The sequence below is a fragment of the Pteronotus mesoamericanus genome, unplaced genomic scaffold (genome assembly GCF_021234165.1).
Source record: "Pteronotus mesoamericanus isolate MK-2021 breed Mesoamerican mustached bat unplaced genomic scaffold, CSHL_Meso_final contig_68, whole genome shotgun sequence".
In the NCBI taxonomy this organism is placed as follows: domain Eukaryota; kingdom Metazoa; phylum Chordata; class Mammalia; order Chiroptera; family Mormoopidae; genus Pteronotus; species Pteronotus mesoamericanus.
The window spans coordinates 2,989,047-3,127,402 of record NW_026555234.1 but is presented as its reverse complement, the minus strand read 5'-3'; the positions used below and the strand labels follow the sequence as shown (position 1 = coordinate 3,127,402).

The window sequence follows — 138,356 nt, the reverse complement described above, 5'->3', positions numbered from 1 at the left end:
GTTTTGCATTCAACTGGACCGAGACCCACGGGTCACAGAGAGGCCCCGCGATGGCTCCGCTGCACAAAACCCTGGGGGTGCTCAGGGCTAGAAAGGCTCCTCGAAGAAGGGACACAGTTCGATCAGAGGTTGGTGTGAAGGGTGGCATCTTTTTCTCTTTCTTGTCACCTATTCTTTAATGGTATTAAAACAAATAGGCAGGGTGTAAGTCCCCGCTTTGCTTGCTAAGTGGCCTGGGGCCACTTCCTTAACCTCCTCCTGCTCCCACGGCCCCCCTGTGAGGTGAGGATGGGACTGCCCGCCCCTAGGGGCTCTTCTGAGGACGTCAGTCAGCACCTTGTGCTGGCCTGGCACAGCCCACACGGCACCTCCGCCGGGAAGTCCTGCCCGATCCCAAACTTGGGTGGGGGGTCTCCTTGGGGCTCCTGAGCCTCCCTTTCCTTTGTAATTATCGCCCCTGTTGTTGTCACCACCATCCCACACTACACACGTGTGCGAGCACGCACACGCAGACGTGTGCACACAGGAGGTGTTCAGTAAACACTGAGGAAGGGATGGACGGACAGACATGCAGGAGGCCCGTGTGGAGGCTGGGGCTTGAAAGGAAACGGACTGTTTCCAGGGATGTCTTGTTTCAGGTGACAAATGGCGACGCAGACAAAAACGCTTGTCATTCCCTGCCATTGAGAATAACGTGCGCTCTGATGCGGGGAGTGCGAATCGCCCGCTGGGGAGGGCGGGGCTCCTTTCAGAATTTACGGAGGCGAGTGCGGGCTGGCGGTGGCTGTGAGGCCCTGGGTGGGTATTGGCTCAGGGAAGGGGGGAGGGGCGGTGTTCTCCAAAGGCCTCTGCAGTTACCTAAAAGGAAACAGGCGTGGACAGCCCTCGCTTCCTCCTCCCACTGCACGGCCCGCAGATTAGACGGGGGAGGCCGGCCCCTGAGAGCTTTTCTTTGGCTGCTTTGAGGGCTGCGATGTTGCTGGAAAGCGGGCGGCACCTGGAGCCGCCGAGGCTGCTGGGGCCGGAGGGGGCGTTAGCCGCCCACGCTTCAGCGTTCACGTGGGCACCCCAGGCCGGGGGGAGCCCAGGAATTGCCTCCCCCGCACCCGAGCTGCCCCACCCCAGGTCTCCGCTTAGAGTGGGGTGGGGGGGAGCCGCGTACGGAGCAGATCGGGCATCGAGGTCCCAGGGCTCTGTGTTTTAACAGCGTTGTTGAATCTGATCTGCAGGCCGTGAAACACCCGCTGAGAGCAGTTTTTGGAGTATTCACAGATGCATGCGCCGGGCCTGCACATCCGTCTGGACGGAACATTTTCATCACCCGGGGAGAAACCTGGTACCAACTACCCCCACCCCCATCCCTAGGGACCCACTAGTGTGCGTTCTGGGTCATGGGAGGTCCCAGTACTTAAAGACTCGATGTTTCTTTCCTCGGAGAGGCCACCAGGCACGTGCACCTTGGTGACACCTTAGGTGGGCTCTTCCCTGTCAAGGGCCGGAGTTTGAATCCCTGTCCTGCCACTCACTGGCTTTAATACGCTAGGCAAGTTCTCCACCCGCCTTCTTTGTTTCCTCAAGGGCAGAAATGAGGGGAGCACGCGTGCTGACCTCACGGTGCCGTGGCACGGATTAAGAGTTAATCACAGGACAGCCGGCAACCAGGCCTGTGTGGTCTGGGTGTCCACGGCGGCGGTGCTGAGCTGGGGCGTGGAGCCCCAGCAGCCCCCGACCCACCCGCGACTTTGCAGGGCTCTCGGCCGGCCGGTGCTCCCCAACAGCCCCGCTCTGCGGTCCCTCTGTGGTCCGCACGCTGGCCCGCCCCCGGCTGCGCGCCAGTCTCACTCCTGTTTACCGTTCGGAGCCCCGTCCGAACGACGCAGGAGAGCAAGTGTGGGGAGGAAGTGGAGGAATCGTAGCCCGGACCCGCTGCCGGGGGAACATCCAATGGTGCAGCCACTGTGGAAAACAGTCTGGCGGTTCCTCAGAAGGTTAAACATAGGGCTACCATCTGACCCAGCAATTCCACCGCTACGTGTAGACCCAAGAGAACTGAAAATGTATGTTCGCACAACAAATGCACGTAGCAGCACATAATTTCCAAAGTGGGAACAACCCCCACATCCACCAACGGATGAAAGATAAAATGGGCCCATCCATTCAATGGAATAGTATTCAGCCTTGAAAAAGCATGAAGTATTAACACGTGCTACCATGTGGACGAACCCTGAACACGCTGGGACCCCAGGACACCTCCCGGGTCTGCCGATGTCGCTTCCGTGGAGACAGCGCCCTGGGTGGAGGCAGGATGGGAGACCCAGGGCCGCGCGGATGGGACAGTCTGGCAGGGCCACTGACCAGGAGAAAATAAACTGTGTCTGTGTGTGTTTGCACGACCGACTCAATCTTACGGGCCTGGGCTCGGCTGGGTCTGCCCTGGAAGCCCCCCACTCCCAGCCCGTGCGCTGAGAGCTGAGCGCTCCGACGCGTCTCCGGCTCTGCTTGCTGCTCACGCCTGCTGCGCACGGCCCGCCTCGCCGGTTTCGGGACTGTCCCATCGCAGGGGTGCGATTTGAACGTTTTCCCCGGTACCCTCACCGCAGCCTCCGGACGTCTGCCGGCCCGAGTCCGTGACAGGGCAGGTTGGAGCGCCGGGCCTGAGCTCCTCCTGGTCTTCGTGCTGGAGGCGAGAAACTTAGGCCGGCCGGGCTGAGACACTGACGACTCTGAGGGTCCCAGGCGGTTGTCACCCCCACGCCCAGAACGGGGCCGAACACAGAGCTGAGCTGTTAGGAGCACAGGCCCTGGGGCCAGGCTGGCTGTCCAGACACTGCCCCAGGCACACGCTGGGTGGCCCCGGGGCGGCTGGGTGCCGCTGGGTGCTCAGCTTCCCCGTCTGAGGTGGGGACAAGAGCAGCACCTCACTGGAATGTTGGAATGTCACAGACCAGCGCCTGGCCCGCGACGAGATCCATGAGTGATGGCAAGGACAGTCACCGGGGCGGCCTCACAGGCGGCAGACGCTCAGAGCCCCATCCCGCAAGGGGCCTCGCTCTTGGCTTGATGCTCTGCAGCTACCACCTTGAAAGTCTCCGCAGCCTTGTCTTGGAACTCGTGTTTTGTGAGCAACGTTCAGTGGGACAACAGAGCATGCGTGTGAGCAGAGGGGCTGCGCCGGGAGGCAGTGGCACAGGCGAGGCGGGAGCGCTCCAAGCAGTGCTCCTGGCCACAGTGTGACACGCACGCCTGGGACAGGCCGCGGCATGTGGGGGGGCCCCGGGCGGGCCAGGGGTGGCCAGGCCTGGGACTTAGGCCTGGGATGCTGGTGCTGATGGTGGCAGCAGACAGGGACCCTGGGAGACAGGAGGGGCTCCACGTGGGGCGAGGCCCAGACCATGGAGGGAGACCCACGGGTCCCTCAGTCCCAGGGCCTGTCCCTGCCACACCTGCTTATATATTCAGTGTCATTCCTGAGCACCAGGACAGGAACTGCCGGGACCCAGGCAGCACGGGAGGGCGCGGCGGGCGCAGCCACACAGCCTCCCTGCGGCCACGGGAGCCCTTCAGCCGGGTCGGGGTCGCTGAACCACAGGGCCCGGCAAAGTGAGGCCGGCCTGCGTGAGGTTGGCAGGGTGATAATTCAAGTGCCGTAATTTATAGTTTTAATTTGAATATTTCACCTAAATGTCATAGGGTGTGCTTGAGTGTGATAATGTTATGTTACAGAATTACATGCTTAGGATTTTGTAATAAAAAAGGGGCTTTATCTGTGCCGGACCCTGTATTGTAACATTGCAAATATCCAAAGGCTTGGAAATATAAATTAAATGTATACAGGGTCACATTTGATGGGAAAAAACTATTTCTATATCAAGCTTTGATGAACCAATTACTAGAGAAAGACAATTTAAAAAATTAAGTTTCGCTTGAAATTCAAGACAGTGATAGAACACATAAACAAACAATTGAACTCTACATAAATCATGATGTCACTTTTGATTTCTTGTATAATCTCCACAAGTTGTACAAGATAGACATCAAACAAATGTCAGACATTAAACATTAAGATAACATTGTATAAATTTACATTTGAAACCGAATTCAGGTTTGCGTGAGACGGCTTTGTATGAAGAGTTAAATCTTTTTTGAAAAAATATCCTGCAAGAATATCAGTTCTAGACGTGCTAACATTTGTATTTCAGAATTGTCAGAAATTTATCCCAACATTATTGCAGGCTACAGAACACTCTTAACAGCTCCAGCCATAGCCTCACTGGCAGAGGCAAGGCGACCTCAAAATGAAACATGATCAAAGGTGACCTGCGATCTTGATTTGCCAAGAGCCTCTGATGTCACTGTGCATTATACCGACTGAAACTGAGTTGCTAAAAATTAAATTTTGGTGATCTAATACATGAACTTGCAGAAAAGCAAGACAGCAGAATCTTACACCCAGGCCATGACATTAACAAGGTATTGTTTGTTGTATGATATAAACTATGACAGCAAAATATTATGTGTACAATGTGTAAGTTTACATTGTTACTCACATGTTGCTATTGTTTCTATCCTTGTGTCTAAGCGATCAAATATTCTGAAGGGAAAAGCTTTAGATTTAACACCTTTAACTGGAATTTACCCTGGGCTCAGGGGCCGCACATTTTTGTTTTCCACTGGCCTCCTAAGTTCCGTAGCCAGGTAACAGTGAAAGATGAAATCTCTGGGGAATTGCAGGGTGTTGCCCGTGGTATTTTCTGTCGTGCTACTGTGGTTATGGGGGTGCTGGCTCTTCAAAGACCTCGGTGAATATCCCGCCCCGCCAGCAGCATGTCCTGGGCCTGCCTCTGCTGTCAGGCTGGTAAGGTGGCCTGGGGAAGCGCCTCCCCCAGCCACCTGCTCAGAGACAGGTGAGTCGAAGTTCTCATGCCCTCTGTACCCAAGTGCACCCGCGGCAGCAGGAGCGTCACCTGGGAGCGCATCTCAAATACAGAGTGTCGCCCTCACTCCAGACCCAGCGCTCCCAGGTGACCTGTAGGCAGGCGAGTCTGAGAGCACAGCCTGCCATGCACTTCTTGGGGGAGCTTGTCTTCTATCGCTTGAATTGTCCTCAAGGTTGCTATTAAAAGTCTGTCCACTAGAGGTCATTGCAGCCAAGTGATTATTTATTTGGTTTGACAACTGGGAGCTTGGAAATAGGAAAAATGTCAGGAACTGGGCTGGGAGTGATTTAAAAAGTCATCCCCCCGACCAAAGCATACACTCACCCCTCCCTGTACCTCCCCCAATACAAGCACTTTCTGCCACCTCATCAAGGTGGCAGAAACTTGCATTTGCAGCGGACCTGTGCCCTGCGGCCAGAGCCCTGGCTTTCACAGTGAGAACCGGGTTCCCTAGGGCCAGCCAGGTGGGACGGGGAGCCAAGGCCTGGGGTGCTGAGTGTTCACAAGGCTCCAGCTGCCGCGGCTTCAGCCAAGTCCTGCTCTCCCGGCCTCAGCGTCTCCGTCCATAAAATGCGGGCAGTGGAACCCAAGACTCCCAGCGTCCGTTCCAGACCCAAAGCCGAAGCGTGAACGGCACAGGTCTCTTCTGATGCAGCTTCCTGTCCTGTGCCCTCAAATTTGCCAAGGACGTTGCCCTGGCCGGGTAGCTCAGTTAGTTGGAATATCACCCGATGCACCAAGGCTGAGGGTTCAATCCCCAGTCAGGGCACATACAGGAATCACCCAGTGAGTGTGTAACTAAGTGGAACTACAAGCTGCTTGTTCGCTCTTTCTCATCAATAAATAGAAATTTAGGGGGAAAAAAGAAACAGAACCGGGCTCCAGGCTTCTCTGCACAGAGAAGACACCCTCCTCTTCCTGGCGCTGAGTACTTGGGAGACGGGGGCTGTCCCTGGGACCTCGGGGGTCCGGCAGGCCTGGCATTCTTGGCACATTCACCTCTGTGCCAAGCAGAGTGTCTGGCGTCGGGGGGAGAGGTGTCAGGTGATGGAGCGACAGCGCTGGGCCAACCCAGCCATTTCACAGAGGGGGAGACTGAGGCCCAGGCCAGGGTGTGACGGCATCTGGGTCCCTGTAGCCCAGAGCCAGTGTGGAGCTGGGGCCGGATCCTGAGCATCGGAGGCTGAGGGCAGCGGCCCGTGCCGCGTCTTCCTCCCAGCCGAGCTGGGGGGTCCTCCCTGCCTGGCTCTCTGTGGGGGGGCTTAGTGCTCGCTGACCAACGTTCTCCCGGGACCTGCTGCCCAGAACGGAGCCCAGAGCCTTGGCCGGCAGAGCAGGGCCGGGTCAGCAGGGGCGGGTTGCTGCCAGGGAGACAAGAGCAGGGGTGTCTCCGCCCACAGCTGGGGTCCAGCCAGTTCTCCACTTGGCTCCAGAGATACTAACTGGAGACCCTTGAGCCGTGCAGCCGCAGGGGTGGGCTGCTGTCCCAGAGCGCAGCCCTCCCCGTGCCACCGCCTGCTCAAAAGGCCTGGTGGCCGCTCGCTGCAGGACACGTCACGCCCCTCAGCCTGGCCTGCATGCCCCGCGGAACCGGGGCTCCTCGTCCTCGGTAATGCACAGCCGGCCACCCGGGCCCACTTGCTGGGGGGGCTCGCGCCACCCCAAACTTCTGCCTGCACCCCCTGACGACCTGCTGTCACCCGCTTCCTCAGCAGCCACCTGCCTTCGTCCAGAAAGGCCCTTCCTCCCCTCTTGTTTCAGACCCAACCAAAGGTTGGCCCTCCCCCAGCTGCGCACCAGCCCCCTCGGGCCTCTGCGGCCTCCGCGGCCTCCACGGGCCTCCACAGACCAGTGTGAACCTCATTCTGGCAATAACCTAGGCCGCCCCCGGTGTGGCTCTCCCTGGGCCCCGGCGCATCCCCAGGCGGGATCTGTGTGCTGTCACCAGGCCAGACCAAGGGCGGACGTGCGCGGAGGATGGCAGCTCGTGGGCCCGGGGCGGCCAGGACAAAGGCGAGCCGAGTGGAGAAGAGCCGCCGCTGCTTCTCTGTTTTCTCCAGGGAAAATCCAATTCAACGAGTTCGCGCAGTGCACCACGTCCCACACAGGGGCGGTCCCGAGGCACTGCCCAGGCCCCCCTCCCCCCCAGGCCCCTTCTCCTGTCTCATCCACAAGGTCACTGGCGTGCCACAAAGCAAGGTGCAGCCGGAGTCTGACAGCTCCCATTGTATGAAAATGTAGGGAAAATAATGATCTATGATCACAGTAAGCTTTCTGGGTAATTTATATTTCTAATGAATGTCAAAAAACTGTCCAAATTGCTCCCACAGATATCGAGAGCGCTTTGCTCCCCCGGCTTTCTCTGCCAACCTGCAATCCGCACGTGTCTGCGCCCTTCGGAGCCGCCGCTGAGCCCCGCAGGCATCTGCGGAGTCCGGGGGAGGTGTGGAATTGGGGGTTCCAGCTCCTCCTGGCTCCCCCTAAGTGCTATGTGCCTGAGTTTTCTCCTATTGTTTTCTGCTGCAGTGACAGGAAGTTCCCTCTCCCACCACCTCTGGGTTTTGTCAAGATGACAATAGGAACTGAGGACTGAAAGCTTGTCACTTCAGGGGGGAGGAGGAGAGGGAGGGAGGGCCGCTCCCCCACCCGCCCACCCAGCGAAGGCGCAGGGAGGTAGGGGCCCCTGCCGGGCCGCGGGCGGGAGGGGGTAAAAGTGGCCTTTGGAGGCACAAGTGTTCTCTCCTTAGAGCCACCTGAACCCCCACCCTGGTGAGCGTGTTGGGTTTCAGATGGGGGGGCTGGCAGAGCAGTAGAGACTGGGGACAATCAGACAAAAGAGGTGTCACAGCGTGACCTCGATCACGTTCTGAACCTCTCGGAACCTCTGACTCCCCGCCTGTAACCCGGGGATAGCCTGACTCCCAGGGCCGCGTGGATCTCAGGAGCCACCAAAGGTAGGAACCGTTCAGGAGCAGAGGCGTGATTCCTGGCGGGAGGTGGAGGGGCCAGCATCCAGTTGCCCGCTGTGCGCTGGCGCTGGGCTGGCCGCCTCCCCATAGGAGGCTCGCAGACCTTCCCGACAGCCCATAGGGTCCGGGCTATTCCGGGGTGATCCTCAGAGGGGCCCAGGAGTCACCTGGTGACCTCCACGCTCGGCTCTTGGATATAAGGGCAGCCCCCCTTAGGAGCCTCAGTAGGTGAGGGGCAAATAAGCCGTGGTCCACCCAGACAATAATAGAATGTTATTCGGTGCTAAAACAAGATGAGCTACCAAGCCCTGAGGAGACACAGAGAAACCTTACATGCGTATCACTAAGGGACAACAAGGGACAGAGGCCAATCTGAGAAGGCTACATCCTCTGTGATTCCAACAACATGACACTCTGGGGAAGACAACTATGGAGACAGTGAAAAACCAGCTGCCAGGGGGCGGGGGGATGAGGGAGAACAGGCGGTGCGTGGGGCATCTTTAGGGCCATGAGGGTGCTCTGCACAAAGCTCCAATGGCGGGTACCTGTCATTTTACATTTGTCCAAATGCTCAGACGGCACAGCACGGAGAGCGACCCCCGCTGTAAACTGCAGACTCTGGGTGACAATGGCGTGCCCCCCAGGGGGGTTCATTGATTGTAACCCGCACACCCCCGGCAAAGGATCGGACAGAGGTGGAGGCTGGGCTTGCTGCAGAGAGCGGGTATACGGGAGCTCGGTACCTCCTGCTCACTTCCGCTGTGAACCTAAAACTGCCCTAGGAAATAAAGTCTACGAAAAGAAGCCAAAGGAGGAGGAGAAGAGGAGACGGAAAAAGTGAGTCAGCACCTCCTCCAGGGAGCCTTCCCTGACCACCGCAGCCAGCGTCAATGTCTCCCCTCTGCCAGGAACCTGCGGGCAGCATGGCTTCCCCGTGGCTATCGCCTTCCCCTTCTCTGCCGGGTGGCCAGTGTTTCCAGCATCTGAACCAGAAGCCCCTCCAGGGCAGGGATGAAGTATTTCCATCTCTGCTGTGGCACCCAGGGTGGCTTGAGGGGCAGCACATAGTAGGTGTTCAGTGCCCGCACCCCAACCTTTATAAGATGGACTTGGCACCAAAGGAGAGATGTGAGGTGTCGGGTACATGGGCGTGCTCAGCAAACGTCCCTGCCGCCTCTGCCCAGCCCTGGTGACGGAGCCCTGAAGCCTGCTGACCAAGCCATCAGTGGCTCCTCTTGCAATGTGGCCGGGCTAAGGGTGCCCAGATGGCTGGCAAAGCCTTATTCTCAGTGTCTAGGGGTGTCTCCAAGAGAGACTAGCACTTAAGCCTGCCTCCTACCCCCCGCAAGGTAGGCGGACATCATCCCTTTACGGCTGAAAGAACAAAAGGCCAGACAGGTGAGCCACCTTCTCCCACCCTCAGACACCGGGGCCCCTGGCCCTGGGGCCTTCGGAGAGGACCGGACTCCACCACCGCTGTCCTGGGCTCCAGCCTGCAGGTGGCAGGTCGTGGGACTGCTCTCCTCCACAACCACGTGTACCGATTCCTCCTAATAAACCACATTCTATGTCTCTCTATAGGTCCTGTGGGCTCTGTTTCTCTGGAGAACCCCCACAGATGGCTAATGACTAGCGGCAGTGGGATAAGAGGGACACGGGGGAGGTCTTGGAACACTGGCTCCCCTCTGAGCGGGCATTTGTCCTTCTGTCCGAGTCGCCCTCACAGCCTCAATGTTCTTCTGTCCATATGGAATTTCTAAATGTGCTTGATGACTCATTGCAAGGCCTTTAAGTGGCGTTGCTTCTGTCCCTTCGGAGATGAGTAAGGGACCGTGCAGACTCACGGAGGGGCTCGGAGCTACCCGGCAGCGAGGCGGTGTGGGTGGGTGGGTGTGCCCGTGGAGGGGGTTGAGGCATGGGCAGGTGTGGGTGGGTGGGTGGGACAGAGAAGGCCCTCCCCCCAGCACAGCACCCAGCCCTGGTGCCACAGAGCCGTGTGACCAGCCCCAAGCCCTCTGTCAGAGCTCTGGCCGCTTCTGTTGCGATTCCAAAGACCGCAGAGCGGACTGTGAGCTCAGGGTTATAAAGGAACACAGAAAAGCGGGGGGCGCTGAGGGGAGGGGGAAGCTAGAGGGAGCATAATTAAGCGGCTATTTCGCTGTTAATGTATAATGTATTAAAAATAAATGGTAATGACACGCCCTCCCCTGAGATTTTCCTTTCCCAGTCCCCCCCCCAGGCACAAGACAGACCCTTGTACTCCCTCTGTGTCCCCCCAATCAGATGTGACCTGCGAATGTCCTGGCTTCACTCCCCCCTCGCTCCCTCAGCTCCTGGGGTTGCTAAGATGGGCTCTGTTTTTTACGCCCTGGGTGGGTACCACAGGCTCTCCTTACCCGCAGCAGTTACTGAACAAAATCCCAGGCGTGTTCAGCTTAAACCGCGTATTTTGCAAGGGTCATGACTCGCCACCGTTTCCTGTGCTCCACGCCTGCTCTGTCCTGAGAATCTGGGCTATGACTGAACTGCCTCGGTGACAAGGGGGACTCCCGTGGGCAAAGGGAAGCAGCGTGGGGCCCTCTGTCTTATCACGTCCCTGTGTTCCTGCCTTTGCCTCAACAATGAATTCCATCACAGCAGGGGGAAGCCTCCATCAGATAATCAGAGTCCCTGGACATTTTCCCAAAGTCCCCTAGGAATCGGTACCACTCCGGTTCCTGCCTTTGGACGTGACCAGCCCTCTTTGGAAACATGCAGACCTTTCTCCTCACCCTCAGCGCCAGAGACGGCACATGCCCACGCCAGCCCAGGGACGTTTGCTTCTTGCATGCCTTTCACTTCTGTTTCCCTCCAGCTCCTTCGGCAGCTCCTGTTCCGGGAAGGCTGCACCCCCTGGGCCAGTCCTGCCAGCCTCGCCTTCGCTCCCTGGCGGCTTTCCCGTGATTTCCCTTCACGCTGAGGCGCTTATCCACTCCACGGGTGCTTCCAGTTGGCTCATTTCCCTCACCTGGGCTGTGCTCTTTCCGCACCTGCCTACGACTTTTAGAGTTTTTAGCTCTGCAGAGTATGTGAAGTGTTTTTATGCTCTGACCCAGACTCCTTGAGCAGTCTCGTACACTTGTACTGAAGTTCACTTTCTCTCTGTCCTTAGCCCTCTCCAGGAAGATTGTTCCATCTTCCCTCTTCCCTCTACTTCCCTCTACCTCCTGAGTCTCCTCAAAGGACCGCACATGGAGCAGACACAGCCCAGGGGCCCCCCATGCCACGGGCCAGGGCCTCACAGTCCCAAGATCCCCACGGTCCAGCGGGCAGACCTTTGCCCTCATCTCCAAACCGCGCCTGCCAGGCGCGGGACATGATCAATGAAGAAAGTGGGTTTCCAAACCTCCTAGCCTTGCGTCACTTCCTGGGCTAATATATATTCTTAAACGCACCCCCACTATTACCTTGTGAAAAGTGCACAACGTGCACTCGATTCTGTGCACTTCAATAAACACTGGGCTGCATGTACACACTTGAATGCGCCACATTTTTCTATCCCTGCCGCTCTATCAGAGGAGGCCGCCTCTGTAGCGGGGCTGGAATTAAGGAAGGCATCCTGGCGCATAGGAGGCGCTCAACCTGTTAGTTAGTAGTGCAATAGCAAGTATAATGAATCTGAAGTTGGGGACCCGAGGCGTGGGTGAAAACTGGCACAGGTTTTGCCCAAGGGTCCTCCCACCTGTCACAGAGGACGGAGGTCTCGCCAAGAGACACGCCTCCCTGCAGGCGTGGCCAGGGAGGGGCGGGCCGAGGCCCGAGTCCGCTCCGAAACTTTAGCGGTTGGATCCGCCCCCGCGGGGGCCTTCGGCGTGGTTGCGCCGCAGTCCAGCCGGCCGCAGCCAGGCGAGGCGCGCCGTGATTGGCGGAGATGTGCGGTTATTGGCAGGAGCACCGACCGCTCAGTGGGCCGAGGCAGCGCTGCGTCCTCCGGGCCCTGTCAGGAGTGGAGCGAGGCCTGGGGTCCCGCCCTTGGCCCCGCCCCCTCAGTGCCGAGGGCCGCACTCGCAGTCTCCCGCTGCAGCTGGCGCCGCCCGCCTGTCCCGGCTGCTTCCCTTCGGCCCCAGCGAGTCCAGCTCCTCCCGAGCAACTTTGCACCGAGCCCAGAGGGCCAAGGGCGTCGCGGCCCCGCGTGCGGCCCACTTGCGGGCTAGTGAGTACTTTGGGGCATGGGACGGTTGCGCGGGGGGCTGGAAAGAGACTTAGGATCGCCGGCAAGCGCCGCCGATTCAGAGCCTCAGTTTCCCCGTAAGAGCAGACGGGCGGCTGGTCCCAGCGTCCCAGACCCTCCTGCAAGTTCCCCAGATATTGAAGGGCCGAGGTCCCGCCTGCTCCGCGATGCCATCGCGACCCCTGCCCGGGTGAGGTCTTTCTACAGGGTGAGAGCCCCCTGAGCCCCAGCGCCCCCGGAATCATGGGGCACCGCGCACTCCAAACGCTTCACGCTCGCGATCATCGCCGCGAAACTCCCTTGCGGGGCGAAAACAGGCCCGAAAGACAGGCGGCCTGTAGCGCGGGGTCCCGGCGGGTGGCAAGGGGCGCCCCGACCCCACAGCATCGGCCCGAGTTGCTCCGTCATGGCCCTTCCCCCGCTGCCGTCGGCGAGATTCAGGGCCGTTCTCAGGGCCTGCCAGGCCGCTACAAGGCGCCGGGGCCCCCACGTGGGGACTCAGGGAGGTAGTGAGGGTTCGGCCAGCCAGTGGGGACCGGCCCGCCTGAGTAACAGCCTCTGGGTCAGGCTAAAGCGCTAGCAACTCACTTAGAATCTGTATGGGTTCCCTTTCCCCTGGGGCTCCTCTTGGGGAAGGGGGCGGGGGATGGCAGCCCCAACGCTCTGGCCGAGGTGAACCTGTCCCTCGGGAACGTTAATTTCAGCTCTGAAAGATGGAAGCTTTCTGGGAAATCTGGCCCGGCGCTTTTGGGCTTGATGGAGCCATGTTCTCACAGCATTTTTGGTTGCTGATGATAAGAAATGTTAAGGAATGAACAGTATTTAACCCTCTGGGTCACCTTAGGAGTAGGAATCTGAGCTCCCTTTCTCATGAAGAGGCGGCCGCAGCCTGGGGTTAAGCGGCCTGCCCAGCCACGCTCAGCCGCGCCTCTCCTCCCCTCGGCTCAGGCCCCTGTGAAGGGCTCTCCCTCCTGCCGGGGCCGGCGGCTGGCAGAGGCCCGGGGTGCCCTGGCTGCCTGACCGCACGGCATCCCTGGTGAGCGAGCTGTCCGGGGAGCCCGGCAGCCCCGCTGGCCCTCGTGCCCCCCTGCGATCCTCATGGGGGCCCCTGGGCATCTGAGCAGGGGTTTCGATGGACTTTTTTTGACCCCCCCCTTCCCCAGCAGGTGGGCCTTTGACTGGATGCGGGAAAGGTGGCTAGGGGACCACCTCTCGCCTCCCTTCCCAGGATGGAAGCCATGTGGACGGGCTCCCCACGTGCGCTCCTCTGCCCTCCCCTGCCAGAGCCAGGCAGGCCTTGGGGTCTGGTCCCAGAGGCGAGCCCAGCCCGGTCCTGCCCCCCGCCCAATGCCTGTGCTGCAGAACAGAGGCCAAGGCTGGTCCGTGGTGGCAGCGGCGATGAGAAGGATCAACACAGAGGGGGTGTCAGGCTTCATGCTGCTCCCCCTCCTCTGCCGCCACGTCCCCCCTCGGAGAGCGGCACCGCCCCCGGGGTCCTCAGCCACAGACCCAGCCCCCGTCTGCTTCTGCACCCCTCCCATGCGGCTGTCCCTCCCGGCTCCAAAGCCGGGCCCAGAGGCCTGCGCTGGGCCAGGCCCCCTCGCCTTTCCCTGGGCGGCCGCTGGACCCCTTTCCCGGACCCCCACCAGGCCCCCACACAGCCCTGACGGTTCTTGAACGGCCACTTCCCTGCTCGGCACCGTCCTGCATTTCCTTCTGGCCCTAGGCCTGGGGCTCATTCGGGCGCTCCGGCCAGGCCCCTGCCTCCCACTCATACCTGTGTCCCCGCCCCAGAGGCCCCTTCCCAGCCCCCTGCACCTTCCCAGCCACAGCGCCGGCTCCCACGCCATCTGCTGCCTTTCCTCTGGGGCAGCCCCCGCTGGAAGGCCCGACGCCCCCCTCCCTCCCTCCACCCCTGCCTGGCTCAGGCCTGCCGGTCCTGAAGGCTCAGCCCAGGCCCCCCTTCCAGAACCCCTGCCCTGCCCCATTTACACAGCCACTCTCCGCCTGCCCCCCGCCTGCAGCCCTGCACCCCGACGCTGGAGTGTCTGCTCAGGTACCGCCCTCCCCACGCAGACTGAGTTCTCAAGGGCCGGCCCCACTGGGGCTTTCTCCGGGCACGGAGGCCCGAGAAGTGCCCGGCACAGGGTCGGGTGGGGCTCAGGCCAGGCGCCCAGTGTCCGGCGGGGGCTCAGCCGCTGGGCAGACAGACGCTGCGGCGTTGCGTGACCACTGCCCTGCGCATTGCCCACGCGACTCCCCGTGTTCCTGGGAGCCTGGCATTTGGGGAGAGCCGTAACGTTCCTTGGCTGGCCCTTAGTGCTCTGGGGCAAAAATAGGGGCCTGGGAGCCTCCCAGGGCCCGTGTCCTTGTCCTGAGGAGCTGCCCCGTGCCCTTGTCCTGAGGAGCTGCCCCGTGCCCTTGCCCTGAGGAGCTGCCCCGTGCCAGCAGCTGGGCCGGAGCAGGCAGCCCAGGCCTGGAACCCGTAGGCCACCCCAGTGAGGGCTCGGTCACAGGTGGGGTTTAAAATAGCAGTTGGTTATAATTCCAAAAAGCTTCCCCATTCATTATCCAAAATTAAGGATGTATGTTTAGAAAAAGGATAAAATAAAAAACACTTGTAATTCCTCCACCCAGAGATAGTCAGTATTTACCTTTTTGGAGGCATTTTCTTCCATCTTTTTCTGCAGATAAACTTTGTTTTCATCCTAAGTAGACTAAGGCTCATATCTCATGTTGCTCTAAATCCTGCTAGACAGCGTTACATACACGTTTCCCTCGTCTGTAAACGTCCGTGTGTGAGGTCCTGTAACGGCTGTATAGTGCGGCACCCCATACGGAGGGGCCGGAACGTTCATCACCGTCCTCCCCCGTCGGCCGGGGAAGTACAGCCAGGATGGGCACCGGCGGGGGGGGGCCCTGCCAGGGCACAGGCGGGGGGGCAGGCAGCAGGCGGATGCGGAGGAACGCCACGTCATGGGAGAGGGGCGCAGTGGGGCCTTCGGGAGCCTGAGGAAGAGCCTCCCAGGACCCCCTCACAGTGCGCACGCGGTCCCGCAATTTCATGGGGTGAAGTCCCTCGGAGCCCAGCCAGGGCTGCCGGTTCCGCTGGCAGGCCTGTGGCCTGTGGCCGCCCCAGCCTGTCGGTGGTGTGTGTGGCCCCTTTTGTGGACGATGAGCCCTTCCCCTCGTCACGAGATAGCCCTAGAACCTGCGTGCGCTTGTCTGTTCTAGGCGTCGGTTCTCAGACCCTGCACACAACTTATGTCGCTGTTTTTCAGTGTGTGTGCCTCTTGGGTGACATTCACGTTCTGAGATTTTTGTCCTGCGGTCGGCCTGGAGCGGAGCAGATCGGACTAAATCCTGGTCCTGCCCTCTCTGGCCACCCCCCCCCGCCCCCCTGCCCTCTGCTCCTGCTGGGGGCTCCGAGGGCGGCGCCTCCCTGGCCTCTCTCCAGCTTCTGGTGGCCGCCGGTGGCTCTGGGTTCCGTGGGCCGCGGTTGCCTGGCTGCAGTCTCCGCCTCTGCCTTCTCTTCGTGCGGTCCCCTCTCTGCGTCCCTGCGTTTCCCTCCTGTCCTTGTAAGGGCCCCAGTCACTGGATTAGGGCTCGCCCGAACCAGGAAGATCTTTACTCATATCTTCAGAGACCCTGATTCCCAGTCGGCTCATCTTCACAAACGCTGGGTGGACACGTCATATGGAGGCCACCATTCAACCCAACACAGCCAGGCACTGCCTGGTGCTCCGTGTGGGATGTCTTGTTGCCTCCTTGCTTCAGCTTGTCACCCAGGCCATGTGGCTGGTGTCGCTTAAGGCGGGGACTTGAGGCCTCAGTTGTGGGGGCCTGGGCACCTGGCTCCTGGGACCTGTTGAGCCAGATGGCCTTGAATGTGTTGTCCCCGCAATGTCCTCGTCTGTATAATGAGGGTGGCCTTATAGGGCTGTTGTGAGGCAGGATGTGGTCACACAGAGCATGCGGGGCTGCCCCTCTTTCTACCAGGAGCCAGAGGCCAGAGCCAGCTGAGCTCGGTCAGTCCTGGTGCGTCTGACCGGCCGCTTTTCTCGCCGGCAGGATGGACTCCAGCGCCCCTCCGAGCCCCCTCGGCGCACAGCCTCCACCACCCCTGCTGCCCCAGGCCCGCCCGCGGCTCAATGGCACTTCCTCGGTGAGACAGGAGAAGAATGGGGAGCCCCAAGCTCCTGGGCCCCAGCTCAGACCTGGAGCAGATGTGGGAGATGGAGCAGCGCCCACGGTGCCCCAGGCCCTTCGTGCCAGGAGCCGAGAAAGAGTGGACAGAACAGGTAAGGGGGACGGGGCCTGGGGAGCGGGGCTGTCCCCTGGACGTGGTGAGCACCGTGTCCTCACACGTGGTCCTGGTGCCCCTCGGGGTTCCTCCTGGAGGCTTCGCCTGTGGCTCAGGGCCCAGCCCTCCACCGGGCCCTCTCAGCCCCCACCAGCGCAGCAGGCCTTGCTCTTGCGTTCTCCGGCTTGGGTCACAGCAGACCTCACGTTTTATTTTATTTATAATCGAATAGCTCCAGCTCTGCCCTCTGGCTAGTGGGTGGTTCCGCACCAGGTACCGGGACGGGGAGGCGGGAGAAAGGCCTCCCCTCCCCCGGCTCTGGGCCCACGCAGCGCTCTGGGAAGCCGTGTTGTCCCCTCTCCGCCGTTGCCGCTCCTCGGGCCACGTGGGCAGGCAGCTCTGCTTGGCCTGCGGGCCCCCCAGCCGCCCCCCCCATCCCCAGGCTGGGCTGCTGAGGCCTCTGATCTCCAGTCTCCAGCAACAGTCCCCACATTCTCTGCTTTTATCTCCGAGGTCTGGGCAGGCCAGGGCTACGCCTGGAATCTCAGCCCGGCCACGGCCAGGGACCAGGGCCAGGCTTGGTTTCAGTCTGGCTAATGCACAGCAGCCCTGGGCGGACAGAGTCTGGACTGTAAGCTTCAGATAAGAAGAGTCAGGAAGCAGATGTAGTTTCTGTTTGGTTCTGCCCCTGAGAGGAGGGGAGGGGCGGGCAGGGTGGCAGCCTCAGGCTCCCTGGGCTGTGCTGTCACCTTCCCGGCCACTCTGTGTTGTCACTGGCCACTGATGGGGACGCAGCAGGCCCTGCGCAGGTCAGAGAACAGCTGCCTGGGAGCAGCTTGTCGGGTCAGTTCTCACGAACTAACTCACTTGTCCGTCTCGCGCAGGTGTAGGGAGCATCAGTCATGTACCGACAGGTTACAACAAGAGCGAATGTTAACGGCAGGCCACGTGCCGGGCGCCACGTCAGTCGTTGCCAACGTCACTCCCCTTCTCTGACGTTTTCCGGATGGGAGAACCCGGGGAAGAGGTCCAGTGATGACCCCAGGCCCCCGCTGGTGCGGGTGAAGTCAGGGTTTGAACCCACACTAAGTCCGTGCTCGCCCGCTGTGACGGGCTGCCGGTGACAGCCGTGACCGCAGGTGGAGCACCAGCGTGTGCCCAGTGCCTGGGTCATCTCCAGGGAGCCCTGCGTCACAGAGGCAGAGCCAGGCGCTGTGCGCGGGCAGAGCAGAGGTGGCTGGATAGAGCCCGGACGCATCGGCAGCCCGGGTCGCCCCCGGCCAGGCTCGGGCGGCCGAGGGTGGAGGCTCAGGCCTGCCCCCCAGGGCCCTGGGCAGGAGAGGCTGGAGTGCACGAGTGACGTCATCCCGGGGGCGAGCACTGTGCGGGGCCCGTGGTGCCGGGGGCACCCTGTCCGCCACCCTCAGTGGGTCACCGCAGCTGGATCGGCAGCCTGCAGGACTGCCGGGTCCCCAAGGCCTCTGGCTGTTGGTGACAAGCAAGCGCTCGCCTTGGCAGCCGCAGAGCCACAGACAGGGAGCCCTTGGGTGAGGGTGCAGCCTGCTGGGAAGCGTTCCCCCCAGCGCTGTCCAAGGGCCGCCTGCCTCCTCCCAAGTGGACGTGGCCTCTGCCTTCGAGCCTCGAAGGCTGTGTCCCCTGAGGCCACTGCCCCTGCTGCCTCCTCCTGGAGCCCCGTGTCCCGTAGACTCAGTGCCCCAAACAGAGGGCCGGAGGCATCGCCGCCGCGGAGCCGGCCCCGAGCCTGGGGGGGCCTGGCTGAGCAGAGGACAAGGCAGGCTGGGCAGCGGTGGTGCCATGGGGACTGCTCTCGTTTCCTTTTGTTCTGCCTCCTGTTTCCAGAAACATCTAGGGAGGAAAGTTCCTTAATGTCTCATAAGCACCTGCTATGGGGTCAGCAAGGCTGCAGCCACATCCACGTGTCACTGCGAGGTGTCCTGCCGCCCACGGGGTGGGGGGGCAACGGCCGGAGGCAGGCATGGCGTCGGGCGTGGCCCGGAACACGGGCTGTGCAGCTCATGGAAGGGGTGGGTAAAAATGATTGTTTTCCAGGGGAAAAAGGTGAGGTTGCAGTGAAATTGGTGTCGCCAACGAGATGCGTTTGTGAATTGAGCTAACTGAGGAAGTTCAAGTGTAACATGAGGGAGCCATGTAACGTTTGGACCCTCGGACCTAGAAATTCAATGGAAGGATCTATGCCAGGAGAATAAACCCCCCCCCCCAGAGGAAAAATGTGCACCCAGAATGGTGTGAGGCACCACGTTATAAAATTAAGGAGGGCTGGGAACACCCCACCGGCCGGCGGAGGGCAAGGCCCAGCCCCGGACGGTGTCCCCTCAGTGGGGCTTCCGGAGCCATGGAAATGGTTGGTGTCACCAGAGCCAGGTGTGGGAAATGGGTTGTAATTCACTGTTACAAACATACTTATCTCAAAACGCACGTGCAGTGATTACAGCTTCCAGAAATCACGCGTGTATAGACTACGATCTTGGAAAACACAAATTTGGTTTATTTGTGGGGGGCTGGGCATCGGTCGCAGGTTTGCCATTTAGGTCCGAGGCTTTCTAGAGCTGCGGTTCCGGCAGGCTGTGCTCGGCCGCTCCGGTGCCGCGCGCCGGGGGGCGATGCTGGGACTCCCGTCTGTGCCCCTCGTTTCCCTCCCACAAGCCCTGCCGGAGAGACAGAGCCGAGACAGGCCGCTGCTGACAACGGCCCCCACCCCCCCGGAGTCCGCGGTCCTTGCTCCATGTTGGTGGGCCGGCGGGCGGGTGGTGCGCTCCACAGGGGACCGACCCTCTCTGCCTCCCCCTCACACTCCTGACCTGAGGCTTCGCGTGAGAAGCCACTGCAGGTCTGAAGCCCCTGCCTGCTGTCCTCCGCAGTCCTCGGAGCAGCCACAAGGACCAGCTCTGCGACGTTCTGACTGTTCCTTCTGTGTTAAAGGGCCCGCGAAGGGAGACGCGGAAATCCCCTTTGAAGAAATCCTGGAGAAAGCCAAGGCCGGGGACCCCAAGGCGCAGACGGAGGTGAGGCCCACGGTGTCTGGTGGGGCCCGAGCCACAGCCCCCGGCAGCGGGCTGGGCGAGCGCCCTGCGGCCCATGGAGGCCGGCGCCGCGTGGACAGGCCGCAGTGGCAGCGTGACGGCACCTGCCGTGTGGCTGGCCCCCCTGGTGCGCCGCCCTCGGGGAGCTCACCTGGCCTGCGCTCACCTGGCCTTGGGTGTCACCCCCTCCCCGGATGCCCCGCCCCCACTCTCATTGCACCTGGGCAGGGGGTCCCACGCCTCATTCTGGGAGGAGCGCGCGCCCTGAGGGTCCGACGGGCCCAGCCTAGTGCGGGTACCAATGGGACCCCGTGCCCGCCCCCTTTCTTCCTGGCCTGGGGACCAGAGGAGGCTCGCGGTCCCAGAATGTGTTGCGGCAGCACGTTATACAATTAAGGAACCCTGGGAGCACCCCAGCGGCCCGAGGGAGGGAGAGGCCCAGCACTGCACTGTGTCCACGGTGTCCCCTCTGTCCCAGCGCACGGGGAGGGGGAGGGCCCGGGAAGCCAAGGTCGCCTGGCTGCGGGGATCAGGCCAGGCGCCAAGACAAGGGGCAGGGACCCGCTCGGCGTCGGGGCGGCCGCAGAGCGCGGCCTGAGCGGCGCCTCCCTGGCAGGTGGGGAAGCACTACCTGCAGCTGGCCGGGGACGCGGACGAGGAGCTCAACAACTGCACGGCCGTGGGCTGGCTGACCCTGGCCGCCAAGCAGGGCCGCCGCGAGGCCGTCAAGCTGCTCCGCCGGTGCCTGGCGGACCGAAAAGGTGGGTGCGCTGAGCCTCGGAGCGGCCACCGCATGATGTGGCCCTGCCTGCTTAGTCACGGCTAAGGTAGCAACAATGGAAAAACCCAGCGGGGCCCACGCTGTTGAGCAAGAGTCTGATTTCCGTGGGGTAGTAGCTTTCACAGAACTCACGAGGCATTTGACAGGAAGTCCGTTCCCTCGTCTGCTCACATGGGCTTCTCCAAGCGCTGCCCCCGGGTATCCGTCCGGACTGGGGAGTGGCCCCCCCAGCCCACGCAGGCCGGCCTCACCGCTGCCAGGAGGGGCCGCTGACACGTTGCCCTGCAGGGGAGACCGCCGGGCCCTGGTGTTTACGGAGGAGCGGGCTCCCTGGGAGTTCAAACCCCAGAGAAAGATGGAAGCACGTGTGTCATAAACGGTCTTTTTAATGGCCTTCTGTTCAGGTTATGGAAGTATTTTATGGTTCTCATAGAAAATGGACTATATAGGAAACAGATACAAACCACCCGCCACCCTGAAGCCGGAGAGGAGCTCTCCGCAGTTCGCTCGGCCTCCCTTTGGTCTTCTGGCGTCATGCTTGGGAGCCACCTTTGTCACACAGGCTACACAGGAGGGTGGGCCGGCCTCAGGCAGCGCCCACCCACGGTCGCTCGGTGGGGTGGAGGGTCAGGCCAAGCCTCTGACCGGAGCATGGGCGCCGGCAGGGACGTAGGCCCCGTGCCCTTTTCGGTCAGATGTCCTCTTCTGCCCTGCTGACCAAAGGGGCCTGGAAAGCCTCCCGCACAGGTCCCTTCCCAGGCGCCCTCCAGCCGAGCTGGCCAGGGCCCGGGCGTCGCCGAGGGTTCCCGGCGCCCAGACGAGGCCCTGACGCCCCCGTCCCTCAGGCATCACTTCCGAGAACGAGCCGGAGGTGAGGCGGCTGTCCTCCGAGACCGACCTGGAGCGGGCCGTGCGCAAAGCGGCCCTGGTCATGTACTGGAAGCTCAACCCCAAGAGGAAGCAGCAGGTGGCCGTGTCCGAGCTGCTGGAGAACGTGGACCAGGTCAACGAGCACGGTGCGTGCCCCCACCCGGGGTGCTGTGGCCTCTGCTGGGACTCGGGGGGCCTTCCCCATGGGCACCCGACGAGGGGCTGTCCTGTGGGGACGTCATGTGTCTCCTGTAAGGCCTGGGGAGGGTCTTTTGGGGGATACCCTCCTGTTCTTGGGAACCCCTTCCTGGGGCTCGGTGGTACCCCAGAAAGGCATGCCTGATGTGACAGTAGCAGCCACCCCATGGAGCCCCAGAAAGCCCTGCGGCGACACAGCCCAGCCCCCCCACGTCCCCGCGGGGCTTCTGCCTGAGCGGCCCCCACCCAGGACTTGCCCGGTGAGCCTTCACCCAGCTGGGGTGTGGCCAGCGGGCGAGGCTGGCGCTGTCCTGGCTGCACTCAGCGAGCAGGCTCGGTGGCGCCCCTGCGGCGCCCTGGCTGGGGACTCACAGGGATGGCCTGGCCCGTGTCGCGGGGGAGCTCAGTCACAGCATGGGGCAAGCCAGCAGGAGCGTCTGGGGACGGCGGGCGCCAACCGGAGGTCTCCCCTCTGGCGTGTCCAGTGCCACGGCGGCCTCCCCAAAGAGGACGGGCTGAGCCCCGTGGGAGCACTGTCAGCCCAGCAGGAGGAGCCGAGAGGTGGCTGCCCCGGGCAGCGGTCTGGCCTGGGAGGCCCCAGGCCCCACGGTCCCCAGAGCTCGGGGACCCCCAGGAGTCCCCAGCCGAGTGTGGAGGGCTGCAGAACACGTGGGGACAGTCAGCCTACCTCGACCCTCAGTCCCTTCTGTCCCCAACAGACGGAGGGGCACAGCCGGGCCCCGTGCCCAAGTCACTGCAGAAGCAGAGGCGGGTGCTGGAGCGCTTGGTCAGCAGCGAATGTGAGTACGACCACAAGTCCCCTACCCAAAGCGGCTTCCCGTGGCGGCGAGCCTGTGGCCCCGTGTCCCGCGTCCCCTCTGTCCTGTGGCATCCAGGCTAGGGCCCCCTAGCATATGAGGCATCATGGGTGCCAGTTCTGGGCGCTGGGACCTGGACCCTGCCCGCTGGGAGCCTCGCCTTTGCAGGAAGACAAGCGGGGCGGAAAGGCGGGGCCGTGGGCACGCTGGGGCGCCTGAGGGTCAGCAAGGGTACGGCGGCCGCGGGCAGGTGGAAGGAACCAGGGGCCCCCGGCAGGGACCGTGGGGGCTCCGCACACGGCCTGGGCTGTGGGGTGTAGGGCAGAGCGTGCCGGGAGGGGAGGGAGGACTGGGGACTCAGGGAGCTGGGGTGCCTCTGGGACACCAGTGAGAAGACACGCTCGGGGCCGCTGTGTGCGGTGCCCACCGCGCGGGTGGGAGGGCCTCCCCTTCTCACCTCAGGTGAGCGATGGCCACCTCAGGGGGCTGAGGGGCCCTGCCAGCCTCTGGGGTTCCTGTGGCGTTGGGGCGAGGGGGTGTGACACAGAGGGGACACACAGCCTCCTTCCCCGCTGCACGGGTAGGAAGTCGGCCTGGAAAGCGTCGGAGCCCTGGCGGCAGACTGGATACCGGGGCGAGCGGCCCTCTGGAGGCACGAGCAGCTGGGGACACACGGGCTGCTCTTGCCGTCTTGGGGCAGTGGCATGGGGCAGCACTGTTCCTCCCAGTGTCCTTGCTGCTGCACGGTCCCCGCCTTCGGAGTGTCACCGCACGGTTTCCTGTCTCTCCAGCCAGGAGGCCACGTCTCAGAGTGGCCCCCGTCCGCCCGTGTCAGTGAGCGACCCCCGCCCCGCCCCACGGTGCTCCCGCAGCCCGGACCCTGTGTTTCCTCCGTGGCTGCCACAGAGGAGGCTCAGCAAACACCCGGTGCCCGACGGACGGGGCAGGACCGGCCTATGCTGTCGGCCTCTCCACGGCTGTGAGGGCCGGGGTCCTTCACACACCACCCTCCCAGCGCCCCCTGCCGGCCAGAGGGTGCTCCACGTGGCCGCAGCTCTCTGTGTGCATCCGGCCTCGTGGGGCGTGACTCCTCCGCTAGACCGAGGGCCCAGACTCGGGCACACACTGGGCTTGTCCCCCTTCCAAGCACTGCCCGGTGCTCTGGAACACGCCTGGCGCACAGGGGCCCCCGGCGGGTGCGTGTGGCGCAGAGGGGTCACAGGTGTCTGGGCGGCGGGGCAGCTGTCTCCAGTGCTGTGAGAAGCCAGAGCTGAGGGAGAGACAGTGGCCAAGAGGTGCAAGGGGCTGGTACTTGAGCTGGGCTCAGGCCGCAGACCCTGGGCGTAAAGGGTCAGAGGGAGGAACGCTTTGGGGAGGGGTGGCCTGTCACCAAGGTGAGGAGATGGGCGTGGGGGCTGGCACCCGGCAGCCGTGTCTGCCTCCGCCATCCTCATTGGCTAGGCCCTCGCCCACTGTCCGGGACAGAGAGGAGTCCTCAGCGTGCTCTCAACTGGGCCCAGCCTCTGTCCCTTGCCGTGCGCATCCACACATGGTGACCGTGTGCCGACCGTGTGAGCGGACCCCACACCTCTCTCTCTTGCTCCAGCCAAGAGCCACATAGCGCTGGACGACTTCGTGGAGATCACCAAGAAGTATGCCAAGGGCATCATCCCCCCCAACCTGTGCCTGCAGGACGAGGAGGACGACGACGAGGAGCTGGCCGGCAAGAGCCCCGAGGACCTGCCCCTGCGCCTGAAGGTGGGCAGCCGGGACCCTCCGGGGGGCGCCCGCTCGTACCTCCCTCCCGAGAGCGCGGGGCGGGAGCAGGGGGGCCACGTGCTACAGTCCGGCTTTGGTTTAGACTGTCGTTTGAAACATTGTTCATTTACAATACTGACTGGGGGTTGGCCCCTTGGACACCTGCCCCCCAGTGCCGAGTGCTGGTGCCCAGGAGACCCAGGGAACCTGCGAGGGATCAAGGAGAGAGGGGGTGGCGTGGAGAGAGGCGAGGAGGTGGCTGTGGGCCAGCCTGCAGGGAGGGGAGGGAGCAGCCTCTTGCCGCCAGACGGCCGGCCAGGCCCAAGCGAGGAGCACACGGCTCGTGCCGAGAGCCGGGAATGGCGGGTCAGGCCCCTGGGGTGCTGGCGTCCGTTTTCTGGGCCGTGTGGCTGAGACTTCAGTTACAGACGACAAAGTGGCCAACTGCCCTCTTGCAAGTTTGCGCCGTTCAGTTCCCAGGGCTGAACCCCTTGGGCCCACGTCTCACTCTGCAGAGAACACCAGGTTTCCGGAAGTCTGGCTGCCCAACCCACGCAGGTCCATTGGCACGGGGGCCTGTGGCAACCGAATCGTCACAAAGCCCGGCGTTTGTCACCCAAGAGTCCCTCGGTTTCTATGCATCGGAGCTGACTGGGGCGTCTGTGACGACCCTCTGTGCGGCTGAGGGGCTCGATAAGTCGGGACCAGGGCAGGCGACCGAATGCTCAGCCCAGAAGGTGGCAGTGGAGGGGACAGGAAGTCGGCTGCCGTCCCCAGTGCTGGACTCGGCTCAGCCTTGGCACCGCTGGGAGCCCAGCTGGGGCACCCAGGCCCGGCTGCCCTCCGGGCGGGAGGCAGACGCAGACGGCGTCCCAGAGCGACAGGCATGACGGCCGCGCTCGTCACCAATGAGCTGAGTGCGAGTCCCCCAAGCACAGGTAGCATGGCCAAGGGGGCGGCTCTGAGAGGTGGCACAGGGACGGCTGAGGAACGGGACCACGGAGGCCATGACTTGGGTGGAAGGCCCGCGCAGCCGCGGGCGGGGGCCAGGCTGTTCACAGAGAGACGCCGTCTCTCTTGCTACGTTCCAGAAGGTGGGCGCTCCCCACGTGCCAGGAGGGCCCCAGGTGAGAGGCCACGTTGGTGGTGACCCACAGCCAGGCCCACAGTTTTCGGACAGTAGATGACGTCCCCCTACTGTGAGCTCCATGCAGTAAAATCTCTGCGAGTCCTTGTCGGGAAAGAGAAACTTGTTCTGACAAGGAATAAACAAGGCTCCGATGAAACTGTCAGAGCGTTTTGATGCCTTCACAGGTTTTCTCATTAAAAGTCTTTTGCAAAAGAGAGAGTGAATCATAGCAGGTGTCTCCTAAGACTGAAAGCTGTTCCAGCTTTTAATAGCCTCTCGGAGAGCAGAGAAAGGGCCGTGTGCTGGTGGGCGGGGGGGTCGTCGCCCCCAAAGCAAACGGTGACAGGCGCCTCTGGGAGCTGACGCGACTCCCACAGAATGTTTCTTTTGTGACAGAAGAAACTCACTTGGAACTAGATGGACTAAGATTTTAAACTCTGAACTGTTTTTATATCAAATGATTGCGAAGTGCAACATGTGAACGTTTTCGCCCGGGGCTGACGGCCTCTAGTCTAGCGTGACCCGCCTGGACCTGGCGGGTTCGAGGCGGCTTCTTTGCGCAGCTGCCAGGTTGCAGCGCCCTGTGGTCTCGGTTTCTCACGTCAGGGGGATGGCCGACCGCCTCAGACCTGGCTGGGGCGCTCCTTACTGCCCTTCCATAGAGCCTGACTCCCTCCTCACTTGGAAAACGTTCTTTCCTGGTCGAAGACGAGCCTGCCTTTGCTTGGGCTCTCTCTGCGGAAAATGTTTTCAGCTTCGCCGTTCAGTGGGGCCGCGAGGAGCAGAGCCGGGTGGGAGCCCTGGGGGCAGCGTCTGCCCCTGCGGAAGGTTCTGGCTCGCACAGCGGGGGCAGCGGCAGCTGGTTCCTTCGTTCGTTTGTTCGTTTCTTGTTGCAGAACGGAGAGTGGGCGGCTGTCACAGACACAAGCGTACGTGTGTGTATCTACACTGTCTCCTTCGGGCACCCGCCCCCCCATCCGTGGAGCGCTCACGTGCCTGGGTGCTTGCAGGTGTCCTGGTCATCTTGGCTTGAGAGCCACAGCTCTTGGGCAGATGACAGCCACATTCCGGTGTTGTCAGTTACGCTCACCCAGGACCCCTCCTCCTCCGTCCTCCAGTGGGGCGGGCAGAGGTCCGGAAGACGTGGGAGGAGGGGGCGCTGCCCGCCTCGCCTGCTAATGCGGGCTCCCCCAGGCTCCCCTCGCCCCTCCAGACGCGCCCGGACGCCTGCCCGCCTCCATGCCACACTGCGTGAGGATGGGCACTGTCCTCAGCCCCTTCCCTCTTCCCCGCTCCAGCCTCTCTCCTGTCTCCCCGAGGCGCTGGCAAGGCCACCAGCTGGGCCACCAGCGCCTGGGAATTCTGCACAGAAAACGGGCAGGTGTGGGGGTCCGCCCTGGACGGCAGAGTCGCCGCGCACACCCTTCCCGGGGCTGCTCCCCAGCTCACCTGCCCCACATCCCCCCATTTATCCTTTGCTGCGGTCAAGGCCGAGGGCTGCCTCTGCCCTGTGCGCTGGGTGCGGGGTGGGGCGGGGGCCCCCAAGGCAGGGAAGGGGCTGCATTTGAGTGTGGTCACGTGGCGTTGTGTGTCTGCTCAGAGCAGTTTGGGGTGGGTGGGTGTGTAGCGGGGTGGGCGTAGCAGGCGGCTGGTTCTTAAGATCCCCTGACACTAGCGAACAGGTCTCTCCAGGCCCCCTCACAGTTGATAAAGGCAGGCCACGCTCCTGCTTGTCACAGTCACTGCTGGAGTCCCTGCTCCTGCTGCCACTCCCAGGGCTGCGGGGAGCCCAGCGTGGCTTGTGGGGCACCGGCTCCAGTCCCCCTGAGTGCATGGGGAGCTGGGACGCGGGAGGTGACGTCCTCACTGCAGGGGGAGAGGAGACACAAGCCAGGCAGCCCAGGGTGTGGTCCTGCGGTGCCCACTGGGGAGGGAGGCGGGCGCCAGGGGGATTCCCCCAGAAGCTCGAGGTCTCGCCGGGAGACCAGCAGTTGGGGGGCGTCTGGACCCTTGGCAGGGGGATCAGACGCGGGGCCGGGGGAGGAGAGTGGGGGAGGGGCTCCAGGGGCTGGGGGGCGGGGGGCGGGCAGGACCACAGGATGGGGGCGCTGCAGGGCGAGGGGAGGGCCTGGGGTTGGGGTGACAGTGAGCGGGGCTCCGGTCCTGGCCCCAACACCCGCCTTCCTTCCCCCTCCCCTGCAGGTGGTCAAGTACCCCCTGCACGCCATCATGGAAATCAAAGAATACCTGATCGAAATGGCCTCCCGGGCGGGCATGCACTGGCTCTCCACCATCGTGCCCACCCACCACATCAACGCCCTCATCTTCTTCTTCATCATCAGCAACCTGACCATCGACTTCTTCGCCTTCGTGGTGCCCCTGGTCGTCTTCTACCTGTCCTTCCTCTCCATGGTGATCTGCACCCTCAAGGTGTTCCAGGACAGCAAGGCCTGGGAGAGCTTCCGCACCCTCACCGGCCTGCTGCTGCGCTTCGAGCCCAACCTGGACGTGGAGCAGGCCGAGGTCAACTTCGGCTGGAACCACCTGGAGCCCTATGTCTACTTCCTGCTGTCCGTCGTCTTTGTCATCTTCTCCTTCCCCATCGCCAGCAAGGACTGCGTCCCCTGCTCGGAGCTGGCCGTCGTGTGTGTCTTCTTCACCGTCACCAGCTACATGAGCCTGAGCACCTCCGCCGAGCCCTACACCCGGAGGGCCCTGGTCACCGAGGTGGCCGCTGGCCTGCTCTCCCTCCTGCCCTCCCTGCCCTTCGACTGGCGCTGTCTGAAGCTCCTGGGCCAGACCTTCTTCACCGTGCCCGTCGGCCACTTCGTTGTGCTGAACGTCAGCATCCCCTGCCTGCTCTACGTCTACTTGCTGTTCCTCTTCTTCCGCATGGCCCAGCTGCGGAACTTCAAGGGCACCTACTGCTACCTGGTCCCCTACCTGGTCTGCTTCATGTGGTGCGAGCTCTCCGTGGTCATCCTGCTCGAGTCCACTGGCCTGGGGCTGGTCCGCGCATCCATCGGCTACTTCCTCTTCCTCTTCGCTCTCCCTATCCTGCTGACCGGCCTGGCGCTCATGGGCCTGGTGCAGTTTGCCCGCTGGTTCGTGTCCCTGGAGCTCACCAAGATCGTGGTCACCCTGGTGGTCTGCAGCGTCCCCCTGCTGTTCCGCTGGTGGACCAAGGCCAACTTCTCAGTGGTGGAGATGGTCAAGTCCCTGACGCGCAGCTCCATCGTCAAGCTCATCCTGGTGTGGATCTCGGCCGTGGTGCTGTTCTGCTGGATCTACGTGTACCGCTCGGAGGGCATGAAGGTGTACAACTCCACGCTGACCTGGCCGCAGTATGGCTCCCTGTGCGGGCCACGGGCCTGGAAGGAGACCAACATGGCACGCACCCAGATCCTGTGCAGCCACCTGGAGGGCCACAGGGTCACCTGGACGGGCCGCTTCAAGTACGTGCGGGTGACGGACATCGACAACAGCGCCGAGTCGGCCATCAACATGCTCCCGCTGTTCATTGGCGACTGGATGCGCTGCCTGTACGGCGAGGCCTACCCAGCCTGCAGCCCCGGCAATGCCTCCACGGCCCAGGAGGAGCTCTGCCGACTCAAGCTGCTGGCCAAGCACCCCTGCCACATGAAGCGGTTCGACCGCTACAAGTTCGAGATCACGGTGGGCATGCCCTTCGGCGCCAACGGCCCCCGCGGCCCGGAGGATGACGACGTCACCAAGGACATCGTGCTGCGGGCCAGCAGCGAGTTCAAGGACGTGCTGCTCCGCCTGCGCCAGGGCAGTCTCGTCGAGTTCAGCACCGTCCTGGAGGGCCGCCTGGGCAGCAAGTGGCCCGTCTTCGAGCTCAAGGCCATCAGCTGCCTCAACTGTATGGCCCAGCTGTCGCCCGCCCAGCGGCATGTGAAGGTCGAGCAGGACTGGCGCAGCACTGTGCACAGTGCCGTGAAGTTCGCCTTCGACTTCTTCTTCTTCCCCTTCCTGTCGGCCGTGTGAAGACGCGTCCCCGGCGGGGGTGCGGTGTCGGGCCGGCCACAACCAGGGCACCCCTCCCAGGCGGCCGCAGTCAGGCAGCGCAGCGCTAACGCTGAGTCCGTGTGCGTGTGTGCGCTCGTGTGTGCGCTCGCGTGTGCACGTGCAGTCGGGTCGCCTCTGCGAATGGCTGGCGGCCGTAGCTCTGTCCCTTGGAATGCCTGGTGTCGTTGGCAATTGCATGCACGGTCTTGACCCCCGTCCTGACCTTCCCAAGTGCAGCTGGTGTTCCAGACGGGACCGGATCCCTGTCCTGAGAACACTGCACTGGCTGCTCCCTCCCCCGCCCCTCCGAGCACTCCGGCCCCTTCCTCACTACTGTGTTGGATTTGGTTTTTGAATGTGCTGCTGTGTAAACACAACAAAACACTTCTTATTTATTTGGTTGCTGCTAAGCCTGGACAGCTGTTTGCCGGTCCCGTGGGCTCTCTGCAGAGCGCCCTGAACAGTCATGTGGTCAAGGCGCTGCCTGGCTCCTTCCAGACCAGAGGCTGGGGAAGCAGCTGCCCCAGGCGGGCACAGCGTGTCCACGCTGGGCCCTGGGCCCACAGCTTGCCTCGCGCGTCTCCTCTCTGGTGGGGAGTGGGTGAGTCTGTGAGGGTCTCGCATGAATCCACCAGGACTGGAAGATAGAACCTGGGGGTGTCCCTTCCAGCCCTTGGAAGAGCTTACCATGTTCCGTCACGGGGAGCAAAGGCAGGGTCCTAGAGCAGCCAAAATAAAAGCCTGTGATGGAATCTGCGGTCCTTCACTTCTTTTCTAAGAAGCCCCTTCTCGTACGTGCCTGAGAATCAGCAGGTGCGTACACTCGCACTGAATTCAAGCAAGGCAAGTGCAGCCTGCGCCCCAAAGAGCAGAGCTGACATTCTCGGGCTGACAGGCCGCCTGCCTCCAGCAGACCGGGCACCCCCTCCAGGCCAGGCCCCCCTGCACCGTTGGCCGCGACAGCGACCACTCGGGTCTGACCACGTCTGCGACGTGTGCGGTTGCGATTGTGAAGCTCAGATCCCCCGCGACATGGCAAGTCCACGGGTGTTCCTGGTTTTGTACAGCTGCCGCCCGGTTCGCCAGGCCTGCTCATGCTCTGCCTGCAGCCCCGCCTCCCAGGGTTCAAGGGCAGCCCTGTCCCCCTCACTGATCCACACAATGCATCGCAGCTCAGCCTTGCTACCCCAGACTCACCACTCACTGTGGGGGGTGGGGACCGGGAAACCACTGGTGCTTTCTGAGCTCACGAGGTGACATCTAGACCCAGCCCTGCGTGAGGGAGGTACCCTGACAACCGCAAACCACAGAAGGAGGCTCAGGGAGGAGGTCACACCAGACATTAGTGGCAGAGCCAGGACTGGACCAACCAGGAGGTCTGCCTGTGCCCTGGGCCGCCCCCCGCACGTGGCAGGCACCCCAGCAGAGCCGCCTACTTGGAGTGGGGAGGGGCGTGCCGCTGCTGTCTTTGGGGTTGCCCCGGATTGGCCTTTGGGCCCCAGCTTGTACTCCTGCCTCCATCACAGACGCCTGCGTGCCCTGGAGCTGTTCGGTCAGTCCCGGGCCACCCGTCCCCACCTGTGAAACGGGAAGTCAGGGCTCAGTCCGTGGTTTTCAGAACCTCTTAGTAATGAAACCTGTTTTAGAAACTAAACAAGAACAGGCCTCCAGCCTACAGCAAAACGAGGGTTGCCTCTAAGTTCAGAGACGCGGCAGACGGGAACACGAGGCCAGCTGCTTCGTCCGGACCCCCCTCGGGGCCTTCCGAGCCGTCCCGGTCCTCGCCTGCCTGGCCTCACGTTCCTCTCCCATAAGTCGGGGATATAACAGGACCTGCTTCGTGGGTGGCTTTTAGGCCTAAATGAGTTCATTTTCTTGCAAGGTGGCTGGAATAGGATCAGGCACTGGTAAAAGCTCACTAAACATCTGTGAATTTTTAAAGAAGGCATTAAATGCAGAACTTCAGAACCAGATGAATTGTCTGATCTGGCTTTTTAGAAACTTACACTTTGTGAAAATAACTGTTTACACGGGAGCAGACCAGGGCGGCCTGGGTCAGGCGGGCAGAGGGCCGGTGCCTGAGGGTGTCTGTCTGTCCCTCCCCCACGCGCCGGGGGAGGCACAGCCCCTCCTCTGCCCACGTCACGGTTTAATTCCTCACCACTGCACAGCCAGGAAAGCCAGGCCAGTCCCTGGGACTTACCGCCTAAAACATTATTCAGCGTAACTAATGAGGCTTGAGCCCCAGGCTGCCACCCTTGAGCAAATATTTACTGCGCCGTGGTGCTGAGCAGAGCCATGGGCCCCAGTGCGAGTCAAACCCAGGTCCTGCCCTGAGGAGGCTCACCCGAGTCGCAGGGGGAGGCCCCCATTCAGAGCAGGAAGTGGCGTGGGGGCCCAGGAGGATGCACCTGCACCCGGTGGGGGTGAGGGTGGAGGGAGAGACCCGTCGGGAGGCTCCTGGGAGTGGGACTTGCCCACGCTGAGAGCACGGGGAGGGACTGGATTGGGCAAGGCCAGAGGAGATGATCCCGCCGCCAGGGATCCCTGGGAGGCCCAGGCACGTCCTGGACACCAGAGGGGTCCCGAGGACTGAGCTTGAGGTCCAGGCCAGGTTAGAAGGGGGGAGCCAGGGCCCTGGTGGGGCCAGGCTGAGCTCTGGGAAGAGGGGCTGGGGTACCCAGAGGCGCAGTTCGTAGCCCCACCCCGTGGAGCACCCCGGGGGTGCCCCTCTGCGCAGCCGCACTGCCCAGAAAGACCACCCAGCCTCCTGGTGGACCTGCAGCTGCCGCCGCCTGCCGGTTACTCCGTGTTCAGTTACTCGTGTCTCTCCATCCTCAGCTGCGTTCCGGTGCCCTGATCCCACGTCCTGTAACTCAGCGGCCCACGACCTTTCTTGGCACCAGGGACCGGTTTTGGGGGGGTGGGGGGACGGCGGTCATGAGAGCCAAGCTCTGTTCGCGCGCCTGCTGCTCACGTCCCATGGTGTAGCCCCAGCCCTACCAGGCCCTGGACAGGCAGCGGTCTGCGGCCCCGGGGTTGTAAATAACTGGACTCTCACGTGGCAAACACCAGATTCCTGCCAAGTCGCCCACAAAGCAGGACCTTGTCTTTCTCGATTCTGCCATCTGGCGACGGCCCCGCGACCGTCCCGACCCCTGATCTGCAGGTTCGGGCGTCGGAGCTCGATGAACGCTTCCTCTGCCCGTTACCACGGTGCGCCCGCTGCTCTGATAAAGGCAGGCCCGAAAGTGGGGTTTTCAGACCAAAACTCCTCGCTGCCCCACGCAGCCTCCTGAGGGTCCCTGCCCTCACTGGGCAGAATAACAGGCGCCCCCCTGTTCTGAGAGAGCCGCTCGGGGCTTGCAGCTCGGGGCAAAGCCAGGTCCCTGTCTTAGGGCCCTGCTCCTCCCGGGCAGCGTCTCAGCCTCCCCTGCAGCCCCGCCTACGCCTGCCCACGGGGACCTGCCCCCGCTGCCCCTGCCCTGCGCCTCCCCCAGGAACCTGCCTGCTCAGTTCACCATCACTGAGTCGTGACTTTCCGTCGCTGCGTGTAGTTGTCTGGGTGAATCAGCCCTTAGGCGCTCACGCAGGAACCGGGAGCGGCCCCCTGCCACGCCATAGCAGGCACGCTGGGTGGGCACGGACCTCTTCTGTCATCGGAGTCACTGGGGGGCAAGTTGCAGAAATGATTCCCACTGAGTCTGGCAGAAAAGTCCTATTGGAAGGGCAAAGATAGGGCGTCTCCGGGAGTCGCTGGGCGCGAGCCCTGGAGAGGCTGAGGGGCACCCACGTTCTCTCTGCAGCACTGACAGCTCCCTGTCCCACAGGCACCTTCTCCGGGGGAAGCCCTGGCCTGGAGCTGGGTCTCCGACCGCCCGAGAAAACCCTTTTCGCAGCCTCGCCCGCCAGGTGCCCAGTTTCTGGCCAGTGGAGGGGACTGGAAGGGACACAGGCATGTCCCATCCTGTCCTTCCCTCTGCACCAGCCTTGGGAGGGAGGGAAGCCACCCCCTTGGCTCAGACTGTCACGTCAGAAATGGCACCATGACAGGGTCTCCATCCCACGGGGCCTCAGACACATCTCCTGGCTCCCCAGAGCCAGGGCAGAGAGCTGGGCCGGCCCCACCCGGGCCGCACACGGACCCTTGTCTAGCAGGGGCCGGACCCTTGGACGGACCCGTCCCCCCAGCCTGTCCACGCTGCCTGGCGGTAGGAAATCCAGGCTCTGGGCGGCACAGCCAGGGCCTGGGGAAGCCCGCGGACCCCTGGACCTTGCTGGCTGGCGTTGGCGGGCTCGGTCAGCCTGCTGGCTCCAGGCTCCAGCAAAGCCCCGCTTCCTCCCCACCCTCCTCCCCCAGCTCCCCCTCCCTCCTGTAGCTCAGCGAGGCCTCTTCATTCTGAGCGTGGACCCAGACTCTCCCAGTGGCCCCAGGGACGGCTGGGACCCAGTGGTAGGGCGTAGCAAGACCTCACTAAAGCTTCGGCGCAGTGAACGGGAACAGCGACGAGGTCGTTGACTGGCTGCGGGAGCGGGGATAGGGGTGTGGGCGGGCTCTGTGCTGACCACAGATGCAAAGGTTCTCTTGTTGAACCCCACGGCCCCCCAGGTGGGTGCTGTCAGTGTCCGCACGCTGCAGACCGGGGCCCAGAAAGCGGAGGTAACGTTCCCACAGACACAGCCACCATCAAAGCCAGGATGCGAACCTCGGCCGCCGGGACCCCGTGCGGCTCACAGAGCAGGTGCTCAGAACACGTTTGCTGAGTGAATGAAGGAACAATACACAGATTTGCAAAGATAGCTGGTGACCCTTCCAAGGCGCAGCTCGTTCCCTTGGCACGTCCATGAACGAGACGGCCGCCTGCACCTCGGGTGGGCTGTTCAAAGGTCCTAAAGGAAGAATGCACTTCTCCAGACATCTGTATCTCTGCTGCCTGTTTGACATCTTTGGCATAATTGTAACAATGGATTCCTTTCCACTTCCGTTTTGGGCCTGATGTTGCTGCCTGGGGCAGATGTCTCAGTCCCCCTCTGAAGTCATCACGTCATTGGGCTGTGGGGGCCTCGTGCTGACGGCATCCAGGTGGATGGGGCTCTGTTTTTCACAGAACGGCCTAGGTGTTTGCAATGAATCACTCACAACTGCGCAGTGATTCACAGCTGCTCTAAATGCTTCTCAGTTGCTAGGAGGCCCGCCCTCCCCCAAAGCTGGCGAGCCTTTGCTAAGGTTTTCATCAGGTGGTTGAACCTGTGCAGGCCCTGGCCCAGCAGAGGGTGGCGGGGGACAGGCTCTCGGTCAGCAGCCTCGGGGGACGGGGCGTGGACTAAGTTCCGACAGAGGGCCAGCAAGAGCCGTGGCCAGAGACACCCCCTAGAAAGCACCTGCAGGGACCTGCAGGTGGCTGAGAGTCTGGGCCCCCGTTCGGGGCCACAGTGCCTCAGGTCTGATCCCGGCTCCGGGACTCGCAAGTTTGCAGCCTTGGGCAAGTCGCCCCGTCTTTGTGCCTCCGTTTCCTTATCTGCACCATGAGGGGAATCGCAGCCCCCTGGGAGGGTGGGACCGAGCAGGGTGACAGACACTGACCTCTCAGCAGCGCGCCCGGCGCCGGGCACGGCCCCCAGGTGTCCCCAGTTAACACAGTAAGGGCTCCGACGGGGCAGGGAGGGCGCTGGCAGCCTGCTGGGCCGGCGCTGGGCCCACGCGCCAGGCCGGAGGGAGCCCGGGAAGTGAGGGGCCTCAGGGCTTCCAGGGCGGAGGACAGGCGGGGTGCCCGTGGCGTGTTCATCGGAGCAGACAACGGTCTGCGGCAGGCAGAGGTCCAGGGTGCAGAACAGAGCTCCGCGTGGGGCGCGGCCGCAGCCCCGAGCCCAGGGCCGTCCTCCCGGGCAGCCCCATCTCACCACCAGCCTGCACGCCCCGCAAGGACCACCGGAAGCTCGCCAATGGCTGCCCACTCACGTGTGTGTGACGCCAGCAAGCAGCTGGACGAGCCTGAGGGCACTCAGCTGTGCTGGCCGTGGCCGCGGTCACCACAAACAGTGGCTTAACCCACGCCACATTTACCCCTGACAGCCCGCGGTCAGAGGTCTTACCTGGGCCTTCCTGGGCTCAAGTCACGGTGTGCACAGGGCTGGTCCCTTCCGGAGGCCTCTTCCAGCTCCCGGAGCAGCTGCGCACCCTGGCCTGTGCCCCTCCCTCCGCCCGCCCGGGTCCCACCTCAGCCCCACCCCCCGGCTTCCTCCCACTGGAGCAGCTCCCTCTGAGCACAGCTGGCAGAGGGGCTCCGCTTTCCAGGGCGCTTGTGGCAGACAGGCCACCCCCGCCCCAGGATCCCCCAGGCTACTTTCCCCTCCTCGGGGCCCGTATGCTGAATCCCACCTCCAAAGGGATAACGTGACGTCTAAACAAGACGACACGTCACGTCCCCCCCATGTGTGTGTGTGACCCCGCACCGTGGTGCCATGGGGTCAGGACGGCAGTGCCCCCTGTCCCGCAGGTGCAGCTCCGCGGGGTCAGCCACACCCCCAAGGCCACAGAGCCAGGAGGCGGCTTTCTCCCACTTCGCGTGTGTCCCGAGGGTTGTGTGGCTGGCGGAGAGCAGAGCAGACGGAACAGCTCCTGCCCGCCTCCCTCCCATGGGGCCTGGCGGGTCAAACACCCCCTGACCGTGGAGGGCGAGGCCGAGGCTGCAAGGAGGGTGCTGCCCACATGTGTCCCCAGGCGTCCTCACTCATCTCAGCCACCGCAGCCGGCGGGGCTGGGCCTCTGGCTCCCAGAACTAACCCCGACGCCCTGTGGCCTCTGTCCTCTCGGGCCCCCTTTCCCTGGGACGTGGAGGCACGGGCGGGGGGTGGGGGAGACGGGCTCTTCAGGAGAGTGCTGGATTAGGGTTTAGCCAGGCCACGCTCAAGACCCAGTGCCTACGCACGCGGGCGCGCGGTCGCCAGCGAGTGCCTTAACCTCTCTGCCCCTCAATGCCTCATCTGTACCGTACCCTCATGTTGCGTGCGAGGGTCAAAAAAGATCATGGGAGAGAGAGAGAATCTTTGGAAACCAGCGTGGTTACACGCATCAGCTCCAAACAAACTGCTGTGTGTTGGGGGCCTGCGTTCCAGGCGCTGGTCTCGAAGGTGTATCCACTGTGATCTCGCCCCTCCACCGCCCAGAACGACGAGATCAATGTCACTGTCAGCCCCACGTCCTCGGTGAGGACATGGGAGCCTGGAAAGATTAGAAGCAGCCTCAGGAGCCACAGGCAGCAAAGCCGTGAGGCAGACCAGGCTTCCCACGTGCGCCCCGCTCTGCCCTATCGCCCTGATGGGACCCGCCGCCCCCGCCGGGCCTCCTCCTGAACAAGCACCGTGCCGAGCCTCCTTGTCAATGTAACATTGATTGTTTTATTGGAAAAAGCTGGTATTCACATATTTATAATTTTATTCAACAGCTGGATAATTTGTGAGACACCGAAGAAAACAATGCACCTATGAGTTACGGGGCCCAGAAGGACCAGGGCCGCCGGCGCCGGCTGCGCCCCGCCAGGAGCCCTGTCCTCGGGGAGCACGGAAACAAAAACAAGCACAACCCAGCCACTTCACAAGGACGACGAGACGCCCACACAGCCCGCAGGAGCAGAGAATCCGCACAGAGTAAGGACGCCACGTCCGTGACCGTGTCCCTGGTCCTTCGGCCGCTGCCCACGTTGCCCCTCCCCTCCGCCCCTCCCCCAACCTTTTCTCAACACGGGGTTTATTATCCACGGTTTGCTTTGGCCGTCATTTCCCAGGGGATCCAAAGAGAGACTTTTGTTCTGAAAAGATCGTTTGCTTTCTTTTCCTTTTGTTTTACGTTTCTTTTTGTTTTGGTATCCAACGTGGAAAACCGATGTAAGGAACTAGGAGCTGCAGTAAGACCTCCTTTTGAATCCAGCGAGAGGTGTGTCCTTGGTGGAAGGAAAGTGTTAATCTACTACCGGATCCGACCTGACAGTCACCTCCAGCTGCCATCGTGATGCCACCGTGAGCTGCCTCGCGGCCCTGACTCACGGAGGGACCTGGACTGTGCCAAACGTCCCGGGAAGCGTGTAAGGCCGGCCCTCAGAGCTGGATTTTGGCTTCAGCAAGATTTCTATACAATTTACCACGTTCTCAAACCTCTTTACAAAGGGGGTAAAAGGGATCCAGTCCTGTGATTGTTCCTCTTCATTAGGATAGATATGTACATATAATACTGTCCAGAGGACCTGGATTTTACAATGATATATAAACAAACATTCTTCATTCATGTTGATTAAAAAAAAAAAAAAAAAAAACCACCAAGGGACCCATTTCCTTGTGTAAATAGCGTCGGGCCGGAGCTGGGTGCACATGCGTTTTGTGCTTTGACACACACAAAGGTATCCTGTCACCCACGGAGAGAGGTCTCACGTGGGTCTATTTCCTGGGCCAGGTGACATCTTGTAAAAAAAAAAGGTTGGGCTTGGCGGGGCCTGCGCAGGCTGTTTTCGGAATGGAGATGCACAGCCACATCCGCTGCCCTTGCTGGGCAAAGACAGCAGGTGGGTGGGGGTCAGCGGGGTGGGCGGGGCTGGCCTTGACCTCTGTGGCCCGGGGGCCAGTGTCCCGAGACTGTGTGGTCAGTGAAGAAAAGGTATCCTAAAATGGTCATAACATGCAATCTTCGGTTGGAGGCGGTTCGGCGCATCAGGAGAGAAGCCAGGTGGAGCGTGGGCGCAGGGGGACAGCGGGCGGGCCGGACGCCCAGCACCACCAAGCAGGGCCAGGAGCCCCGGGGTCTTCCCCACTCTCCCTCCTGCACCCCGGGGCTCCTGGGACGCTGTCGCTGTCCCGCCTGCTCTGTCCTGCTTCACATGGAGGATCACCTTCCAGCTGAGGCTGTGGTGTCAAATGGAGCCACCGACAGGGGCAGGGAAGCGCCCATGTGAAGGCCCGGGCGGTTCCAGACGCTGCCATGTGGTTGGCGCCCGCCTTGGGGCAACTGTAGGCTGTCGCAGGGCCTCTGCCTCTTCATGTGACAATGGGGGTGACAAACCGTCCACCTCCTCACCCCTGGCACCTGACGTAGAGCCTGGCCCTCAGCGAGCCGCTGGTGTGCGGGAGGCAGGTTCCAGGAGGTCAAGGACAGAGCGAGTGTAAGTTCCCATGAGGCGCCCGGCGACCGAGGAGGAATGAGGGCGCACAGGGGTTACGTCAACGCCCCTGAAGGGCTGAGGGCTGTGCCTGGCCCATGGCCGACGCCGCAGCAAAGGCTGGTTGAATCAGGTGAGAGTTCCAGGCGCACACAGGAAGGTTCCACCCCCCGCCCCCTTCTACTCGGAAACCTAACAGACCTGGGACATTGAAAGAAATGGAGAGAACCTAAAAGGTGGGCGCGCAGCCCCAAAGTCTCAGCATGAACTCACAACCCAAAGCACAAAGGGGAGGCCCTCAGCTCTGCGACAGTGGAAACCACCCCCTTTATCATCAGAGGACCCCCGGCTGGCTTGTCTGAGCTTCATTCTCTGTCCCCAGAGCCCCGACCTGGGGCCGCTGAGGCGCGTGAGAGTAACAGCTCCCACTGGCTCCCACGTCCCCTGAAAGGGACGGCTGGAGTGAAAAATTAACCTGGAGATGTAAAAACCCTAACGATGTGGTAAAGACCGCAGGCAGGTCAAGTGCGGGGAGGATCGAACCCTGAACTTGGAGGCCGGCCGTCACGTCCCCGTTAGGATCTGCGGCTGCGGCTCCTTTATGTTCTGCGTTTTAAACAACCCCCAGCAAAGGCAGCCCGGCTGGGGAAACCCCCGAGAGGGGCTGGGCAGCAGGGCCGACCGCCCCACAGGCCTGGCCCTCTCCCCCAGGGGCTGCTTGACCGTCGCGCCGGGGACAGCCGCGAAAGGCGGGCTCCTGGGCGGGGCTCCGCGCGAGCCTAGTGCATCTCGGAGTTGACCTTGTCTTGGAAGATGTACAGGTTGTTGGTGGCGGCGATGGCGATGATGTTCTCGGCCGGGTGCCAGGCCGTGTGCAGGATCTTCTTGGTGAAGTCCAAGCTGTCCACGCTGATGTCGTCCCTCCGGCGCTTGCCGCCCACACACACGCGCCGTGGCTTGAGCACCGCCCGCGGCTTGCTGCTCTCCCGCGAGGCCTCCAGGGTCACGTCCCGCTTGGTGTTCCGGTCGAACATGCGGAAGAAGTTGTTGTAGGCCCCGGTCATGATGACGCTGGCGGAGAAGGAGAGGCGTCAGGCGGGGGAAGGGGGCCCGCCCCTTCTCAAAACACAAACCCCGGGGGCTGCGGAGGAGACTGGACGTGGGGCAAGGCCGGCCCCAGGGACCCCTCTCCCTCAGGGTCTCGTCCCCAGACTTCAAGGCCAGGAGCCAAAGCCCTGTTAGTGCTCTGCCCCAAACATCAGGAACTGCTCCCCTGTAACCTCCCCGTTTGCTCCAGGAGGAGAGCCCCAGGCTTTCAGGAGACGAGGCCACAACAGGGTGAAGCGAGGGGAACAAACGCTGAAGACACTGGGCTACAAACCCGGGGGCTGACCAAGGGCAGGCCTCAGGGTCAGCCCGAGCCTCCCTCCCCGCGGGACCCCGGGACGCTCCGTTCTCTGTGCAGCTGAGTGACCCAATGAAGGCCGTTTGCAAGCGGCCAAAGCGCAGCTGTTCGCAGGCCTGCCCCGTGTTGCTAAGGAGAATGTTCTGTCTGTCCATCTACTATGAAAACCAGGGGACTGCCCTGACTGGTGTGGCTCAGTGGGTTGGGTGTGGTCCCACAAAGCAAAGGGTCGCTGGTGTGATCCCCAGTCAGGGCACACGCCTGGTCCCCCCTCAGGGCCTGTGCGAGAGACAACCCATCGATCGATGTTTCCCTCTCTGTCTCCCTTTCTTCCCTTCTCTCTAAAAATAAACAAAATATTTTTTTGAAAAAGATTTTATTTATTCATTATTGTTAGAGGGGAAGGGAGGGAGAAAGAGAGAGAGAGAAACATCCATGTGCTGTTGCCTCTTGTGCACCTCCCACTGGGGACCTGGCCCGCAACCCAGGCATGTGCCCTGACTGGGAATCGAACCAGTGACCCTTTGGTTCAGAGGCCAGCGCTCAATCCACTGAGCCACACCAGCCAGGGCTAAAATCTTTTTTTAAAAAAGAAAGAAAACAAGGGGACTCTCCTCTCTCCTTTCTCACCAGAAGCCAGCCGCTCGGAGTTCTGGTTCTTCACAGGAAGAACGTTCAGGCTTGGGGCCTGGCCGCTTTGGGCCAGGAATTCCCTTTTGTTTCTGGCCCACGAGCGGCTCTGGGCTCCGCTGCGCAGCCAGTGTGGTGCCTGGAGGTGGCCGTGCGCCCACAGGGCTGGGTGTGGCCGGAGCCCACCGTGCACAATGGCAGCGTTTGGGGGCACCAGCCCTTGACACCCAAACTGTTTTCTCAGACCCCATGTTCAGAGACTGGTGGCTGGGTGTTTGGGGGCGATGGGGCTAAACCCCTCTGTAAGCTGGCTCTCCCGTGGATGTCCTGGGGCGTCCGTGTGGACCCCGGTGGGGCCCGGTGGACAGCCGTGCCTCTGCGCCAGGCCGGGCCAGCGGCGCGTGGAGGGGCCTCTTTGGGGAGCGGTGGGGGTGGGCCCACGCCTGTGGGGGGGCCGGTCAGGCAGCCCTGCCTTTTCCAGAGATCTGTCATCTCTGGAGATGAGCAGGGGGCGGGCAGAGAAGGCGAATGTATTTTCAGGCTCTATTCTTTTCTCTTCTAAAACCCTGCCTCTGATACCTTAATTCATGTGAATAGAATGGTTTGTTGTTGAGACAATTAAATGACGTGCGTGGAGGCGCAAGGCAGCAGGTGGCGGCGCCAGGAGGCGGAGGTGTGCGGAGCCCGCCCCGGCTGCTCGGCTGCTCGGAGAGGAGCGGGCCCGCCGCCTCCCACCAGCCTGAAGAAGCCCCCTTCACTCCGGAGGGAAGGCTGGGCCCCCGTCCTGCCCCCTCGGTCAGGGCCCGGGACACCTCACAGCAGCGGGACTCCCAGTATGGTGGCAGGGAGCCCGCTGAGCCTGAAAACGCCCCAGAACCAGAGACAGCGTGGTGACGCGGTCCTTGGAAGAGGCGTGAGGGCCAGAGACTGCCCCTCAGCATCCCGGCGCCCGGCCGTTTCAGCCAACAGGAGGCCCCCTCGTGGGGGACGCTCGGCCAGGCCATCACCGGGAGTGGCCTCAGCCTTAACTGAGGGCTCCAGACAGAGGCCAGGCTGGACGGAGAGGGTGGCAGCAAAGTCCCTGGCCCAGAGCAGTTCTAGAAAACACGCCCCGGCACCAGGTCCTGCGGAGAGCCCCCGCGAGGCCTGGGGACACCGTGCTGGAGGACAGAACTGGGGTCAGGTGACGCTGGCGTTGCAGCCGAGGCTGGGAAGCAGGAGAGGCCACACAGCCCTCAGTGCCAAAGTGTCCCCGGGCCAGGGAATGGGGGGGGGGGCAAGGGGCTTAGGGTTAACCCTGGCAATAACGAGTGGCCCGCCCGTTGCCACCCTGGTCCCCATGCAGCCATGGGGGCGGAGGGGAGCGACTCCCCCGGGGGTAGGAGAATAGCGTGCAAAGGGCTGTGGGAGCATGAGAGGGGTGTGTGCATGTGTGTGTGTGTGTGTGTGTGAGAGAGAGAGAGAGAGAGCGCGCGCGTGTGCGCATGTGTGCATCTGGCAGCGCCCCCTTCAGGCCTGTCTTGAGCAGACAACAAGGGGGGACGTGCCCGTGGCCCTGAGGGGCACCCACGGTGTCAGGCTCCGGGTCAGGCTGGGTCACACCTGCCAGGACCCCACAGGCAACGGAGCGCCCGTGGTCAGCGCTGACGGGCCACGCGCCTGTGGGCCAAGCTTTTCCAGAGGTGGCTCCTGCTTGCCCTCCTTCCTGCCCCCGCCCGGGTCCCCGCTGTGCCGGCCGTGGGACCCTGGGGCGACATGCTGGGGTGACAGCGAGAGAAGGTGGGTTCTTCTCTCCCTCCCCCGGGGAGAGCCGGGCGCCCACGCCCGCCACCGGACCTCACCCTGTGGCCGCCACCCCAGCCTCTTAGGCTTTCGCTGCCTAGAGCCTGCGGAGCAGAGGGGTCCCCTGGAGGCCCCCGACCCACCTGGCGAGCCTGTCGGCCCCACAGCAGCCCGGCCCGTAGTGGACTCAGTCACCTGAGGTGGGTGCCACCGTGGCCCTCAAGCAGACCCGCTGGGCAGGGACCGGCCAGAGCGGCTGCCAGCAGCTCAGATTGGGGTTGGGAGCCAGGCAGGGTGGCCCCGAGGCTGGGTGACCTGGGGCCACTAGCTGGCTCCCCCATAAAGATGGGGAAGGAGGCCCTGCCCCCCGACCCGAGTTACGGGGACTAAAAGGCCTAGGCTCTCTCCCAGGCTCGGCAGCGCAGGCAGGTGCGGGGCTCCGCCGGCCGCCTGGGTCCCCTCCCGGCTCTGCTTTCCCGTCTGTAACACGGGGAGGCCGGGGAGGCCGAGGGACCCCAGCCCCGCCTCTGAGGGCCTGAGGGCGTGGGCGAGATAACAGCCTGGCACTTAGAAAGGCGGTGGGCCCTGTGGACCCCCCCACCTCCAAATGCCAACAGGTGCTTCCCACGGTAATCCTCGGGGCCTGGGAGACGGGGAAGCAGGGGAGGTTCCCAGGGGAGGGCCCTGCCCGTCCCCGGGGCTGGGGGCCCAGGGCCACACCCCTCCCTCCACAAAGGCAGCCCTGCTTTGTTCTTCAGCAAACACGTCACACCCAGTGGGCACTTCCACCCAACACCCATTCTTCTGCTGATAATGAAGGGGAAGGAGAGGCAGGCCTTTGAAGTCAGCTGCAACCCACAGCTGCTAATCCTGGTTCTGTTCAGGGACAGGACCCCGCTGACACGCTCCAGGGACCCAGGGAAGACGGAGCCTCCTCGCCACCTGCAGGAAGAGGGTCTCCCACCTGGGACCACCAGGTCCAGGCCCCGTGCAAACCACAACAGGCCAGGGCAGAATGGCCCATCGCTCACATTCTTAAATGTTCTCTCACATTCCAGAAGGTTTTCTTAACAGGGTGAAGGGCAGCCTTTGCCCTGGCTTGCACCTGGGCAAGGGGCTCCCCTCCGCTGGCATCTTCCTCCTCTGCACGCGGCGTCAGGCGCCTGGCTGCACCCGCTCCCCAGCTCTCCTCTCTCCGCTGGGAAAGCCGCCTGCACCCCATCCCTGTGGTTCTGGGGCACCTGTCAATCCCAGCACTCCACCTGTCCCCTGCCAGCCAACGGTGGCATGTTATAACCATGTCCATGCTGACTGGCTCAAAAGGGGAGCATGTGACCCAAACAGAACCAATCAGATCCTTCTGTGGGAATTTTTCATAGACCCCGGTAGATGTTGTGAGGACAAAGGTGGGGCACTGTTGGGGGTCATCACCCCCAGCGGCAACGGGGCGATGCCTGTGATAGGGGAGGAGGAGGCTAGAGTGGAAGGGGAAGCAGCAGGGCGTAGAGGTGAAAGCGGACACAGAGGAGATGGCCCCAAAGACCCAGTGGGGGCCCTGGGGTGGCCGTGCCCGGAACTGCTCGGAACCGGCTTCGACTCAGCTGACTCCTCCTGCCGGAGGACGCTTTGGTGACATGAATCCCTTTCTCCTCCCAGGCAGATCAAGGAGAGCGTCCAGGAGGAGGTGGCATTTGAGGCGGGTCTCGGAGGCTCAGTGGGTGACCAGGGCGGACAACAGGCCCATGCACGCAAATCACTGGACCATCCACGGCCACTGCGGGCCTGTGGCCAGGCCAGGAGCTCCACACGCAGGGCCTCAGCCTCCATCCGAGCAGCCCTGGAGGGTCGCCGTTTTCTAGAACCACCTTCCAGGTGGGCAGACTCGGGAGGTTCAGGGGCTTGCACAGGGCTGGAGAACAGTGGATTGTGGGCCAGAAATCAAGGGCGTTGCATCCTAACTTTTCCTCTGCCCCAGCCGCCCGCTTTGATCTGGCTGGAGGCGGGTGAGGGGCCGCTGCGGGGGCGAGCAGACCCCCGCAGTCCACGCAGCCATCTGCACCCCGGGGACTCTAAGTGTCCCATCAGCAGGAGGGGGCGGCACACACTGGCCCCATGGGGTTCAGCTTCGCTTGGCCGGCGGGGCCTGGGTGGGCAGCGCTTGCCCCCCTTGGCCTCTGGGCTGCTGGGAGGCAGAGACCGGGGGCTCATCTGTCTCGAGATCCCCATCCACAGGGCGTGCAGGGCTCGGAGGAGCGTTCGGGCCGAAGGAGAGGAGGTGGCACTCACCTGTGCCTTCCAGACCGGGCACTCCCAAGCCCCGTGAGAGCGGCTCAGAAGGGGCGCCCCAACCAGTGTGGGAGGCAACCGCAGGCACGGAGGAAGTGTGACAGATGCCAAGACAAGGAAGGAAAGCCCAGGAGGCGCTGGGGCAAGTTGGAGAGGTCCCTGAGGCCTTCCTGAGGAGGTACCCCTGAGTCGAGTCAGTAATGGGAGGTGGCAGGAGTGGGCAGCGTTCCAGGGGCAGGAGCAGAGCGGGTTACGGCGGGCGGGGGACAGTAATGGGGGCAGCAGCAGGGACCATCAGGGCTGGGGGTGGCCGGAGGGTCAAGTGCATGGCAGGAAGCGGTGGCCCTGGGCAACAAGGAAGAACCAGGCTTCGCCTGTTCCTGCACACCACCTAGTGGCAACGTGAAGGAAGGGCAGGCAGTGGTCATAGCCTTTGGGGGCCCCCAACCCGCATGCACACAGTTTTATTTACCTTTTACCAGCATTAAGAATAGAACCCCCACCCCAAGACCCAGTGGCAGTGTTTGCCAAGGGACTCCCCATGTGCTAGGGCCAACAGCTCAGGGCGGATGCCCAAGGAGCCTGTCCTCGCTGGGCAGATCTGGGGTCAGCCTGGGCGCCACAGGTGCCTGGAGGGAATGCCAGGTGTCCCCTCAGCCCAGGCTCAGCCTGGCACCCCCATCCCAGCTTTCTCAGCACCCTTAAGTGGCCCCTGTGACCACCAGGCGGGTCCCTCTGTCGGAGAGCACAGCCCTGCCTGGAGGCCCCGTGGGCCAGGGGGCTCCAGGGGACCAGCAGTAGCTGTAGGAGACCCCCACCCCTGGACACACGGCTTTACCCCCCTCAGGGCCCCACCGCTTCCTGGGGGCCCCACCCGGCCCGAGGTCTGAGGTTACCTGTCGCTCCCGTTCCAGGCGCACTCAAACTTGTCGAAAATGCAGTCGTTCTCGTACAGGGAGCAGAGCTTGCTCCGCAGGTAATCGTGGACCTGGCGGGAGAGGGGCGCCAGGTGAGGCGAGGGGCCGCCCGGCGGCCCTGGCCCCGCCACAGACGGGGAGGGCCTCGCGGAGCAGCGCGGGGGGCGCCCTCCAGGTCTGGGGGCACTCCCGGGTCAGCCCAGCTCACCGGGGAAGGCCGCGTGGCCCACCCCTGGGCTGCGGCCAGAGAGGGGCAAAGGGGACCAAATCCTGTCTCCGCCCCTCCCCAGCTGCGTGATGCTGGACAAGTGACTTCACCACTCTGAGCCTTGGTTCCTTCATCCTTAAAGGGGTAAGAGGGCATACCCCCTGGGCTGTTTGGGGACCGAGTGCGGGGCCCCGCACGGTGCCGGGTCATGCCCCCGATGGTAACAGTCACGCAAGCACAGTGTGCCCGTCATGGAGGAAAGGGAGAGGCAGCCGCCCCGCCTCACGCACCGCCCCCAAGCTTACTGCAAACGCCTCCTCCTGCTTGTCCAGCCCCTGCCCGCACCGCGCCCCCGTCTGTCCCGGGGCAGCCCGAGGGGTCGCGTCACACCTCTGCTCAACACCCCGACTGCCCACCAGTCCCCCAGGCTGCGCCCCGTCAGCTCTCGGACCTCAGGTTCTCCTTCTCTCCCCTTTGCTCACCGCATCCAGCCAGCCACTCAACAGTCCTTAACCACACGACCCGTGTCCCTGCCTCGGGGCCTTTGCACTTGCTGTTCCCGCCTCGAGGGCACCCCCTGTCCCAGGTCGCTCAGGCCCTTAACTTCTCTTAGGCCTCAGCACCCCGTAAGCACCCGTGGCTGACACGGAGGTTGTCGCAAGGAGCCGTGGATGCCCCTTTCACAAATCCATCCAAGAAAGGAGGGAAACTTCGGGAAGGAGGTAACGGACCAGAACCACGCCAGACATCCTTGTGGACACGTGGCTTCTGGGACCACCTGGTCCTTTCCTCTCCACCTTGTGTCCCTTCCCAGTGGGCCCCTTCTGACCCCCAGGACACTTCCCACCACCAGCCCTGCCAGGGAGGCAGCCCGCACACACCCCAGGCTCTCAGAGCCCCAGCTTCCCTGCCTGCAAAACTGGCTGACAAACTGGCACCCCCTTCCCAGGGACAGTAAGGAGTAGAGGTGACAGATGTCCAGTGTGTGGAACCCCGAGTGCACCTTGGTGGCACCATGAGGGTTTGTCTGGGGCTTCTCGGAGTGGGGGGTGTTATCTGATTCACAGCTGCACAACCCAAATCTACAAGCTCCCGCACAAACCGCCTCCTCCCAATTGCCTCCCTGACCTCCCCAGCTGTAGGCATAACTGGAAACAGCTTCAAAGCAACTTTATAGCCGTCCCACATTTCTTCCAAGTCTCCTGAAGTTTGTGTTCTACTCCCTAACATATCATCTGGACGAATCCTCACAGAAGAATAATACATAATGGAGACTTTCCGGGAAGGCGCCCCATGCCTCTCCCTACGCTGTGCTGAGGACTCAGACACGAAGCGCACCCCCACTTCACCCCCGCGTGTGCTGAGGCCACTCCCCGGAGAGCGCGGCGGGGGGGCGGCCGCCATCCGCACCCCTCATCATGTGCACCCTCACGCTGGGCCCAGCCCGATGCTCCTCCTGCTGCCCTGGGCCCCAGACCGCAGGCCCGCCCCGGCCCGGCCTCAGGGCAGGGGCCGCAGGCAGGGGACACACAGCGCCCTGCGAGGCTGGGGGGCTGGGCAGGGCCTCCTGCCCTTGCCCAAGCCATGTCGGCTTTGTTTCTTGAGCCACAGTGTCTTCGCCTACAGTGCGGGCCTCTGAAAGCCCCCCATACGTGAGCAAGCCCCTCAGCGTAGAAAAGGGTGGCTGGGGTCTCCCACCAGCTGAGGGGCGCCGAGGGCGTCCGCGCCGCAGCCCACCTGGTAGGTCTCGATGGGCCTCGCTTCCATGTTCAGGTCCCAGACCTTGACCGTGAGATAATCTCGGGTGAGCATGTACCGGCCGCTGTGGCTGAACTTCACGTCGGACACAGAGGAGATGATTTCTGAGAAGAAGGAGCGGTTACTGGGGTCCTCGGGCTCCTCAAAGACTGCAAAGGCAAAAAAAAAAAGATGGCCGTCACTGGGTGCTCCTGCCCACGGCCTCGGACTGACACATGACCCTGTTCTGCCCTGTGTGCACGCTGCACGGTCACTCAGTCATTCATCACACCTGTAACTGAATATCTCTCGGGCATCGGCCCAGAACGGATCTTCCAAAGAGGGAGGAACCAGCAATGTTTCTTGAGCATTGACTGGGAGCCAGAGTCTGTGCTGAGCCTGTTCTGTGCATTAATGCATCTAATCCCCGATAAAAATAGTATTTTTATTCCCGAGGAAACTGAGCCACAGAAGGCCGATGATCCTGCCGTGGCCTCAGAGCTGGGAGAGAGGGTGGAGCCGGAGTTTGAACCCAGAGGCACTGGCTTGCTGCTCTCTCCTGCCTCCTGGTGGTGACGCCAAACGCCAGGGCAGTGAGGGGTCCTGACCTCCTCAACGTGCTGGACTGCGCGTCCTGGACTGGACTAGGCGGGCACTGCTCGGGCTCTTCCAGGCTCCTGTCCACAGCTGGCTGCTCCACCCCTTTGCTCACGGGCGCCCCCACGGCCAGTCAGATCCGACAGTGGTCCTGCGGCTGGAGTGGGGTGGGAACTAGGGTTCGAGCTCCTTAGGACCTGGCCACAGGTGGGCCCGGGATCAGGGGGAGGACAGGCTGGGGGTGGGCAGCCACGGACCCGCCAGCCGGGAAGGGCTTAAACATCTGACCACCTGTCCGGCTGCCCTCATGGAAGCCAGCAAAGTGGCTGCCCAGCCGGCCGGCCCATGCTGAGCCTCCAGGCCGACGCTGGGGGCAGAGGGCCGGTCACCCCTCCCCAGGGCCGATGCTGGGGGCAGAGAGCCGGTCACCCCTCCCCAGAGGCTCACAGGTGCCCTCCCTGACACCCCTCCTGGTCCCAAGGTCCCCTATCCCACTTCCCAGGACTGTCCCAGCCCTGGGACCCACATCCGCGTACCCCTTTCTCCCTGCTGTCCAACGCAGATGCTGTTCCTGCCTTTCCCCGAAACACAGCTTTCCCCTAGCGCCCTCGGCAGGGTGGCTGATCACATGCTCGCTGGTAATCACTCATTCACTCATGCATTCACTCCCTCATTCACCCAGTCCACGCCGGATGTCCACCCGGTGCCAGGCCCGGGAAGCTGCCGAGAGCAACGCAAGGCCCCTTCTCCCCAGGAGCCGCCCTGCTCCTCGCAGAGGCGCACAGTAATGCTCCGGGAGGCGCTACTCCGTCAGTGAGGAGCGCCTGGAGGTAAAACACAGAGCAGGCGGAGGGGTGGGGCTGCCGGCGGGAGGGGCGGGCCTCTGGGGGAGGTGCCTGGGAGCAGAGGTCTGAGTGAGGAAAGGGGAGGAGCCCTCCAGGCAGAGGGGCAGCCTGTGCAAAGGTCCTGAGGCTGGGGCAACCTGAAGGCTGTGTAGACAGAGAAAGGAGTGAGCAAGGCGCAGGGAGCCAGGGGAAGGAGGCCGTGCCGCCGGCAGTGGGGAGGCGCCGAGGGGTGCAGAGGGAGCGAGGGCACGCGGGGTGCTGGCTGCTCTGGGAGGCCCCTTGGCAGGCCTGCTGGAGGGCAGGTCACCGTCGGCCTCCAACACCCCTGAATGCTGACTGGTCGCCTCACAAAATCATGTTCGGTGCCTGGGCAGTAATACTAATCCCACTGCCATCTTCACTTCTGCTGGTACAGACGTTCAGAGTTTTTCCTTGGTCAGTCCCAACGCGACCAAAGGGCAGTCCCTTTCCTCCCAGAAGCCTGGAGTAGAGCAATAAAATCAATACTGGGTTTCTTACTTTGAAAAAATGACCAATTAGACCTGACACTGGGAAAGAAGCAGGCAGAGGGTCTGAGAGAGGAGGGGCCCTAAGCTCCCAGCGGGGACCACCCCGGGTAGGTGCATTCCTGCCACGTGGGGTCAGGGCCGAAGGTGAGCTACAGAAACATAAGGCTGGGCCTGTCTCGGGCTCCCCAGCCTTGAGGGCGCCTTTTGCGCCCTGGCCCTCCTCGGCGGTTTTCCCTGGCCAGCCCCCAGCTGAGCCCCCCGCTGCTGCAGCCTTGCGGGGGGGCGGGGTTAGGCGGTGGACAGGCACCAGACCGCCGCGGTGGGTGCGCCCACACAGGATGTCGCCGAGCCACAGATGGCGTCCTCTGCGGCTCCAAGGGTCAGGAAACCGCGCGGGTGGAAGGCCAACAGGAAGATCTAACCAACAGTGGCCAGCAGACCCCAAACGGCCTGCTGTAACCTCAATTCTGGCTCTACTGGGCATGCGCGATGGGCTTTTAAACACAAAAGGATCAGAACTGGAAAAGATTAACGGGGAAGGATTTTAAGAAGCCTGCACGGAAAGTTCTGGTTTTTCTTTTTAAACATTTCCATGAGATTATTTCATGATAATTTTTTCATCAACGCACAGCAGAGTCCGCTGTGCCCTCCCTGCGTCGGCCCCAACCACCCCTCCCCCCTCCCACACAACGGCAAGCCTCCCGGGGCACTAATGAGAGACGCGGGCCGCCCCTCTAATTGAAGGAGTCGCTGAGGACACTTCACGGTAATTACTGCCGCCAGAGTTTCGGGAACCATCCCAGAGCCCGTCCTCTGCGATGGGCTCAATTCTGCCTCTCCTCGCCCCCACGTTTTAAAGTCCCCACGGCTCTGGATCAGCAGAAAGCTCCATTCTACTTCCTTTTAATGATTTTGCATAATTTAGGACCTCTTGGCCTTCTCTGGTTCCCTGACAACCCTGACCTCTTCTTTGGGTGTCTCACGGTGTCACTACTGCCACCTGCAGGAGACAGGGGAGAAGCACACCCCACAGAGCCAGAGCAAAGCGAAGGAGCCCTGGGCGGCCCAGCCAAGGCTCTGAAGCACCTGTGCGTCTGGGGCGGTACAGGGGACGCCGGCCCCACACACAACTCCGCCGGTGTCCCTCTTTGCTTAGAACCCTGCACGCTTCCAACGTCTACGGGATCGAGGTTCAAGCTCCTGCGTGGGGCTGGCAAGCTTCTTCCGAATCAGGCCCCCCAGCCTGCTGCTCCCGTCCCACTACCCAAGTCCAACCCCTACAGCCACACCCCAACCCCTTTCTGGCCGGAGCCCCCACCCTGGGGCGGGGGTGGGGCAGGCAAGCCCTCAGGGCAGCACCACACGGAACAGGAACCCCCCCCCTCCCTGGGCCGCCTGAAACGCCTGCCTCCTACTAGGCTGCCCAGGGCTCCCCGGCCAAACACCAGGCAGAGGGGCGGGGCCAAGCTCAGTGGCAGCCCCAGGTGGTGGTACCTGGAGGCGCCTGCCGTGCGAGGCGCTGGGAGGAGCTGCTCAATACGACTGTGTAACTCTATTTCTGTAGTTATTTTTTCACGCTTTCTCTCCCTGAAATGTCCTTTCCCATTTCTAACCCCAAACTCTCCCACCAGCTCCTATACGTCCTCTCGCACCTCAACTCAAACGCCCTCTGTGCACCCTGTCCAGATGCTCCGCAGAAATGAAGTGCTCACCCTCGTGCGTGGCGCCAGCAGAGGTGTGCGGCCACCTCGTGGGGCCGGGAGCGCCCTTGGGACAGGGGCCTGGCCTCCGTCACTGCCGTCGTGGCCTCCCACCCAGCCCGGAGGCCGGCACAGGGCCCGGGGCCGCTCGCGCGGCGCAGTCTCTGGGCCGCCGCGGACACGTCTCGGCCCCGGCCTGGCACACTTCCCCGTAAGGGTCGAGCCCCGCAGGGAAGCCTACAGTGTGGCCTCCGCGTGCCCACGGCTCTTGCTGTGTCCCCCTCCGCGGCAGCGGCTACGTCCCGCACTGTCACCAGGGTGGAGGTGGTCTTCTCTGGGCGTGAAGGGGCGAGTGTTGAACCGGACGGGCAGAACTGATCAGATGGGGCCGGGGTGAAAAGGGATCGGGGTTAGATGGCAGAACTGCACTGGCTGGCGCCGCGCACTCAGGGACAACTGAGGGCTGGGAGGGCCACAGGCAGGTGCGCAGAGGTCAGAGGCCTGCAGTCCATGGAGGTGGGGAAGGCAGGAAGCGATGGGCTCAGGGTGCAGGGAGCCCATGGAGTCCTGCCCGGCTGTTGCTCCTGGTTGCCCCGGCAACAGGCCCCTCCTCTGCTCTGATATTGCACAAGGACACCCATGTGAAGGATGGGCACGCGTGTCCAGGCTGCCCCAGCCAGCCACCCTCAGGCACAGCTCTGGGATGGGGGGCCAACTGTGCAGCAGTAAAAGGAGGCGTGGGGGTGTGAGTCACAGGGCGCCCCAGGCCCCCGGCACCTCGTCACTCCCGCACGAAGCCAGTGCTGAAAAAAGCCTCATGCGTGGCAGCCATCCTGCCCCCGACCCCCTCCTCCCCGCCCCGGCCGTCTAACCGCCCCCATAGAGCGCAGAGTGGGCAGGGCCCAGAGTCACTACAGGAGGCGGGCACAGCTCTGTGCTTGCAACGGCACCCTGCTCCTCAGCGGGCGACGGACCCCGTCACAAGAAATGAAACGCAGTGCCGACCGCGGTCGGCCCCACCTCGGGGCCTGTGTCCCCACAGCCTGCCTCTCACCCCTGCAGCCAGGCGCCCCCTCGCCCATCTCTGTCCACTCCCGTCCTCTTCAACTCTGCAGGGAACCATCTTGATTAAGAGCCGAGCGCATCAGAGGGCCCACGGTGCATGGACGGGCGTCTTCAGAAACCTTCCCCGCCTGAACGCTCCTACTTACGCGTCGGCTGCCCGCTCCATAAAGCCCAGTGTCTCCTCTCAGCCCCAAGCCCGCAGCCTCTGCCATCAGTGCCCACTGGGTGCAGGACCTGCCCACCTCCACGCCCCCACCCCGCCCACCCACTCAGAGCACCAGCGCCTCCCACTGGAGTGAACTCACGACCTCCTAGCTGGCCCCCACTTGCACCCACCGCACAGACTACTGCCCCCACAGAGCAGCCAGGGGACCCTGTTCCCACACAGCCAGGCCAGGTCACTCCCACCCTAACGCCCCTCCCGCAGTCTGCACAGCCCCCTCGGCGCGGCCCCTCCTCTGGCCACACGCCTGCCCCTCCGACCTCACGGCCCCCCCCCCCCGCCGCCGCTTTGCTCCTGCGCCCCCAGGGGCCTGCACGCAGGCCGTCCCCCCTGCTGGGAGACGGCGCCCCAGCTCTGCACACACCCAGGTCTCTGGAACCTCCCCCGCAGAGCGTGGCTGGGCCTGGTCTTTCCACCCCAGACCCCTGACCAGGCTGCGAGTGCCCTGCCCCCGAGAGTTCGTAGTTCTCAAGGCTTCTGCGAAGATGAAGTGAGAAAGAGCACAGGCTGACAGGCAGAGACTACGGAAGCCTCTCTCCTGGATCCGCCTCGCTGTGTGGCTTTGGGGAAATGTCTTAACCTCTCTGTGCCTCCATGTGGTAAACCTCGGTGGCCCCTCAAGAGGCGCACACGTGGAGCCCCAGAAGCCGGCGTGTGTTGCCTCCCATGGATAAAGAGCCTGCGGACGTGATTAAGGGTCCTGAGAGGCGGAGACTGTCCCGGTCTCCCCAGGGGTGGCTGGACCACAGGGGCCCTGACAGGGGACAGGAAGGTAGGGCCGGAGAGGAGGCGGGTGACAGAGGCAGGGGTGGGGGGTGCCGCACCTTGAAGATGGAGGAGGACCGCGGGCAGCCTCTAGAAGATTCTCCCCTGAAGCTTCCGGAAGGAACACAGCCCTCTCAACACCTGGGTTTTAGACTTCTGAGCTCCAGAGTTGTAAAAGAACCTATCTATGTCATTTTGGGCCCCCAAGTGTGCGGCAATTTGTTACAGCAGCCACAGGGAGCGAGTACACGCGTCTGCGAAGCGAATGGCATGCTCCCTCCGTCACAGCATTAAGTCCCAGGGTTTGACGAGGCGCCAGCGCAGCGCGGGGCGCGTGGGAGCTGGGGCGGCCAGCCCACCCAGCACCGGGTCGGCACGCAGCAGGGGTCCCGGCAGGGGTGGCGGCTGTCATTATCACCTCCCGGCTCTGGCGCAGCCCTTCCTTTTGGCAGACTCTGTGCTGTTAAAAGCAGAAATAACTGTCTATTTTGAGGACTCCTGTGCGGTTGTTTCCATGGTTACGCTGTCATCATGACTAGCAGACAAAAGACCTTGATTGCTGCTGCTTTGGAGGAAGGCAGGAAGCCGTGGGCCGCCGCCATGGCCGGGCACCCCAGCTCTGCCCCGGCAGAGGCCTCGGGGTCCGCTGCGCTTCTCCAGGCCTCCGTTGCCTCCTCCGCCCACCGGCAGCCCGAGCGTCCGCCTGGGATCCAGGACGCCCTCCACTCAGCGCGCGGCAACCACCGTGGCGCCTGCTGGGGAGGTGACGCCGTGAGCACCCACCTCGGGGCGTCCCCCTCAGCCAGTCCCCGAGCCGGGAGCAGGGTGCACGGGAGTGAGACGCAAATAGAGTTCTCATCTCCGTGCCTCTTTAAAGAAACAATCTAGCTCAAATAACCATCGTTTGCGTTCTAAACAACACCGCCACCTGCTATGAGGCCATCGGCTGCTGCTTCATTTCTCACGAGAACTGAGGGTGAACGCAACCTGGACAAAGTCTACAAAGCACAGACGCGGCAACGGCTCGCCGCCTGGAACAGAAGCACCAAGGCGGGGCCGGGCCGGCGAGCCGCAGGCCTCTGCGTTCGGGGGGCGGGGGTTCTGCACAGGGGACCGAGTTGGAGAACAAACTTTAAAATACAAAATCAACGCCAATGGACAACCTGTGCAGACCAATAATACAAGATTTACACTTGAGTTTTACTAAAACTTGAATATATTGTACTAACCGTTTGAGGATACGAGAGAAAAACACGCCTGGCTCATTTTTACAAGAGAGGAATGATCTTAAAAACGCTGTGCAAAGAGAGCGTAGGAAAGGCAAAGACCCATTTCACCGACACACGTTTAGGTAAAAATTTCTCAGCAAGAACCCCAGTCCCAGCGTCACCAGGCACAGCCAAAGCCCTCGGCGGCCAGAAGCCGCGATGTCCCTCCCTTCACCCCTTGGCCCTGCCGGAGCCTTCTGGAACCGTGTGCGCCCCATGACTCCACTGTGGCCCAAAGGTAACATTCACTGCAGCCCTGGGCGGGGGGTGGGGGCGGTGGCAGGTGGGGAAGGTTTGAGTTACTGAAAACAAGGTTATGGTTCTCACATTTCAGTCGGGGCTGGATCACATGCAGCTCGTTCGCCACCGGGCCTGGGATAACTTCACGCCAAGAAGTGAGGCAGGGGCCCCCGCCTGGGGAAGGTGCAGGTGCTGCTGCCCCGGTGGGGGGCCATTCGGCCTGCCCAGACCCCCGGAGGGACATGGTGACAAAGTTACAAAGGCCCGGGGTGGGGGATGTCTCAGACGTCCCTGTCCAGCCCACCAGAGAGCATCCTCCAGCATCGTGGGGCTCACAGAACTGTCTGTCCCCCTGAGCACAGTTCTGCCTGCACACGCGTGTCCCTGACTCAGAGTGGAACCCACAGCTGAGGTGCAAGTACAGAGACACGGGTCGAGAGGAAAGTGACAACTGCTTCTTCCCTTGGGCACCCTTTCTCGGAATATTTCTTTCCAGTGTTTTCTCTGTTTCCAGTTGTTTGGTCTGGCAGGCATTGCTGTGCCTTTTCCCGTGTGGAATTTTGTAACATAACCAACTTCCACGCCATTAAAAACCTTCTAAATCAGCACCTGAAAGGACTGAACACTGTTCTGTGACACCAACGTCATGGTCGTTTGCTCTGGTGGACATGCAGCGTGTTTCTGAACTTTGGCCCCTAGAGACAAGGAGGTACCGTGACGTCTCATCCTTCCTCCCACGGGGCTCCCCGGGGGGCAGGGACGGCCCCGGCGGTGGGGCACCCGCGCGAGGCTGCCGGCGTCCTCATCACAGACCGGTGCGTATGCTGTGCTCACGGCAAAGGGGCACCTGAGTTGATGACCAGCTGCCCTTGAGATGGGGGGGTCCTGGGTTACCCAGGCGGGCCCAACGTCATCCCAAGGCCCTCAGAAGTGAGGAGGAGGCTGCGGAGTCGGCCAGCGCGAGGCAGCGGGAGAGACACCAAGCGGCCTCCGCTGGCTCGGAGGGTGGGGGGAGACAGACGAGTAAAGGGGCTTCGCCCTGAGCTGCCAGAAAGGAACCAGCCCGGCCACGCCTTGCTTTTGCCCGGTCAGACCCGTGTCGGGCTGCGGAGCTGTGAGCGAATAGACTGCGGGTTTGAAGCCCCCAGTCTGTGGTCTCTTGCTAGGGCGGTGCTAGGGCACAGATGCAGCCCTGGGCTGCTGGCGTGACGCTGGCCATGCGCACACTCACGGCCCAGGCACCTTCAGGTGGCCCCGGGCTCCCCATCCGTCCCCTCACAGAAAAGCCCCACGCCGTCCTCCCCAGCCAGGCTCCGCCCCGGCCCCCGGCTGTCCGCTCCCGCTCCTTGGAGCGCAGCGCAAAGGCTCTCGCGCGTGCTGCGTCCCAAACACCCCGTGCGTCTGTGCCAGTGAAGGGCCCCGCCTTCACCCCAGCACACAAACCGAACCGCGCAGGCGCCCTGGTCCACATGCCACCCGGCAATGCCTGCCATCCCCACTTCTCTGGCCTCTGCCGCGCCACCCTGCGGCCCGGCCCTGTGTCTTCTCCTGCGAACACCCATGGGGGATGCCCCTCCCCGCCCCACGCCGCCCCTGAAGTCTCTTCTCCCTCTCTAACACGCGCCTCACCCTTGCTCACGGCCCTCCCTCCGCTGGCCGCTCGCCCGCCGCAGCCAAGACCCGCGCGGGCACTTACGCTTGGAGTGCTTGTCGCACAGGGCGGCGGCCCGCATGTCGCAGAGGCGCAGCGAGCCCTTGCTGCTGCTGTAGACGAAGAGGTTGCAGTGGTGCGGGTGGAACTCCGAGGCGGTGATGACCTCCGTGAGGTCCTCCATGTTGGCCGGCTTGATGTCCACGATGTCTGCCGGGTCAAGGAAGGGGGTCCAGCTCCTCGGCCTTCCTGAGCCCAGGGACCCTCGGGTCTTCCCAGCCCGCCTCCCTGACAGACCCACCCGGCCAAGCTGCCTCTCTGTTCCCCAGACTCCTGGACAAACACCCGCCCCAGAGAGCCCCCAGGACTGCACGTCAAACCGCTGCCGGATGCCCTTGCTGGGTGCCCATCCACGGTCCCCCCCAAGGCTGGACATGCCACCTCCCTCCTGGCCTGTGCCCTCTCCGCAGCCAGAGCCCACCCGGTGCCCCTGTCCCCGGCCCCCACAGGGAGACTCCTGCGGCCTCCCCGCTTCATGCCCCTTCCCTGTCAGTAGCCCAGCGAAAGGCCAGGAGCATGGGAGGGGGGGCGCCTAGGGCGCGCAGGGCTCGCTGTGACCTGTGCCTGGGTGAGTGAGTGGCCTCTGGGCCCCCCCCAAGCACCACTCCCCTCCTTCTGCACACGGTGCGGGTCACGGCCGCGGAGGGGCCCCAGGACCTGTGATACTGGGAGTGCGGGGGGCCGCTCCGCCGCCTCTGCCGCGGGCGGGGGGGAGGGGCTTGGATCTGCTGCCCCAACAAAGGGAAGCCCAGGAGCCTGAGGGGGGGCAGACCGCCCTGAAGGTGAAGGGCAGACACAGACCTGGCGATTCGCTTTGAGTCCTGGGTTAGGCTGCACCGCAAGCCATGCCCCCAGGCTGTTCGAACTGGGGGCCATTAAGTGTTGGGAACCATCCCGCCTGCTTTCAGGAACGGCAGCCTCGCCAGCAGGCGAGAGGGCCCCCAGGCTGGAGCTAAGCAAGGAGGCCTTGGGAAAATAGGCCACTGAGGAGACAAAATCCCTCACATCACCCTGCTTGGCCCCGGAGATGGCTGGTTAATCAATGGTGGGTAAGACGGCTCGATGGCAGGGGCAACCTAAGTCAGGCACAGTCACTAGGGGCCATCAGGGAAGGACTTGGGGGACACAGAGAAAGGGCAAAAGACCCTCACCCCTCGGTTTCATATGGCCGGAGCCCTCATTCTCTCTGAAAGAAGCCTCCTTATCTTTTGGCTCTTCTGCCCCACTGCCTGGCAGCCCATAGCTGTATCGGGCAGTTCCCGGGGCAAATCAGGCCAGGAAGTGGATCCCTTGAAGCACGCTTTGTATTCCCCTCAAAAACGGTGATGGCCCACTCATGCTGGAAAGAAAGTGTGCATTATTTACAGACCCTTCCCCTAAACCATTTGGCGCTTTTATGTTTGCATTCTTATGTTTACTAGTTTTGTCTTGCACCCAAGTAAATCGGTGTGTTCCTGCCATTTGTTTTCTTCAAAACATCCTCTATTCTCTGTAAACATTAACACACTGCTGTAATGAGATCACCTGTGCATTCCTACTACCTAGCCCCATTGATAACCCTTTCAATAGAAGCCATTGGACACAGGGGCTCGGGGCCTTCTCCGCTAGAGGGAATCGCCACCCCCTTTCCCTGGCACGCCAAGAAAGGTGTCTGGAACGGCTTGTTTTTATTTCCCCATCGGTGGTGTCCTAGAGCAGCTCTGCGGGACCAGAGCCCCGCTCCGCCTCAGTTAAGCTGATCTTTGGCTTAATTGTTGCTGCCTGCCAAGGCGGCACCCCTGACGGACACATGGGCGCCCGGGGAGGGCAAGCAGCCTGTCCGGGGGGCTCTGTGAGGGGCAAGGCTGCAGTCTCGTCCACTCCCTGTTGCTACGGCAGCAAATCGGAACCCCCTGACGTGGCATTCAAGGCTGGGCGCACACCAGCCTCTTCATCCACCTTTCTGGCTTCGGATCCTACTGGTCATTTTGCCCTACTGGCCTTCTCCACCCACCCAGCAGCGGCGCCTTGGCCTCTGGCCTTCCCAGCCCTGCCTGGGGCTCTGCACAGCCTGTTCCCTCTGAATGAAGCCCCTCCCCTGTCAGCACGTGCCCGTAGCCCCGGAGGCAGAGTCTGGAGTTCGAATCCCAGCGCAGCTGGCTCCTGGCTGCATGATGAAGGGTGACTTCTCCAGGCCTCAGTTTCCTCGTCTGTAAAATGGGTTCACAGTCCTACCTCAGGTGTGCTGCAAAGGTTAGAAGAGGCAGGGCCTTGGCACACTGCCCGGCACATCTCTGAGCTCAGCGAGTGCCAGTCGCCGGGGTCGCTGGTGTTACCCCAACACCAAGGGGAGCTCCAGGACCTCTCCTGACAGCCCCTCCTCCACCCAGCCCAGGCTGCCTCCTCTCCCAAGAGAAAGAGGCATTTTCTGTAAATGTCCGTATACATGGGAGTTTATAGACCACGGGGAGAGCTGCTGAGCCGTGCGATCAGCAGCACAGGCGGCCGCGACACCCACGCGCACGTCACACTTCACCAGAAGCTCAGAACCCCGAGGGGCGGCTGAGGAGCGCGTGCGCCACCCGTACCCGAAGCAGTTTCCCCGGAAACCGTGGTTTTCGGGTGCGATGGGAAGCAGAGGTGAAATTGCCGAAAATGAGACTGAAGGTTAAGTGGGAAAAAGAGCCAAGGTATCTGCGACGCCAAAGCCACCGCCGCTGGCCTTGCTGTCCCCCCTGGCAGCCCAGGACTGAGGTTCCTACGGCCCGAGCATCCAGAGCCCTCACTTGCTGTTTCTGAAAAAGGGACTCTGCGTAAAGAGGGTGCTGGGGAGAGACCGATGTGAAACACAGCCTTCCTTTCCACATGGCCCCGGTGGAGGGAGACGCAGCCACAGTCACGGTCACGTTCGTCTTTGAATCCCACGACCCAGAGCCACGCCCAGCGGCCTGGGGGCAGCGCGTGGCCATCTCACCGGGGGCCGCGGCCACCTGGTCCCCGGGCGGCCTCTCCGAGACCGCCCGCTCCGCTCACCAAGGACCCCCGTGCCTGCTGCCCCACCGCTCCCTGGTGCCTCGGGTGCGTGAAAGGCATCCGTCATTGAGGGGGGCTGCCCCTGAGGCGCCCCCTGTCGTAAAGCAGGACCCCCAACAAGAGCGCAGGTGCGGAAGAGGACTGCATGTAGTACAACAAGGATGCCCCGGAGAGACATCACCAACGCCCCTCCCGGACGCGCCCCCACCTGGCCCCGCGCTGGTAAACTTGGAGACACTTGGCCCAGCAGGGACCGTGCCCTGCGGCTTTGGCTTTGGCAGGGACTGGCCCTAGGTTGGATGCCATGGGCTTTGGCCTGGGCGTCTGATCTTAGCTCTCTCTGGACTGCTCAGTGCCACATGCAGAAGTCACTTCCATTCTGCAAGCCTCAGTTTCCCTCATTTGCACCATGAGGGACGGGGCATGGCCCCAGAGTGCCCTTTCGCTTCAAGGATTGACCCCCAGTGCCTCTCCTCCTTTCGTAACCGGCTTCAAGAAGCGACGCGCAGACGGGGCTTTGCGAGGCTCACGGCAGGATTGCCCTCCCTGGGGAACCCGCGTAGTTAGACTCATTTACGAGCCCCGCCCCCAGCAGAGCTGGATGAATTATTCACGTCCTGTTTCGCCCTCTAATTGTACTCCACCTGTCTGGTGGGCTTTTGTTAAACCTCCACTCCCACGCTAGCAGCGAGGAATGATCTTCCCAACAAGGAAAGTTTGGCGGACACAGATAGGTGGACAGAGGAGCGGGTCACGTGGGGGTGGGGGGGAGGCCAGCTCAGGCCAGCCCCATGGCCCTCCACAGAGCATGAGGTGCCGCTCCAGTGCAGTGGGTAGAGTGAAGTCCCCCACCTTGTTGATAATGGCCACCTCCCAACCTTCAGAGACTGCGAACATGATGTTATTTATGAAGAGGACCTCTGCTGATATAATGAAGGACCTTGAGATGAGATCATCCTGGGTTTGAGTGGGCCCTAAATCCAATGACAAACATCCTGATGAGACACCCCGAGGAGGAGACAGGACAACAGAGGCAGAGACTGGCGCGCTGCACCTGCAAGGAGCGCTGGGGCCCCTGGGGGCTGGGAGAGGCCAGAGGCCCCTCCCCCAGGGCCTCCTGCGGGAGCACAGCCCTGTCGTCTCTAACTCCCAGCCTCTAGAACTGGAGCACATTTCCGCTGTCTTAAGCCTCATCGTTTGTAGAAATCTGTTATGGTGGTCCCGGGAAACTCGGACCCCCAGGCTGCTTCCCGCGAGCCGGGGAGTAACGGCACGGGCGTGAGGCCAGCCCCACGAACACGGTTTCTCTCCACCCAGACCGCCTCTTGCGCCTGAACTCCGTTTCAGCGCCCCCAGCCGCGAGACGCCAGGCCAGGACTGAGGGCAGCTTCCATCCTTCCTCCCTCCCCTCCTTCACCACATCCAGGCCTCCAAGTCCTGCGGCCCCTGCGTCTGAAGACCCCTGCCTAGGCCGCCCTCCCAGCCTCGGCCAGGGTGCCCCCCCGAAAGCAGGGGCGCGGTTCCCACCGCGCCGCTTGGTGGCCTCCTTGCTGTCCCCAAGGGAACTCAATCGCCTTGCTGGGCCCACAGGACCCGTCATGATCACCCGATCATGGCTCGAGCCACACCCGGGGGACTCAGCAAAGCTCAGAAACGGGGGTCTGTCCTGCCCCGGAGAGAAGGCTGTGACTCTCCCCGCCAAGGACGCAGGAACGGAACGGAACGGCACTCAGGCCGGCCTTCTGCACCGTCATCGGGTTTGCATGGGTTTTTCTAGAAACTCCGTCGTGCCCCACTGCCAAGGGCAGCGCCTGCCGCCCGGAAGCCGCCGGCGTCACACCAGCACCGTGCACCGTCACGGGCCCCCCGTCCTGCAGCCACGCAGATCCCACGCAGAGGCTGCCAGCGTGAAATGTCAGCGGGGCGGCCGCTGGGCTTCCCAGGGCCCTCCCTCCACTGAGCGGCTCCTCCGGGAGCCTCCGCCCCTCGCCTGCACGGGCCATGGGGACAAACGGCCACCATGCGTCCACTGCGTCCGTCTCAACTGACCATAGAGTAAGCCGAGCGTGTGAGGCGAGCGAACAGGCTGGCGCGTGCTGCGAGGCGCTCACCTGAGAGGCAGGCGTGGGGAGCAGCCGCGCCACCAGGAAGCACACACGCCGGGGCTGACCTTGCGACGGGCTCAGCGGCGATGCCTCGGCAGGTCACTCTGCAGGCCCGGCGACCGGCTGAGCCTGGAGACACGGTCACCCGCCAGGAGCCGACGAGGGCAGCGCTCTGCAGAAGAGCCCCCGCTGGGACCCATGAAGGACTTGCCCGATGCGGCCCACGCAGGTGGCAGAGCAGAGACAGAACCCTGGCTCCCCTCCTCCCAGCCCCTGCCCCCTCTCTGCCCCTCTGTTCCGGAGTCACTGCACCTCCCCGACAGGCAGCTCCCCCGTGGGGCAGCGCCCCCAGGGACACTGCGGCTGGGCCACCGGACAGGCTTGTGTCCTCCGCAAGGCGGAGCTGGGCATTGTGGGGGGCTCAGTGACAGAAGGATGTGGCCTTGGGCTCCATCGATTTAACTGAGCAAAACAGGCTTTATCCAGATGCCTGGGCAGGAGCTCGCTCTCCCGATGGGCGAGGCTGTTGCTATGGTGACAGAGCCGCGGAGTGAGGATGGAGGCGGCTCCGCCAAGGGCCCCGAGGGGCCGCCCACGCAGGCCCCCAGGGACGCTGGCTGTGCAGGTGCCCTGGCAGCCTCCCTCACATGGGGGCAGTCTCACTGGGGCGCAGCCAACAAGGCGGCTTTCTTTCCAGCAAATTTCCTCCGAAAGATGACCTGGCTGCAACATCAGCCTGGAGAGCACAGGCCAAACCACATCGACTCGATCTGGAGGCTTCCTGGCACCCGCGCCTCTGCGTGAGCCTTTACAGGCCATCGCAGCCGAGCGCCGCGGGTTGGGGCATTGGCAAGAGGAGATCATTCCCTCTCGGTTCTGGACACTGGGAGTCCAAGGTCAAGGTGTCCACAGAGCTGGGCTCTCTGGGGCCTCTCTCCTTGGCCTGCATGTGGCCACCTCCTTGCTGTGTCCTCACACGGTCTTTCCCCTGTGGGTGCGTCCCTGGCGTCACTCTGTGTTCAAACCTCCTCTTCTTAGAAGGACACCAGTCAGATTGGATCAGAGCCTACGTGATGACCTCATTTTACCGTAAGCACCGCCTTAAAGAGCGGCTCTCCGTACGGTCACATTCTGAGGTCCTGGGGTGAGGACTTCAGCCTATAGCTTTTAGGGGTCACAATTCAGCCCACGACAGCCTCCTTCCCTTCTCTGCTGAGAGCCTTGACCATGGCCATGTGCCACGTGCTCAGGAAGAAGAGCCCAGACTGCGGGGGCAGGCGGGGCCATGGGGGAGGGGCCTTCCTGCCCAACTGCTCGCTGCACAGCCCACGGAAGCCCGTGCGCGCGTTCTCCGGGCGGTGAGCCGGTCCACATGTCCCCACCACGGGCCAGGTTACGTGATCCCCAAGTGCTCAGACAGGAAAGCAGGCACTGAGTTCTGAGCCACGGAGGCTGGGCTTGACCGTCGACCCCATCATGGAACAGCCATGGGACGCGGGGACACCTCCTTGGCCTCTCTGTGCCTTGCTCTTCTCGCCTGCAGAATGGTCTGGGAACGCCTGTTTGGCAGGGCTGTCTGTAAGGACTTAACGCGGCGGCCCACGCCAAAGGCCCGAGCACACGGTGAGTCCCTGTAGCAACAGCTAAGTTAGTTAAATCACAGCCAGCGCCCTTCTCGTCCTCTAGGGAAACAGGGACGTCACAGGTTGCAGAGGCGGCAGGGCGCGCCCGTGTGAGGGCCTGTGCCGGGTGGCAGGCCTGGTTCCTGTGAGCCTGGAGGGGAAGCCGGGTGGTGGAGCAGTCGGAACCCACTCCCCGCAGGACGCTCCTCCTGGCCCCGAGGACCCCACCCCGGCCTGCGAGGGGCCGACCGCGGTCACCGGCTGCTGTGGGTCGCAGGCTCGCAGCATCCCACCCCCAGCCCCCGCACCGGGGCACGCCCCACGGAACAGGCCAGAACAAGAGGCTAAGAAAGGCCGAGTGACTGGCAGGGGCACTTGTGGGTGAGTGACAGAAGCAGAGAGACCGATCTGCTTCTGGTTTTTCGGGCGGCAGAGAGGCTGGCAGGTGGAGGGGCCTTGGGCAGTCCCCTCCCTTGTCCCCTGCTTGGGGGACAAGCCGAGCCCTCAAGCTGCCCTGTGCTGACGAGGTTCGGAGCCTCTGCCCCTAACTGCGGCCTCACAGCCGGCCCAGCTTCGGGGCCCGCTCCGGAAACGGGGACTGGACATTTGTCCCAGACCAAGGGCTGATGGAACGCCAGCTTCCCCAGGAGAACCCGCTCAGGAGCAAGAAAAATCAGTGGGACCATCTTTACGATTCTCCGGTGCTGAAAATAAAGTGGAGGCCCGTCCGCCGAGGCCGCCTATGCAGTGTGCTCCCTTCAAGATGCATCCAACTCAAGAAATACCGCCCCACACTGCCTAATGGTCTCAAAATGTCGGTATTCAAGGACATGAGGGTTTTGGTGTTTTTTTTAAAGAAATGTGAAGATGGCATTGGGGTAAAAAAAATAAGAGAAGAGGCGGGAATTTTGAGAACAGAATGAGGGGCTGTTGTTTAAAAGGGGAAACAACGCCAGCTGCCTGCTGGGGCCCAATGAGCACCAGGCCCTATAGGTGACTGATCTCTTGATTCCTTACACGTGTCCCTCCATGAAGGCATTCGGTCCAGGTTGCATTCACGCGCGCTGGTGGTCCGGAAGTTAAGCCACGACCTGAGCCGGGGTTTCCCGGAGCCCAGCACCCGGGCTGCCTCCCTGCAGCGTCTGGGACCGGAGCGCCCGGCAGCCCAGGCTTGCAGGCAGGTGTCTGCGCCCTAAGACCTCCTTGCTCCAGCGTCACCATCTAGCGCCACTCGAAAGTACCCACTACGTGCCGGGCCCTGCGTTACGTGTGGGACACAGGAGGACGCAGCTGGGGTTCCCGATCTCAAGCGTTTCGCCATAACATGGGCGCAGCGGTCACAGTAACAGAAGAAGAAAGCCCAGTGTGAGGGCCTCTGACAGAGTGGACACAGCGCAGGTGACCGAGCGAAGGGGGCACACAGGGGCCAGCCCGGCTACGAGAGGGAGAGGGAGCAGCAGGAGGCAGAGCCCGGGCCCGGGCCCCACCCTGGGACAAAGAAGGGAAGCCGAGGCCTGAGCTGCGGGCGAGCCCGATGCAAGGACCCGGGGAGGTGGGCGGGGCCGGTCACCAAGAGCCGCAGGACGGTGTTGAGGGTGTTGGCCGTTGTCCTGGAGCCGATGGGGACTGATGTGGTCAGCCCAGAGGGTCCGATGAGCCAGTCTCACGGCTCCGTGGGGGGGCGGACGGACTGGCTGGGCAAGGTGGGATTCTGGGAACGGGCCAGGCAGGTCTGGTGTGGCCGAGCCGAGTCTCTAGCGGGGACGGAGAGGAGGACATGGCGCCAGAGCCAGCGGGGGAGAGCGGGAGGGCCTGGCACCTCTTTCCACCCTGAGGGTGAGGGAGAGGGAGGCTGAACCCTCATGTTAAGCCTTGGTGGCAGACTGAGTGAGGCTCTGAGCGCATCCCGCCCAGGAGAGGCCCAGGAAGCCCCAGCGCCTCCCTCCGTGGAGCCGCCGGTTCTGGAATTAGCTGCGGAAAGTTCCTCCGCGTCAGCTTTCCTCCTGTTGAATGGCCAAGACGGGGCCCGCATTTCTCCCTTACTAGAAAAGCTTCCCTTTCTCTTTAAAACCTTTGCTAGAAAGCAGTTCTGCTTAAGAGGAAAGTGTTACTATTTAGACACGAGGAGACGGTAGGTAACGCAGCCAAAAATTCCCAGTGGCCTCGACTGAACAGCAGCATCAGGACAAGGCAAGACCAGAGAGCCAGCATCAAAGGGATGGAACCCTGGGTCCCAAGTCCCCTGGGAGGCACTTGCTCAACGGGCGTCTCAAATTCAGTGCAATGCCGCAGCTCAGCGCCCAGCAGCAGCTCAGCGCCGGCCGCAGCCTCCGGGCCTCCCCCACCCCATGCACTGGTAACGAGACACCTTTTCTCGACACTCAGCCGCTATCGGACCCATCGACGCACCGGCCACCCACAGCCCTGCCAGCTGCCCTGCCAGCGGAGGCTGGACTCCACGGGAAGGGCGCCAGGCCTCCGTGTCCTGTCACTCTGGCGGCCGAGCAGCCTCAGGCCAAGAGGGCGCCCACATGCAGCGTCATTCCCCAACGAACGGGTCTAATCGGGGGAGGTCTGCAAGCCAGCCAGGCCCCGGAGACGCCGCCCCTCCTTCCGTCTGCCCAGTGGGCGCCTGGGCTCCACAGGCAAGGGCTGCTGGGGCCCCTCCCCCGCTCCTGCCACCTTCGGCAGAGCAACACGCACACTCCGCCACCTCTAAGGGCCACGACGCCTTCATACTCGATCGACTACCAATTCATCTCCACCACACTGGAGGCTATACACAGGGAGGGTCTGCAGCCAGGAGAGCCCCCTGCTTCCCACGGCGACCCCGGTCCCCGGCAGCTCCCTTCCTGCCACCGGGCCTCGCCTCCTCACCTGGGGCCTAGGTCCCAGGCCCAACCATTATGTCCACTCCCTTGTCAGCCCCCCGTCTGCTGGTTCACTTGCCAAAGCCACCCCCGGGCCCCCCGCGCCCCCCACCCCAGGCCTGCAGCCCCTGCTGGTTGGGGCCAGGGAACAGGCTCGGCAGCACGCCCGCTGGGCCCGCCCGCTCCCGCGGCCCTGACCCCCGGCCCGCGGGCTGGACGTTGTCCGTGCTGTTGTATTAACGGTTTCTGGCTTGTGCGCCCCAGGGGGGCAGGGGTCTCTTTCTGCTTCCAGCCTCGGGAACAGGGCCCCCGTCACATACACCCGGGTGGCGCCTGTCCGAGGCGCAGCCTGGTGTCACAGCTGGAAATGCAGGCTTGGGGGCTGGAGGTGTGACACTGGCCAGGAGTGAGCCCTGAGCAAGTTAGCTTGGGCTCCCCGTGACTCAGTGTCCTCCTGTGTCAGGAGGGTCATGGCCGTGCCTACGACACAGGCTTGTTGTGAGGATGAAATTACAGGTGTGAATGTTAGACAAGAGCCTCACTGTAATAATAATAATTATTATCATGACGAGTCTTTAGAATAGTGGCAGCTTAGCGACCTGCCTCTCTGTGCCCTGCAGCCCCCGCTGGGCCAAGTCCCCGGGCCCACAATCGTGCGGCACCAGGGGCTGCAGTCACCCCTGCGGCCCTTGGCTTGTCCGAACACGGGGCCACCACGCGGGGCCCCCTTTGACTCCGCTGGCTGGGCTTCCGACACCCCAGTTGTCACTCTCGGCCCTGGGTGGGACCCCAGGGCGGGGCAGAGAGGAGCCTCAGTCGATGGTCTCAGGCGGGTCGGCCACCCCTCCCGTCGGCGGGCTGACGCCAGGACCTTTACCTCCCCCTTCGCCCCTGGTGAGGTCCCGGATAAGGAGGTTCCCAGCCACCGTGCAGGTGGCGAGGGGTCAAAGGTAACCTTCACAGCCACGGCTTTAGAGCGTCCGCCTGTGAACTCCGCATGATCTCACGGCTGGGCTTTGTTCACACACTGTGGGCTCACCAAAGAAGTGGGGCGAAGCAGAAGCTCCCAGGCCAGCTCGCTGCTTACCAGCGAGCCAGCACCCCCACCCAGAAGCCCGCGGGGGATGCGGGCGGGGCCGCAGCGGGGAAGGATACTGAAGCTCCGGTCGGTGATGGCCAGGTGCCAGAGGTTGATGCGCAGGTCGTCCGCCGACATGTACGTCTCGCAGTCGCTGTTGACGGAGATGGAGTTGATGTGGTAGGTGTGGCCATTGGCGAAGACCCTCCGCGGGCTCACCTCCACCATCAGGTCCATGGGCTTCAGCACAGGCACCTGCAGGGCCGGGGTGGGCGGTCAGAGCAGGGCCGTGGGTCGGGGGCTACCCTCTCTGGGTAGCAAGGTGCTACTGGACTTGCTCTCCACCCTCAGGTGTGGTGGAGAAGCTGAACTTGCAGCCCCTCGCCCCATCCTCACCAGCCTGCCAGGAGGAGACGGCCACCTCCACTTGGCTGCTGGGGACACTGAGGCACGGAGCAGGGAGGTGACCGCAGCCAGGACCTGAGCCCCACCCTGGGCTCGCATCTCACCTTCGTGCCCTAAAACTGTCATAGTTTAATAAAAGAACCACAGCTGTGCTTCCCGCTCGCCGGATGCGTCCAAGGCCAACATCTTACCTGCAGGGATGTCACCGTGGACAGGTCCTTCAGCTTCCCTTCTTCATCTTTCAGGTTATAGCCCTCGGGCCTTTTATCTCGCTCGGTAATCTTCCATAACTTGATAGTTTTGTCTTTGAAAACAGAGCAAAGGGAAACAAGACCCAGGATGAACACAGAGAATGGAGTATCCACCCTCGCCCGCTGGATGTGGACGCAGCGGCCAGAACTTACTGGCCGTCACCTTGCTCAGACACCTAGGTTCTTTCTAATTTTCTCCCACGTAGACGGATGCAGCCACCATCTTTGCATACAGGACCCCTGTCTTCCTTCCCCAGCTCCTCACAGTTGATCCTAACGGTGACATTGCTGGGTCAAAGGGCATGACACATGCAAGGGCACTCATCAGTCTCTGCGCTGATTTCCAGAAAGACCGGAGGGCATCATCTCACTTCCCTTTGACCACAACCCAGACCGCAGATGAGGACGCTGAGGCTCAGGGGCACCTCCCCAAGGTCACGGGGCTGGGACAGAGCCCAGGCCTGTCGGCCTGCAGCCCTAGGCAGCTCTGATGATGGGACTGGGGAAATGGGGGGTGAGCAGAAGGCAAAGCCTCTGGCCCCAGGCCCCGTGCTGGCTGAGGCAGGATGGCCCTGGGGCCGCGCCCTCGGAGTGGACCGCGGCGAAGCAGGAGCCCAGCCAGGGGCCGCCTCAGGGGCCTGAGCGGCAAAGAGCCAGCCAGGTTCCCGAACCTGTGCACGGTCACACCGCCTAGGGATGACCCCCCTTTCCCGGGCAGCCTGGGGTTGTGGGGTGCGGAGGAAGAGATAAGTTTGCCTCGGGTGTCCCTGTGAAGGTCAACCCTCCACCTGGAGGAAAGGATCCCCAACGATGTTCACGGTACTGCCATGTACAACCATGGGAACAGCCCCAGGTCCAACAGAGAAAAGCTGGAGACGCTAGAACACACTCACTGCGTGGAATTTACGTGCTGCTCTAATGCTGTGCATTAGGACCGAGAAAAACACTCACCATGTAAGTGAGGCAAGAAACAGCATTTGATGATAAATCGCTACATCACACACCCACAGCTGCATGCATACGCACTCGGGCACACACGTGCCCGGGCACCCGGGTCCGCATGAGCCCAGGTGCCCCGCGCCGCCCCGCGCTGCACCGCCTCACCGTTGGTGGAGAGCAGGGAGTGCGCAGCATTCTGCTGTGGGAGCCACTTGATCTTGTTGATTTTCTCCTCTATCTCCAGGCTCTTGAGATAGTCGAACTCTGGCTCGTGGCTCTGGAAGGTGCTGTAGACGTCGTATTCGCCCTGGCTGTGAGGCGCATTCTTGCTCTGCAAGGAAACCCAGATGGGGCCTGAGCTCCAGGCTGGCGGGGCGGGTGGGCCCGGGCCCGGGGCCGGGGGGGATGAACCCGCGGAGAGCCCGGCAGCCATGGCGCCCCGGTGTCCCACAGGGTCCCTGCATGCACCCCGGGGTCACCGGAAGCCCTCCTTGTTAAATCGCCTTGCTGTGCGCTGTGGCCAAGCCCTAGCTCCGCCTTGGCCCAATAAGCAAGGACAACAGTAACAAAGCTAGCTCATGTTTGCTAAGCACCTACTACGTGCCAGACACCGAACTTAGTGTGTCTCATGCCTCATCTCCTTCTATCCTCGAGGCCCCTCTGTGTTGGGTGCCAGGACTCCCCCCATGTTACAGGTGGAGCAAGTGGAGGCTCAGGGGAGACTGGACCTGCCGAGGCCACGTGTCCACTACGCGTAACTCACTCCGCTGGGGTCTGACCTTTTCCTCACCTCGGAGTGAGGCGTGAATGCATTTTGAAGCAGACTTTGCCCTGGGGCGGAACATCCTGGAACGTCAGACCCGAGACAGAGCCTGTCCCGTGACTTCCCTTGGTGTGCGGGCCCTCTGCCGGTGTGCGCAGCGCCCTCCTGGTGGACCCCCAGAGAGTGAGGTGGGGGTCCTCACTCGGACACCAGGGGCCATGTTCCCAGTGGGCAACTCAGGTCTCCGTGCCGATACGGAACTCCCACCGGGAAGACAACCGCCTGGGAGCAGATCCAAGACTTCCGACCAGGCACAGTGTCAAGTTTTCTCTTAACCTTTTGAAAGCACCGACTGTCCTATTTCTTTGCCTGTCTTGCTTCTAGAAAGTGTTAAAGCTCTTCAATAATTTTGCCTCTCATTCACTATGTCTCCCATGAGCACCGGCTATGACAGAGGTCAGCAGGACCAGAATTTAAAAACATATCTTGAAAGAGAAAGACTCAAAACCAAGACTCTGGCATCACTCATTCAGGTCCTTTCTGCGGTTTGGCAGACAGGAGGCTTGGTGTTGCGATCCCCCGTGGGACACGCTGGCCCTGCTCACGAAATCAACACGCTCCAACCCCGGGGCCGTGTTAGGACAACGCTGCCGCTGTCCGCTGTCCGCTGTCCGGCCTCGCTGAGCTGCCCCAGGGCCCCGAGCTCCAGTCCCTGCCTGGAAGCGAGGATGACCGCAGCGCCACCGGGACCGTCGCAGGGCAGGAGCTGGGCGCAAACACCAGTCAAGTCAGACCTCGGGGGCATCGCTCTGGAGATGACGCTTAGGACTGAATGTGACCACCCCCTTTCCCCTTCCCCTCCCCGTCTCCGCCTCCTCGTCCCGCCTACGGGCCCAGCGTTGTGTTTGATGCCCCGGCCGCCCCTTCTCAGTCTTGGTTTCAATCCCTGGTGTTTGCTCCCCAGCTGGGGTGACTTCTCCAAAGGTCCTCGTCTGTGACTTGGGGGCCCCACCCCCCCTTTTGAGATGGATAATGATAGTAAATGAGAAAAGTGCGTAGAGAATGCAGCAAGGTGTCTGCACGTAGTAGGTGCTCAACAAATGGGGAGCCTTTTAATCTGGGGGTTCTTTCAGTGGCTCAGAAACGGTGCCCCGGGTGGGGTGTTCCAGGCTGCCCCTGTCTTACCCGAGTTCTGCTGGACCATGACGGTCGCTGGGGCAAGGACCCAGGGCTGAGGAAACCCGCAGCCCAGCCCGGGGGCCGGACCGACGGTCGCAGAAAGGCCCTCGCGCCCTCCCTGCTGTGGCCGTGGCCGGGCCGGGACAGCGCCGGGAGGTTTAATCGGAGGCTTGTCCCGGAGCAGCAGCTGGAATCAGCTAACACCTGCTGAGCGGGCCCCGTGGGCTTCCCACCCCAGACCTGCCGGGTGCCCGCGCCGCACCCCAATGCACCCTTGCCGCCCAGCCCGGGGATCCTGCCAGGAAGGCAGGCGAGGCTCCCCAGGGACCCGCCCCCGGGGAATGCAGGGCGGCGCCCCGCAGGGTGAAGCCCCCCGCCCCACCAGGCCCCGCCGCACCTCCGGTTCCCGCTGGAAGATGACGACCCGGCCACCCTTGTCGCCTGTGGCCAGCAGCTCTCCCGTGTGGTTGAACTCGACAGTAGAGATGATATCGGCTGGCGGAGGGGAGACGGAAGGCACCATTCAGTAGCGCCCCGGGACCCTGCAGCTCAACCCCCCAGAGGCCCCGCGCCCCTAAGCCAGGCCACCACCAGGCAGCAGGAGCCCGCAGGGTGGGGAGCCCTGAGCAGGGACAACTGCCCTGGAGCTTCACTCTCCCTCCTCCCGGAAGCAGCTGAAGGGTTTCCTCCCCTGCCAACCAGGTGGGAGACTGGGGTGCAGCCCTGACAGCAGCCTAGCTCCGGGGGTGCTGAGACCAGCCCTGCCCCTTCCTCCTCCCCTTCTCTGCCCACACTGCGCTCCCCACAGACGGGCCCCCCCCGCCCCGGCGATCTCCACGTCCCTGGTGGGGACTCTGCAGGCACAAGAATCTCTAGTCTGACTGTAACACCGGAACTACTCTCAAACAAACCGTGGATCTGGCTCGCCTCCCTGAGGACCCAGGCGGGGCACTCGGCGGGCCCAGCCCCCCACTTCCTTCTTATAGCCGCCAGGGTGGCAGTGGATATCTCTGCTCAAAACCCTCCTTGGTCCCCAAACCGAATCCTGATCCCTCCCCACACCCTCCTCGGGCAGCCCCCATTCTCGGGCACTGCCTGCTGCGGCCCCTCCGCCTCCCTCCCTGCTTCTGCCTCTCACCATCCTGGCTCGGTCTTTGCAATGCGCCCATTCCAGCGCCCCCTCTGCCTCTCCTGGGGCAGGTGACTGCGCGGGGCCCCTACTGCGTCCTCGCTTCCTTCCTGCCCAGCCACGGGGAGCCTCGGTGGCGAGGAGGTGGGAGGGAGCCCGCACAAAAGCCGCCAGTGGCCCATGTCGTCTCAGAGTAAAGCGAAGGTCTCCGAGCGTCTAAGGCCGCCGACGGCCCACGGTCCCCAGAGGCAGGCTGCGTCAGGAGCCCAGATCCTGCGCCCTCTCCTGCACCCGCACGTGGGACCCAGTGTGGCCGCCCACCCTAGCCCGGGGGCCCGCCCCCAGCCTGACTCCGCGGGCCCTGGGATTTCCTTGGGCCTGCGGGACTCCAGGAGACAGGCCGCGGCCGGAGCCTCTGCCGCTACCAGGGAAGGACCTGCCCAGGGCAGCCCATGGGGCCGGGGCAGGAGGAGGCCAGAGGACTTACTTGTCTGTGACAGAGCCCACCCCTCGGCCAGGCCAGCCCCAGGCAGGGGCCCAGGGGCCCAAACAGGCCTGCACCAGCAGAATCAGCAGACGCGTGGTCACAGGCATTCGTGCTGAGTGCCACAGTGTTCGTGAGTTTCTAACTCAGCTCCAGGGAACTGACGCCCTCCCTCCAGCCCCTCCTGCCTCCACCCCCCCACCCCCCGACCCCAGCCGGTCCCTCTGACTCTGGGCTCCGTGCTTCTCTCAGAAGTGCCGCCACCTCCTATCCCCGTAGCTGTTCTCTCTGCCTCAAGTGCTTTTCCCACTTTTACTCAGTAAATGCATCTTTCTTTGCCAACCAGTGCCCGCCAGAGGCAGCGCCTGCCCTCCACCGGCCTTCTGAGCCACAGGTAAACGCCAGCTCTGCCGGCAAAGAAAAGAGGAGCTAAAAGGTGTGTCGGGAGCAGACGACAGGCTGGACGTGTTCATCTATCAAGAGAAAAGCACGTTTCGTGAAACTTAAAAAGACAAGGCCGGGAAGGCAGCTCTTCAGGAAGCGCTCGCTGAGCGGGCAATGGCCGGCACGGCCCCCGCCCCGGCGCAGGGGCCCCGGACGCTGCGAGCCAGAGCACAGCCCGGCAGTGCTGGGGTTCTGGGAAGGGGCTCTCCTTCTTCCTATTTCCTCTCAGGACCCCTGAAGGCGGCCAGAGCAGGGTGTAAAACTGTATAGAAAATGTTTTTAATCATATAGACCAGTGATCACAGCCACGTTAAATAGCAAACAAACCGGGCAGAGAGAAAAAAGCTGGGAGAGAATGTTCCACCATGTTAGGGAAGGTTGCTGTAAGGAGATTGACGTAAACGATTTTTTTCTTTCTACTTTTCTATGTTTTCTAGGCTTTTCTGTAATGAACGTATATTTTAATAGCTCTACTAAGGTATAATGGATATGCAAAAATGCACATATTTAACATAATATGGTTTGAAGAGATTGCACATATGCATAATTTATATTATTTTTATGATGGGTAATAACAATGCTATTAAATTAAAATGGCAGTGTAACCCCTGGTACCCAGAGCCAGCGTGAGCCCAGAGTGCGGGCGGTTGCCACAGTAACAGACCCTAAGTCTGCAGCCATTCACAACTGTTGTCTGCCCCATGTCCCCGCCTCCTCCGACGCACCCAGCCCTGAAGGAGGCGTTGGCCATGGTTTCTGTCCGCAGCTGCGGAGATGGACGCCCCCCACCCGCCCCCACGACATCCCCCCACCTCCTCAGGGACCAGTCGCCGCCCTGGGTTCGGTCTGGGCCCCACTGCCTTGGCAGCGTGGCCGTGGGTCGGTCACACCCCTTCTCCGAGGCTCAGCTTTGTCATCTGCAGCACAGGTAGCCTTGCGTCTGCCCGGGATTGGAAGCCCCCGTGAGTCAGTGGAGGCCAGGGGTCCGGGAGGAAGAACCTTGACTTGAAGGAATCACCAACCTTACCCGACGGAAACCTAAGTTCCTTCTCATCTCCCCTCTCGGCCTCTGCGGAACTTGCGGCAGCAGCTCAGAGGCGTGTGCAACGACTCCGCGACCCCACCTCCCCATGCAGCTTTGGGATCCTAACCGCCAGCCCCCCACCCCCAGTCCATCCTGCAAAACACGGGGCCACGACTGGACCGCAGGCCAGGGCGCGGCTTCCTCAGGCCTGGGCTGCGGGATGGTGACAGCCAGTGTCCTCCAGGGAGAAGTCCCACGAAACCCCGTGCTGTCCTTGCCTGGTGAGGCCCCTCTGCTCTGCTGCAGCTCTGGCGGGCCCCCCGAATGGCGAGGCAGAGCTGGCGAGGCAGGCTGGACCCCGGATGGGGGCACCCGCCAAGCGCCCAGGACCAGGCACGGGGGCCCCACCAGTGAGGACGCCTGGGGAGGGAGTCAGAGGCCTCCCTGTGGGCTCAGGAAGAAGTCGGTAGGGCTGTCCCAAGCGGCCAGGCCCATGGCAGGCCCGCAGCAGGAGCCACAGCCAGAGAAGGAAAGTCAAAGATGGCGCTGTGGGTTGAATTGTGCCCCCCAAATTATAGGTCGGAGTCCCAACCCCTGCTACCCACGACTCGGACCTATCTGGAAATAGGACCTTGGCAGGTGACTGAGCTAGGATGCGGTCATACTGGACAACAGTGGGCCCTACACCAATGACAGGTGTCCTGAGAAGAAGGCCATGTGAAGACACAGGGACACAAACACACGGGCAGACGGTCATGTGACAACAAAGGCAAAGACTGGCGTGATGTGCCCACTGTCATCGAGAGCAGGTCCGGCTGCCCGCTGCTCCGAAAGCCAACACTCGAGAGGCAGGTACTGATGGAAAGGAAAGTGGTTTATTTTCAGGTGCTGGCCACTTGGAAGATGGGGGCTCACGTCTCAAAGCCCCTCTCTCAGGAGGGTGGGGGCTCACGTCTCAAAGCCCCTCTCCCCCTCTCCGTGCAGGCAGAGGTGTTTATGAGGAGGGAGGAGGGAACAGAACGAAGAGACCAAGGGAGGGGTTGAAAAGCTCCCCACGGCCAGACGAGCACCATCCATTCCGATGAGGCGAGTGACTGTCCGGTGTGCGTCATCCGGGCTCAGTCCCCTGGCTTCGCGTCATCCCGGCTCCATGGACGAAGGTCAGTGAATCTCCCGGAGCCGAGATGCTCGAAGGTCAGAGCTGACGTCCCTCTGCAGTTTGTTCTAGGACTCGCACACACACGCACTCTTTGCCTACAGGCCACATAGCAGTCAGAGTCCGCACGCACCGCAGTGCGGGAAGAGCAGTGGGCGGGTCACAATCCCCCGTCCCCCAAACCGTCACACCAGCAGCCGAGGAGCGCGGGGCGCGCTGGCCACCCCAGGAGCAGGAAGAGGCCAGGGACAGAGTCGGCCATGGACGCCTTGATGTCAGACTGCAGCCTCCAGAGCTGTGGGCAAACAGCTCCGCTGCCGTCAGTGAGTGTGTGGGCCTCCGTCAGGGACGCCCTGGCCCCCAGGCCCCCAGATGGAGCTGTGCTGACGCCGGGCCGGCCACGCCCCGGCCTGTGGCTCCAGCCCGTGGGGACCGATGCCCACGGCGCCTGTCATCAAGAGGAGGGTATTCCAGCCCCAGTCCTGCTACCAGCTCTGTGACCTCGCCCACATCACTCACCCTCTCTGAGCCCTGAGTGTCGCACTGGTGAAATGGGGACCGTCGCCCCTGCCTGGCCACAGTTCTCCTAGGGTTGGTGGGTTGGTTGGTTTTTTTTTCAAAGACTTATTTATTGAGAGGGGAAGGGAGGGAGGAAGAGAGGGAGAGAAACATCCATGTGTGGTTGCCCCTCGAGCGCCCCCTACTGGGGACCTGGCCCGCTACCCAGGCCTGTGCCCTGACTGGGAATTGAACCACTGACCCTTTGGTTCGCAGGCTGGCGCTCAGTCCACGGAGCCACACCCGCCAGGGCAGCTCTCCTAGGGTTTATGTGACATTCAAATGGCCTGTGGACTGGCAGGTTCCCAGGAAGCTGGGACACAGGCCTGCACACAGGAGGGCAGACGAAAACACTTGTCAGGGGGGACACTGCCCTGCCGGTCCGTCTCGCCTGTCACCGTATGTGCTGTTGGCTCCATTCACGAGGTCCGACATCGGGGCCCACGGCTGAGGGGGCCCTCGGAGGGCCCGGCCCGGCCCTCTCGGGGGGAGCGCCGTCTGTAACGGCTGCTGTCGAGGAGGGGGTTGGGCCGCACTGAATGAAAGCCGGGGACAGGCAGGAGGCGTGGTGTCCGGGGGCAGCCTGGGTGAGCGAGCGCGGTGAAGCGGCCCGTCCCTGGCTCCCCTGAGAGGAGCGGCTGCCAGGGCGTGGGTAGCAGCCAAGGGAGCAGCCCCCAGGGGGCTCCGCGTCCAGGAGAAGCCTGTCAAGGTGCAGAGCTGGCCGGGGGAGGGACGTCCTCAGGGCGGGGAGGCCGGGGGAGGGGTGGGACCCCAGGGGCCTCCTGGAGACAGGAGCGGGGTCTGGAGAAGCAGGGGCGGGCGGCCCAGTGGGTGGCTGCCTGTGTCCACGCCCCGCACACGGTGAGTGCAGCCCCTCCCCTCCAGAGGCGGCGCCGACTGCCCGCCCTTGGCCCTGCCCTGGCCTGGGACGCGCTTTAGCCCACAGGCCGTGGAGGAAGCGAGAGGCCCTGGCTCCACTGTGGAAACCGCCCCCCCGCCCCCGCCCCCCGCTGGCTGGCCCACTCGGCGATGGGAGGCCACGTGGACCAGAGAGGGGCCACCGCAGCTGACGTATCCCAGGCCAGCCTGCAGCCAGCCCACCGCCCACATGGGACAGAGCCCGGCAAGGCCAGCTGAGGCACATTCCCGACCTGCAGACACAGGAGCTGAAGTGAAGGCGTGCCGTCTGAGCCCCGAGCCCGGGGTGGCTTGCTACGCAGCGGCAGCTGGCTGGGACAGGAGGGCCGCCGGGCACGGCCCGTCACCGCACCCTTAAGGCAAAGCGTGGCCATCCCACCCGGCTCTGCTGTGCGGGTTATCACCCTGCTGTAGAGGCAGAGAAGGCGTTTAAGAGAAAGACTTTCCTGACCAGAGAAAGCCCTCCAGCTGCAGCCCAGCTTCGCAGCCGGGCACATACACCCTCCCCCAACACACACAGGTGCCTCGTCTACGCGGTGCAGACTACAGCATGCCCTTCACGGGCCACCCGCACAGTTCTGATCGCTCCTCGGAACTGTGAGCAGCTCCAGGGCCGCTCCCCCGGGGAAGCCGCCAAGCCCTCCGCGCCAACATCTGGTTCCTTTGTTTGTATCAGTGTCCCATGTCAGGCCCGTGGCGGCCCTTAGGGATGTAGACAGCGAGAGACAGCAAGGGGACAGAGGCCCTGACACCAGTGACTCCGGCTCAAGGCCCAGCATCACGGGTCCCAGGCTGTGTGGCTGGAGCAAGTCCCGTCTCCCCGAGACGCAGTTTCCTGCCTGTAAAATAGAGACAGTCCCTCCGGGCTCACACAGGCCGCGGTGAGGACAGGGTTAACGTTCAGGACAGGATGCTAAATATCCCAGCTTTAGCAGAGGCGTCCCAAGGCAGGGTCTGGGTAGCAGAGGGCGTCCTGACCACCAGGACTGCGTGCAGCCCGGGGGACCTGCTCCGGGCGGGACTTCGGGACGCCTTGGACCCGACCAGCGATAGTGACAGCCGGCTCCCTGGGCACACCGCTATACCGTGTGCGCCTCCGCGGTTTTTGGTGCGCTCGCTGTGTTATGCAACCGCCCCCACTATCTCATTCCACATGTTCCCGTCACCCCCAAAGAGGAGCCCGCACCTCAGCAGGCGCCCCGTGCCCCTCCTGGCCACTGCGGATTTGCCTCTTCCGGCCTTTCCACAGAAGCAGGACTGCACAGCCCGCGGCCTCACACGTCCGGCTCCTTTCATTCCGCGCCATGGGTCCAAGGTTCGCGCAGGCTGCAGCCGAGGTCAGCGGGTCAGCCCTTCTGACGGCTGGATGACATTCCACGGGGGTTGTGACGGCTTCGAGGACAGGCCCCACTCCCTTCGAGCAGGAGCCCCGTCCCCGGAAGAGGGCCCGAGGGCACGGGGAGCCCAGGAGGGGCCCTGCGCCCCTGGCCATGGGTGAGCCACCTCTGCCAGCTGCGGGGGGGGGACAGCGGGAGCCAGAGCGCGGGGAACCGCGCCACCCCTCACGGGCGCAAGGAGGCCCGGGCTGTGGCGACTGGCTCCTCCCAGCCGGGCCAGGCAGCCCCTGCTGAGCTGCGGGGGCCTGGAGGGCGCAGAGGCAGATGGGCTTGGGGACAGGGGACTGAGCAGCTGAGGATTTGCCTGTGGTCAGCAGGCCCCGGTCAGGCTGCTGGCGTGGAGGCCGGATTGCGCCCCCAGCGGGGGTGAGGGCCAGCTCGGGCTCGGCACAGCCTCCACGTGCCGCCCCTCCATCGGACCCCTGTGGGCCCTCCAGGTGCTCAGGTGGCCCGAGGCCAGCAGCTACAGGGTCGAGGTGAAGGGGACCGAGGGAAGGCCAGTCTGCTCGCTGGTTTCTTGCAGCACAACCTCCTGGAAGCTCTGCAACTCAGTCGCCTGTGCTTCTCTCCTACCCGGATTCTCTCTGGGTCAGAATCGCTGGCACCTGGGATCGGCATTGGGCCAAGGCTCCCGAGAAGCGCTGGGGTTTGAGAGCCACCGGTCAGGCGCTGCCTGGGCTGGGACGGGGGACCCCACTCTGCCGGCCGCCTGGTTCCCAGCAAGGTACAGATGTCCCTGAGCCTCTCCCTGGTCTCTGGAGTGGGGAGGACACTGTCGTTTCAGGGCTGTGAGGGTTTAATGGGGCAACAAAGATCAAAGTGCCTGGCAGTGGGAACAGCTCAGAAACTGTCACTGCCCTTAGTCCTACATTACTGTCACGATGCACGCAAACCACATCGCAGCCCCATGTGGATATTGGGAGAAGGGGAAAGGCAAGAATGAATAAATGAGGCGAGGACAGGGAGAGGCTGTGAGATGTGGTGACTTTGCCTTCGGGCTCCCTCTCCTGGCTGTTCCGTCACCCCGAGCCCCAGTTTCCCCGTGTGTGTAACGGTGACCATAGGAGCGGCCGGCGCCGGGCGGCCCTGCACACCGGAAGGTGCTGTCCCGCCTGGACAAGGTGCCGCCACGGCGGGAGGGGACGGCCTGGGGCAATCCAGATGGAGGACTGTGTCTGCCAGGGCAGCTGGCCTGGGCCGGCTCCTGTGCCCCCCATCCTGGCTCCCAGAGGCCCGGTCCCTTGCTCCGGCTGCGGCCAGCTCCTCGGACCCCGCAGGCGGGCCGTGCGGCCAAATGGCCTGAGGACAAGCCCCCTGTCGGGCCTGATCACGTCAGCCTGCCGGTCAGACCCCCTGCCAGGCCTGCGTCTGTTCTCGGGGTCGGGGAGGCGGGACTCGGGCTTGGGGCTGCGGGCCGAGGCCGTGGTCGGCACAGCCGGCAGAGCCGCCAGCCTCCCCCGCTCTGCCTGGCCCGAGCCGCTGTCACTCGTCGCCCGGGAGACCGCTGCCTCCTCCTCGAGTCCCCTGCCTTCACCCTGGCCCAGCCGTCCCAGGGGCCAGAGAGGCTCCTCTGGCACAGGGCTGTCGCCCATCAGGAGCGTCCCGAGGCTCCCCACGGCCGTCTCTCGCTCTTGCGCCCAGCACGGCCCTCCCCTCGAGCCAGCCTGGCCTTTTTGCATTTCCCCAAACGGGGCCATTTACTCCTTCAGTAGGTATTTACTGAGCACCTGCTAAGTGCTAGGCCCTGTACGAGGCAACAAGAGCTCAGAGGTGGCCAGGCATGCACAGCGCAGCCCCTGCCTTCCCCCGCAACTGAGCAAACTCTCTGTACGGTGTCCACGCAGAGCCACGCTCCTTCCGCCCCCGTCCTTGGGAAGGTCCCCTGTCCCAGCGTCTGGGTGACAGTCTAGTAGAGGAGGACAGCCTGTTCCTGTTAAGGGCTGACATGGGGTGTAGACCACAGCAGAGAGCCTCTATGCGGGCTGGGCCCAGGGCCCCTCGTCCTGACGCCGGGGCACCTCCCGGCAGGATGGGGGCCGGCAGGCGTGGGGCCCTCCCTGCCCGTCCGCCACAGGCTCCCAGGCCCCTTTCCTGGGTTTTTCCTGGAGACACAGACTTGCAGCCCAAGTGCATTATTCTTCTGAGCAAGTGACAAATGTCAGCCGGGCCAGCGTGGTGACCATGTCACACCCGTGACCTCATCTACAGGTGGGGACGCCTTCGGGGGTGGCATTACCACCTGCCCTTGTGGAAAATCTGGTCAAGGCGAAGACATCCGCGCCGTGGGGTGCAGCCCCACAGGCGGTGGCGGGGCCCAGGCTCCCGAGGCCTCTCAGGCGCCGCCTGCGGCCCCTCCCTCAGCGCCGCGCTGCTCTGTAGCCCTTCCGTCCGCACGTCCCCGGTCAGGGTTGGACACGCCACCATGACAGCGACCTGTGGGGTTCGAGGACGAGGGATCCCAGACAGTCATCGGACGAAGACGATGCGGTCCTTTGACCTTTTGGAGACCAAGGACAAGGCCAATGGGTGGGCGAGTAGCCTGGGCTCAGCTCAACGCAAAGGCCTGAACGCCGGCGCACCCTAGTTCCAGGCCCCCGCTGGGCGGGCCTGGGGGTCTCCGCTCTGCTCTGCGTGGTCTGTGGGCCCGACAGCCAAGTGGCTCCTGGGGCCACAACCAGGGAGTGGTGACCGCAGATCAGCTCCAAGGTGCCCTGGCAGTGAACTCCCAGGGGTCAAGCTCCACGCCAGTCGTAAACTCAAAGAGCAGAATCCATGGAGGGACATCTGTTACCTGGACACCACGGTGGGGGATGACGGTGATGAAGAGGGTGTTGGGGATGATGATGACAATGGCTGTCACTTGAGTACCCACTTAAGTGGTCCTACAGGCTTACACACGCGGGGCAGGAGAGCAGAACAGTCAACGGCGCCAGCCTCACAGCCAGAGGACCCCGGTTCGAGGACTGGCTCTGTCACTCACCGGCTGCGTGACTCTGGGCCAGTGACTCTGCCTCTCTGCCCCTCGGCACCCTCATCTGGGCGTGGAGTTCGGTGTGGCGGCAGGAACCCCGTGCCTCGCCGCAGCGCGGGCGCCCGGTATCAGGTGGGAGGCGCTCGGGAATGGCCCGGGCGTGGCCTTTGCCGTCCTTCTCGTCGCCGGTCCTCAGGCAGCCGGAAGGGGCGGGGCCTCCACCTCACCGGGGAGAGCGCCCGCCCGAGGTCCGGCGGCCGGCACCCACCTGGCTTTGCCGCACGCCTGCCGGACCTCCAGGCCTCTGCTGTCCCCAGCCCCTGAGTTCATCACAGAGGCCGCCCCTGTGTCACCAAATCGAGAAGCGGCCCCTCTTTGCTATTTTAGGCGCAAGATGGAAATACGATGAGCTAGTAGGTGGGGTGCTTGGCTCTGACAGTTCCCCGTTAGGTCCTCCCCATCCCTCCCTTCCTTCTCTCCTTTCCTTTTCCTTTTCCCTTCCTTCCTTTCTCCTTCCATGGCAGCAGACATGTGTCATGCCTCTGCATGGGGACACGGAGACCCCTGCCATGAGGCGCCTCCAGTCTCGTGGGGGAGTCAGGGATGTAAACAAACACCACGTGGTGTGGCGAGGGGAGGGATACATGGTGACTGTGAGGGCCCGGCCGGGAGATCAGGGATGGCTTCCTGGAGGAGGAGGCACGGAAGCCGAGTCCTGAAGGGTCAGCCGGAGCAGCAACCCTGCTGGTGAGGGGGGAACCCGGGTGGGAAGAGGCACACGCGTGGAGGTGGGAGCGCCGTCCCAAGGAGGACGGCAGCGGAGTGGAGGGCAGCAGAGGGGGCCTCGGACACCACCTGAACAACTGCCTGAGGAAGAACCGCTCGGTCGAGAAACACGTGTGTCCTCTTGCTCTCCGCACTAACGCACACCTCTTAGGACCAGCCGGTAAACCGGGAGGCAGAGGCGCCCTGAGCAGAGCCAGAAGGGGCCACTCCGGGCTAATTAGAACAGAGCGTTGGAGCACCACAATTACCGCTCACTGCAGGGACTGTGGCAGGGACCTCCACGGGGAGGTGTCGCTCAACCCGCGAGGCATTAAAAAGGGGCGGGGCCCGAGCCGCTCTGTGATGTCGCTTAAAGGGGTTCAGAGGCACCGCAACAGGAGCTGGTTTGCAGCGGAGAATGGTAAGAACAACTCCAGTCCTCCTCCTCGGCTCCCCGCCCCTCCCCAACGTTTTATTTGATTTTTAAAAACAGGACAGAAACAACCCTGCACTGAAATCACAGCTCTGTGTCCGACCTGGGGAAGGGCACGAGACAGGAGGCGTGGCTGCGGAGGGCCCCGCCCCCTGCAAGCCCTCCGGAGCCCGGAACCTCTTCCTCCCAGGGCGGGTTTAGTCCTGGGGGTTAGACACACAGCCACCGCCCTCTGCCACTCCCCGCAGCCCTGTCCCCGGGGAAGGCTACCGGAGCGGCAGGCAGGCAGGAGCCCAGCTCCCTCCCAGGCCGCCACCGCCCTGCCGTCCGCCCGGGCTGTGGTGCCTGGCCGCTCAGGGTCTCCCTTCGGTGGAGCGGGCAGTGGTGGCTGGGCTAGGAAAGCCGACACCCTCTCACTCCACCACTTCCCAACGTGCGCAGGGGCCGGAGGGGCCGTGCAAATGGCAGGACTCAATCATTCTTTAGTAGAAAAGTATATCCCAACCATTATATGGGGCATGCCAATCCTCTAAAAAAATGTATGCCCCGGCTGCTGTGGCTCAGTGGATGGAGTGCCAGCCTATGAACCAAAGGGTCACCGGTTCGATCCCCAGTCAGGGCACACGCCTGGGTTGCAGGCCAGGTCCCCAGTAGGGGGGCGCGCGAGAGGCAACCGCATTTGGATGTTTCTCTTTCTCCCTCCCTTCCTCGCTCTCTAAAACTAAATAAATAAAGTCTCAAAAAAATTGTTTTCTGAAATCAAGTTTACCGTGGGTAAGTTTTTTGTGTGCCAAGCCTGGTGACCCTCTCAGGGCCACCACCTGTTCTTCACAGAACAGTTCCAACAGGGTGGGGGAAGTGGGCGGAAGGGGCCTCCCCTCTGAATCCCCCCAGATCGGTCCCCTCTGTCTGAGAATCGCCGAGCCGGGAACAGCAGGCCCCACGATGGCCGCGTGGCACCTGCGGGTGGCGGGGCGCAGTCATTGTTGTATTGGCCCCTCATTCCACAGGTGAGGAGACTCAGCAGGAGGCGGGCAGAGGACATTCCCATGGGGGGCGGGGCTCCGCGAAGAGGTGGGCCCAGGCGGCCCCAGCCCTTCTTCCCTCTCCCACCTCCGTGCGCCCCGCGCGGCGCGAAGACCGGCTCCTAGCAGACGCTCAGCCGTGGCTTGCTGAGCAGATGAACAAATCCCTCAATGAGCCGGCATGTGCATGGGGAGGATGGAGACACGAGGGACGCCACAGCGAGGACAAGGCCCCCGGGAGCTCAGGGCAGGAGCAGATTCCCAGGGCAACGCCACGAAGGGAGGGGTCCCACGGCAGCCCCAGGCCGGCGGGAATGCACACGCTTCCATTACTATTTATGGCTTCCCCTCTCGTCAGCAACCCCAGACGCCGGCGGGGGGTGGGGGGCGGTTGGCTGGGGGAGGGGCGGGGGGGGAGCAGTGCGCGCCTCGGCTCCAGATGCCGACAGGACAACATCGGGGAAACCTCATTGGCAAACCCAAATTAGTGCCAGCCCGACGATCATCGAGAAGAAGAACGGGCACATAAAGCGAGCCCTGAACAAGCATGTCTGTGGTAATGCAGAGCCGGCAGCCCCGGCCACGCAGAAAGGAAGGTCACTGTCACCGGAACCTGCGCGGTGACTTACGGACCCAGCCCAACTCTGTTTTGTGCGCTGGCGGCTGGGGTCTTGTTCTCCTTTAGTTTATCTATCATCCTCTTCATGAATAACCAAGCAGCCTGTGATAGGTGTATAAATACCCAATCATGAGCGTCACCATTACAATGATGAAATTCAGCATTTACTGGTGCCGTGCCGAGCCGGGCCCCTTCCAGGGCACAGGGAAAGTGTCCCCGTATTTATTTTTGAGCAGCTGAAGGCACCCCTGCCCTCCCGCTGCCTTTCGGTGTGCCTTCTGGAGCGCCTCTGACACCTTTGTTCATCAAGCCAACCCGCGTCCAGGCCTGGCCGAAGGGGCCCAGCCCTGGCCGACAGCGGCCAGCACTGCCTGCTACACTGGGGGGATCCTGGGCCCCAGTGGGCCTTTCGTGACCCTCTGTCATTGTACGCATTTCACACCTGAGAAAAATAAAACCGTCGCATCTCCTCACATCTCCATTCTTACTGTCCGAACACGGATGTTCCACTGCGGGGGCTGAGCAAAAGACACGTCCCCCTTCCAGTCCCCAGAACCTGTCCATGTGCCCTCATTTGTAAAGAGGGTCTTGCAGATGTCAAGAAAAGTTAAGGATCCCAAGGTGAGATGACCCCAGATAATCCAAGGGGGCCCTAAATCCAGTGATGTGTCTTTAGAAGGGACACCTGAGGAGGCGGCACTGTGACTTGGCTGTCAGCCGGGGAGTGGGGGCGGCCTCCCAAGGCTGCAAGGAGTAAGGACAGGCTCTTCCCGGTGGGGGCTCTTCTCCGGGGTGGCGGGGGGAAGGCGGGACACAGCCTGCGCTCCCCGGGATCCCAGGCGCCTGGCTGTGGAACAGTGAAAAAATTAACTTCCGTTGTCTGACGTCACTGCGTTTGAGGTACTGCATTGCGGCAGCCCCAGAAAATGCGCACGAAATGACCACGGATGGCGGCCGACCCGGCCTGGTCAGCAAGGGCCCGGCAAACCCCAGACACGGACAGTTGGGACCCAGGCGCTCAGCCCTCCAGCAGACCGTATGAGCGGCTGTTCCTGGAAACCCAACATTCCGAAGCCAGGTCCCCTTAGACAATAAACCGAAAAGTCCTTAACTATTTGAAACTATTCAAAAGTGCGTAAAAATTACATTGAAAAGGATATAAAGCCAAGTCCCCATTTAGAGCTGCGTTGCCCGGTACAGTGGCCACCAGCCACACAGGGCCCCCGGGCCCCCGAAACGTGCTTAGGCTGAACTGTGAGGGGTTTCAAGCATAAAACACACACCGGATTTCAAAGATTTAGTGTGAAAAACAGAATGTGAGCTATTTCTTTACCAACTTCAATATAGATTGCACGTCGCTCTTGTTTTGGATTTGTAACTGCATCGCAAAGTTAATTGCACCTACGTCTTGCTGTTTGTGCAGTGCGGCCACTGGAAAACTTAACGTCCCACGTGTGGCTCTCATTAGACCGTTCGGACTGAGCGCTGACCCAGACGGCGCTGAACGGGCGGTGACTACCGGGCCGCGGCCCCAGCCCCGGCCTTGCCGCTTCCCGGCTGTGTGGCGGTGGGCCCTCGATGTCCTCTCTGATCCTCCGTCGCCTCCTCGGTAAAACGGGGGCCCCGGGCGTCCCAGCTCCACCGGCTGTTGTGGGAGTCCAATGAGAATCACGTGACGTGTGGCTGAAGGACGTGAACCCTGCCGCCGTGTGTCTGAAAAGGGGCAACTTGCCGGACTCCCTCAGGTGGTGAGTGGCAGAGCAGGGCGACACCCTGCCGGTCCTCTCTCCACGGGCCACACGGCCTCATGGCCAGCCAGGCCCTGTCCGAGGACTGGCCGGAATGCCCCCCTCGAAGGCCCCTTCCCCCCGCGGCAGACACCTTCCTGCCACTGCCCCAAGGCGCCCCTTACTTTCTGATGTTTTATCTTCCATGTAAACCTGACCACAAGTCCAGCCCCCGCGGCTGGCACACCAGCTGTCCCCTCCCAGGGCACAGCCTGGTGATCAAGTCCCTGCTGCTCCCCAAGCCGGGCTGGGTCTCCTCCTTCGGCGCGGGTGGCAAGGGCCCACCCGCAGAGAAGGGTTAATTAAATCGCACGGCAAGAGCTACAGAACAGGAGCCGAGCAGGCCCAGCCTGCCCCCGCCCCCGCCCGGGCTCCTGGCCCGTGTCCGTGCCTCTCACGCAGCCTCGGGAGCCGGGCGAGGCGGCCAGGTGGGCTGCCGGCAATTCCAGGCAGGCATGTCCCTCTCTTCTCAGCTTGCTGGGGCAGAGCTGGACCCTCTGTTTCATTAAGGGCGTCTGAGGGACACATGGCGGGTGTAGATGGTGACACCAGCCTGGCTCCTCGCTATAAACAGCTTCTTGAGTGAGAGGTTTCCCTAAACTCTGAAACCAGAGACGGCTCCGGCGGGAGGGGAAAGCGGAGCTTCCATCACACAGGCCGAGTGGAAAACTTCAAGGGCGGCCCAGGGCCATGGGCTCCAAGCCAGTGGGGAGCCCGCCGAGGCCACGCCGGACGGGGCTGTGTGGGGAGAGTCACTGTGGTCCTCTCGGGCCCCTGAGGCATGAGGCCCCTGAGGCATGAGGCCCCTGCTGGCTGGCCCCCACCCCAGCTCCAGCCAGGGCAGCCGCCCTGCTCAGCTCCCCAAGTTCCTGCCCTGCCTCCACGCACCGACCCCTGCAGCTGCCCTGGGGTCTCTCCCGCGCGCCCCGCCGACCTCCTGTCACCAGCACGCCCAGGGGCTTGTTTAAAACGCAGGCTCCCAGGCCCCGCCCAGCCCTCCGCAGCCTCCCCAGCGCGGAGCCAGAAGGTTCTCCAGCTTCGCCGGGCCGCCGCCTTGGCCAGGGTCACGAAGGCGTCAGAGCCTGAGCTTGGGGCACCCGGAAGGACATCGTGAAGGATGAGAAGGGGGAGGGAGGGAGTGGAAAGGACCAGGGTGGAGACGGTGGTGGCCGCTACGCTCCGGAGAAAATGGGAAAGAAGACAAGAAGAGTGTGGAGACCGCCGGCCCCATGGACTAGATTTTCACAGGCTCCTCCTCTAAGTCACATTCATTCAGGGTGTGGTCCTTCCCCCCCATTCCACTGCCTGTGGGCCTCAGGAACCTTCTGCCGAGAAGCACCCCCTTTTGGGGGCCCCCGGCCCCTCCCCTCTGAGACTTCTCTTTGCCCCTCCAGCCGGCCCCTCCCTGCTCCCAGGGCCCAGAGCCCAGCCTGCTGGGCTCCCTCGGGACACAGCTCCACCTCTGGGTAAACACACCCCCCTGCAGAGGCTCTGGGGTGTGGGGGCCCCCAGGACCACGGTCCCTGGCCTTGGCATCGCACAATAATCCAAAGATGCCACCTGGCCGAGGGCAACCAAATAGGCCTTCTCAGGAAGGGGTCTGCTTGAGGCCAGAGAGCCTGATGGAGCTGGGGATGCAGTGGGGCATGCATGCCCGGGGGCGGGGGCGGGGCAGGCAGCAGCCACCAGGGAGGTGGCAGGGGTCCTGGAAGATGTGTGGCATCTAATCCAATGATCGGAGACGACGGAAGTTCCCCTTCGCTCTGGTCAGTGTGGCCTGACCGTCCACAGCTGGGACGAGGCCTTGAGTGAGCAGCAACACAGGGCGGGGAGGGGACCAGGACGAGGGGCATCCGGGGTGCCCGCCCCGCCCCTCGCCTTGCCCTGCAGCCTCAGGGAAGCCTCACGGAGGCTCTGTGTCCCCATCTGTGCACTGGGGCAACCACAGCCACCTTGGGCAGCTCTAGGACAGGCAGGACCCCAGGGACGGGGAGAGGAACCCACTCAGGGAGGAGAGAATGGTCACGGAGAACCCGCCCCTGCGCTGCGGCCGCCTCGGCTGCCCTCGGACGCGCCTGCAGTGGGGCGCGCCGGGCCCGAGGCTCGGCCGCTCCCTCGGCCCCCACGGCCGCCGGGCGGCAAGGCCAAAATTCAAATCCGGACCGTGCTCCCAGCCCCGGCTCAAGCTGTTTTGGGGGGTCATTTCCGTCTTCTCTAGACCCTGCCCGCCGGGATGCACCCGGGCCAGCCCTTGGCTCTGCGAGGGTTGTGTGGCGCTCGTGGTCCCGCCAGCCTGGACACGGGTCGGACACGCTGCACTCTGGCTGACGTCCCCTCTGTCGTCAAACGCTGTGCGGGGTGACTCAGCAGAGCACCCGCCCTCCCAAAGGGACAATGGCACCACGGGAGTCCCTGTTGTGACGGAGGGAGCTCAGGGACCACGAAACGTCCGGCTCAGGGGGTCATCCCTCAGCTGTGTACAAAGCCCCCTTTTTGCCCAGCCCACCGGCCAGCCTTGGGGGAGGCGGGGCGGCTGCCGCCACTGGCAGGGGCATTGGCCCTCCCAGGTGGGCTCGACAAGGGGGCGCGTGGGGGCTGGGCCCTGAACAGGACAAAGGGGGCTCGCTGGGGCCAAGGGGCACGAGGCCCAACCCCACATCAGCATCTCCCAGAGACGGCTTCCAGAGGGGCTCCTTCACCCTTCAGCACGCCTCCTTGCCTGCGCCCTGCGCCCCGCCCTGCGCCCCGCCCTGCGCCCGGCCCTGTGGAGTGAAGTGCGGATGGTACTTGAAGACCAGGGGCACGCGCCCACCTCGCACGGTCCCTGGGCCTTCCCTTGGGAAAACCAGGCACGTTCCCGCTCACAGGTGAGACACCCAGCGCCTGGGGGCTCCGGGCCCGCTCCCCCTGCGGCTGCCTGTGGCCCTGCGGCAAATCCGCGGCCATTTGGCCCGATTGTGTGGCAGGGGCTCCCGCAGCCAGATTTAAAGCCTTGCGCCCAGCGGCTGGCAAACTGCAGCCCGTGGGCCAAATCCAGCCCGAGATCAACGGCAACAGAGCAAAGAAAACCACACAACGGACACTGTACGTGGCCTGCAAAGTCTAAGGTATTTCCTATCTGGCGGTTTCCTATCGGTCGCTCCGATCCAGCCCAATGTCTCCCTCTGCAGAGGAAGAAAACCGGGGCCGCAAAGAGAGGGGTCGCACTGGGTCTCTGCCTTTGCGTCCCTTCCCACCACAGAGGGACAGGGAGGCTGGACACAGCGGAATCGCATTCCCTCTCAGTTCTGGAGGCCCAAGTCCAAGGGCAAGGGGCCAGCAGGGCGGTTCTGGCTTGAGGCTCTGAGGGCGGCCCACGCTGGGCCTCTCTCCTTCCGGAAGGGGGTTTGCCAGTCCCCCTGGGCGTTCCCAGACGCATCCCTCCGGTCTCCGCCTCCGTCTTCCGGTGGCATTCGCCCTGCAGGTCTGTGTGTCCGTCTTTGTCCCATAAAGACCCCAGCTGGATTCAGGGCCCCCCCAACCCAGCATGCCCTCGTCTTCAGTTACAGTATCTGCAAAGGCCCCGTCTCCAATAAGGTCACAGGCTGAGGTCTGGGTGGATGTGAATTTGGGGGACACTGCTTAACTCACTACTGTCTGGAGCCCCCAGTTTTTTCCACCCATTAATGCCGCCTCCCCTGGAGCACTCACCGCATTACCAGGGGGTGGGCACTTCTCTCTCACACTCACCTTCTATGCCACGTGACAGCTGGGCAAGACGTCCCAAGGACAGGCTGTGCCACAACATGCGGGCTGGCTCCCAGCCATGACAAATGGCTTGTTTCTTGCCAAGTCCCGCTGCCTGTGTCTCCTTCCTCGAGAAGGAACCACGGGAGACAAAGGTGAGAAGAGGTTCGTTTGCCGTGCACAACACATCCCCACCCCCGACCTGCGGAGCAGCGGCGGGGCCCTCCCGGGCACGCCTGGGACTCGGAGCAGCCCGCTCCACTTCTGGCCCCGGGGGCCGTGCTCCACTCCTACGACTTGTCAGCCACGGCCCCGCCCGGGAGCCCCAGGGCCAGCGCGCTCACCTCTCCCCTCCGCGCGCTCCCCGCCCCCGCCTGCTCAGGCCTGGAGAGGGGAGAGTCGGTGGCTGAGTATCTACGATCTCCTGGCAACAGAGTCACCCCCAACTTGGTCACTGTGCTCTTCCGCTGCCCCGGGGCAGGCTGGCGGACTGCTGGTTCTGGTATCAACGGGGGGGTAAACAGAAACTAGTGCCTGAGGAAAGGCGAGGCGGCGTGGCCACACGGTGCCACACCAGACCCTGACGATGGCGGCACCAGGTACCAGATGTGGGAAGGTGGTCACAGCGCCTGGGACCAGGACTGCGCTGGAACACCCAGGTGCCACACGAGTGCCACTCGCTCCTGATGAGACACCGGGGTCAGGGCATCGCCCGCCAGCTGTTTACAAAGCCCCCCTTTGCCCAGCCCACCGGCCGGCCTCGGGGAGCAGCTGCCGCCGCCTGCAGGGGCACTGGTTCTCCTGGGTGGGCTCGACGAGGGAGCACACGGGCCCTGGAAGGGACAGAGGGTCCTCCTGGCGGAGGGCTCGCTGGGGCAAGGAGCACAAAGCCCAACCCCACATCAGCATCTCCCGACAGAGGCCAGCTCTCCGGTCTGACCTGCTCCCTGTCTCCCTGTCCCCAAGCCCCATGGGGGCCACACGGGGGGGCATCTGTTGTCCTTCCGGCTCCTCGGCCTACAAGGGGCAGGCGGTCAGTGCGCGAGGTTTCGGGGCCACGGGCCCTCTGCTGCAGCTCCTCAGCTCGGCCGCCGTACTGTGAGAAGCAGCCACGGATCATGTGTGAATGAACAGCTGTGCTGTGTTCCAATAAAACTTTATTTACAAAAGCAGGTGGCGGGCTGGGTTTGGCCCCCCATCGGCCGCGGCCCTTGTTCTACACCACAGGGCACAGCAGAAGCGGCCTTCATTTCTGACCATGGCATTGCCTTTTTGCAATTTAAATGCCACATTCTTCTTTTCATTTCTAAGCTTATTTTTCACATCCCTTTCAAAAATTAAAGGCTGGGTCACAGTGGATAATCAATAAGCAATCAGTAGTGAATCTCAGGCCCTCGGACTTGGTGGAAAGACAACAATGAAGATGAAAAGCCTCACTAAGATGAGTTTTAATTGGACAATGCGCAGAAAAACGTCGAAGAAATCAACAATAAACTCTGAGAGAAAACCCCAGAACAGACAGCCACATACGGCTCAAATACACCCCAGCTCTGTTGCTGCGATAGACCCCGCAGCCGAGGTGGCGAACAGCACCGGGGCCTCGGCAGCCTGGCCGCGGGTCCGACCCCGCACGCGGCAGAACACCCCGCACCACTCGCCCTGCCTCCGGGCTCTCGGGTAAGAAGCTCTGACAGGATAAGCCAGGTGTACGACCTGCGTCGTGCTGTTTAGCCAGCCCCTTGGAGCCTTTCTGTGCGCTGAACCGTGGGCGTCAGCCCTCAGGAGAGCGGAATTCGCTGTCAGGGTAACAGAGGCCCGGTCAGGAAGGCAGGGCCTGCGCGCGGGCTGGCCGCTGAGGAGCAGGGGGTGCGGTGGGGCCCGAGCACACGCGCTGGGGTCCTGTCCTCCCGGCACAGGGCGCGCCGAGGACACCGGGGCCCAGAGAGGTACCCGCAGGGGCCTCCTGCCCGGCTGAATGCTCCAGCTTCGGAATCTTCGGGCGCTGCCCAGGGCTTGGCTGGTCACATGACCTCATATCTGGGCCACAATCTGACTTGGGGACAGGAACTTCTATGTAAGGCGTGGCGAGTGAGTCCATTTCCTTCTCCAGAGTGAACCGCACGGTCCCCAGCACCAAACTCGGTGAGAGTTGCCACAACTGTGTCCTTGCTGTGCAGCATGGTGCCTCGCGGCTGCCACCTGCACTGTCTCACCGGCCCCTCAGAACCCTGCAGGGTCCAGGGGGACTGTCCCAGAAGGAACCCGAGGCCCAGGGAGGCGAAGCGAGTTGCTTGAGGCCGCCCAGCTGACACCAGTGGTCTGGCTACGAAGTCCACGCCTCCACTGCTTGGCCCCTCCGCAGAGGGTCCGTGCGATGCTACAGGGGACACAGGCGCGGGGGGGGGGGGGGGGGAGGACCACCCTCCCCTCAGGGCGCCGGTGACAGCTGACATTCACAGTCCTGAGAGTGGACCCCCCAGCGGGGAGGCCACAACGGTCGCCCCTGGCCAGCATTGATGTCTCGGTGGGTTCATTTAGAAAATTCAGCCCATTCTGTCATTTCACCAAATTACAGCTCTGCAGACGTCCTCGGTGTTACCGGGAAAATGAGAAAAAGGAGATGCCTGCGGCCCCGTGCACTCTGCCGCTTCCCTGCTTCGAGAAGCACGACCTTAGGGAACCCACTCAAGGCGGAGGGTGCCCGAGGGGACTCCAGGTGGCAGGCAGTGTTGCGTTTTCAAGCCCTGGGTCAGCACAACCCAGTAATCGGGGAGAGGGTCGGTGCGGGGGGCGTCTGCAAGGCACGGGTGAGGTGCCGCAGAGTGTTTATAACTGGCCGCAGCTGGGGGAGGCCCCCGACTGTAGCATCTGCCATATCCACGGCGTAAATACTCCCACCGTGGCCTATGTCCAACTACGAGCAAGATAATGACCGGCTCACAGAAGTCACCTTTGGCACCGCTGGTCTGAGCCACCCAGACGCCACTGGCTGGGGCCGCCTCCCGAGGTAAAGGGGCTGAGAGGAGGCCTGGGGCTGAGGCTAGGGCCCAGGGCCCAGGGCCCAGCAGGCTGGGAGGCCGGGGCTAACCCCGCCCCCGCCCCATCTGCATCCCTCAGGGGACAGACGGAGGGCAGAGCCTGTGGGGCCGGGACGGCCCCGGGTGCTTTTTCCCTCATTCAAGATTTTCTGTGCCGTTGAGATTTTCATCTGCCTTGTGGCAACTGTTTTCTCTTGCCTGTTCTTCACCTGCCACTTCCCTGGTATTTTAGAGTGCCAGGCTGGTTATTTAATGATTCGTATTTCTTGTCGATTATTTTTACTATCTTTGCATGTGGCGAGTTCTTCCTGAGCCACCCGTTTATACAGGATTCACGGGCAAGACAGTCCGAAAAGCGTTCCCACGACGCAGCTGCGGGTGAGGGCCAGCCCTTCCGGCCTTGACCTGAAATGTTTCCGGCGAAGGCGGGGGGCCCCACGCAGAGCTCCCTCGGTCCGCCTGCCTCCCCGGAGGACGGGTCCTTCAGAATACGGTCTGTCCGTGTGACGCCACGTTCGGCCCAGACCACACGAAGTGAAGCTTCGTCTAGAACGAGGCCTCCCAGAGGAGTGGACAGAGAAAGTGTGCCTGCGATGGAAGAGCAGGCAGCCATAAAAAGGAAGAAAGTCCTGCCGTTGGCAACGCCGCGGATGGACCCTGAGAAACAAGCCGGGCACAGAACGACGACTACTGAGTTATCACCCTTACACGTGGAATCTAAAAAAAGAAAAACGCACGTGTGGATGCAGAGGACAGATGGGCGGCCACCGGAGAGGGGCCGGGCTGGGTGAAGGGGCCCAAAGGTACAAACCTCCAGTCACAAAACACGTACGTCACGGGGCTGTCCAGCGCAGCATGGCGACCGCGGTTACCAACACCGCAGGTGCCGCGCTGAGAGAGGTCTTAAACGTCCTCCTCGCAGGGAAGAGCAGAGTGTGGCACTGTGGACTGCGATCGCAGTGTACGGGTGTACAAGGAATGAATCGTCACGTCGCACATCAGAGGCTGACGTCCCGTGTCAACTACATGTCAACTTAAAAGAACCACTCGCCTGGGAAGCGCCACACCAGCCGCGGCCCCCCTTCCTGCTGCTGCTGCTGTGGAACAGGGACTGGGCTCCCCTCCGGGTGACCGCGCCACGCAGCGGTGCGCCCCGCCGCCCGTACGTCTGTGCTCTGCGGCCGGGACATCTGTCTCCCTCCGGAGCCTCCCGCACTCACGCCTGACCTCTACTGAGCTTCTCGCACACGAGGTGGGGATGGCATTTGCGTTTCCACCTGTGCCACTGGCTGCCTCAAGGTAACTTCCAAAAGGAGCACGGGAAAAAAACACTGTCGTCGCTTTTAAAACTGGAACTCCCTGCACCAGGCTTTGGACGCTGGCCGCTCTGGCTCCGCACCCACCGTGGTTCCCCTGCTGCTCGGTGACTCACCGATGGAGACCAGGGGTCTGCACGCGCTTTCTGGAAAGGATCCGGCAGTGGCGACTTGAGGCCCTGCTGCGGCCTGACGCGGCCAGTCCCCGTGTAAATGGTGTGGCGGCACGCCGCCCAGAGCTCATGCACGGGGTGGGAGGCAGTGCGCTTGGCCCGTAGGCCGCCGTTTGCCAACCTCCGGCACAGACTGAAGGGCGGGGGCCAAACAGGGGCCGCAAAGGCCTGAGATGTCTTTGGGCGACTCGGCCCCCAGCTGTGCTTTGGCTTCAAAATGATATTTTAAAACTGCTCGGTGAACATTTAAAAATGGAAAATCCGACCTACAAACCTGAAACTCTGATTTCTTTTCAGAAATGGTGCGCGCTGGCCCTGCTGGCGTCCCACGAAGCTGGGCTTGCCGGCACGCCGCCGGCCCCGCCACTGCCTGGCGCCCCGTGGAATGTCGCTGTGCCATTCTTGGCATCACACTGCACTGTGTCTTCCTTACGCATTTTGTGCTTTGCTCCCTGGCGTGACCTGCCCGGCTGCTTTGGGCACGGAAGCTTATGGTCACCAAAATGAAGGACAAGTGTCTTGTTCCGTTTCCTCATTAAAAGCCTGGAAAGGCGCGCAGCGTGGCTATCAGGACGTAGGACTGGCACTGCTCCAGAGTAAACCACACCCTGGCCCAAGCCGTCCCTTTGTCCTGCTCACAACGGGGGAGCTGAGACGAAAGGCCTCCGGGGGCCACCTGCCGCAGCCCCTTCCTTTCCACGTTGGGACCTGGAAGGTATGACTAGACCAGAGCCAGAGGAACCTGGGGACAGAGCTCTCGTCACTTGTCTCCTCATCCAGGATGCTGTCACTTACAAATCCGCGAGGGCCCTCATCTTCAAAACCGAACTCGATCTAGGCGAAGGGGAGGAGGAGCAGAAGGAGTCGTGTCTCCCGCCATCTGTCTTCTGTGTTGAGTGAAATGTACTTGTAAAATCTCACAAATATGCCCAGGAACTCGGCGCACGGAGCAAGGCTCAGCCGCCAACGCTGGGTGTTACCCTCGCTCCCCTTCCCGCAGAAGTGACAGGTGGCGCCTCTCAAGCTGCGTGAGGGCCTCCTCTTTAGCCCTCAGCGCCGCCCCCACCTCCGCTCTCTGCTCCTTCACACCTGCCCTCCCCTGCTCCCCCCCACCGCCCCCCACAAGGCCGTCGTGAGCGAGCTGCTCTCCTGTCTGTCAGTCGGTCTCCTCGCAGTGACCGAGCGGCGGGCCCTTGCAAGGAACGGGATAGACAGTTTATTAGCTAGTTTTTCTTCTTCCGGCCGTCTGGGCCCATCCCCCGACAGTGCGCTGCCGGCTTCGCTGCGGAATCTTCCCTCGGTCTCCCTTCCGGAAGGCACCTCAGAGCGCTCTGCACGGGCCTGTGCCAGGCCTGCTGTGGGCCTCTCGGTCTGTCCTCTTCCATCCCGGGCGGCCGGACTCACTGCCCCGTGACGGCGGCCTCTAGCCCGCGCTCAGTGCCACCGCGGGCCGTGGCGCAGCCCATTCTGCTGTCGCCGCTGCTTTGGCAAAGCAAAGGCGGTCGTCCATGACATCAGTGCAGTGTGAAAGTCAGGTTGGTTCAAATTCAGTTTTTCTTGGGGCTTTAATGTTTTGTGCCAGCCCTGGAAGCAGCTGAACACGAAACACCCTCACGGCCGAACACAGCCGCCCGGGCCCTGGCTCCCCTTGGCCCAGCCAGAAGCGGGTGGCGGGCGGGCCTCTCCAGCACTTGGGACTCGTCTCCTCTGGCCTTTGCTTCCCGCCTCACAGTCCCTCCCATCCAACAACCTTCACCGTTTTTTCTAAGATAAAACGGTGCCATTTCTGTAATATTTATTAGGAATGGAACATCTCTCTCTTTTTTTTTTAACCACGCTGACGTTCTATCGGATTGTCACCATTTCTGTGAGCATCTCAGTGACAGGCCGCCAGGGTCCGCCCGGCCTCGTCCTGTCTGTCGGCCCAGGGGCTGTTACCGTGCGGTTTGGCGGATAAGCACGTTCCTCAGGCACGTGTGTCCCCTTTGAGCTAAAACACCTGCGCTGGTCTTTATGGTGACCGGGGGGCAGCTGGTTTTCCCTTTACAGTGGAGAGGCAATTTTTAAAGCAAACTATTAAGTAAACAATAATACGAGGGTACCCAGCTGGACCCTGACCCAAGACTGCTCAGCACGTGGAAGCTGGACACAGCGTGGGCCCCGCACAAACGCAGCACACGATGAGGTCGGCTCAGGGGCTCCGGGACTCGTGGGGCGGACGGCCCTTTCACACCGCGTCGGCGCCAGGGAGGCGGGGTGAGCTCAGGAAGTGTTGTTTGCTACTGTTATCGCCACCCTATTTCTAGAAAAGGTGACAAAGAAATCAACAGGAAGCCTGCTCTCCGGAAACAGGCAGGAAGCACGTGGCGATGGACCCAGGACCTGCAGAGGCGGTTCGGATGAATTCGCTTTCCATTAACCCTGCCTACGCGCGGCTTGGCTGCTATCAGCAGAAATGACTAATTACTCTCGTCTAAAGCCGAAAAAGATAAAAAATTAGATTTATTACAAGTGCAAGGATGTGCACGCCTGTGGAAATGACTTGTCCTGCAGCCTGTGACGTGCACTGATTTATGGCACCATGTGCACGCGGGACTGCTCTTTCAGCTTCTCACGCCCGAAACGAGACACAGATTAAAAGGACTTCAGAAATCCAACTTTAGCTCGACTCGGGATAGCTCATTTCCATCCCGGAAGAGCAGAGATGAGGAGTATCTTCCTTTTCTTTCTAAATTAGGGAGATGCAGTCTGTGTTCACGGATGCTTCGGGTCACAACCTCTCACGGCCAGGCCGTGCGACCAGCTGTCCCCGCTCCCGGGAAAGCCCGCAGGTCTCCCCAGCTGCCTTCCCCTCCCAGCTCCCCATTGTGTTCATGCTCCCCTCCCGACCGAGACACCCTCCTAAATGAAAAATCTGACTCTGACACGCCCCAGCTTAAAGACCGCTGCTGGACGGCTGCGGCCGCTGGTCAAGCCTCAGGGCCCCGGCCGCTCTCACCGACGAAACACACGCCTCTGACCCCCTTGCCAGCTTGCGCCCGACCCGCACGGTGCCGTGTGCACGGCTGCTCTTTTCACCTGTTCGGGGCCGGCGCCTCCGCCCAGCCCATCGCTCCCACTTCACTGCGGGGAGGCTCCTGCCAGCCTCCTAAGAGCAGCTGCAGGAGCCCCGCCCCCGAGCTCCCAGAATCACCACACAGACGGCTCAAGCCCCTCCTTTCCTGGAGCTTATCAGAATGACACGGTAGTTGTCCCTTGGCCAACTGTCTCTCCTGCCCCAGAGCAGGACCAAGGGCGCCCCAGCCATCTCTGGGTCCCCAGGGCCTAGCAGGGGGTCAACAGACAACTGGAAAGCAAACCACGCTTGGATGGGTGGATAGGTGGGCCACCTGCTTCGTGGACCCACGTTCCAGGAAGTCCCAGAAAAGGGCATCTACCTTTAGAGCTTTGTGCCTGAACAATCAGTCCCTCGTCCCGGCAAGCGTAAGCTGGAATCCCAATGCCATGGCCAGGCAAAGCAGGGACAGGGAAACCCAAAGTCTTGTCCCATCCGGCCCGCCCCCCCGCCCAAGGATTCGCAGGGTGGGTGTGAGAAGGCGGACCCGCAGCTCCCTAAGGGAGGCCACACCCCAGGCACCAGGGCACTGACCAGAGGATGGCCAGCGAATGACCAGGCTTACAGCGGACCGGAACAGGCTCCCCCTGGTCCCTGGGGCCCAGCCAATAGGGAAACAGGCAGCCTCCAAGGCGCACCGCCCTGGCGCTGTCCGCGGTGCTGACCCCCAGCCGCTGGCTCCTCCTCCAGCCTCTGCCCTTCCCTCCCGTGCACGGCGACCTCAGAGCCTCCTGGCAAAGCGGATGGCCACTGCCAGCCCCGGTCGCATCGTACTTCCCGGGACTCCCTTCTGAGCGAGTTCCTCGGCCTCTGCGCTCCGCTGCCCTGCCTCAGTCTGGGTCTAGACGCGGACCCGGGCGCAAGGATTTGAGCAGCAGTGTTCCCAGGAAACGCCGGGACGGGGTGGGGTGTGGGACCAAGCAAAATCCCCAGGGCAGTGACTGTGGCTCAGTCCTGAGGGGAGCTTGGGGGGCAGCACTGGTCACCCCTCAGAGTGTCCTGATTCAGAGTGAGGGACGGTGTGGGGTTTGAACCATCACGCATGCCAGACACTGGGTGAGGGCTGCCCCTCAGATGACAGATTCCAGGGACTCCCAGCTCCCTGGGGGAGACCCAGGCGAGGCTCTGGAAGGAGAAAGCAGTTCAGGGGTCCTCGTGCCTGAAAACAGTGCGGGGCTTTGCGTGGAGATGGCAGAGGCTTCTACAGCATCGGCCCCGCCCTCCCTCCCGCATCCTCACCGTCCAGGCCCTCCCACCAACTCTGCTCACCCCGGGCCCCAGCCGGGAAGACCCCGCGTCCTGGCCTGCCCTAGAGGCTCCACACTGCAGCCCCTGCTCCCGCGCTGCAGTCCCTGGGGAGCCTCCCGGGCTGTGCCACCTGGCTCACGTCACGTTCCGCTCTGTGTCGCCCGCTCGGCGCCCTGGGCCCCCGTCCCACACCCAGGCCTCGGCGTCCCTCCTCAGCCCAGGTCTCTGCTCCCCTCGTTACCAGCCCAGGGAGGTGGGAAGGGACCCCGGGGGGGAACTGGGTCTGTAATAGAGGCGTGCTGCTGCAGACAGAGAGGACTCGGGCCCCCACACCCACGCAAGTGACGGCTCCACGGCGTGTCCCTGAGCCCCGAGCCTCAGCACCTGGTCTGTAGCTCGGGTCACAGGCCCCCCTGCCAGGGCTGCGCCAGGATCAGGCGCCAGGCTGCTACAGCCCCCAGGCCCTCCTCCTCCGCCCTCCTCCCTCCACGCACATTTGGCAGGAGCCCCCGCTCCCGGATTACGCGGCCCCTCCAAGCCAAACGCTGACCGTGGGCAGCAGAAGCCAGCTGGTGAGGATGACCCCCTCCTTCTTGGACTCATCCTGCTCCTTGAGCTGTGAGCCCCGACTGTCACACTCTGATTTGACTGAGAAGGCTGTGACATGTGGCATTTTGGCGCAATGGAACTGCCAGCGGCTCGGGTGGGCCTGGCTGGGGAGGCTGCCCGACTGCCCAACGTGCTGTCTCCCGCACCCGTCCCCGGGCCTGGCCTGCCCCTCCTGGCCACCTGTCCCCCCAGCGGAAGGCCTGTGCTCCCCGCTGAGCCCGGCACTGCCGATGACTCTCCCACCAAGAGCACGTCGGCTCCCGCCTGCTCTTGGCAGAAAGGTGGGCGAGTGGGCAGACATCCGGGCTCAGGACCAATCTCCTTAGATACCCTAGGACCCACCCAGGGAAGCCAACCCTGCCTTCAGCCACCGGCTTCAGCCCCTGGAGCCACTGGTCCACAACTGTGATGTTGTGCTGACCGTTCAGTTCAACTTGGTTCAGGCGGCCTCAGGCCCCACTGCCCACTGCACACAGCATGGCGCCAGTGGGCTGCAGGAGGACACCGTGAGGATGACAACGGCTGTGGCAATCGTCAGAGCCACCAAGATAAACTGAGCTCTGTCCCAGCACTCATTCGGTGTTTTACACAAATTAACTCATTTAGGTTTCCAACAACCCCGGGCAGGAGCACACAGTTTTACCATGCCCGTTTTACAGGTGAAGAAACCGAGGCACAGAGAGGTTGAGCAAGTGTCCCTGGCCACACAGCTAGTAAGAGGGGTGGGGACTTGAATGCACGTGGTCTGAGTCCAGGGTCCGGGCCCTTGGCGCTGCCCCCAGCACGGAGCTGGCTGCGAGGCTGCCCACCCCCCCGTGCAGTACGGTGAGCTTTGGGTCCCCAGGAACCCCCAGGGGGCACCCAGATTCTTCCTGCCACAGCCCAGGCAAGGCTCGGAGAAGCTGTGTGACTTGCCCCACAGAGGACTTGACCTTAAGTCGGCTGAGCTCTGAAGGGCATGGTCTGCATCACTGGGCGTGACGGCCGCCCTGCACGGTCGCCTCCACTCCCCACGTGTTTCCACGCACTGTGGGGAACGCTGTTTTCCACCGGAGACCTCCAAGCCTTAATGTGGCCCCATGCGGGTAAACTCCCAGAGGGGACGAGGCCCCTCCGTAGCTCAGGAGGACCCAGGCAGCCCGCCCCGCAGCCCCGCGGTAGACGAGTTCCACGTGCGCTCCAGCCAGCCCGACGTTAGCAGGATCGGTGTCAGGTCTCAAAACTCAGCCGAGCTTATCCATCTGCCACTGGATGTGCTAGAAGGCTTTCTACAGGTAAACAGCATCCTAGGACACACTGACCGGGCAACCCCTCCCGGCTGTCCCCTGCTGCTCCAGGAAGTAGTCCCAACGGGCCGTGCAAAGCGCCAAGGGTGTCCTGGAACCTGGGGTCATCCGTGACTGGGACAGGATTCAGCTTAATTCTGCGCGAGTCACCCCCCGCCCCCCGACGTATGGATGCTCGTGTAAGTCACTGCCACAGCATTTCAGCTGGGACGGTGGCCGTGAACCTCAGAGCCAGCAGGCAGAACGTGAGCTGAGACGTCAGGAAGCCCTGGGTTCAAGTCTCACCCACCCGCCACTCTGGCTGTGTGACTTTCGCCGGCAGCTCGACCTCTCTGAGCCCCCTGTTCCAGGGCTGAGAGAGGCTCTGGGAGGGGCGGGTGCTCGGAGAGTAGATCCCCCCTCACTCCCCCCAGCCCCCTGGAGCCCTCGCAGGCCATCTGGTGCGAGGGCTGCCCACAGATGTCTCCTGGGCACATCCTGCCCGGCCGCCCCGTTGGGCCCACGCAGGTGTGCAGGCAGCGTGACAAGGCCGGTGCTGGGCTGGCCCAGCACCGCGGCAGCGAAAGCCCCGCCCCCGGTCACGACGTGAGCGGCCTGCAGCCCCCTGCCTGTTGCTGGTGTGGAACCCCACCCGAGTTAAAGCACCTGACGAGGCACAAGCCGACAGATTAGGAAAACTACAGCCCAGAACCAAACAATGGACACAGGGGGACTGTGGAGATGCCTGCCAAGCTCACCCAGAAGAGAGGGCGGCTCCCAGGAACGGAAGCCAGATGGGCACCTGTCACAGGAGGCCTGCAGGGCGGGGCCGGGCGGGGCCTGGGACAGGGAGGAGGGGACCCGTCGCCGTGGCAGCTGTCCCCACACCCTCTTCCCCTTCAGCTCCCCAACACCCACAGCCGAGCTGCCCCGCCCCCGGCTTCCCGAGGAGGAGGCCAGGCTGGCAGGTCGCACCGTTAGTCCCTGCCCCGGACAACAAGCGGGGAAGCCAGGGCGACTGTAAACCCCCAGTGCACCCCGCCCCTCCCGGGGGCCCCTCGGCTGCGATCCTCCCCCCCACTCCGCGGCCTCTCAGCCTGGCCAGCCGCCCCTCCGCCCCCTTCCCTGCCCCGCTGCTCCCTGCCTGCGCAGGGCTCTGCATTTCAGAAGTGATCAGGGGACGGCCTTAGTTCCTGAACTTCTCTGAACGTGAGGAAGCCTTGTATGGAAGGAGGCCCGTGGCGCAGAAGCCCACGATGCCACCGCGGTTCCCGGTGATGACTAGCAGGACAGGCGGCCTGCACGCAGCACTCTCTACTGGGACATGTTGTGACGCTCCTGCGTAGCGCGGAGGCCTGTCCAGCAGGCAGGTAAGCAGGTTGCAGGGATCGCTTCTGTGAGGTGCTGTCACCTCCACGGCCCGGTGGCATCCAATGCCTCTCCCCAAGCCTTCCCGGGTGACTCCTGGTCATCTCTGTGCACCAGCTCTGAACATTCCGGACCTGGTGCCGGCCGCCCGGGCGAGACGGGTCAGGCTCGTATCAGCGAGCGTGCGCTCACCGCACCGGCTGGAGCCAGCCGGCAGGATGGGATTGACTCCGATCACAGGAGCACGCGCCGTCCACGGCAGTTCAGGCCGTCCCACCCAACGGTCTGTGCGCAGAGACGGGGACGGTCACCGCACACACAGGCACAGCTCCGTAAGCTGGCTGGTGAGACCGCGGAGTTCAAGTTTTAAGAAAAACGGGAGTTCGAAGTGTCGCTTTCACTCATCCAAGGGGCTCGAGGCCGTTCTCGGCACCCAAGCGCCGGCTGGATCTGAAGTCCTCCCACCCGGGTCCTGTTCTCAGGGAGGCGCCAGGAGCCCCCGCCCTGAGGCCCCCGGGTGTCCGGAACCTGCAGCAGGAGCAGGTCTGCCCCTCAGGTGGCCGTGTGGCCCCCAGCCCCCCGAGGCAGCTGCGCGGCACACCCTGTTACCGCCTGGCTGAGGGACTCCGACACAACACCTAACCTCTCTGTCTCGCCTGTACGGAGCCAGTGACAATGCTAACCTCCCACAGGACGATGTGGAAGATGAAGGCAATGTGCTTAGAACAACACCTGGCCTGTAGGAAGTGCCCAGAAACTGTCAGCTCTTATCCGGAGACTAGAACCCGGCATCTCCAACCACTCCGGCCAAAGGCCTGAGTCCCTCCCACCCCCAACCCACCCAGCACAACTCGCCTCGGGAGAGGGAGGGACTTCCCTTCTGCAGCCCCACCCCCACCTACCCCCACCCACCCCTTGAGACTCATTCTTCGGCCAGGGCAGCCTCAGCCCAGCCCCACCACCCGGCCTGGCCGCCAGGCCACCGGGGGCAGCTGGCCCCTCGCCTGCAGGGCTGCGGCGGGCGTCAGGCCTGGGCTCGAGTCCAGCTCTGTCTCTTCCTGGGCGCAGGCAAGGCCCACGCTGGCTCCTGCAGCCCCAATTTCCTCATGTAACATGGAAATTAATATCTCCTGCCAACTGGGACTGGGGTGGGGACCAGCGAAAGCCACACACGCCGGCGGCAGCTAGCGGGGGCTGCGCACACACTGGGCTCCCAGGAGCCGGCGAGTCTCACCATGCTGGGGACACTTCAGCAGGTGTCTGAGGCCCCGAGCCAGTCCCCCGGGCATCTCCCTGTCCCTCCCCGCCCTGTGGCCATGGAGACATTGTTGGTACCCGCACAGCACCGCCGACAGCAGCCCACCTCCCCACTGGCCCTCACCAGCCGTCTGCAAGGGCCAGCACCTGTGTCCCCACCGATCAGATGAGGAAATGAGGCTCCGAGAGGCCAGACCGTCTGCAGCCCTCACCGAGCAGAGGGCTCCACGCTTGCGGAACAAAGTCTGCTGGGTGGAGGAGCTACCGGGTGAGCACAGGGACCACGCGCGCAGAGCGTGAGGGGTGCAGGGCTGAAAACTGGCTCAACGCGCAGGCCCCGCCGCGAGCACGCAGGGAAGCAGCGCGGCCGCCCCTGGACCTGCCGGAGCGGAGGGAGCCTCAGCTGGGCCGGGCCTGGAGGACCCTGGGTCGCCTCAGAGGACGAGCCTCAGGGGCGCGGGTGGGCAGCGCCAGCGGCAGGGTCACCCTCACTGGCCTCTCTCGGGCCGAGGCTCCCAGCCTGAGACCCATGGGGTGCAGAGAAGGTGCCAGCAGAGGACCACACACCCTCAGCAGGGGACACGCAGCCCCGGCAACTCTGGCAACTCACACGGCAGGAGCAGCCGGCAGCCTCCTCCCACTCGTTTCCATGGGAACCCCCTTGAAATAACCCCATCTCCAGGCTGCGGCCTTCCTGCGGAGGCAGGGCTGAGGGGAGTCAGGCGGAGCAGGCGCCCACCAGCATCCGGGATGCCGGGATGCCGCCTGGAGGGCGAGGCCCCGCCCCCGCCCCCAAGCAGAGATGACCGGGGCCTGGGGGCCACAAGCCCATTGCTCCGGCGATGGAAAGACAGAGGCCACTGGCGATCGCCTCGGAAGCACCCAGCTGCCTCGCCCTGAGAAGCCTCCATGCCGGCCCAGGTTGACAGGAGCATGGCCTGGGCCCCACCCAGGGTCCCTCACGGCAGCCCTGGGGCTGGACAGCCCCTGGCCTTAGAGCCCCCAACGTCCTAAGTGCCTCCAGTGGGAGCAGAGGGATCCGGACGTGTGTCCTACACGTCCACAGCCCCAACCGCCGGCGCCCGGCCCTGCGGCAGGGGCAGGGGGTGCTTGTCTAGGGACCTTCAAGTGCCTTGGAAAAGTTCCCGGGCTCACCCGGCGCACACTCGGCGAGCCCTGTGCATCTGGGACTGCGACCATCGACGACAGTCGCCAAATGAGAAGAGCGCGGCTCGGAGGGTCCCCCGGGACCAAGGGCAGCGAGACGGGGAACTGCCGCCGACGTGTCCTGGGCACTTTCTCCGAGGAGACACGCCCCGGCCCTTTCCACCCATTCCCCCGCCACCGTGGTTCTCACAGCCACCCTCTGATCTGAGAGCTGTAACCCGCCCCCCGCCTCCGCTGATATGGGAACACGGGGGCCCCAAGAGGCCACACGGAGAGGGGGCCGCCTGGACCCGTCCCCACCGGCTCCAAGCCGAGGCCTGAGGAGGGTCAGGCTCGGTCCTCTGGACCATCAGGGCGAGGCCTGCGGCTGCTGCTCCACGCCCCACGTCCCCGCCCCCCAGGCTCTGGGCCTGCCCCCTACTCCTGCCACCCAGAGAGGTGAGTGGGCCAGGCCGCAGAAGCCACTGACCCTCCCCAGGGCCTTCAGCCAGGAGCCTTTGGGGCAGAGCCGAGGACAGAACTGCCACTTCCAAGCTCCTCTCGTGTGTGCGTGCCTGTCCCCCCCCCCCCCCCAGACCAGCAAAGGCACCACAAGCCAGGGGCTGTGGCCCCAGCGGGGCCAACCGGTGGCAGAAACATCCCTGCCGAGAACCCTCCCGGCAGAGAGCCCCCACGGCACCCCCACCCCAGAAATCTCCCCACGCTCGGCCTCAGCAACCACCCAGCCAAGCTCCACCCCTCGGGGGTCCCTGCAGGCTCGTGGCCAGGTCAAGGGATCGAGCGCACCCACGGGCCACGGACAGCGGGCGGCCGGGGCAGAGCGGAGGCCTGGAGCATGTTCCCGAGGGGAAGGCTCCGCGAGAATGAGAAGCCACGAAGCCCAGTGCGGGCGAGGGCTGCGGAGCCAGGCCCCGCAAGGCTGGCCACAGTAGTCACAATAAAAACACACGCGCCCTTCGACCCTCCCATTCCTCCTCCAGGGATGACTCCTCAGAGACCCGGCGGGGTGTGAAGTTGCAGCAACACGCAAAATGGGGAAGAAACCAAACTACCACAACCCCCAGCCGCCCCGGGCGACGCCTGGATCCATCCCCACGCTAAGTCCGGTGCCAAGAACGGCCCGAGTCAGGAGGAACGTCTCCCACCCACGACGCGCCGCCTCCGCGCGGGGCGCCGCTGACCGTGTGAGTGCAGGCCTTTAATTTCCAGGAATAAAACGACTTCGGTTTTGAATGACTGTAAAAGCAGCTGATAATAAAATCCCACTAAATACATATTTGAGAGAAATGAAAATACAGAATTCCACAAATGCAAGGCACACGGAGCCCCCTCAGCCACAGGCGGCCCCTGCCCAGCGTCTGTAAGAAGGGACTCCCTGCGGGGACGTCCGCAGCCGCGCGCACGGCAAGGCGGGCGCACGTGACGGGAGGGCTCCAGCAGGACACTCAGCAGGGAAGCAAATCTCTAAGTCCTGGGCCGCGGGCCACCCAGCCGCCCTCCGGTCCCCGCCTGAGAGTTACGGAAAGCAGGTGCGTCCCCCACAGGGGCCTGCGCAGAGCGGCCAGCACCTGCTCCACTCCTTTGTCCGGAAGCCGGACGCGGGCGAGCTCTGGGTCTCAGGGAAGCCGGCCGCCGGGCAGGCGGGAACGGGGCTCCCGGGCCGCGCGGGCTGAGTGAGGCCCTGCTGCGGGGAGCACTGTGGGGGCCCCTTTTTCCCAGGGTTCCCTCTTCATCTGCTGCCCTGGGGCTGCCTGTCCTAGATAGTTCTGCTGGGTGCAGTTTCCCGCAGCAGCAAAACGGGCTCTGAGAGACGCTGGCCGTGACGGGAACGGTGTTTCCCGTGGAGTCAGGCGAAGTTGGGCGCAACCCCCCTTCCGCCACCCCGCCCTGTTGCTCTGCGACCCCGGGCAAGGAGCCTGGCCCCCAGGAGCCTCCGTGTCCTCTTCTGGTGCGGGGTGTGGGGGACTGCAGGGTCCCAGCACCAACTGCAGATGGCCCTTGAGGTAAGGGCTGCGGAACCGGGTTGGAATCTTGCACCAGTTTCGCGCCATCTATTCCACAAACACCGGCCTCCCCTCACCTGCTGCCAACGCCCCCATTTTCAGGATAAACCCAGGGTCTGTCCCATCGGGAGTGTGGGCAGCCGGTTCTTCATCTGGGTCAGAGAAAAACCAAGCCACGGTCCGCCGCCCGCGCAACGCTCGCCAAGTGCTTGGCGGAAAACGCCAGATGACCGCACCGCGGGTCAGCTCGGGGATCCCAGCCCTTCTGGCCTTCAGGATGCTCGAGGCATCCCGGCAAGAAATGAAGGCAGGCAGGCAGGTGGGGGCACGGCCAAGGAGCCCCAAGCCACCCGGACGCGGTGCCCCCCGCGCCGCGGCCCCGGGCTGTAAGGAGGCTGCTGCAGACCTGAGCAAGGGCTGGGTTTGGCCTCTGTGGGCCTGGGTTCCATCCCAGCCCATCCACTAGCAGCTGTGAAACCCCTGCCTCCCTGTCCTTGTCTGACCACCGGAGACGGCAATTCCACGGGTGGCAGGGGAGCCTTGGGCCAGGCCCCCGAGGCGCCTGCCCGCCCTCCACACGGCCTGGCTCTGGAGCCCTCTCCCCCAGCCCCGGCCCCCAATGCCGCCCCCTGCTTCTCCTTAGATCCCAGGACTCCCTCAGGGCTCCGTGTCGTGTCTCCTGCATCCCCAACCCCGGTCTCAATGCCCGCACAAGGCAGTCCCGATAAATGTGTGCTGAATGGATTCTCTTCTTCCAGGAAACCCGCTCTGATTTCCCGCCCCCCAGCCCTCCTCTGGGCAGCCCACCCCGAGACTGCCCGCCACGGTCCCAGCACCGGTCCCTGGCCCATCGGGTCTGTTCTGAGGCTCCCGGGGCAGGGACTTTGTTGGCCACATCGTCCACCCCACCCCGCAAAGCACCGGCCACACAGTAGGTGCTCAATAAACAGGGGGCAGTCCAGGCGGCTCAGCACCCAGGGAGCCCCGCCCTTCCTTACAGACGCCCTCCCAAACACACGGGTCCGTCTCCGCGGTTCCGCCGCCCGCCGCTCCGGCTCCCCGGCTCCTGAACTCCCTTGTGCTCCCTGACTCCATCGGACTCCTCATCGTGACCGATTCCATCTACAACGAGAAACCCCATGTGCCTTCTCTCCTCCTTGCTGTGCTTTTGTGTTCTCTCCGAGGGGCGGGCCAGAGGCGGGGGCGGCGGGAGGGCCGGGCCGGGGTGGCGGCCGGGGGAAGGGCCTCCGCCATCCAGCCAGCGCGGGCCGCTACCCGGGCGAGGCTCACACAGCCCAAGCGCAGTTAGGGCTCAGTCGCCCGCAGGCCCAGCCGGTCCCTGCAGCCCAGTTTGGGAGACCAGGGAAGGAAGGGGGGACACCCTGAGTGCCCTTCCCTTCCCCCCTCCTCTGGGCCTCCGTCCTCTGAGGGGCTCGGCTGGGCCGCCTTCGGGCCCAGTGACCAGCACCCAGCCCTGCCTACGTTGGGAGCCGCCCGAGGGGAGAGGAGAGTTAGGTCCACGTAGAGTCGGGCCCAGCAGAGCGTGGGATCCTGAGAAAGGTCCCCAGGGAGGAGGGGGCGCCAGCCTCACGCCGGGAGGACCCGCCACCCCAGAGCTCGGAGCCGACCTCCCCCGCCCCACCCCCGCCCCAGCCCAGGCCTGTCCCCTTCTGTCGCACCTTGTCCCGAACCCGCCAACCCGAGCAGCCCTCTGTCCCTGGAGCAGCCTGACCAGGGTGGGGGGTCAGGAGGACGCACCGCAGGAGGAGGGCAGGGCACAGCCCCCGCCCCCGCCCCCCGCCCGCAGCCTGCACGGAGACGGAGCGGCCAGGCCCGGCTCTGTCGCAGAAACGGCCTCGCGCCTCCTTCCGCGGACACGTAGGGGAACGCAGCCCCATCCTGCTGGCCTGGGGCCTCCCACCCTCCAGGGCCACTTGCACGTCCCACTCCGTGGGCGCCGAGCGCAGCTCTGAGGGAGCCCGGCTCACCCTTGTCCCACTTGAGTCCTCCCGGGCTGTCGTGGGGCCCAGCTCCCCGGAGCAGGCCTCGTGCCCACGTGTGGTGCCTCCTGCGGACGCCCTCGCCTCAGGGAACCCGGGCGCTTGTGCTCCACGGCAGCATCTCCATTTTACACACGAGGAAACTGAGGCCCAAGGAGGCCCTGCGGCTGGCCCAGGCCACACAGCTGGTCACAAGCTCTGCCTGGGCTCGCACAGGGTCTCCGGGCCACCGTCACCGTCTGTCACCGCACACCATGGCCCCTTATAAAGGTACAGCCACAGCGACCCCAGCCCCCACGTTTGCAGCCACTGCCCCAGTTTGTCACCTGCCACCCCACTGTCCCCATATGGACATGCACCTGCATCCGAGCAAATGTTCCAATTCGGGGTTTTGAAAATTGGGTCACCTGCAGGGAAAGTGCCATGAAAAAGCTGTGCCTAGGATCACAGGGGGGCCCTGAGCGTCCCCAGCTCCACCCCACACGTCCCCAAGCCTGAGGCTCAGGGAGTGGTCACCTGGAGGCAAAGTCACCCCTGAGTCCTGGGCATGGAGCTCTCGGGGGGGAGGGTCCTTGGGGCCCAGCGGACGCCCCAGCACAGCCCCGATCAGGACCCTCCTGGAAACACCACGGGAGACCTCGGGGCGGGGCTGGCCTCGGCCACGGCCCCCACCCCTGCCTGCCCCCACCCCTGGCTCCAGCTCCTCAGGGCTGAGCAGCGAGAGGGGATGGGGCGCTGGGACTGAGGTGGGCCAGGGGGAGGGTCAAGGCCTCAGGGTCACCCCGCAGCGTCTTTCCCAGGGACGCTGACAAGCGTGGCCGGGCCGGGTATGGATTCAGCCGTCCACGCTTGTCAGCAGGAAGATGACCACCTGATGGGCCTTTCAGAGCATCAGGCGCACCCAGGGGGCATCTCAGCCCGTGCTTGGGGAGATCCAGGGGGCTGCTCTTCCGGCCCCAGTTTAGAGCTGAAGATACCGAGGCACTGAGAGGCCAACTGCACACAGGGCGGTGGACGCAGAGCAAGGCCAGCCCGGGGTGACCCGAGTCCCTCTCGGTGCCTCTCCGCCTGCAGATGTACGAACACCCAGGCCAAAACATGGGGGAGGGGCCCCCAAAGAGGAAGGGGTGGAGTTAAAAGTGACCGAGGCGCGCTGGCAGCATCGGGAACCAGCCCCCGAGCACCACATCTCTCCTCCTGGGCGGGGGAGGTCACGGCTTCGACTCTCAGGTCCCTCGTCTATGCAACGTGGGGGACCGCCCGCCCCTCTCGGACCGCCCGCAGTTCAGTGAGATGTGGCACCGGAACGGGGTGGGCGGCGGATATGCCCTCGCTGCTCCCCGGCTGGGGCAGGGGGTGCCTTTGGGAAGCCTCCCCCACCTCTCCCTCCTGCAGGACCCCAAGGCCACCTCTGTGACTGTGTTTCGTCCCCAGGGAACCTCGGCCTGTCAAAGACTCAACTTCCTTCCCCACGCGGGCACTGTGCTCGGCCGTGCGCCAGACCCGCAGGGGAACGGAGCGTGGCTGCCCTGAGGTTCCCAGGGGCCAGGGAGGGCCCCGGTCTGCGGGACCGAGCTTCTGGCCGGGGCGATGAGTTTTGGAATGAACCGCACGGTGGTGATGGCTGCACATGTGCGGAACGTCATCAGTGCCCCTACATCACTCCCTTAAAAATGGTTAAAATGACATATTTTACAATATATAGAATATATATTTTTACCACAATCTTTAGAAAATTATGTGATATATCAAAAAGCCATGGAGGTGTGCACTTTAAATGCATGAATTGCACGGTATGTGGATTATATCTTAATAAAGATGTTTTTAAGAAGAATTTACAGGCGGGGGCACCTGCCAGAGGACCTCTGTTGGCCAGCGTTCGGAGGCGCGGGCTGCCGTCCCCGCCGGCCACACCCGGGGCAGCGCCGGCCCCGGGCCGCTCCCTGGCGGGCGGGCTTCCCATTAGCTTGGCTGACGCCTGCGCAAAGGGAGCCCGGGTACTCGGAGGCCAGGGGCGGGGGCGCCTATAGTGCGGGCCAACGGCCCCCTCTCCAGCAGAGAAGAGCCTGTCTGTCATGCCTGGGACTCGCAGCAATGAACCTAAGACGATTCCAAAGCTCACCTGTCATTTGGAACAAGACCGGAAGACATTCCTGGTGGGGAGGGAGGGGCGCGGCAGGGCACGCAGGGGACAGACAGGCCCCAACAGCCGTAGCGCCTCCCCTCACTGCCTGAGGCAAGCAGGTCCCTTCTCCTCCTGGTCAGATCCTGGCTGCAGGGCTGCTGAACGGGGACAATGACAGCGTCTGCCTCAGGGACAATGCTGGGCACTGCCCACCTGCCCAGGGCAGGGACATGTGTGTTCTCACTGAACAGCAGGGTGGCTTCCTTCCCTTCTGGCACATCCAGAGAGAGGTCCCCGTCATCCAGTGGGCGGTGCTGTAGGTGCCAAGGGCCACAGTGGGTTCTGATGAAGCTGCTTCTGCAGGGCTGAGCAACCGCGGTGACCGGGAGGCCGGCGTGGCCTCAGGGCCAGGCGCACGGAGCCCGCGGAGCGGAAACACCGGCGGCCCGCCTGCGTCCACTCCGCAGCCCCACACCCAGCGAAGGGGCTGCCACCCGCGACGAGGGCGCCTCATGCGTGACCTACAGAGGGGGGAGTCAGGGCCACAGGCTGGCTGCACCCCAACCGGCCTCTGTCGTGTGAATGACCTCGCACAGCGCCCACACAGGGGGCCGTCTGCAGGAAGTCTAGTCCGCCCCCGAAGAGAGATTTCCCTCTCCTCTCGCTTTCTATACTATTTCTTCCTGGCTTTACTGAGATGCAATTGACATGTAACACTGTATACATTTAAGATGTACAATGTGTCAATTCGATACACTTACATTTTGCAAAACGATCGCGGCCTTTGTGTTAGCTAACACCGCCATCGGGTTACACGCTACCATGTCCCTTCTTGTGGTGAGAATATTTAAGATCCGTTTTTCTCAGCGACTTTGGCATATAGAGCGTAGCAGTATTAGCTAGAGTCCTCGTGCTCTACGGCAGATCCCAGGTCGCCGGCCGACGGTGCAGGGGACCTCAGCCTCCTGGCCGTCCCCACCGGGCAGGGACCGTGTGGGTGAAAGCAGCGGCGACCCTCTGGCCCGCCCAGCCCCCAGCTGGAGAGGGAGACCCGGCAGTGACCACCGGAGCAGACTGGGCCCGCCAGGCCGTGCCCAAGTTCTTGACGCCCCAAAGCCAGAGGACACAGTGAAACGCTCCTCCTCGGTCACCGCAGGGCAGAGCGGTTGGTTGCACAGCAGCAGTAACCCTGACACTCACTGCGCAGCGACTTGGGCAGGCGGCCCCGCCCCGCTGAGGCTCTGATTCCCAACATATGCGGGGGGTCGTTTCCACTGCCTCCCAGGGTGCGTGTATTGTTCCCACGAGCTCGGGGCCGTCACAGTGTGACACAGCAGCGTCCAGGAGGGGCAGCTCCCCTTGCCATCGCCATCACCATGGCCGCCATTACTTCCCTGGGAGGACAGGTCAGGCAGGGTCCCCGGCACGGCCAAGGGCGGCAGCGCCCGGCAGACACGCGCCAGGAGAGACAATGAGCACAGGCTGACGTCACTACAGGCTGGAGCGGAAATCAATTTTTTCTTTCTCTTTTTAAAGCCAGGGAGACAGAGACCGATGGGCTTGCTGTAATCTACAGATGAGCCTCTGCCGCGTGATAGATGTGGCCTCGCTCCTTTAAAGATCACCCAAACTAAAAGAGGTGGTCACTTTTAGTTTCGTAGGCAACAGGATATTTGACGCTCTGTTCAAGCCCTGAAGAACACCCCTGCCCTTTCACCAAGAAATTGTATTCCCGGATGGCCAGAGAAGGGAATAACCGGAAATACAGGGAAACATACTTTCACAAGGATGCTGCTCACATCTTAAAACACCAAAGCTGGTACATCGGTGCCCGGGAGTAAGGTGCTGGATACACCCTCCACCCGCTGTCACCTGCACCCACCAGCCTGTGACACACTCTTGGGTGGACCACAAACCAAGAACGGAGCTTCACCGTCCTTCCACCCCTGCACCCCGAGGCCTCGATCACCCTGGACAACGTCTCCCCCACAACCCTCTGCCGCCCATGCCGGGTGCCTCCCCTGGAGGTGCTCGCGTGCCCTCGGGGCTGCACGCCCCCCACCACCACTCTCCCAGCTCCGGCACACGAGCCCCTGGGGTCCATTCTCTGCCCTTTCCCTCCAGCAGCCGCCTCGTCTGTCCTCCCGCGGTGCCTGCCAGGAGCTCCGAGACCCGCAAGTGCACGCCCCAGCACCCTGGGGCCGCGCTGTTTCTCACCCCCTGCCTCTGCCCGGGCATCCCTGCCCCACCCGCCGCAAGCCTCCTCCCCGCTCCCTCCGCTGGGCTGGCCTGGCTGCTCCCTGCTCCGGACTCGGCGTCTCCGCCCGCCTGCCCCCAGGCTGTGGCCTGGCCCGGCCTCATCTCAGCCCGGCCTCATCCCAGCTCGGCCTCATCCCAGCTCCCGTCACACTTGCTTATGAGCACCTGCCTACGTCCCCCTGGTTCCAGAGGTTCCAATCCGCCCCCTTCCCGCGTCACCATCCACCCTGCCGCCACCGCAAGCACTCACCCAGAGTGTCACGAGAGAATCCACGCAGGTACCAAATCAATGGCTATATATCCATGATAGACTGGTGTGCAGCCTTAACAACTGTTAACAGTTGTTTCCTCGGAGTGTGTGGTAGGTAACAAGGGCAAATGTTTCCACCGTGTTAGACATTTAAAAGATACAACACTGCTTCTATGTTTCCAGCATGTTAAATATTTAAAAGCTACAACACTGTGTTTCTCTGATAATCTGCAAGGGCCACCTTGAAAAGGAAATGTAACACAACTGAAACAAAGTTTCAGGGCTGTGAAATCAGGATGTTATTTTCCCCTCTCTTTATTCTACTGCTGTGTTTTCAAAGATTTTTGTAATGAGATAAAACAAGTACAGAAATAAAATCAAAGCCTTCTCACAAGGAGTCTGTCAACACATATACGACTTGGCCCCCCGGGTCTGATACAAAGGGCCACATCAGGGCGACAGATTCTGTTTCCGCAGCTTCCGTGAGGAGCCTGACCGCTCCCCGGGGCTATAAGCGAGTCAGGGCTGTTTTTATCACCACCTTTCGCCTCGCAGCTGGGGTAGGAACCATCACAGCGCAGGCCCCGGCCCCTCCGGCCGGCTCCTCCCGGAGAGACTGCTCCCGAGGCCGACGGCGGGCGGGGGTGCGCCCCGCGAGCAGGGGGCGTGGGAAGGCGCCCCTCTCGGCGAGCACGGGCCACCCAACCACTTCCGCAGTGGGCACCTGGAGGTGTTTAGCCATCACTCCCAGGAGAGCATAACTGCCACCCCCCAGCCAGGGCTCAAACATCACCACGGCCTTGCCACCCGGGATGGGCCGCGCAGCGCAGACCAGCGCGGGGGTCCCTCACATTGTGCAGGCGGGATCATGCGCGCTGAAGCCGTTCCAAGCTGTCTCTACAGTCAACGCAGACCTTACAAAGGTTCTGGGACCTTTACTTTTTTTTTAAAGACATTACAAACTCCCTACTGGTGGTTATACATGCATTAGAAAACACAAATAGTAAAATTTACTCGGCATACAGTAATTTGAAACATTAGACACATCGAGAAGTCAAGTATTTTATTTCTTCCTGTAAAATACATCAGGAGCAGTGTGAACGGTGCTGGCTGCTTCTGCTCCTCACCGGACCCGGGACGACGGGCAGGCCTCTGCTCCGTGACCCCGAGGACTGTCTTTCTGAGTCAAGGTCAGTTCCAAGGTTTTATTCTTTGCGCTTTCAACATCCTGAGCGATCTTCGAGAGAGCGTCTGGCTGTGAGGCATTTCTTTCCAGAGTCACTTCCTCTGGCATCATCGTTCTTCCTGTCGCGGCCACATCGCCAACTGTCATCTGGAGTCCACGTTCCTGTAGCCTCAGGCCTCTGGCTTCCCAATCACCCTGAACGCCAGCAGCTTCCACCCAGGGCCCGCAGCCCCTCCCGCCGGCCTGCCGCTTGAGCCTCTCGTCCAGCAGCAGCGTGGCTTCACGTCCTCACCGAACGTCCTCTCGGTGAGCCAGTCTCTCCCTCTCTGGACTTTGCATTTCTGTAAAATGCTGCGTGCACTTGTCATGGGGGGGCCAGGAGGCACCGTTCCCGTCCGCTTTGCTCTCTGTGAGCGAACTAACAGAATCGCAGCGGCCAATCCACGACGGATGTGGCAAGAAGTGCCTGGGTCGTGGACCACGATGCGCTGTTTCTGACTCAGTGATCTGCGGACGAAGGACTGAGGGCCAAGTCTGCGCTTTGTGCAATTACTCCGTTACCCAGGCGGCTGCCACCGCAACCGTGTGGCTGGGGGACGGCGCCACTTACCCGATCGGGGCGGCTGACATCCGCCCCTACTGGACCTGTGCGGGTGAAGTGTTTCAACTCAGGGAACCTGGCCAGGGAAGGCGGGGTGCTTGGTAAAGACATCTGTCCCCTCAGTCACTCAAACACACGCCCCAGCACGGGCGAGGACCAGGCGCGGAGCTGTGCTCAGAAGCAGCAGATATGTCCACAGTAGGCACCTACGGAGGCTGCAGGGGACAGGACTCTGGGGCCCTGCATCAGAAAGGCCTGGTTTCCAGTCCTGTCTTACGGTCGGAGCTGGGTCACCCTCCCGGCTGGGCTGGGTTCTTTAGCTCCAGGCGACGGCTAACCTGGGCCAATATAAGCAAGAAGGAAGTTACTGGAAGGCTCAGGAGGAGCCACAGGCTGGAGGAGAGGGCGTGGTCACTGGACAGTGGACCTCAGACAGAGCAGAAGCTGGGAAGGACTAGGGGCTCTGTTTCAGGACCCCACGACTGTTACAGTTACCTACTGCTGTGTAACAAGTCACCTCGAAACGCGATGGCTTAAAACCATTTCCCTTGCTCATGAGCCTCTGGCCTGGGTGAGTCTCAGTGAGCGGGGAGGGGGGGGGGCTCTGCCAGGAGAGGGGCACCCCCGGGGCTTCTTCCCAGGATGCAGGCAACCCCACCGCCATCAGCCTCCCAGCCCCCCAGGCGGCTGGGACCGGCCACGGGGTAGGGACGGGGCGGGGCAACCGGGACCCTTACAGAGCAGCAGTGACTGTCTTCAGCAGCAGCGTCTGAAATGGGCAGATGTGTCTCAATCAGAAGGGACCGGAGAGACAGAACAGGCAAAGGCAGGGGCAGGACTCCAGGTCCAGGTAGAAGCAGCCACCGAGGAGAAGCCACTGCGAGACAGCCGGGGACACTGCTGAGACGGACCGGGCTTCGGAGGAAGTGAGCTAGTGCTCGTTGCGGGAGGTGGGATGGCGGCGCTCGGCTCTTCAAGAAATGCCCCACCATCCGGAGGTGCGTGCGGATGCGGGACGTCGAGTTGGCTTTGAAGTCCTCCCGCGAAAAGGAGGGGGAGTGAGTGAAGCGGGTTCGACAAAACCAGGAGAGCAGCTGCGGCGAGGGCAGGGGCGGGGAACGGCTCAACAGCTCAGCTCCTCTACTTCTGTACAGTGTGAACATCTTCACCAGATGTTTTCAAATGACAAAAATTCGAAGGCTGACAGTGACGATGAAAGCAGCCCCCTCTTACTGAGACTGATGCACGGGATGCACATCATCTCACGGCGCACGAAACGCCCAAGCGGCCGGCTGTCGCGTCTGCGCCCTGCGCGGGGAGGGGAGCTGGTCCGGAGGCTGAAGAGCCTGCGGGGTCTCACGTCCATCCCAGGGCACAGCCCCCGGCGGCAGGGCCGCGCCTCGCGGGGCAAGGGAGGCAGAAGGCCGGGTCTGAGCACAGGTGGCCCTGGGCCTGCCACTGGAGGTCCCATCCCGGCAGGGCACGCGGGGCCTCTGAGCTGCCTTTGTTCTGCCTCAAGGGGCCGTTCAGCCCCGGGCTCCGGAGGACAATGGTGCCCACTGTGCGGGGGGCCGCGCCCGCCCCGGGCAGCACAGCGGGTCCCCGGTGGGCCCTGCCCCCCAGGCGGGCCAGCGAGTGCCTCCTGGGCTCCGGCAGACGGGCCTGGAGGCTGCCAGGGCCTGGCCCGTGTTGCTCTGCGCATGCCGTTCCTCCCGCCTGGAATGCACTGGAACGCCCTGCCCCTTCGATGCTGGGGACCCTGGCGCCTCTGCACTCAGCTCTTCTGTTCCCCCTCTTACCCTGCTCACTCTCCCGGCCTAGCGCATAGCGAGCGTTCCAGAAGCAGTTGTTGAATGAACGAGTGTGTGAGTGGACGAGCGAGGAGGACAATGACCTTGCTCCTCGTGGGCATGTCCAGACCCCAGCGCCCCCCTCGGCGTGCACGGGGGGCCACCAGCGTCCGTCAGACGGACGTGCAAAGGATGTTCAACCGCACTGGTATTCGGAAAGGGATTAAAACAAGTATTTTTCACCCACGGCATTTGCCAAGGTCACACAAATGAGAGTACCTCATGCTAATCCGCATGCGGTAAACTAGAGAAACTTTCTGAGGCTAACTTGGCAATGCGTGTCCGGAACATTGAACACGTGCATCGTTTTTACATAAAACGGCATGTATAGGGCTCTCCCTTAAGAAAATCATTCCAAAATGTGGGGGAGGGATGGGAGTAGGGAGTCTTCGTACTCAAATAGTGTTCATTCACTTGGTGTGGGTTATGAAGGCAAAAAAAAAAAAAGCAACGTCAGTACCCAACAGCAGGGCTGATGAGCTGAGTGATGGCCCGTCTCTCACAGGAAGCATGTGCGGCCGTTACGGAAACTGGGGGGCGGGGGCAGAGGGGACCCAACTCCGCGGTCCCTCCCCTGGGGCCCACAGGGAGCAGCAAGTGTGAAGGCTGGACCCTAAAACGAAAAAACTCAGAACTCAGGGCTCCTCCTGGAGCTGAGGGAGTCCCTTGAATACTATAACCCCACCCAATGGGGAAAAGCGGCCCAATGGGCGACAGGCTCTCACTATTTCCACCAATCACAAAAGCCAAGGGACTGGGAGGCCGGCCAAGGGTTCCACCTTCCCAGGAAGCCCAGCCTTCCTCCTGGCGCACAGTAGGGCCAACTCTGGAGTCTGCAGGGCCCAGCACAAGATGAACATGCTGGGGAAAGCGTCATCAAAAGTTACTGAAATATATAGGCGTTTCATTGTCTATCACTTGTTATGGTGTTATTTAGTTGCTATTTAATGGCAACTGAAATAAAGGAAAAAGGTTTAAATCACAGGCATGAATTTTATTGCTCATCATTCTACAGCACGATTCTAGTCTTAAATGCAAACAGAAGAGCTTTGACCTGGGATGCAGACGCACGGAAGTACACAGCTCGTACCGGGAGCTCCAACGCGCACACGCGCTTTGTTCTTCCCAGAGCAGCGGACATGCTGCCCGAAACCAGCTCATCGGCTTTGATTCCACCTTTTGACGCTCGCACGCGCTGCACACAGTGACGGAAAAGGCTGAGAGGAAGGGGAGCCGCGGTGGCCCGGGGTTTCCCTTCCTTCAGCAGCATCGCTTTCAGCACATGCAACCGGCGAACGCAGGGACGCGGCATGAGCAAGAAGGGATCTGTTAGGGGCCCTTGGTCCTTGGTGCCTTCCAGAACGTCCCTGACTCCGTCGTGCATTCAGTTCGAGCTCTGGCTCCCCGGAGGGGACACGACCTCTCTGGGCTGCCGTTTACGTGATCACAGACACGCTGAATCCTGACGGCCCTGCCTCGTGTGGGAGCTCCGCCACACTCCAAGTGAACACGAGGTGAACACGAGGTAAATGGGCTAAGGAAGCTGCGCGGAAACGCTTGTGGCACGTGTCACCTCTGATCACACACATGCTCCACTGTCCCATCAGACATCGCTTACAAGACACGGGTGCAAAGATAAAACTATTAGACATTTCAAGCTGGTAACAGCAGAGCATTTAACGAAGTGCAGGGTGCTCCTGAGGGTGGGGCCATGCCTGGCCGCGCACTTACACCCCGAGAAGCCGGCCATGTAGCAAAGCGCTGGAAAATGCACATAACTTCGCGCTCAACTTGAACGGTAGCCTTCAAAATGGTTTACACCGAGAGATTACAGCTTTCCTTAAACATGGATGTGGGCGTTTAAAAAAAGACTGGAAGGAACTGCGGCGAGCTGCCAACATGTACCCCTGGGCGGGACTGGAGCGCCCCCCCCACTGCCTGCGCCGTCACCCCGCGACCCCCTGAAACCCCCCCTGAAGCCGCAGCAGCTCTCGCACACGGCCACCTTCCCCAAGACCTCAAACGCCTCCAACAAAAACATCGTTTGGCTCTGCGGCCTTTAAGGGTAAAAGCCAAAAGCCGTGGCAAGCATCAACCACCAGGAGAGGACGTGGAAAATTTTATTTGAATTGGGTGTCCACCTTGCAGAAAGAAAAGGAGAAAAACCCTGTGCTGGGAGCCCAGCTGCCTGCACGTCAGGGTCAATGAAAAGCAAAGGGCACGAGGTTTCGGGGGGGCGGGGTGTGGAGCAACAGCGACCCCTCCCCAGGGTAGACCATCGCCCCACAGAACCTGTGACAACCCAGGGCGGGATGCCGTGAAGGGGAACAGAGGCCCGGAGAGACGATGCGCTTTAGTGGGCAACGCCCAAAGGTGTCCCATCGCAGCCTCCGTCCCTGCCCCCACCCCTGAAACGGAGACAGCGTACGATTGTACAATCCCAGGGAAGCTTGTGCAAGTGACGTCCTGAATGGAGACAAAAGGAGCAAAGATCTGGTCTGGGCAGTGCACATCTTGATTTTCAAAACTCGGAGGCTGGGTCTCCCTCCGGGCCGGCTTCAGGCCGCCGCCCCTGCGAGCCCCCCCCCAGCTCCACCCCCCGCTGTGGTCCCCCACGGGGCCGGGATGGAGGCTGCCAGCCAGTCTGAACACAGCTCTAAGGGCCGGTCCGACTCCGACCCCTAACGAATGGACGTCCTTGGCCGTGGACAGTATTTATTAAATACTGACCATGCCCCGGGCCTCGGGCTGGGCGCGCTCACAGACACCAAGCCATTCGTGCCCCGAGCTCCCGTGAGTGTTAATTCCCTAAAGGGGGGAGTTCATGGAGGAGAGGTCACAGCATCAAACAATTATGTGCCCCTTGTTTACAGTGTCCACAGGAGAAACTGAGGCTCACAGAGACTGGGTGGCCGGCCCAGGACAAGGGACTAAGCCAGACACCGCCCGAGGCGGGTCTCCTGGCTCCAGCTCTTGGCCTTTTCCTCTGGTCGGACACACCAGCTCAGCAGCCCCGGGGCCGGGGCGAACCCAGAACTGGAAGCTTTGATTAGAACCCAATAAAAAAGATGAAAGGCGATACCTATGCAGAGAGCACGCAAATCAAAACCCTCCTGGGCCTTACGAATCGGGGCGAGGGCCAGGCGCTGCCTGGGTTTCCAGAAAACCGGGAAAGGCCCTGCGCGTGGCGGGACCATGGGCTGCAAGTGATGGAGACTTGGCTGAAGGCCGGGAACGCACCAGCGCACGGAACTGGCACATCGGGGGCGGGCGGACCTCCAGCCTGGCCGCCCCCAGGGAGTCTCAGGTGCCCCCGGCGCCCCCAGGGCTCCCTCGCTCCCTGCCCTGCCGTCCACAGTGCCGTCGGCTGGAGCCCTGCTGCCCTCGCGGTCTCCAGGTGCTGGCGGCAACGGCGGGCTTCCGCGCCCCATCGCAGCACGGGCCTGGCTTCCCACAGCTCTCTCTGCTCTCTGCCCGGCCTCCAGAGCGATGGCCGAGGGGGTGGCGTGACCACGGGCCACGCTGGTCCAGACCGCAGCCCCAGATCTCTCGCTGGGCAGCCCCCGAGTTCTCAGGGGGTGAGGGGCACTCGCTGCTGGGAGATCAGCCACAAAACCCACCTCAGGGAGCCAGTCTGGCTGAATGCTGGGTCTCCCACAAGCAGCGCGCCCTCTGCAGGGTGGCTCGGGCCTGGGCAGGAGGCTGACGTCACCCAGGGCACCAGTTCAAAACATGGAGACAATCGCATGCGGCAGAGACCCCCCGGATGCTGCATGGAGAGGGGCCTGTGCCCTCCCCCGCACCTTACCAATTCCTGAGCAATCTCGTCCCCCCTGGGAGCTCCCCCTCCTCGTCCCCAGCTGTAGAGTCAGGATAACTCTGCAGAGGTAAACCGTCACTGCGAGACCCCACGACGCACACAAGGGCCGCAAGGACACACGGCAAGAGAAACGGAAGAACGTGTCCTTCCACACACAAAGAGGCGTGTGCACACCACAGAGTTTAAGGGCAGAGAGGCCGGGGGGGCAGGAAAGTGGGGGCCCCGCAGAACGTACCCCCAAAGGGTATTACCACCAGGTGCTGGGGAGTGACCGCTGCTTCCCAAAGAGACCGTGCCACCTGCCACCTCCCGGGCCGCAACCCCTGGCTGTGAGCGCCTGCATCTGGTCCATCCCTGCCAGCCCAGAGCCAGACCCAGGGGAGCTGTGCGGGGTGAGTGCCCTGTGCACGGGGCAGAGGGAGCTGTAACCCAGTCTGGCCCAGGAGCGCCTGCTTCACACAACCGCAGCCAGAGAGCAGAGCTGGGAAGGGGCCCTTGTGGGGCAGGTCTGACTCTTGATAGAAGTCTGAACGGACAGATACCTCCTGGCGCTCCCAAGCCCTGGGGCCCCCTCCATCCACTGGCCCGAGAGCCTCCACTGCAACCCCGTCCCCAACACCCACACACTCTGGCACAGTCCTCTGTGCCCCACGGTGGCCTGCACCCTCGCCCAACCCTCCACCCTCCATCGGTGGAGCTGGGCCAAAGTTAGAGAAACAAAAACCAAAACCAAACCGTGCTAATTCACACCGAGGTGTCAATGACTAAGGAAACCCAGGCTCTTCCCAAAGTATTCGAGGTTTTACAAAGGACTCAGAAACTCAAGCAGGACTCCCAGTGGTGGAGACGGCATTGAACTTGAGAGCTGAAGGGCGAGGGTGAGTCAGCCACGAGAAGGGTGGCAGGCGGAGGGCACAGCCCACACAAAAGCCGGGACGAGGAAACCAGGCTGCTTCAGGAGCAGGAAGTGGCCAGGGCCACCGCGGGTGCTGAGGCGTGTCTGGGGACCAGATGACCGGGGGGGAACAGGCAGCTGTACACCGGGGTCTTTTGCAGGCTCCCAGGGTCCACTGTTTGCTCATGAAGCTCTTCCAGGAAAAAGACTTTTACATTTTAACAGCACAGCTTATTAAATGCCCCAGGAGACCAACGCTGGCTTTCGTGCCTTCTGTGCCAGTCTAATCGCTGACTGTCCCCGCAACCCTGTAAGTCGCTAGCGTTTCTCTCTCTGCAAAGGAAGGAAGTAAAGCTCGGAGAGGCCTAGCAACCGTCCCAGGGCGCCCAGCACAGGGAGCATCAGAGGCTGGATGGGAACCCAGCCCCCTCCGACCGTGACATCTGTGGCCACCCTTTGCCCTGGACGCACACCGCAGGCAGGGAGCGCCAGTGTGAACGTCTGCCGTCGAGGCCGGAAGTCCCACCTAACTCTGACTGTAATCATTATTACTGTTGCTTCCTCTCCCAGACCCTGCCCTGCCACAGCTGGCGCTCAGCCTGGGGTGTGGACCAAGGCCAGGCCTCAGTTTCTTCATCTATTAAATGGGGGGAAGGGGCATGTAGATGTTGTGTGAGGCCCCAGAGCACCATGGGAGCTCGAAACGTTTCAGCGGCCAGTTAGCAGTTCATAATTCCCAGGGGGCTCCATCCAGCATCTCTCCGGACCCTCACAGAAGCCCCAGGACCTGTCGGTAGGATCGTGTTAGTGATGCCCATTTCACAGATGGGGAAACTGGGAGGGCTCCCTTCCAGAGCACGGCTGCCTGACAGCTGGACCCCCGGCCAGTCCCCAGGGCCGAAACCGTGGCTGGCACACAGTAGGCGCTCAGGAACTATTCGTTGAATAAACAGGGAGGAATTAAAAACCATCACTTCTGCTCTAACTGCGCACTTGCTAAGAGCTGGTGACTGCTTGGGAGAAAGGGGCAGACAGGATGGAGAAAGAACTGGTGTTGGCCAATGTCCCCTGTGGGTCAGGCAGGGGGCTCTCTACTTTTAATCACTAAGCCCTGTGCGGGGTCCCATCATCCTCCACGCGGAGATGGGAAACCGGAGGCTTCCTCTGGAAGGCCAGACCCGAGCGCCTGCCAAGATCCCCTCTGGCCGGTGCCAGACCACTGAGGCTCCTGCCAGCAACCCAGCAGCCTTTCGCCCTCTGCCAGTCACCAAACACCCAGACACAGGCTCATCCTTCCTCAATCTCACCCAAGCAAGGGACAAAGGGCCTTTCAGCCCCCTGGGCCCCAGAGAGCCCTAGCTCGGGGCAGCCCAGCCCCCTCTCCCCACACACCCAGCAGCAGAGCATGACTCAACGGTTCTCCTCCCGGGAGCAGGGAGCGAGGAGCGCCCCCACAGCATCCCAGGCCCAGGTTACACACCCAGCCTCTGCTCTCTGGGTCAGGAAGCCTTGGGACCCCGCTGCCCCGGCCTCCGGCCTCCTCCGAAGGGCTCCGCTGCCGGCTCGCCCTCGCTTCCAGCCGAGCCAGGCAGCATCGCGATGGGACACCGCCCGGGAGCCAGGCGCCGAGTCACCGTAGCCGCCGCGGAGCCCACACAGGTTCCCCGACCCAGGCGCCTGGCGCACCAGCCCCACGGGTGCCTGCCCAGGGCCCCTCCCACTGGGGCATCCATGAGGACCTCTTGCCAAAATCCCACACTTTTCTGCAGCTGGTCCAGCAGCCCCTAGGGAAGGTGCATCCAGTCCCCAGACCCAGGCAGGCACCCAGCACGCGTTCCCTCCGCAGCAAGCTGACACCTCGCGCTAGCTCGCCCCATCCCTCGGGCTTCTCTCCGCGGGCCCCGGCTGCGGCTCAGGAGCTCTCCCCACCGGCGGCCGGCTCGGTGGAGGTGGCGCACGGAGACCCCTGGAAGTTACTGGCCCACGAGAGAGGCGTTGACCCTCCGATTTCCACCGGCCTTGGGCCGGGTGGGGCTTGGGCTTGTAGAGACAATTTGGGGGAATTCAAATGCAGGGCCCTTTGGAGTGGCATGTCCCACTTTTTTTTTCTTGGCAAATTCTGACAGTTTGGGGCCAGCTGCTTCTATCTCAGGATAATTCACCAGGAATAAAAGGCCAACCCCAAACCAGCCGCCTTCTCCCACCCACTAGGGGCCCTGCCTCCGGAGGCACAGGGCGGGGCGAGGACCGAGCCTCTTGGGGGAATCCGGCAACGCATTTCTTTTTCTGGGTCCCTCTTGTCTCCAGGGAGTGGGCAGCCTAGAAAATTCTGCGGGCTTTGGGCAGGGCTGGAATGGCAAATCCGGGGTTCTGAGCCATTAAATTTCCCCGAGATTTCTTCACCAGAATAACCGCAGGCATGGCCTTTTGAAAAATGACGGCCAGGGCCGAATCGGGACGCCCCCGGGCCTGGGGGGCGGAACGCGCCTGCCGGGGGACGCGGAGGAGGGCGCTGCCCCCTCGGGCGGCTGGGCAGCGGCGGCCGGGGCCCTGGGGCTCCCTCCCTCCCGGACCCGGGCCGGGGTGGAGCGGGGTAGGAAGGGTGGGGTGGGGCGGGGGCACACGACACACAGCGCGCGGTCCAAACCTTCGGAGGGCACTCGGTGCGACGGCATCCCCACGCCGCGGCCGGCCGGAGGGGGCCTCAGACAACACGTACGTTACCTTCAGTCACATAGCTGTGGTCCCGCAGGAAGCTGTGGTTAATTTTCCGCGTGTCCGTGTCCTCGCCCATTGAAGGCCGTGCCCGGTGCCCTGGGCATGCCCCGCCGCCGCACACCGATGCAATCCGCAGAGGTCGCGCCGGGCGCGCGGGCCATGCCGCCGCAGCCTAGCAAGGGCGCGGGCCGCCGGGGCCCCGGGGGGCGGGCATCGCGGCCGGGGGCGGCCGGGGACGGACAGGGGCAGCCGGGCGGGCGCCGCGGTCAGGCGAGCGCGCGGCGGGCGGGCGGCGGCCGCGGGTGGGGGCGGGCCGGGGGCCGGGCGCGCATCCCGGCCGGTGCGCGCTGCGTCCGTGCGCCCGGCGGCGGCGGCCTGGTGCCGGGGCGCCTGGCTGCGGCGGCGGCGGGAGGGGACGCGCGCGGCGCTGCGCCGACCAAGCCGAGGCCGAGCCGGGCTGCGCGGGCTGGGGCCGCCGCCGCCGCCGCCGCTGTCGCAGGCCCCTCCCTCGCGCCGCCCGCTCCTCCGCCCCCGCGGCCCCGCCGCCCGCCGCGCGCCCGCCGCCCAGCACCCCGCAGGTGGAGCCGCGCCCCGGCAGAGGCGGCACCCGGCGCTCTGGCCCTCGCGGGTGGGCACCTTTGGTGCCCGCGTGCGCCAGCTCAGGAGGGAAGAAGGAGAGGTCAGGTTGGGGCGGGGGCGCTGGTCAGCTGCGCTTTGAAGGGGCACCTTGAGTTCCCAGGTGCTTCAATCATGGGAGAGATGACCAATTGGAGGGGGTTAGAAGAGGGGGGGCAGGTGGGCCGCTTCCGCGCAGAGGGCAGCGACCGGAAGGAGCAGGAGGGGGAGTACGGGGAACCCTGGTAGGAGAGGGTTGGGAGCACACGAACGGAGGGGTCCCCCGGAGGGAGCGCAACACCAGAGCGGCAGGAGGAAGCCGGGGTGGGGAGCGGGAGCGGTCAGCGCTCTGCAAGGTAAAGAAAGCTCTGGATGAGACGGCCGGGGTAGTTGGCCTCCTCCAGGCAGAGCTCCGGGATCTGTCCTCATGCCCACCTTCCTACATCCTGGTGAGAGAGAGTGTTGAAACTGCCCTGGGTACACTCCGAAAACAGTGTTAAAGATGGGGGTCCCTCCCTGGGCCCATCCAGGCAGGGACCTCCCGGCCTGCCAGCCCTTGTCACCAGTGTAGCCTGGGTCACAGGGCACAGTGCCTGGCACAGAACAGCCCTCAGGAATATCTGTCCCCTCCTTCATCGACTGGCCGCCTCCTCCAGGCTGACCCCTTGCCTGATGAACAGAGCACAGAGCCTGTCCCTTGCACAGAGCACAGGCCCAGGCTGGGGCTTCGGGACTGCCAAGGAGAGGGGCTGGATCAACCCGCGTGGTATTTTCCTACGGGCTTAGCAAATCCTCCCTGGAAAGGGGGGAAGGACAGGTGCCCACTGCCTTGGGTGGGTGACCGAGGGGGCCGGGAGAAGGCGGGGGGACTGAAGCCCCGGGTGGGCGGTGGAGCCCATCGCCCCCCGTTCGGCAGTTCTGTGATACTTTGCCTCTCTGAGCTGGTTGGTCAGGGGCTCCAGGTTGCTCTGTGGACTGTGGGGGTCGGGGGGAGGGGTCCCGAAGGGGCTGGGGCGGGAGTGTGGGGTTACCACAGTGAGGAAGGCGGCGCTGCTGCCCGAGGTTTCTCTCTGGGGAGCAGGAGCCAGCGGTCAGGGCCCCACATGGGCCTGGGGGGGCGAAGGCGCCCCCACCCTACCTCACCCAGCACCGTGCAGGGCGGAATGGAAAGGGCCAGACCCGGCGGGGGTCCCGGGAGGAGGCCAGCGCCCCACCCGCATGCCCGGTGGTCAGCCCTGCTCACACCCATCGCCCGCATGTGCAGATTCAGTGCAAGGAGCGGGTGAGCACGAGGCCCTTCGAGGGGCGCAGGAGGCTGACGCCCATGTCTTCCCTGCCCCAGGCCCGCTCTGCTCAGGGGCCCCACAGCTCACATCCCGAACAACACCCTCTCTGTACCCTCCTCACCTCTAGCTCAGCAGAGCAAAATGACTTCAGCCTCAGACACGGGCAGACAGGCAGGCTGGGGCCCAGCACCGCCCACGGGGGCCCCAGGCCAGCACAGCCTCCCCTGGGCCGTGCAGGCGAGCGCAGGGGTGGCCTCCCCAGGTCGCGGGGTGTCAGGGTCCGCAGAGGCGGCCTCGTCCATGCTCTGGATGCTCACAGTTGTCATCAAGCTGGGCCTCGCCCTAACTCGGGCCCTTTACCGCTCCTCTCCAATCTTGGGGAGACCCCTCACCCCGTCTGTCAGCTGCGCCGGAACACCACCCCGCCTTCCGGGACAGCTCAGCAGTCCACCCCGAGTCAGCGTCGGAGCTAGGCTGGGGGCCCCGGAGCCGCTGACCTCCGGCCTCACTGGGCCCCAAGGCTGGGCACCAGCCCCTCTCCCCTCCCCCCACGCACACGCATGTGCCCCCCCCATTCCGCTCAGGTGCCCCCCTCAGAGCCAAGGCCCCTCCCTTGCCCTCCTGCACCCTCCCAATCTCAGCCGTCCATCGCTTCCCCTTTGGTCTTTGTGTCTGTCCCTGGCGCCCCCCCCCCCCCCCCCCCCCCCGCCCCACCCGGGGCACCAGGCTGAGCTCCTGATCCCGCCCTCTGTCCTCTGCCCTCAGCCTCCCTCGGTACAGACTCCTCCCCTTTCTTTCCCTCATTCCTGATGAAGGTTTGTTGAACATCTGCTACGTGCAGACACGGTCCCAGCATGGAGTAGAGACAGCACAACTCCCGCTGCATCGGGTTGACCTCCTAGTGGGGCGACAGCCACAAGATCAGGTGACCATGGAGCCTGCAGGTCATGGTGGGTGAGGGGAGAAAGCGGGGCGCAGGGAGGCCTGTGGATGAAGCGTGAGTGGACAGGACCTCTGTGACACGGTGAAGCTTGTCCACGTCCCTCTGGGTCTCCCCCTGGAAAAGCCTGAGACCATGTCCCCTTCCAGCTGCCAGCGTAGCTCTCGCCTCCCCTTCGCAGCCAGAGTGCCGGAAGGACACGTCCTCACTCGCCCCCTCCCCTTCCCCATCCACACTCACAGCTGGAGCCCCTCCGCTGGCTTCCTACCGCCACCCTCCCCTCCTCCCCGGAAAGACTCTGTGGTCCAGCCCGCACCCACCGGCGAGGACTTTCCTGTTCCCGACAGCGGATGGATTGGTCACTGGCCTCCTCCTTGAGCTGATGGCTCAGCAGCTGCGACCCTCTGGGCCAGCCCATTGCGCCTTCCTTCACTTCCATGACGCCCGCTTCTGGGGCTCAGCTGCTTTGTAAGTCATGCACTTTCTCGTGGTCCCTGAAACGCCATGTCTCCATCAGCTTTTGTTGGCCCAGCTTTGTTTTCATTGGTGTGCAGTACGTGTGCAGAATAGTGCACAAAGGTGACAAGTTCGACTCATCATGGAGTAGTCAGTGTATCACTGCCACCCATCGTGGGAAAAGAGGACACAGCCAGCCTCAGCGGGCGCCCCAAACGTAACCCCGCTGAGTTCCAGCAACGACGATAGTGTGTCACATTCTGAGAAACACGTGGAATTGACTTAAACACATGGCACGTGGACGGGCAGGCCGCTCTATGCGGATCGCTTCATTCGCGTTTCAGGTTGCTAGTGAGGTTGACAATCCTTCCATTTGGCCACTGGCCGTTCCTCTTCTGTGAATTGCCTGTTCTTCCTTTTGCCCATTTCGCCACTGGGTTATTTGACTTTTTTCTGGCTGACTTCTTGGAGCTTCTGATAAAATTTTATTACCTATCCTCTGTGTGTTTATGTGTATTGCAAACATTCTCTTCTGATCCGTTGCTTTTCTCTTAACTTTGTTTATGGTATTCTTTTCCTACAAAAGTCACTGCTTTGCATGTAGTGAAACTTACCAATCTTTGTCATTAAGTATTTTGCCTTTTGCGTCCTGTGAAATAAATCCTTCTCTACCTCCTGAGTCATAAAGAAGGGCATGTCTTTCTTCTACATTTAGATTTAGCCCCTCTAGAGCGTACTGTTCTGTTTGGGGTGAAGTAGAGATCTAATTATGTAGTTTCCACATAAAGAACCTAATATCCAAGTCATCCATTGAACAGCCTGTTTCTCCGCTGAGTTATAATGCCAACCTCTTCCTACCAAGTTCCCAGATACCTGTGAGTCGATCTCTGGACTCTCTGCTCTACTCCATTGACACGTCGGCTTAGCTTGACAGAAACACTGCCTGTATCAGTGACTGAAGCTTTATAATAAATTCTTGAAATTAGATCATCTTAGTTCTTCAAAGTTGTTCTTTTCTTTTAAAGTTGTTTTGGCTATCTGAGGTCCTTTGCATTTCTATATGAATTCTAGGATTAGTTTGTCAGTTTCCCAAAAAAAAGAAAAAAAGCCTGTTGAGATTTTAGTTGGATTGTGTTGAATCCATAGACCCACTTAGGTAGAAGTGCCATCTTAACAGTCTTGAGTCTTCTGACCCACGAATACCGTCTATCTCTCCACTTAGGTCTTCCCTAGTTTCTGTCATCAGCGTTTCATCATTTTTAATGTATGGTTTTCCACACCTGTTGCCAGATCCATGCCTCTGTTATCGCATATCGTAAACGGGATTTTTAAATGTTCGATTCTGATTGAGCTTGTGTCCTGGGAACTTGCTTAAATCATCGTTAATTCCCGGAGCGTTTTCGTGGATCCCATGGGATTTCTACGCAGGCAATCATGTCACCTGTAAATAAAGGCGATTCTACGTCTTCGTTTCTAATCGGAATGTCATTTGTTTCTCCTGCTTTATTGCACGGGCTGCGGCCTCTAGCACAACGTTGGATAGTCGTGGTACAAGTGGCCGTCCTTCCCTTGCCCCCAGTCTCGGGGGAAAGCATTCAGTATCTCGCCACCACGTCTGCAGGGTTTTCAGAGACGTTCTTCATTAAATTGAGGAAGTTCACTTCTAGTCATAGTTTGCTGAGAGATTTTTATCAGAAAGAGAGGTTGGGTTATGGCAAGTGTTTTTTATGTATCTATTGAGGAAATTGTATGGGGGGTTTTTTTATTGTTAAAATGGTGAATTGCATTGATCAGTTTTCAAACATGCATCCCTGGGATAAATCCACTTGCTCATGACAATGTGTTATTTACTTTCTAGGTTGTCGAACTAGATTTGTTTAGAGTTTTTGTATTGGTGTCCGTGAGGAACATTGATACTGCTCTGCAGTTGCTCATCCCTGCAGTCTTTGTCTGGTTGTAATCCCAGGATAATGCTACCTTACAAAGTGGCCTAGGCCGTGTTTCCTTTTCTTAAACTTTCTGGAAGTGTTTGTATAGAATTGGCACAATTTATGTCTTACGTGTTTGGCGACTGTCTTCAGCGAAGACCTACGTCTGGGCCTGGTGTTTTCTTTGTGGACAGGTTCTGAATCATCCGTTCAGTCTCTTTAATAGTTATAGGACTACCCAGGATATCCTTCTCTTCTTCAGGAAGCTTTGGTAGCCTATGTCCTTCAAGTCATTTATTTATAAATTCCATCTAAGTCGTACAATTTATTGGCAAGAGGTTGTCCATAAAAGTCCCTATTCACTCCTTGACTAGCTGTAGGACCTGCCTTGCTGTCACCCTCTGATTCTTGATATCGGTAGCCTCCCCTTTTCTTCTGTTGTCCTGAGCAGTCTGGCAAGAGCTGTATCAATTTTCCTGGGAAAAGGCTCCAGGAATTGGTTTTTGGCTTTATTGATTTTCTGTAGTAATTGTGTTCTATATTTTGTTAACTCATGTTCTGATTCTTATTTCCTTTCTTCTGATTGCTTTGGGTTTATCTTGCTCTTAATTTTCTAGTTCCTTTAAGGTGGAACATTAGATAATTTATTTGAGACTTTTTTCCCAATATAGATGTTTCATGCTACAAAGTTCCCTCTATTATTTTACTGACAACTCACAGAGTGTGAAACCTCTGTGAGTTTTCATTTTCATTGAGGTACAAATACTTTCTAATTTCCTGTTGATTTCTTGGTGGATGCATGAATTACACAGACGTGTAATTACAGAGATATCTCCAATATCTGGAAGTTTTCCAGAGCTGCTTCTCTTAGTGATTCCAATTTAATTCAATTGTAGCAGAGAACATACTTTTTGCGTCTTGAATCCCTTTACATTTATTGAAACGTGTTTTGTGGCCCAGAAGATGGTCTATTTTGATAAGTGTTTGTGGTGTGTGCTTGAAAAAGAGTGTGTATGCTGCCCTTGTTGGGTGGAGTGTTGCTTAAATTGATGGTGGTGTTCACGTTTCCTATTTCTTCACACATTTTCAGCCCACTTGTTTTACCCGCCCTTAAAAGAGGGCTACTGAAGCCTCCAGCTGTCATCGTGGGTGCGCATGATGGTGCGTCTGCAAATAGCCCGCTGCTGCGCCCGGCGGAGGAGAAGACCCTCGCACGGTTACACACAGAGCGGAATGCTCGAGCGGGACAACAGGCAGCTGTGCTGCCGCCTTATGCTTGTACAACCCCATTCTCTTTATCGTTACTTTGGAGTGCACTCTTCCTGCTTATGAAAACGTTCGCTGTAGAGCAGTCTGCCTGGCACCGCAGCAGCAGCCTCACCTCCCCCATTGGTTGGTTCCTGCCTCCCTTGACAGCACCCCTTCCATCCCTGGTGGAGTCTCGGGCTGTTTGGCACTGCACAGGCTGGGGGCGCCGGGCTGTGCCGCAGAGTCCAGGTGCGCAGCAGGCTGGCCACCGAGATGTGCGTGAGCGCGCTCTGTGGTGTTTGCAGAGCCCCCTAATGACGCCTTTCTCAGCATGTGTCCCCACCGCTGCACGGCGCGTGGCTGTGGAGGAGCTGGTTCGGCATCTTTGCTGAATCAAACATCTCTGTCAGTCCTGGGTCTGTCTCAATGGGGCAACTTTCCTCCTCTTTAAGGATTGTGTTTTCTTTCTTCTCTGCATAGCTAGTAAATTATTCCTGGATACCAGACATTGTGGGACCTTTATCTTGTGTGGTGCTGAGCATATTTGTATTTCTCTACATATTCTTGAAAAAAAGAAAAAAGGTTAGAGAGCGGAAGGGAGGGAGAAAGAGAGGGAGAGGAACATCAATGTGTGGTTGCATTTCGTGCACCCCCTGCTGGGGACCTGGCCTGCAACCCAGGTGTGTGCCCTGACTGGGAATTGAACCAGCAACCCTTTGGTTTGCAAGCCGGTGCTCAGTCCACTGAGCCACACCAGCCAGGGCCCCCTACACATCCTTGAGCTTTGTGTTGGGTTGTAGGCAACTTAGAATCAGTTTGACTCCTCCGAGTCTTGCGCTGGTGCCGTGCTGAGCACATTTGGAGCAGGTCTCGACCTGAGACTGACCGCCCTCTGCTCCTGAAGCAAGGCTTCACTGAGCAAGCCGCCCGGCGCCCGTGAGTGGTAGTCCAGGCTGGCTGGTGGCGGCAGGCGCTGTTCTCAGCTCCGTGTGCGCCCAAAGCGTGCTGTTCCTCCCGTCCTCGGTGGCCCTCCCCCCGACTGTGGGTGGCTTCCTCCATGTGCCTGTGGAGGCCCCCAGCCGAGCTCCTGGGCGGCCTCCCCACAGCTCCAGAGCTCCCGCTCTGTGCAGCCCTCCCCCCCGCCCCCGCCGTGGCTCTGCCCTGAGCCCTCACTGCCTCGGCTTCCTCACCCTCTCCACTCAGTCCCCTCAGCTCAGCAATTCTACTCCACCTGGGCAAGCTCTCCCTGTCAGCTCTCCCTGTCGCATGGCCAGGATGCCCTCAGGGCACAAGCTGGAGCGATCTGTGAGTTCACCTTGTTTGTGTGCACCCTGCAACACCTGATGTCCAATCTACTGGAAACAGTTGTTTCGTGTTTTGTCCTGTTTTTCAGTCACTGCAGGCGGGAAGGACCTGGTCCCTGTTATTCTGTCTTGGCTGGAAGCGAGGAGTCATCCATCCCCGCCTGGGCGCACAGGAGGGAAGCGCCGCCCCGTCCGCGCACCTGGCAGAGAGGGGAGCCCAGCACCACCCTCGGAGCGGCCCCCACCACCTCCTTTCACCCCCACCCTGCGCTTCCCTGCCCCCCTGGCCGGTAGGGGTGGACAAGTCCTTGCAACCAGCTTTTGACATTTTCCTATGAGAATCTGTTTCTTCATCTGGTTCCCCATTTGGGCGTGTGATGTTTGCCCTGCTGGGATGTCTCAGTGACAACCAAAGGCGGTGACACATGCAGAGCCCCCAGCCCCCGGCACCGCCCCTCGTCCTCAGAGTCAGCCAGCTCACCACTCAGGTCAGTCAAGCCTCGCGGGGGTGGGGGCACAAACCAGCACCTCTGTGCAGGGCTACGGGGGACAGGGGCTCCCCTCTAGCCAGCACCTGACTGCATCCCATCCCGAGTGTGCAAACGTAACACCAAAGAGCGCCAGGCGCTCCTTTTTCTCGCCATAGACCGGATTCCAGCAAAATCAGTGGGCTCAGAGCTACTCCCCACGCCCCAGGCCAGCCCTGGGGAGATCTGGAAAACAGGCAATTAAGCCTGATCGAGCAGTGTGGCCCAGGCGGGAAGTGACCTCCCCGCACAGTACCGCCTGCTGATCGATAATTCGCAGCACTGCCGGCTGAGCACGCAAACTCTGCTCATCCATCTCTCCGCCGGCCGCCCGGCTCCTGCGAGAGGGCCCAGGAGCCCGATGCTCATCCTCCCTCCCCTGCTGGGCCTGGTGGTGGCAGGGAAGAAGGCCCCAAGCCTCCCAAAGACAGGCTCCCAGGAGCTCAGTGCAGCAGCCAGAACCAGCTTCTGCTCCGGGGACACGTGATTTTCATCCCCACTGGGTTTCAAGCCCTTCGCTCATGACACCTCTTCCATGGAGCCTCCCTTGATTACTTCAGGGCTTGAGGTCATCACTGTCCTTAACAGCATTGATTCAGCATTCATTAATTTAATTAAAAATGATCGACCACCCTCAAGGATTAGGCCTGCAGTAGACATGGGGCAGAAACCACTGAAGAGCAAACGTTCCTGCCCACGAGGTCCCAAAGACACCACAGTTCTGAGGGACAGGTGGACAGGGAACCTGCCAGGTGACTGCAGACCACAGCGGCTTAGAGGCCCCTGTGTTTGTCCTGCTCATGCAGGGGCCTATGGGAACACAGAACAGGGCACAGCCAGCCCTGAGGCAGCGATGGACACCTGGGCCTGCCTGCAGACTGGTCCCCCCGCAGAGCGGCGGCATCGCGCATCGGCACGCACCTGTTCAGTGAAGGCGTGCGAGCGGGAAGGGGCGTATCCAGTGGATGTCCATCCCATGCCCGGCCCCTGACTAGCTGGTCTTCTTCCACAGCCGCATTTCTGCCTGCGTGGTAGCTACGGGTGTCTCTGTTTTATAGGCAGGGATGGAAAACAGGGAACAGGGAGATGAAGGTACGGGTCCCAGGTCACACAGGGAAGCTCAGAGAAGGGTTGCATATGAGCTGAGCTGTCTGTCCCCGGGGCCTGGTCCCTACTGGCAGTCGGTTACCCTGTGCCCCCTACGAGTCCCTGCGTGGTGCTGGCTGGCAGGTCAGAAGCCGGCAGGGAAGGAGCCAGCAGGTAAAGGGCTGAATCCAGGCTCAGCCGTGGCACCTGGTGCCAACCTCCCCTGCTTGCCCATGCGCTAGGTAGGTGAGCACACACTTCACAGGGGCGCAACGCCCCAGCACAGCCCCGGCACAGAGCCACCCAGGGATGCCGGGTCCCCTCCCTGCCAAGCGCCCCAGTGGCCTGAGGACCCTACACAGCCTGCTTCTGTCTCCCCACTGCCCAGCCCCTCCACTTCAGCCACACGGCCTCCCTGCTCTACCCCCAGCTCGCCTCACAGCCTCTGCGCCTGCTGGATTAGCCCTCCGGCTCAGCCGCTCCTCCCTTGAGCATCTGCTAGGCTCCGTCCCCTTATTTAAAAAAAAAAAAAAAAGATTTTATTTATTTACTTTTAAAGAGAGGGAAAAGGAGGGAGGAAGAGAAAGAGAAACATCCATGTGCAGTTGTCTCTTGCTCGCCCCCTGCTGGGGACCTGGCCCGCAACCCGGGCACATGCCCTGACCAGGAATTGAACCGGTGACTCTTTGGTTCACAGGGCAGCGCTCAATCCACTGAGCCACACCAACCGGGGCGGTCCCTCACTCAATGTAAAACTTTGCTCGAGTGCTACCTTCTCCGCGAGGCCAACCAGGACCCCCTACGTACAATTGCAGCAAGCCCCCTACACACCCCTCCCCCGGACCCCTGCTCAGCTGTGCTTTTTCTTTTTGTTTTTTAACATGAGGTGTCATTCGCTTCTTAGCTACGACTATTATTTAGTGCCTGTCTCCCCCCCCGCCCCGCCCCCACATCTGAATGTCAGCTTTGTGGGGGAAGGACTCTGTCTTGTCGCACTTGAACCCCAGCAGGGCACACAGCAGGTATCAGTATGTGTTCAGCAAACGGACCGGGCTGGTGGGAGGCGGGAGCCATTTGTCGCAGAAGACGAACACAATTAATCCTGCCCATCAAGATTACACGCTTTACACGTTCCCTGCACTCACGGCTCTGTGTTAGAAACTCGTCACGTGCTAATCGATTTACTGCAAAAGAAAAGATACATTCACACTGGTCTTGCTGCAGGAGAAGCCGCGCAGCGGCGGGCTGGGCTGGCCACACGAGGGTCGATGGCCAACGAGAAGGGGCGGCGCCGGGGGCGGCCCGACGCTGGTCGCGTCTCACAGCCCCGCCCCGTCCTCCCGGCTGCGCAGGCTGAACTCCCCGCCTCCAGTCCACAGCCCACTTCATGGTTTTCTCTTCCTGCGACCCTTGGTAGGGAGCTGCTCCAAGCTTCAGAATCACGCCTGCCTCAGAGTACTCTGTTACCTAGCAACAGCCATACATCAACAGAACATGCTGGAATGTTACAGCAAGGATCCCTGGCTGTTGGATGCTTTGGCCCTTTTTATCCCAAACATGTTCAATTACCCCCCAGGCATCTCCTGCAGCCACCAGCTCCACAGAGCTCCCCGGATTCGCATATTTTTGTTTTGTTTTGTTTTCAAAGAGAGGGAGAGAAACATCAATGTGTGGTTGCCTACTGGGGACCTGGCCTTGAAACCCAGGCATGTGCCCCAACTGGGAATCAAACTGGTGACCCTTTGGCTGGCGGGCCAGCGCTTAGTCCACTGAGCCACGCCAAGCAGGGCAGGGTTTGTGCAGTTTTAAGCTACCTTAAGGCCCCTCAGACTTCTCAGCACAAGTCCGTGGATTCTCAGCAGCCTGGCCTGCCCCCAGGACCAGGAGCCAGTGGGGTTTATCAGCCGGAAGGCTTCCACGTCAACCCTACAGCCAGGGGCCAGGGTCCGCCGGGCAGTGTGGATGGCCTTGCAAACAGCCCTTCGACGTAGTGCCCTGGGTGGGCGACAGGGAAGAGAAGTCCTCTCCTGGGTGCCCTCGCCTTGGAGCTCGTCCTGTACGCTCTCACTCACTCCTTCCATCATTCAGTCATTCAACAAACAGAGCCCTTGTCCCGGGCCAAGCCTGGAGCCAGGCCCTGCAGGCAGAGAGGAATAACTTTTGGCCCTCCGAGAGCTCATGTTCCATGAGGAGGAGCTGACCAGAATGCAGCAGCACAGAAGCAGTGCGACCCCAGGCCAAGGCCGGACTAAGGGCCGCCCATCAGGCCGCAGGAGGCAGCAGGGCAACCCAGTCCTGAGCTCGAGACGCGCGCAGCCCCCGGGGGTGGGGGTGCCGGAAAGCACACAGCGCTGCAAGCAGCTCCACCCACCTAAGGACGCGGGGTGCGCAAGGCCAGGCCAGAGAGGACTCCTTAGAGGAGGGGCCGACCGTGCTGAGCCGGACGGAACAGTGCCTGGCGGGCTGCTGGCATGTGCAGTGGGGGCTGAGGAAACAGCGCTGAGTGGCAGCTGGTCCTGGGTGGGCTGGGCGATGTCCCTGCCTGAGGGACAGGCACAGGGTCCCTCCTGGGCTCGTCCCTGGACATGGTGAGCGTCCGCCACGGGACAAGGTGCCGAAAGCTTGACACAACGGTTTCCTGGGAAGGAGAGCGGTCACTAGGCTCACTTTGTCCCCTTGGACTCGCTTCACCCGGCGTGTTGGTGTCCTGTGGTTGCCAGAACAAACCACCCAAACTGGGTGGCTTAGAACAACAGAAGCTGGTTCTCTCAGTTTTGGAGGCCAGAGGTCCAACGTGAGACTTACAGGGGAAAATCGAGGGGTTGGCAGGACGGGATCCTTCCAGAAGTTTCAGGGCAGAACCCGGCCCATACCTCTCTCCTGGCTTCTGGTGGCGGCCGCAACCCTTGGCGTTCTCGGGCTCGTAGACACAGCACTTGATTCCTGCCTCTGTCTCTCCCTAACTCCCTCCCCTTCCCCTGGGGAGACAGCGGCCACCGGATTTGCGGCCCACCCTGAGTCCGGGATGATCTTGTCTTGAGGCCTTTCAATGCAGTGACAGCTGCGGAAACCCTGTCCAAATACGGTCCAGCTCACTAGACCAGGGGATAAGAATGCGGACCTGTCTTTTTGGGAACCCAAGTTCAACCTACTGCGCGCTGCTCGGATGGCTCAGCAAACCGCATGGGAATGTGCCAGGTCAGCGGCGCCACCTCAGCCACTCGGGACCGCGAGTCAGCCTTATCTGGTAAAAAATTAAGTTTTGATATAAACTATAACCCAGAAATCCCACCTGAAGGCCTGAGAGCGGGGCGTGAACTAATTCTCTCTCGTGGGTCGGACCGACGACAGCCGTTGAAAGGCAGCTCAAGGGGGAGCACAGCGCCCAGACACCTGGAAGGCGGGCTTCCGGCCTCAGGACTGCGAGAGGGGACGCTTCCGTCGTTTTGAGGCGCCCAGTTTGTGGTGCTTTGTTAAACGACCATGGGAACAAGTGTACACCCCAAGCTTTGCGACATGCTCATGTGGGCTCATCTTGTTCTAGCCTCCGCCCCACATTCCTCCGCGTCTTCTGGAAGCCACATTTCTGAGCTCGTCCAATTTCATAGCTCGGAGGGCTGGAATATTCTGCCCTCAGAGCAGGGTCTGTGTGTTACGTCTTCGAGTGGCAAGGCAGGGCGGGGCTGTTCTAGAAAAATCAAGGCTCTGGAGTCAGGCAGGAGCGGGTGAAATGCTCAGCTCTGTTGCTCGCTGGTGTTGAGACCTGGGGCCACTCCGGTAACAGCCGGTCTCCAGAAAAGTGGCCATAGCCCCATGGACCTTGGGAGATGTGAGAATTAAGTGAGGACAGGTGTGCCAACACCTGGGCAGGACCCGCCTCGCCCTGGCCTTCCACAAACGCTCCTCGGACGGGAGGGAATAGAAGAACAGCTCCCCGCGCTGAGCGGCTCCTTCAATAAACGACACTCAATTTCTGACAATATCATAGGTTCATGAAGTTGAAAAGATTAATTGCACAACGTTTTCACCTGCTATTTAGATACCTAGGGAAAGAATAAGTCGATTATACCACGTTTTGTAATTCCCGAAAAGAAAAAACAGTCAAAGGGAGGGGAGTTGTGTTTTCCGTGCATGAATTGACGCGGTGCACATCAGCACGGTTCTGCGTGTCAGCTCTTCCTCTTTCTAAATGTAAGGGGCCCGCTGTGTCCGCCCCATCCGTATCCGAACATTTTTAGAAGGCTTCAATATTAGTGCTGACTTAAGTTATTTTCACCAGATATTTGGAAAACATTTCCCTAAGTTGCTTTGGCCCGTGGTAACCCACGGAGGGCGAGGCAGGCTGGTGTCTGCAGGGTGGGGGCCGGCAGGCCCCCCAGGGTGCCCGCTCCCAGCACCGCACTCCCATCCTGCCCGGGGGCCCCTGCATGAAACCTTCCCCGAGCCTGATCGCGGAGTCGAGGGACTGGGAGGCCCCGTGAGCTGGCCTGGCCTGGTCCACTGCCACGCGGCCCTGCCCCTTCCTTCTCCCCCCTCATTCAGAACTCCCCCAGCCCAACACAAAGCTGGGCCGCACATGTCGGCGCAGCCTTCACCGTGATCCGGGCGGGCCACCGCCGGCCCTCCCTCTGGTTCCCGCCAAGCCCCTCGCTGCCTGGGAAGCCTTTCTTGGCTCGCTCCCCCGCCACCATCCCAGTGAGGGCCCTCCTCTGGGCTCCCCGACGGCTCTCTTCAGGCCTGACCGCAGCTCCTTGAAGGCAAACGCTTACCTCCACCCCCACACTGTGGGCAGACCCCATCACATCCTGGGGTCTGTTTGTTCCACTGAATTGACAAGCAAAGCGGCCAAGTAACGAGAGTTATTCATTAATATGTGAGGCTGTCAAAACTGAACATGTTGCCCTGGCTGGGGTGGCTCATTTGGATGAAGCATCATCCTGTAACCGAAGGGTTACAGGTTCAATTCCTGGTCAGGACACATTCCTAGGTTGGGGGTTTGATCCCCAGTCCAGGCTCGTGCGGGAGGCAACCAGCCGATGCTTCCTTCTCACATCAATGTCCCTCTCCCTCCCTTCCTCTCTCTCTAAAAAGAAATTTAAAAAGTCCTCTGACGAGGATGAACAAATTTTTTTTCATTGAACGTGTTCATAGAGTAGATGCTGTATAGTGTTTGTGAGTAAATGATTTAATGAGTGAGCAAGCCAGGAAATCAGGAGTTGTCCTTCGGAAAACGTTCTAGCTCTCAGATGTCATCAAATTACAGTAATTACAGCAAGTCTTTAAAAATCCACATTTGAAAGCAAAACTAATTATATTATTTGAAAAATTCCTCAAGATACAATCAAGTACAGTGAAGCACTCACCGTAATCCTGATATGACCAGCTAACACCGTAAAGTCAGGAATCTATAGAGCACAGTTTCACTAGGTCCGCCTTCCCTGGGGTTTACCATAAGATGACCCGTTTATTTTAGAACCGAACTCAACTACAGCGAGACCCACAGCGATGAGACACTCACCATGTGTCGATAACCGGCCTCGTGTGCATGACATCATCGCACAGAACCCTGCGCGGGGGACTCACCCCAACCTTTCCCTCATCGGTTAGCGCCACCCCCCGCCGTCACCACCCCGCCCCGCCTCCCCTCCCCCGACGACTGTCATCACCAGAACAACTCACCTTTATTAGGCACTTATTCCATGTGAACAGCAGGCGTGGCTTGAACCCGATGTGGCCCGACCCGTCCCAGGACAGCGCTGGCCTTGCCCCCGGTTCCAGGTTCTACAAACCCTAACGGGCGTCAGGTGAGACCGACCGGCCGCGACAGGCAGTGTCAGGTCACCACGCGAGCGGACGTCCCAGCGTGGCCCTTCCTGGCCGTGTGACCCCGAGCAGCTAACCAACCCCGAGCCCAGGGTGTCGTTGCGCCCAGAGGGTGCTGCGTG

The 138,356-nt window shown here is 62.2% G+C and overlaps 2 protein-coding genes across 3 annotated transcripts; one reads left to right on the top strand and one right to left on the bottom strand.

The window, feature by feature from the left end:
• The first annotated feature begins 11,939 nt into the window (after positions 1-11,939).
• On the top strand, positions 11,940-29,829 carry WFS1 (wolframin ER transmembrane glycoprotein). Its single transcript, XM_054581926.1, has 8 exons — positions 11,940-12,098; positions 16,188-16,417; positions 19,381-19,463; positions 20,098-20,242; positions 21,108-21,278; positions 22,050-22,130; positions 23,755-23,906; positions 27,238-29,829. The coding sequence occupies exons 2-8, from the start codon at positions 16,189-16,191 to the stop codon at positions 29,041-29,043; spliced, it is 2,667 nt and encodes an 888-aa protein (XP_054437901.1). The 5' UTR covers positions 11,940-12,098; position 16,188; the 3' UTR covers positions 29,044-29,829.
• A 6,639-nt stretch (positions 29,830-36,468) lies between these two features.
• PPP2R2C (protein phosphatase 2 regulatory subunit Bgamma) lies at positions 36,469-123,172 on the bottom strand. Of its 2 annotated transcripts, none has more exons than XM_054582225.1 (9): positions 123,028-123,172; positions 70,720-70,817; positions 68,546-68,711; positions 67,382-67,494; positions 66,863-67,040; positions 56,084-56,248; positions 47,176-47,345; positions 45,210-45,301; positions 36,469-39,281 (listed from the first exon to the last, which is right to left on the bottom strand). In XM_054582225.1, the coding sequence occupies exons 1-9, from the start codon at positions 123,095-123,097 to the stop codon at positions 38,990-38,992; spliced, it is 1,344 nt and encodes a 447-aa protein (XP_054438200.1). In that variant the 5' UTR covers positions 123,098-123,172; the 3' UTR covers positions 36,469-38,989. The 2 variants fall into 2 exon arrangements, with proteins under 2 accessions (XP_054438200.1, XP_054438199.1); XM_054582224.1 differs by lacking the exon at positions 123,028-123,172 and adding an exon at positions 109,440-109,481.
• Positions 123,173-138,356: the final 15,184 nt, after the last annotated feature.

Excerpts from the sequence above, each read along its gene's own strand:
- WFS1 (XM_054581926.1), top strand. The coding sequence starts at position 16,189 with ATGGACTCCAGCGCCCCTCCGAGCCCCCTCGGCGCACAGCCTCCACCA. Across the intron at positions 16,418-19,380 it reads AGAAAGAGTGGACAGAACAG|GGCCCGCGAAGGGAGACGCG; the intron begins GTAAGGGGGACG and ends TCTGTGTTAAAG. Across the intron at positions 23,907-27,237 it reads ACCTGCCCCTGCGCCTGAAG|GTGGTCAAGTACCCCCTGCA; the intron begins GTGGGCAGCCGG and ends CCTCCCCTGCAG.
- PPP2R2C (XM_054582225.1), bottom strand. The coding sequence starts at position 123,097 with ATGGGCGAGGACACGGACACGCGGAAAATTAACCACAGCTTCCTGCGG. Across the intron at positions 56,249-66,862 it reads CATCACCGACCGGAGCTTCA|ACATCGTGGACATCAAGCCG; the intron begins GTATCCTTCCCC and ends TTGACCCGGCAG. Across the intron at positions 39,282-45,209 it reads GCCTGGAACGGGAGCGACAG|CGTCATCATGACCGGGGCCT; the intron begins GTAACCTCAGAC and ends CTTCTCCGCCAG.